The 110,624-nt window shown below is 33.2% G+C and overlaps 9 protein-coding genes and 1 long non-coding RNA gene across 22 annotated transcripts; 4 read left to right on the top strand and 6 right to left on the bottom strand.

The window, feature by feature from the left end:
* Nucleotides 1-969: 969 nt before the first annotated feature.
* On the bottom strand, nucleotides 970-3,399 carry Nd-b8 (NADH dehydrogenase (ubiquinone) B8 subunit). 2 transcript variants are annotated; one of them, XM_076391288.1, is made up of 4 exons: nucleotides 3,277-3,399; nucleotides 3,027-3,210; nucleotides 2,818-2,924; nucleotides 970-1,131 (listed from the first exon to the last, which is right to left on the bottom strand). In XM_076391288.1, exons 2-4 carry the CDS (start codon nucleotides 3,107-3,109, stop codon nucleotides 1,037-1,039), a joined length of 285 nt encoding a protein of 94 aa, XP_076247403.1. In that variant the 5' UTR covers nucleotides 3,110-3,210; nucleotides 3,277-3,399; the 3' UTR covers nucleotides 970-1,036. The 2 variants fall into 2 exon arrangements, with proteins under 2 accessions (XP_076247403.1, XP_076247405.1); XM_076391290.1 differs by having other exon boundaries at nucleotides 3,027-3,165; nucleotides 3,277-3,295.
* Nucleotides 3,400-6,072: 2,673 nt separating this feature from the next.
* LOC143187207 (uncharacterized) lies at nucleotides 6,073-11,706 on the bottom strand. The gene is made up of 2 exons (XM_076391285.1): nucleotides 7,004-11,706; nucleotides 6,073-6,904 (listed from the first exon to the last, which is right to left on the bottom strand). The coding sequence occupies exons 1-2, from the start codon at nucleotides 11,640-11,642 to the stop codon at nucleotides 6,522-6,524; spliced, it is 5,022 nt and encodes a 1,673-aa protein (XP_076247400.1). The 5' UTR covers nucleotides 11,643-11,706; the 3' UTR covers nucleotides 6,073-6,521.
* Nucleotides 11,651-14,881, bottom strand: LOC143186689 (uncharacterized). Its single transcript, XM_076390398.1, has 5 exons — nucleotides 14,365-14,881; nucleotides 14,089-14,215; nucleotides 12,347-13,979; nucleotides 11,740-12,202; nucleotides 11,651-11,654 (listed from the first exon to the last, which is right to left on the bottom strand). Exons 3-5 carry the CDS (start codon nucleotides 13,968-13,970, stop codon nucleotides 11,651-11,653), a joined length of 2,091 nt encoding a protein of 696 aa, XP_076246513.1. The 5' UTR covers nucleotides 13,971-13,979; nucleotides 14,089-14,215; nucleotides 14,365-14,881.
* An 865-nt stretch (nucleotides 14,882-15,746) lies between these two features.
* On the top strand, nucleotides 15,747-50,284 carry Msl-2 (male-specific lethal 2). 6 transcript variants are annotated; one of them, XR_013003144.1, is made up of 6 exons: nucleotides 15,747-16,397; nucleotides 40,768-41,003; nucleotides 41,418-41,612; nucleotides 41,692-42,007; nucleotides 42,359-43,084; nucleotides 50,163-50,284. XR_013003144.1 is itself a non-coding variant. In XM_076391037.1 (5 exons), exons 1-4 carry the CDS (start codon nucleotides 15,818-15,820, stop codon nucleotides 41,962-41,964), a joined length of 1,284 nt encoding a protein of 427 aa, XP_076247152.1. In that variant the 5' UTR covers nucleotides 15,747-15,817; the 3' UTR covers nucleotides 41,965-42,007; nucleotides 42,359-44,649. The 6 variants fall into 6 exon arrangements, 4 of the variants coding, with proteins under 4 accessions (XP_076247152.1, XP_076247154.1, XP_076247153.1 ...); XR_013003145.1 differs by lacking the exon at nucleotides 50,163-50,284 and having other exon boundaries at nucleotides 42,359-42,483; nucleotides 42,823-44,649; XM_076391037.1 differs by lacking the exon at nucleotides 50,163-50,284 and having other exon boundaries at nucleotides 42,359-44,649.
* Nucleotides 50,285-53,938: 3,654 nt separating this feature from the next.
* Nucleotides 53,939-61,393, bottom strand: LOC143186803 (L-selectin). Its single transcript, XM_076390582.1, has 4 exons — nucleotides 61,288-61,393; nucleotides 56,854-57,033; nucleotides 56,611-56,776; nucleotides 53,939-54,143 (listed from the first exon to the last, which is right to left on the bottom strand). Exons 1-4 carry the CDS (start codon nucleotides 61,391-61,393, stop codon nucleotides 53,939-53,941), a joined length of 657 nt encoding a protein of 218 aa, XP_076246697.1.
* A 5,687-nt stretch (nucleotides 61,394-67,080) lies between these two features.
* On the top strand, nucleotides 67,081-69,025 carry LOC143186763 (peptidyl-prolyl cis-trans isomerase NIMA-interacting 4). 2 transcript variants are annotated; one of them, XM_076390526.1, is made up of 5 exons: nucleotides 67,082-67,223; nucleotides 67,357-68,078; nucleotides 68,194-68,300; nucleotides 68,553-68,672; nucleotides 68,733-69,025. In XM_076390526.1, exons 3-5 carry the CDS (start codon nucleotides 68,214-68,216, stop codon nucleotides 68,889-68,891), a joined length of 366 nt encoding a protein of 121 aa, XP_076246641.1. In that variant the 5' UTR covers nucleotides 67,082-67,223; nucleotides 67,357-68,078; nucleotides 68,194-68,213; the 3' UTR covers nucleotides 68,892-69,025. The 2 variants fall into 2 exon arrangements, with proteins under 2 accessions (XP_076246640.1, XP_076246641.1); XM_076390525.1 differs by lacking the exon at nucleotides 67,357-68,078 and having other exon boundaries at nucleotides 67,081-67,223.
* Nucleotides 69,026-75,664: 6,639 nt separating this feature from the next.
* Nucleotides 75,665-76,542, bottom strand: LOC143186688 (uncharacterized). Its single transcript, XM_076390397.1, has 2 exons — nucleotides 75,927-76,542; nucleotides 75,665-75,759 (listed from the first exon to the last, which is right to left on the bottom strand). Exons 1-2 carry the CDS (start codon nucleotides 76,201-76,203, stop codon nucleotides 75,665-75,667), a joined length of 372 nt encoding a protein of 123 aa, XP_076246512.1. The 5' UTR covers nucleotides 76,204-76,542.
* A 2,063-nt stretch (nucleotides 76,543-78,605) lies between these two features.
* LOC143187225 (uncharacterized) lies at nucleotides 78,606-82,298 on the top strand. Of its 2 annotated transcripts, none has more exons than XR_013003168.1 (3): nucleotides 78,606-78,937; nucleotides 81,198-81,433; nucleotides 82,085-82,297. It is a non-coding gene; the product is annotated as an uncharacterized LOC143187225 (long non-coding RNA). The 2 variants fall into 2 exon arrangements; XR_013003169.1 differs by lacking the exon at nucleotides 78,606-78,937 and adding an exon at nucleotides 78,965-79,147 and having other exon boundaries at nucleotides 82,085-82,298.
* A 2,916-nt stretch (nucleotides 82,299-85,214) lies between these two features.
* On the top strand, nucleotides 85,215-101,827 carry Cypl (peptidyl-prolyl cis-trans isomerase-like 1 Cypl). 5 transcript variants are annotated; one of them, XM_076390518.1, is made up of 6 exons: nucleotides 85,215-85,301; nucleotides 98,860-98,977; nucleotides 99,284-99,417; nucleotides 99,578-99,667; nucleotides 100,379-100,486; nucleotides 101,396-101,827. In XM_076390518.1, exons 2-6 carry the CDS (start codon nucleotides 98,907-98,909, stop codon nucleotides 101,416-101,418), a joined length of 426 nt encoding a protein of 141 aa, XP_076246633.1. In that variant the 5' UTR covers nucleotides 85,215-85,301; nucleotides 98,860-98,906; the 3' UTR covers nucleotides 101,419-101,827. The 5 variants fall into 5 exon arrangements, with proteins under 5 accessions (XP_076246633.1, XP_076246629.1, XP_076246630.1 ...); XM_076390514.1 differs by having other exon boundaries at nucleotides 101,392-101,827; XM_076390515.1 differs by lacking the exon at nucleotides 85,215-85,301 and adding an exon at nucleotides 85,815-85,951 and having other exon boundaries at nucleotides 101,392-101,827.
* LOC143186687 (uncharacterized) lies at nucleotides 89,857-91,736 on the bottom strand. Its single transcript, XM_076390396.1, has 4 exons — nucleotides 91,629-91,736; nucleotides 91,163-91,553; nucleotides 90,499-91,087; nucleotides 89,857-90,394 (listed from the first exon to the last, which is right to left on the bottom strand). The coding sequence occupies exons 1-4, from the start codon at nucleotides 91,734-91,736 to the stop codon at nucleotides 89,857-89,859; spliced, it is 1,626 nt and encodes a 541-aa protein (XP_076246511.1).
* Nucleotides 101,828-110,624: the final 8,797 nt, after the last annotated feature.

The raw sequence follows: 110,624 nt of genomic DNA, 5'->3' as shown, positions 1-110,624 counted from the left end.
TTATGTGCAATTAACTGAACTGGCAATGTTTCTGAAGCAGTAGCATATTTTCTAAATTATTGTTACACTCTATTTATTTGATTCTGTTTAAAGAACTATATACAAGCACATGTATATATATTATTCATTTAAATAGTTACATGTTGTTAGGAATACTTATATAATTGATTAGAATAATAATATATTTTGCAGTTGTTTCAATAAATTGATGAAACTCAAACTGTATTTAACAGTATCTGGTTTATGTCACTAACATAATGCATTTGAGCATCTAGACCCACGTGTGTCTCATGCTTTGTCTGTTTTATTATTTTTTATATTGTTTTCTTAATTAACTTATTATTGGTTTCTAAGTATTACATTCTAAGTATTCTAAGTATTATAACTATTATAACTATTACAGTAAGTAATAGCAATGACTAATGAATTATTTAATGTTGGACAGCAAAAATCATTTCTGTTCGTGTAGATAATACTTTTCTCTAATCCTTCATCATTGAGTGGTTTGTTGAATTCAGCTTATGAACCAGGGATTTTTGGAGCACTGTTCAGTATCTCAAATTTATCCAACATTATTGTTAACCACTGATAACGTTCACCAGGCTCCTCAAGCTTTAAAGAATTTAAAAAGAAATATTTTCTCCTTTATAAGCAATGAATGAACTTAATTACCTCAAAATAGAAAATCAGCTAATACTTTTGTTTACAAAATACACTAAGTATTTAAACTCTAAAGTCAGCTACATATAGACATATATCATAGTTAACACGAACTTGTTATTGTTGATTTCTTTATGCTCAGCTAAATAAGTAATTTGTATAAAATTAAAGAGACATTTAAAGAGATACATGTGCATATTATGTACAGCACATTGTACAACGAAAAGTTTAATTTTTAATAAAGAAAAAGACTTTTAAATTTGCTACAGTAATAGTTCATATTTTTACATTGGAATTATAATAGTCTAATTAAATTTATATAAGTATTTTATTAAATAACTAAATAAATTAATCTACAAACATAATAATATAACTACTATTTGGGTTTCTTAGCAGCAAGTTCTTGAACCCGTTTAGTTATTTCTTCAGATGTCAAATTTTGCAAAGGAATACAATGTTCTATGCCATACTCTGAAACAAAGTATCATCAGATAAATAAATAAATTAGAGTTTGTTTTTACATTAATTGAAACTATTAGAAAAATGAACAGTTATTAAATTGAAATGCTCAGAATAATATGTGATGAACAAACTGATTGATGCAGTATATAATTGAGTATAGTGTTTATTATAATTTTTAAAATATTCAGAGAAATTTGATAGACAACATTTATACATAAACTTATCTATTCCATCAATGTCAATGTCATTTTTTTTTCATACGCTACAATCAAGAATAACTATAGTACAGTTAAATAGTGAAATATTGTAGAAGTAATAATGTTTAAAATTGAATTTAAGGTACATGTAATATCATGTTATGAGAATTCTATAAACTGTAAGATGTATTTTGTAATACAAAGCTTACCATTCATCAATTATGTTTATCTATTTAGTCTCAGAACATTTTTGAAAGTAATTTTCTAAACTTTGCTACTGCCTAATTTAGTTACACCTCAACTTTCACAATCTTTTATTACAGTAATATAGTATGTTAAGAATAACAACTCTAATGTTATCAGTGAACCTTTTTTATACAACTATAATACCAAAAGAAACACATGATTTCATTTACAAGAATAAAGATAACCTTGTTTTTTCAATAGAAATAGTTGTTGAAAACCTTAATTATTGTCATTTGCTTTCGATTCAAAAGTAATCATTTTCATGTATAAACAGTCTTTGCCAAAGCTTTCTTAGTGCTTCAGAAGTTGTAAAGTATATGCTACTATAATGAACACACTATAAATATTTATGATTGTCAAAAAGATTATATTTCTATATTTTTTCTATACCTGTTGTTAATAAAATATAGGACCACCTCATAGAGTAAGTTATAAATATTAAAATAAGAAAAAAGGCTTATATACACTTAATTTTTTAATTGTATACTATCTTATGAAATAAATATGTGAAATATTTTTGCAAACATGAAATATAAAATGAGATTTCACATAAGATGTGTCCACATATAAAATTCAATCATTGTAGATATCCACAAATTGTCTGCAAATTAGTTACAATATTAGACTATTTCTGAATAGTCTATGCTTTACAGACTAGGGAAGTCTGAAAGACTAAAGCATCAATACAAATGTAAACCCATATTATTTGCAATCAGTCTATAAATAATCTGTACATGACATCCTTAAACAAAGTATACAGACTATATATAAATATATTCAGGGACGAAGTATATTAATTCTTAATCTATTGATCTAGTACATCAAAACTTTTCTACTTACTGTAAAAATTTTGTTCAGATTTTCTAATGTTTTATTAACTATTTTAATAGATTTTAAACATGAAAATATTAACCTTCAAATGTCCATTTGAATAAATGCTTAAATATAGTTTGTCACACTATACATATAGAAACTCATCCGAATCAATAAGAAATTTGTTAATATGTAATAATTAGACTGTAGATTCTTATGCATTCATGAAAATCTTAACTGTGTGAGAAATTAGAATATGCCTACTATATGCAAGAATATGCAAAATATAAAAAGTGAAGTACAAACTATAGTATGTAAAGGCTGAAAGAAATTTTTATTTAGGTTATATTTCTTCAGCTGTAATTATGAAATATTTGCATAAAAATCCATAGTGCAATAATCAGTACTCATGTAAAATATATTACGTCATAATATTTACCATATCGTGCATACAGGAAAGGTTCAATTGAAGAACATTCTCTGATTAAAACTGGAAATTGTGGATTATTTCTTTTAAGAGGTACATATTGTTGTTGAATAAAATCCCTAAAATAATACGTATAGGTTAAAATCTTATACTTAAAAGTAAGCGAGAACTATTGCATTTTATAGCAACGCTATTATTCGTATAATTTATACTCATGTTACCTAACACCTTGACTAGATTTTGATGTTTGACATAAAAGAAATCGTAATTCCTTTAAATGAGATCCCAACTTGATTGCAGCCATCTTGGAATATTATATACACAATAGTATGTAACAGTATTCTATAGATAGGCACCTCACTTAAAGTTTAATAGAATATTTTAAATTATATAAAAAATCGTGTGCTGCAAAATGAAAATGTGTAAAAAATCTATTAGAAATTTCACGTTATTAAACATATTCACACATACTTCATATAATACGCATGGATCTAGATCTATGATAACACGTTAATATTATATCAAAACTGTACACATAGTTCCATTGATTCAGTCAGAACTGAATCTAGGGGATGCAGAAAATTTCGAATCACGAGTCTCGGTGTTGTCTATCCCGCCCTCATTCTATAGCAGCGCTCAACGTAAACTCTTCAGGCACTAAATTTGAATTGTACTAGAAATGAGAGCAAAGCTGAAGTTGACATTAGATGACAGAAATGTGAATCCAGACTTCAGGATTCTTAATTAATTAATATTTTCCGAGGGGCGAGACATGCGTGACAAAACAAACCGTAAATTTAGTTCGGCGTGGTCTTGCGTGGAAGAAAATGGAATAGATGTATATTTCTCACACTACCTCTTACGTACCCTATCCGCAATTTAAGTTGAAGAAACACGTTCCGATTTCATATTCATTTTCGTTTACTCTCGACTGACATATGTGTATACATATGTATAATCATATGATAATTACTTGACTTGATTATTCTAATATTTAAGGATAATTGTGGGAAGTTGAAAAATATATAAATGAAAGAAAACTTGTCTAGGAAAATTAAATAGCATAATAGTATAACAAGTATAAATTAAATATTTGTAAGATAATTTGAAAGGAGGTAAGGACGTGGCGTAGCGGATCGAGATTGAATTCACAAACGGATACTCAATGAAACAGTTTCGGAGTATAATACAATCGAACGCAAATACAAAAGTACGCGAATGCTTCCCCGTAGATCTGCTCAGTTCGAAGGATTGACTCGAAGTGGCGTCCTCTTAAGAAGGTCCGCCTGTACCCCTCGCGACGCTGTTAAGGGACGACTTGACCTCCGTGGGTTTTTCCCCGCGAGGGTCCTGGTCACTGTTGCTAACCAGCTGAGCGGTAGGCCGCTGCTGGCTGAGGCCCTCGAAGCTTCTCGAAACTTCTCGAATATTGCAGCGCGATCTGAGTTTTCTTATATATTTCTTTTTCATTATAGTATCTATGCATTCCACTTTGGTTAGGGTTGCCATACGTCCCGATTTTTCGGGATTGTCCTGATTTGTGGCCTTCAGTCCTGTCTCCCGATAAAAGGTTTCGGGACCGTCGAATATCCCGGTTTATCAAAATTAGCAGAAAAGTCTTGGAAATCGGGCTCTTTCGCTTCTTTTGCTATTAATATTTAATTATTAATTGTTAAAATAAAATTAACTTTATACCACTGTTAATATTTAAAACTTTAGTTCGTTTCATTTGTCGTGACCTCCAGTTAACGCGACGAGTCGATTGACTACTGGCGAAAAATAAGTACCGTCCAACCGATCGTCGATTGTCCGATCGTTTTCTAAATTGTCGTAAGGCGATTACAATGTCTCGTCATATATCGAATTTCTGCATACAATTGTATTTACATGGCATATAATGAAGACCAAAAGAAAGTACTTGCAAGCTAGAGGACATTGCAAACTGAAGATAAATATGGAATTAGTATTTTTCTTGTCTTTCGAATTTATACGTACTAAATAAACTTTTTCTTATTTTAAGACATATTTTTAGAATTTAATACAAGGAAATGTAATATCGATACAATTATGCACTCCTAGGTAATTTGTGTTACAGAACAAAATACAGGAATTCTGTAAAATAGCACTTTATTTTTATTTTTATTATTAGATTTATTGCACACTTACATATTTCTACATTAATTTATAAGTTTATTTACAATTTTACCTGCTTTCTAGAGTGTTGCTTATTCTTAATAACTTTAGGATTCTTTTTTATTTTATTTTTTATTGGTTTTGTTTCCAAGAAGTTTACAATATTGATAACAATAATATAAAAAATTGAGAATTGATATAGAAATATGACTACAATTTGTAATTATAGCAGTACAAGAGCTTTAATAGGGAATCAAAGTATCTATCCCCTCATTGCATTCCAGTTCCAAATTTGTAACTTTTTTACGAGACAATAAAAACAGAAAATAGAGATATTTTGGGATTTTCAAAATTTTAAATTAAGAGAAACAGTTGAATTTTGAATTTTGTGGAAATTTATATCCTTGTATACATTTAAAACTCTACATGTATATTATTTTACAGTCTATTTTAATAAACTTTGGGCCACTGTTCCTCTTAATAATTTCAGTTAAGAAACCTTAAGAAAGAATATACAAAACGTTCTGATTGCCTCAATAACCATGATTGTAATTGTAGCTATAATTCTTTCAGTTTTGACTCCTTTTAAAAGAGGACGTTTTATAAAAAAGTCTATATCTATATATAGAAATTTGATGATAGACATATAAAAATATATAACAGTAAATTTTAATCTAATTAATACAAATAAAAATATAGTTTAGTCAATATCTTAAGTTTTAAATACTTTGTCTAAAAATTCATTTAATACAATATAAATATACAATATATATCACTTATTTAGGTAAACATTTTTTTTAAGAAGATAAAAATATTAGATAGTATAAAATAACAAAATAATTAAGATGTAGAACGCTAACTTATAACAGATCACCAATCTGGAAAAATGAAGATACAACTGTAAACAAATCAAGGGAAAAAAAGCTTAATTTCTTTTATACTTGTAGTTGAATAATGAACAAAATTATTTAATGACATGGAAAGAAAGCAATTGTTAGTACATTTTAGTTACTTTTAACTTAGATTAGACACAAACTGTAGCAGATAAGCACATTGCTAAAAAATATTTAATTTAAAGGGATTAAATATTTCTATCAGAGATTCTCTGAAGCCAGTAGTGTTTAATTACGAATTTACAATTTTACAGTTGTATCAGTGTTTTTCCAAATCAGTAATAGATGATAGACTTTTATGTATATATATATATATATATATATTTTTTTTTTAGTACCTTTTCCCTTAATCTTTCATCGGTAACATAAATATTGATAAATATGACAAATATTACAAGTAGCAGGAGTGACTGATCACTCCAGGAAATACACAAGTAAGAATGTACATGAAAATAAACAACTACTTATAATTTTAACATGGTGAACATTTAGTTAATATTTTCGGTGATCGCTGTACATTTCATAAAATCATTAGTTTCGAACTTAGGTCCTGCATCACCCCTGTTACCGACGAAGGGTTAATCAAGTTGTAATACGTATATTAACTTCCATTGTGAATAGGTTTTTATAAAATATCATTCACAGTTCGAAGTATTTGGCTTTGCTTTCTATACTAATATTTTGTGCATGTTACGTTAAACTTTTTAACATGTTTAATAATTTACTTGCAATACCCTTATGTTTATTAACTATAACCACTTGTAATAATGTTTTTCCTTGGTTATTACGAGCATTTATTACAGCTAGAAACTCATCTTCATTGTTTTGCTTTATTGTTCTGAGCTTGTCAATAATTTGAATATTACCTTCTTTTGCATTTTCAAATAATTTCTCAATTAGTTCCAACAAATTAGTAATACGTTGTTCCTTGGTAAGATCAAGAGGTATTTTACCTTCTTTGTTCTCAATGTTATAAGTTGCACCATACTTTAATAAAGATTTTACAACTTCAAAGAAACCATTCTTAGCTGCAACATGTAATGATGTAGAATCACTAATAGTAGTTTTGGTATCTATAAAATCATTTAATCTATTATGATTTGCATGTTGTAACAGAATTTCAATAATTTTTTTGTGGCCTTTAAGAGCAGCAATATGTAATGGAGTATTACCCTTATGAGTAACTTGAGTAATATCAGCTCCATTTTTTAGTAGAATATTAACAACATCTACATGTTGATTGTTAATAGCAAAATGTAATACAGTTCGTCCATCAGCATCTTTGTCATTGATATCAGCTCCATTTTGCAATAAACGCTCAACAAGATGTACATTACCATCACTAGCAGCAATATTAATATCTTTCTGCAGATAGTGCAGAAGATCAGATTCTGTGTTGCCCTCAAACTTAAACTTTGTATATATTACTTTTATTTTTTCCGAAATATCTAATACACTAGGATGATGTGGTCCAAGAACAGCTTCTTGTCTTTTAAAAATTTCTTTAAAGATTTTAAGTGTACTTATCCACTTTCCTTGCTTGAAAAAAAGATTTGCCATATTGTATTGAGTGTTTAAGGTATCAGGATGATTTAAACCCAGTACATTTTTCTGAATACATAAAACTTCTTCATAAGTTTTCAAAGCTTCATGATATTTGTTTTTACTAACAAGTACTTGAGTAATGTTATGTAACGTTCTTAAGGTACTAGAGTGATTGATGCCAAAAACCATTTTTTTCTTCTCAAACACTTCCTCATAAATTTTTAATGCTTCTTCATATTTACCCTGATTACACAATACCATTGCTATATTATTTTGAGCACTCACTGTGGCAGCATTATGTTCACCTAATAGTTTCTTCCTCTTTTTAAAAATTGTTCTGTTGATATCCAAAGCTTCTTCATATTTTCCTTGCCTGTCTAAAACCAAAGCCATGTGAAATTGAGTATTTAATGTATCTGTATGATTTGATCCCAGGATTTCTTTCTGCTTCTGATATATTTCTTGATAAAGGTTAAAAGCTTCCTCATCTTTTCCCTGCCTATGCAGTACTAAAGCTATTGTACTTCTGGTATTTAAAGTATCCTTTGTATTTAATCCTAATATCTCTTTCTGTTTCTGTAAAATATCTTTGAGCATATTTAAAGCATCTTGGTAGGACCCTTGTACATATAGTGTATTAGCTATGTGTGTTTGAATATCTAAAGTTCCAGGATTATCTGGTCCTAGTATTTCTTTTCTTTTTTCAAATACCTTTTTAAAAATATTTAAAGCAGTTTGGTAATCACCATAATGACTGAGCGTTAAAGCCATTTTAATCTGACTGGATACATCATCTTGTAATATCTCTTTCAATTGTTCAACTTTCGGAAAGTTACTATGCACTGCATCAACTATGAGTGTTTTATTTTCTCTGTTACGAGCACCCATGATTGCTTTAATTGTATCAACATCTTTTATTCCATCGAGATCATTAATCACTTTTGAATCACCATTTTTAACATTCTTGAACGACTGATTTATCCGGTTTAGTAAGATAACTATGGTTTTATTTGTAGTCATATCTAAGGGTGTTTTACCATTATTGGAAACACTATTATATACTGCACCATTGCTTAATAAAACCTTCACAACTTTTAGATGAGAAAACTTAGCAGCATAATGTAGAGGTGTAAATCCATTGTTATCAACTGCATTAGGATCAGAGTTATTTTGCAACAGAGTAACAACAATTTCATCATAGCCTTTCCATGCAGCATAGTATAATGATGTTCTTCTATCAGAATTTTTAGCATTAACCACTGCTCCTGCTTTGATATAATTTTTAACTTCTATAGAATTATTGTGTTTAACAGCATTAAACAATTTCTCAGTTGATACTAATAGATTAATAAGATTTTCGTCTAAAGCCATTGCTAATGGTGTTCTATGAAATTTGTCAGTGACATTGTAAATTGCGCCATTTTTTAATAAAACTTCAGTAATATTTGTGTAACCAAAATTAGCAGCTATATGCATAGGAGTCAACCCATTAACATCCTGAATATTTACGTTTGCACCTTGTGCTATCAAATACTTTACAACTTCTAAAGAACCTTTCATTGCAGCATAATGAAGTAATGTTTGATCAACTGTACCACAGTCATCAATACTTAATCCCTTACTAAGGAAGAATTCTACGATGTCTTTGTGACCTTCTCTGGCTGCAATGTGTATAGGTTTTGAACCAGAAGCATTTTTAGCATTAATATTGGATCCTTCATGTACTAGATATTTTACCATTTCTAGATTTTTTTCTTGTGAAGCAATATGCAATACTGTCCAGTCATCGTTGCCCTTAGCATTAATGTTCACTTGTTTGTTTTGTAGTAACACTTTAACTGCTTCTAAACAACCATGTGCCACTCCTAATTCTAAAGCTGTTCTGTTCTTATTGTCTTTGAAATTAATATTTACATTATTATTTAGTAAAATCTTCACAACATTATCGTGATCATTTGCTACTGCTACATGTAAAGCCGATATGCCTTCCTTAGATGCAACATTAACATTTGCCCCATTTTTTATGAGGAGTTTAACAATTTCTTCATGACCTTCCTGTGCTGCAAGATATAGCGGTGTTACATTATTAGTAGTTATAGTATTAATATCAGCTCCTTTCATAATTAGTGCGGAAACTATTTCTGTATCACCTTTTGTAGCAGCAATATGCAATAAAGTAGAATTGTCATTCGAAAGGGTTTTGTTAACTGATGCTTTGTTTTTTAGTAAAAGTTGCACAATATCTTTATAGCCACTAAATACTGCCAATGATAAAAGTTGCATATCTTCTGTATTACTATTGGCTCCATGTGCTAACAATATTTTAACAATTTCTTTGCAATTACATTTAATAGCAATTTCTAATGGTGTGCAATCATTAAATATGGCATGAATATTGGCCCCATTTGCTATTAATATCTTGGTGATTTCTTGATCACCTTCTGAAATAGCCATGTGTAGTGGTGTTCCACCTAGAATACTATTAACATTAATTTGAGCTTTATTTCTTATTAAAAGATTAACAGTATCTTTGTGGCCTCCCATAACAGCTGCGTGCAGTGGTGTAATTTGATCACTAATTGTATTATTGACTTCAGCATTATTTTTTATTAGAAAAGCAACAATATCTGTATAGCCATTTAAAGCAGCTACACATAATGGAGTGGTACCACTCTTGCTTCTAACATTGACTTTAGCTTTATTTTTTATTAGAAGATCAATAATATTTTCATTGCCACCCTTAGCAGCTGCATGTAAAGGTGTGAAACCTATACTATCTTGAGCGTCAACTTTAGCTTTATTTTTTATTAACAGATCAGCAATATCTTTCTGGCCCACCTGAGCAGCTACATGTAATGGTGTTAAATTATTATTATCTTGTGCATTAATTTCTGCTCCATTTCTTATTAAAAATTCAGCAATTTTCTGATGACCACTCTGTGCTATATAATGCAATAGTGTGACATTATATTTGTCTTTGAAAAGAATATCAACGCCATATTTCAGAAGAACAGTGACTATTTCTAAGTGACCACTTTGTGCTGCCAAATGTAAAGAAGTTAGACCATCAACAGTGGTTATATTAGCATTAGCTCCATTTTTCAGTAAAGCCTTAACAATTCCTATGTATCCATCTTTTGCAGCATAATGTAAAGGTGTGTTATTATAGGTCTTATCAACAGCATTAACATTAGCTCCATACATCAAAAGAAGATCAACTATTTTTTCATGACCATTTTCTACTGCATAATGTAATGCTGTACAGCCATCTGTAACACTAGTATTAATATCAGCTCCTTTTAGAAGTAAAGTGTTCACTACTGCTAAATGGCCACAATATACTGCTGCATGTAATGGCATCCAATTTTTTTCATTTTTAGCATTAATATCTGCTTTATGTTGAAGTAAAAAGTTAACTATCTCTAGATGACCTTTCTCTGCAGCTTCATGTAACGCAGTATAACCACCTATAATTTGATTACTGTCAACATTCACATCATCTTTGATTAAAATTTTAACAACATCTATATGGTTATTCCTTATTGCCAAATGTAATGGTGAAAGACCAAATATATTGTGGGTTTCAGTATTAGCATTATTTTTTAATAAAATTTCAACAATACTCTTGTGACCTTCTTCAGCTGCAACATGTAATGGGGTGTTACCATTATTATCTGACTCATCAATACATAAACCGGCATTTTTTATTAAAAATTCTAAAATATTTTTTCGTCCGTGTGCAGCAGCAATATGCAATAAGTTTTGACCATGAATATCTTTAGCATTAATATTTAAATTCTGATCAAGAACAAATTGTATAACTTTAAGGCTAGGTCCTTTAACAGCAAAATGCAATGCGGTCTGTAAGTTAATACTTCTGGCATTAATATCTGCTCCCCTTTTTAGACAACTTTGTAAATTATCCATATTTCCTTCTTCCAAGCTAATGAACATTCTTTCTTGATTAGTAATAGTAATAAGATCTTGAATGTATTTATCTTTCAACTTGGAAATATTTTCTTTCATTAACTTGCCAATTTTTTTCTTCTTTGTTATTACATTTTCTTCAAGAAGTTTTTTAGCATTTGCAATGACTGCCGTTGGAGGATCAGTAAACAATACATTAACTAAAATGTTATCGTGTGCTAAATGATTACGCAAGCATTTTCCAGTTAATAAAGGAATGTTGTCATCTAAAAATAGTAGGTTATTTTCCAGATAATTTTTGGAAGTACCTAAGATAGATAGTATATCCAGAACTAGCATTTCTACTACTACCTGCAATTTTTTATCTCTCTTGTACGAAAGAAATTGTTCTGTTATTTTTGATTTATCATTATTTAAAACACTTTTCAATATTGACAATTTTAGTTCAAGTTCGTTGTCTTGTGTTTCTCTTGTAAAATATTGAGATTTATTTTCTTTATACGTAGGAACAAAAGAATCGTTTTCATTTAACTTCTGTTTTAGCGTTTTAATCCAGTTTACAGATTTTGAATTAAATTCAGCAATAATGAAGATTCTGCAAACTAAAAGTTGTATTTCATTAAGGTTAGTATGAGATGTTCTTGATTTAATACTAAGGAAGATTTTTGTTGATAATTCTGCAATTTCTTGAATGTTGGAAGATTCTGTTTTGGCAAAAATATTCCTTAATATTTTGCTATTACATATTTCTTTTCCTCTAATAATGTTGCGAGATTCTGTATTGGAAACAATATTTTCTAATACTTTATTAGCAAAGAATTTTATTCCTTTAACAACGTTTTGATCAACCTTTATCAAACAGCTAATAGACATGTATAAACTCATTAAGGATGCCATGCCTGTAGCAAAATCCATTCTGAAATTTTTTGATTTATTTATAGAATTCATTATATTATGAATTTTATCAAACAATTTTTTTTCAAAATCTGTTTTATCAGTTATGTTGGCACTTAATTCTTCAACAAGCTTTTCAAGTTTCTCACATTCCATCGTTTTAAAATTTGTTATGGCCTGTTCATTTAATTTCGCACTATGAAATATTTCGACAATCTCTCTTATTTCATTGAAATTTTCGCTATCAACAATTTTCTTTAGAAGTATTTGGATTGTTTTGATTTTTTTATCATAAAGAATATCAGTAATCACATTACCTATCTTTTTAATGTCATTTTGAATACCAGTAAAAAATTTAACATCCATATTTTCCACAATTTCTGTTCTTTTAGAAAGTGAATATGCATGCGATAATGAGTTACGTAAATCTGCGATCATCTTTTTCGTATTTTTTGGTAGTGATAGCAAAAGAAGTTCGTTTATGGCACTGGATAATTTAGGGGATTCCAGACTGTTTTTTAAATATTCACCCATTATCTGTAAAATCCTTGTAATGACTAAATGACCTTCCTTTTCTTTAACATCTGTTGATAATGCTAGCTGTATAGAATCAGCAATTTTTTCTAAGGAATAAACATCCCTAATTTGTTGGTAATCAATGTATAACTCTTTAAATTCAGGATAATTGTTAATGATTTCTGCAATAACTTCATCACGTTTCAATTGTGGTAAATGAACCAGTTTATTAACATTCATATTTTGTATAATATTTGTTTCATCTTCAAGTTTCTTTGCAAAGTTTTTTAAATAGTTTAATATTTTTTCTTTATTTAATGTAGCACAATAAAAGAGATTAATTTCTTGACATTTTATTTGAGATGTAATAAAAGTGATTAAACAAAACTCTATTTCTTCCCAAGGTAATTTGTTATATGTTGATTTTAACTGTTTCTTTAGTATATTAATATTCTGTGCAATGAAGGTTATTACAAATAAAAATTTTTGATCTACTTTTTTTATATTTGAGTATTCTGTACTTAACGTGTTAATGTTTTCAAGAACCAGCTCAATCCGTTCTATGATATTGTTAATATCATGTTTCATATTTTCATTTTGTCCAGAAGTATTAGAAAAAAAGTGAAGATTTATTAGTTCATTTTCAACAAAAGTTTCTATTTCTTCTGATAATGGTACATGCTTCAGCTTTAATTCTTTATAAGCTTTTGAGAGAATTTCATCCAATTCATTCAAATGTAGAGCAAAATAATTATTTGGCCATTTATTAATAAGCATGTCAAGAAGTTCAACATTACCTGAACGTATAGCATAATAAAACACATTATGACAAGTTTCATCTTTATCGTGTGGTAATATAGTATTTTGACTATTAATAGATAAATTACATAAGATCTTATTATTATTGTCAAATAAGTGCCTTAGCATTTTTACATTATTTTGTTTACAAGTTAAAATAATTAAGTTAGTAGTTTTAATAGGATTATCAGTGCTATCATAATAATCTTTCAAAGTTGATTCATTTTCTATGCTATTTATATAGTCAAATGAAGCCCCTAATTTTTTAAAATTATCAATATTATCATTTAATATCGACTTTTTGAGTTCAGTTAAAAGCACAAGATAGAGTTCTTTAACTCTTATGTTATCATAGTAGACCCGTTTATATTCTTTTTTAAAATGTTCTTTTGACCTGTATAAACGTAATAGAAACCGTTTATTCTCTTCATAAGAATTAGTTTGTTTAGATGCATCCATGATTACTACCTAGGACAAATTTTCATCAATATTAGAATAACATAATTTGTTTAATAATGTAAAAATTGAAATGGTATTGTTTTCGAGTCTAATATTTTTAAAAAATTTATGAACTTACTTTTGCGACGGCAAGTACTTGACTCCATTCCTTTTTTCAAAATTATACAAGGTACATACATACACATATGTATGTGTTAACAAAAGGAAGTATCCAAAAATAAATCTCCGTTGATAAAAATGTCTGGCTATTATCACAAAAATTTATATAAATCAGTTTATGTATAAAATTGCAATATGATAAAGCTTAGAAGAAACCTTGACTTTGTTTTAACAAACTCAACAAAATACCACGATTCTATATCGGTACTTCCCCAAGTAATCTAGCGGTCGATACCATTATAACGGCTGCAGTCTGAAATTCAGCTGAAACGGCTAACATACTGCCACTGCTGAAGTTGTATACAGGTTGTCCAATTTAACAGGAAACCCTCGAAACCAGTGTCTTTATGCGCCAGAAGTGATCTAAGGGAAATAGAGAGATCTTATCCCCGTTCTAGATACGTCTTAAACACTGGTTATAGCTAGAGGGTATGGAACTGTCAATTCTGTAACCTCAACAAGTGCGAATGAATCAATTCCTTCCTAATAATTATATAAATCGTTAGCGCACAAAATTTTTAGTTGTAAAATATTTGTAAATTATTTGCTTGGTTTAATTTGAAATTTTTACTCCATGTTATCTAAAGAATATGAATATGGTAATTGATTGACTAAGGTATAAGGGTTAATGTGCGTAGCTAATAATCTTTTGGACAGTCCAATTTTTCGCGTTGATGATGTAAATAGGTATTAGGAAGGAATCGATTCATTCGCCTTTACTTAGGTGCTTAGGTTACAGAATTGACAGTTCTATATCCTCTAGCTATAACCAGCGTTTTAGAGGTACCTAGAATGGGGACAAGACCTTTGTATTTCCACTTCTGGCCCATAGGGGCACTGGTTTTGAGGGTTTCCTGTTAAATTGGACACCCTGTACATTTATTGTTATCACCGTACTTTTAAATCCCAACAAAAACACTATCAGTGTATAAAAACATGCGCCAAGTACATTCGCAAAAATCGTGATTATTCGATCCCAGCAAAAATATTGTCATTGTATCCATACAAAAACACTATCAGTGTATTCCAACAAAAACATTGTCGGTGTAAAAATGTACACCCAGTACATTTGCAAAAATCGTGGTTATTCCGCTCTTAGAAAGTATCGAAATGAAATAAAGCCAAGTACATAAGCCTTTTATAGTTTATGTGAATAGTCCAGTGTGTGCTGTGAAAAATTTGCGAGATAAGCATCACTTTAGCAGTCATACACAAACCAACAAAAATATTGTCTTTGACAGTATATCCCAAGAAACACAATATCGGTGTATTCCAGCAAAAAGATTGTCGGTGAAAAAATATACACCCAGTACATTTGAAAAAATCATGGTTATTCCAGACTTACAAAGTATCGAAATAAAATATATCACCGTATATTTTAATACATAATAAGTGGTAACTCTGTTCTGAATTGTTTATGTCTAAATAATGTTTACAACGAATTAAGTGAAATATAAATATATATAGTACTTATCATAACATTATTAAACATCGTTTTTGTTATAAGACTTCCCTATCTATTGATACGCTTTACCAAAGTAATTTCAAAGAGCCCTCTATGAACGTAAACGATAAAAAATAAAATATGGCCGATGTTTTGTTTGTGTGTAACAACAATGTCGTATTGTCTTGTTTAGTTAATTTTTCATTGTAATAATACATATTGTTCGTGGAATACTTAAGAAAGAATGAACGCCACGAGTCTTTATGTATCAACATGTCGGTTAGTTTTACAAGCGGATGTTGATGATCCAAATTCGTGGACAGATTTGTATAGGCTAGTTCCATATTTACGTCAAAGTCTCAGTTGTACTGTGTGTTCAAATTTGTTGATCGAACCTCATACGCCGACCGAAACTAATTGTCAACATCATGTGTGTCGTGGGTGTAGAGGTGGACGTAAAAAACTTAAACCTTCGTGTGGTTGGTGCAAGGATTACGATAAATACGTTGAAAATGTCCAATTACGAATATTGTTACAGTGCTATAAAAAATTGTGCGAATATTTGACAAATACAAACATTTATCGAAGTTTGATATTGTCAGTGTCTTCCAATAAAACAAATAGTGTTGCACCAGCTATTGGTGTTACGAGCCTCATGGAACTTATCCAAGAAGGTTCAGGTTTTAAAGATGAATTTAAAAGTACTGCTGGTTTGTCAAAATCTGCATATAGTATACTACCGTGTGTTTACACAAGTACAACTTCAACCCAGACTCAAGGGAATACTATGCCAACTTCTGAGACAACATCGCAAAATATATCTGGTATAGTATATTATATTTTTATACATATGTGAAAATTATTATAATATATGGTGTAAATTTATTTATGGAAAATATGACATTGGATAGTAAATCATAGAATACATACGTATATATGTTTTGTTTTGTATTAAGCTTTCGCCCATCACAACTTGTACAAGAATGAGATTCTGTTTTTCTATATTATTTCCAATTGTAGTATAATCTTATAAACTGCTTATAATTAGGATTTGTACTAAATTCATATACATGTATTTAAAATTAAATAGCTAAATATAAAGTAATTTTATTAATTATAATTATTGAAATTACACAACCAAACTCTTAAATCTTTGGTCATTTATGTTTGTATCTTATTGGTTAAATGGAATATATAAGAAGATTTGTTAAAGCATTCTTTGACCAAATAGAATCTCTTTGTAGATTTTCAGTATTTTCTTAATATTTCAGAGTTATTGCTTTTACCATCAGTACTATTAAAAGAGATGTCAAATTTTTTATGTGTAGGTTACTATAATATAATTATTGTTGTGTAATTTTTTGTATTGAACTATAAAACTATCTTTAAATTTAAATTCAAACTTACAAGATCTTCTATGAAGTGAACGTTGAAAATTTCCGATATTGTGACAGTTGTTTACAAATAGATAATAAAGAGAGAATATGAATGAAATTATAGTTAAGTAGCAATGCATTGGAATATAAACAAACAATTTACTATGTATAATTAATCACTTTATGTAAAATAATTTAGAATGTTTCTTTAAACTCCTTTATAATAATAATTTAACATGTTTGATTTTGTCCTATTATTATACAAGCTGTAACAAATATATGTTCAAATATTGTAACAATTGTTGAAAGAAACTAGAAGAAACACAAAATGTGGTCAGCAGGAATAATATAAAATGTACTTATAATATATTTTGTATGCTTTAGTTATTATAAAGGTTTAAAAAGTTGTAATGTATTTATAAGTAAGTTGAATTTAGTAAAGTTGCAAATGCTTTACCTGATGAGAATCTGAAGTGGCTTTCTGAGGCACTCACTTTACTAAATAGCTGTGAGGCTTAGGTTAACCACCGGTTTCGATACATCTATCTGACTGATATACATTGGCTACTCTCTGGTGCAAAATCGCACTATTAATTTCAATGTATTATTATTGCGAAACAGATACATACAGAACATTTTGTGATATTGTTTTATTTAAACTCCCCTACTGTTTCCTAAAATATTTTAATGCATATTTGTTACATGCTGTACATTATGTATTTTATGTATTTTTGTTGATGAAATGATTATGAGTAACTATAATTATGACATATAACTATACTTAAAAGGGAGAGCTTTATAAATATTATTAATTAGTGTTGAATACATTCTCTGTTTTGTTAATGTAATAGAATATAAAAATTATGGAATTTTTATATTTCAAGTATGTATCTATCTGAAAACAATACACAACTTTTACCCAAAAATTTTACAAAAATCATATAGTATTTATAATCATGTATTAAACAGACGTACAAAAAATTGTGCAACCATTTATATTATATGATTTAAATTTTATAAAATTTGTTTAGAAGAAAATCTGTTTTGACCACTTAAGGGCCGATTTTTTCGTAATAAATGTTCGAATGAACTCCAAGTTTGAATGGTAAAGGGTTTAAAGAGTTTCATTCTTTATATAATCGAAATAATTTTCTAATGATCATTCATAATCATATTATAGAAATGTGAAAGAAGTAATCTTTTCGAATGTTTTATTCTATTAAGAATATCAGTTATTACATACTTGTTGTACTTGATGCACTAATTTCCTATGCATGTTTTTTAAGAATTTTGTTATTATATAAATGATTAACCATTAACTCCGTAATACGCCCAGCTCGAGCAATTATACAGAAACAACTATGCCTGTGTTTACTCGAATATCACGTGGCGAAGATTAATACACGTAACATATCACTTTTCAGGAATATTTGGTCTACTGAGAAGTTTTGTTTAATTTTTGCATTTTATTTTTACTTAAAATCGAACAGAATTTTCCGCCAGACTTAATACTATTATAATTTTAAATTGTAAGTCGTATTCATAATTAAAAGTTTCTCGTTTATTTGCGACGAAAACTTGCCATCGTTTTGCAGTTATTTATGTTATTTACTGAAACTTTAACTTGTTTCAACAGTTTCAGTCTGCGAAAAAAAAAAAAAAATAAAACCAAAATAACGATAGAGCTTGACTTTACAAAGGTATGGGCATGGATATGGAAATCGTTCTTGGAATAACACTGAATGCAAGTGATAATATAAATCTGAGTGATAATATAGTTTATTACAAAGTGATAATATATATATAATATACAGGGGATAATATAAGGAGGGTCTCTAAACTCTGACCGTGTCATTTGCAGTGCGATAGTAAATAAAATATATGTACAGTCGCAGGTCCTTGTTCATTCTGGCGTTGTTAAAGTTTTCGATCTCGCTAGGTATAAAGGCAGTAAGGATAAGACCATAAATTTTTGAAAGACTAAATGCCTGATAGACAGATGTTCAATGTTTTTGGAAATGGGATGCGAATACGTAGAAAATCTTCTGTAACCATGAAATGAGGAAATAAGATAGTTTACTGTGTCTTTGCATTATAATCAGCCATTTATTTGAACTAAAACGTAAATTATAATTTTATTTAATTGCTCAGAAATACCAGTGAACTGGGTGTAACTGAGCGGAAAGTCGGAAGAGATTTCCGTTTGTAACGGCAAGAATTCCAGATAACACACTGTTTTGTTTTAATAAAAGTACTGCATTGCAATAAATCGCTTTTAGTTATTGTGTCAATAAATTACACACGTTCGGTGCACGACTCGAAAACCGCACACAGATAACCTTAACTGATTTCTTGCGTATCTGTTAATGGCTTACAGGGTGGTATAGTTGCTGTATGAGTTAGTGTATGATTCCTCCGATTTTTGCAACTATCTGATAGCAGATCCGTATTTTCAACAACTACTTGTGTAGTCGCCTGATAAAACCAATCATGCGCAGCCAGACCATGTACAATTCACCCCTTGGAATCCAATCCACCCTGATGATAATTAAGAGGCTGTTATCTGGTCATCATTGAGCGTTGTCTTATGGTTACGATATTGGAACGGAATCCATAACAGATTCTAAGCTTCCTGTTGTTATTTGCAATTCATGCGACGACGTTGTTAAACACGTTCGATCAAATGAGAATTTTTTCTCGGAACACGGAATGAGAGGATCGTCCTTACATGGCGTCTTTTAAGCTACAGTAGTTAAGCTTAATATTGGTTGCCGATTCCTGATTTGTTTTCCTCCAAGGATGAAAGCCTTCCAGTGTCAAAGATTTTGTTCTTATTCCCCGGGTGCAATGGCCCTAAACAGTCTAGGCACTGTCGCTTGATCGCACGCAAACAACCGTCCGCTCTCTGTTAACTCCTTTTTAACTTCCACAGTGTCGCCTCTGTCATTGTCTATCATCTGCTCATCACAGATCCCTCAGGAGTATATTTAGAGCCTTGTTTTCACTTGGGGAATCGGGAGTTGGCGATTTCGGAATTAAACATGATGAACACGATGTTCTTGCATTTTTGCGCATGCTTGATTGAGGCTGATGTTATTACCAAAATCAAGAGCAAGGACGCAGGGTGGACATTCAGTTATGTAGCCCTCTGGAGACTCGTTCCCTGGTGTTTCTCCTTCGAGTCGGTCAAGAATGATCCAGTACCGTGGATTCGCGCGGAGTTTTCGATCTTACTGTAGATTAGAGAACCAACTGGCTTAGCTTGGTTTTAGAATTCAAAAAGGCCCGACCCACACCGAGGATGATTAGCGGATTTATTTTCTGCACCGAATTGATAGTCCCGAGTGAGTAATTCAGGATCGGGAATGAGATAAGGAACGAGAGGTACTGGATAGAGTAATGATATAACCTGAGGTAAAATGCGGTTTGAAATGCTGATTAAGAAATGCGGAAGAAAATAACATGTACTGCGCGGATATCAAACAAAGGGACGTGTGTATTGCAATAAAGCAACGAAGCAGTGTTGGTTCCTCCTCCGCCTTATACCTAAGCTAACTATACAGGATGTTTCAACACACTATGGGATAAATTTAAGCGGTGATTCTACATATACATATAAATACGACTAAAATCAAAAATAACGATTTCGCGTTTGAGTCTTCGTTTATTTTATAAGCATGTAAAAATATGCTGGAAATCACGAGAAACTAGACCGCCCTGAAACTTTCACCAGAGTTTGTCAGCAGTGAAGTTATGCGAAGTTATGCGAGATTCAACGGGGGAAGTGATCACCGGTGTGACTTCCAGGCCACTATCAGACGTAACTGTCCGACTTCATGCCGAAGCAAGGAGGCAATAATTCGTCTCTACTTCCAACCCCGACATTGGAACATCCTCCCCTGTTTTACTGACCTAGGCCTACACAGGGAGTGTCCCTTGTCGAGAGTACGTCGTCGTTAGAAATCGTGCCATCCGTACCTCCCTAATCGTAGCTAAAGTAGTGGCATATGACGTTGGGCCCAGTGGTTCCTCTGAGGCTCTGACCCCTGAGAAGGGATCAACTCGAGTCTTGTCGAATCGCAACAAATTTGTCATCGATTGGAAATTTTCTCCCGCGACCTAGGATCAGCCCCCCCCCCCCCCCCCCCCCCCCCCGTTTCTCACTGTTTTTGACGCGATTCTTTTTCCCCAAAAAACCTCTTCCCCCTTCTACTCTAGACCAGAGTCGGAGAAAGCTTCCCTCCTCCTTTTAGACGGAATTCCAATCTAATTTTCCTCTCCCCTCCCTTCCCTCGATCCACCGCCCTCCTCCTTTTGCACCTCCTTCCCCTTTCGATTTTTATCCCTTCCTATGCCCTCTGCCTAACCCTCGAAGACTTCCAATTTCCAAAATTTTGTATATGTCTACTGCGTCCAGAAGGGGTGTTGACCTGCCCCTTTTCGGACTCTGTACTTCTCCTGTTTTTCAGGAAGGCCATTTTGTTTCACCATATCATTTCTAACAGGTATTCCTTGGATGTTGCTCTTCAAAATGTTTCGTCAATGTTCTTTTACGTCGAGTTCGACTCCTTGGCTCGCTTCATCCAGTCGTTCCGCAGTCACTTCCCTCACCTGTTTCTGTGGAAATGTGCTCGGTTCGCTTCTGCTTTTTAGGGGTATTTATGTATAGCATAGTAGTGAAGCTCTAATGCAAGGGAGGGGAAAGATCAGTCACTATTGACCAGCAGATTTAAAAAAAGATCAGTCTGTGAATGTTGAAACAATACGAGGCTACCATTGAATAATACTGAACCTGTCTACTCCTTGCAATCCAGAAGGCAAGTTAAAATACCCCTATGAGATTCCCAAGTAGAGAGGGTTAATGTGTCCATCCTTCGATTGTGTTCATTGTTTTATGCATACCGAAAGTAAAAATCCAGTTATCTATTTTAAAAATACGAGTATTACATCGTCATGAAACACAATATAATATTTTACATATTAGAATGTATTGATATTAAATTCTGTTTATTCAAGTATTAAGAAAATACTTCCAGTATTCTAGAAATTTCTTCATGTATCTATTTCCATCAACTTTTGGTAGCATTCGTGCAAGGAAGCATAGATTGCTAGCGATTAGTGTAAGAGGCATAAATGCCGAGTGAGATTTAACATTAATTCAATTTTGTTTATAAGAATTATTAAAGCAAGGAATTTGAATATCAAATATTGAAGAATCTTTTTCGCGCATCGGCTTGGTCGACTTTTGGAGGATCTACAGTGAAGGTAAGGGTCTTTGACGAAAGATTCAGGTATCTAGCATGGTTGTGTCGTGGAGGGTTCTCGACGAATTTTTTAAGAAGCTGCAATTCATTTTTTGGACGAGCCTTTGCATTGAACGTTTGTGCCGATATTTGTGATACAAGCCGAGTTTTCCTACCAATTCAGTTCTTTTATTGCGGTACTTCCGCTGTACGGCTTTCCTCGAAATTCTGCTCCAAGACTTCTAGTGGTGTATACAATTTCTTCATGTAATGTATTTTGACCAGGAAATTAATCGGAGGGTAGACACATTAACCCTTTCTACTCTGAGATCTCATAGGGAATGTTTTGACTTGCCCTCTGGATTGCAACGAGTAGACAGGTTTAGTGTTATTCAACGATACCCTCGTATTGTGTTTCAACATGGAACATTCCCAGCAAAGAGATGGGACGCGAAGTTGAGCTTACTATACACCAATCAATTTGTTTTGACCCATAAATTACGGAAACAGAAGAGTTTTTTTAGCGGATATTTATTTTAATGGAGAGATTTCATTGCAAAGTTTTCATGTAGCTGTCACTATTCTCAGTACAGTAGCCATATTATGATGCATGTGTGATATTAGAATTTGTAGATCAAGTTGAATCCACACTTCGTGTGCGGCTGAGGGGCTGCCCCCCCGTTCAACCCCTCCCTGCTAAAAAGAACCTAACCTAGACTTACCCCTTATTCACCTTGGATTGCATTGAATCATGTCTTGTTGTGGAAACGTAACGAATTATTCTTACATTAATTATTGTGGCACTAAAAAAAGTCGTTTTTTACAATTTAATTCTGAAAAGAGCCACTTATAAGAAGTGTCCGTCAATTATGCATCTGTGACTAAATCTACGTATCAAATCACACGATATAGTGAAAGTGTAAAGAAAATTGGTGATGAGATCAAATAAATAACATTAAATGACATCAAATAAATCTCTGTCCTCAGCTTTTGTGAACTTGAAAAGCATGTAATGGCTTAAATAACCAAGAAACTTTTCTTTTTTTCTGAAATGTTTATGTTAATAGTGGTATAAATTAGAAGAAATATAATCGAAAAAATTGTAGATAAAGTTGATGAAAAAGTCAAAATAATAGCACAGAAAGTTTTTTATGAATAATTTAAAAACTAAAATCTTTTGTCTATTATGTGAAAATAAAAACCTTCATCAAATTGGAAAATAATAATTCAATATTTTTCACGAAGACAATACTTTGCATGGCACCTCGTGATTTTTATAGTATTTGTATGTGCCCCGTTTTCTGTATTCGTTTTCATCTATTCCATCATATGCCTACCAGAAATCGGAGATTATTCTAGTCTTAACATTTTTAACTTATTTCAAATAGTCATATTTTCAGACTTCTGGTTTGAAAATCTTATTTCCGGTCGGTACTGAAAGTTGCAACTGCCACCATTCGATATAGCATACTCGAATTAATTATTAAAATTGTTTTAGTTTTCAATCAAAATCACTCTATTCCATTTTAATAGAAGTGGACGAGTGGCCTAGAACACTTTGTATACACACTTTGTATATACATTATCATTACAATTCCTTTTTTCTAGTTTGATTTCGCCAGGGACGATGGCTCTTATCCTGTTTGTGAGTTCTAGGACGGTGTGGTGGTTGTTTAAATGACCTTCTATTTCCTGGTCTGAATCTTCATTGTTAAGTGTGAAGACATCTACGAGATGATCCGTAAATAAGGAAACGTTTTCGTTGTTGCTTTTCGCCCATAGTCCTAGAAGAGTTGTTTGCTTACGATTTAGCGGATTAAATTGAACAGATTTCAAGGCTGTTTTGACAGACCTCCAAACAGTATTGTCTTCCCGTTTGAGGTTTTCTATATATTCTTGGAAGGAGTTATTACGTAGTTCCCTTAATTTAATTTTAAGTTTATTATTTAACCGATTATAGACACTTTTATCTGCGGGAAAACGATATCTATGCCACCTGGCTTTGGTTTTCCTTTTTTAATTATTAGTTTTTTTTTATTTCTAGGGGGGTATACGGAGTGGTTACTCTGGAACGACTTTGCGGTGTGGTTTTCTGAGTCACTTCTTGAAGCGTAAGGACAGATTGTCGACTACTCTTTCCAGCTTGGCAAGACTTTTTAGTTGTATTTTCGAGTTCATATTTTCGTTTATGGTGTGTCTGAATGCATCCCAATCAGTTTTACTGTTGTGTAGTTTAGGTCTGGTTTTTCTGTTCATAACCGTAGTGCTGACAGTTACAATAACCGGGGAGTGATCCGAGGATAAATTGTTATTAGAGACTACATCTAGGTATGGGTGACAAATTCCATTAACGGTGAAGAAGTCTAATATGTAAGTCTGGAATTTTTTTGGGGTCTATAGACCAGTACATTGACAATCTAGTTGAGAGAAATTAATAGTTTCGGTCTTTTATTTATTTAACCAACTCCTTCCCTTTGGTGATGTAGAGTCATCAGCACCAGAGGCTTACTATTGCAGTCCCCTCCCGCTATGAATTTAGAACGAAGTGTATCAAAGAATTTTTCAAAATTTTCTTTTTTTATTTTATGCTTAGGTGAGCAGTAAATAGCTGATAGCGTTACATTAAAAGGAAGATCTTTAACCGATACTGATGTAGTTTGCAGATGATCTTTGGCATATCCTGGTAGTTCGTTGTGAACGATTGAATTATTTATTATGATGGCCGATTCTGCGTGGGCGGTATTGGTCAGGATGATTGATGTGGTACACTTTGTAGTTTGGAATTTCAAAGTGAGACTTCTTAGTGTGTTTCGTTAACAAGTAAGACATCTGTTAGATGTGTATTGCGGAAAATTTTTAATTCCTCAATTTGTAAAAACTTAGTCATTGTGTTGGCTGATTAAAGTTGTTAGCATGTTAAGAATCATGTCGTTTTGTTGTACAAGTTGATTGAATGATAATTTGAAGCCGTCTAGAAATTTGTTGAGAACACCACTGACATTCTCGTTATTATTTATTTGTTATGCATGAAGTGGGGGAGTACTGGTGCTTTTTGTAATGTCGGAACAAGTAAGTGTTTGATTTGGTAATCTAGATACTACTGATGTCTTAGGCACTGGATTTGTAGATGAGCTTTGTTGGGTGTTGGAGACATTATTGTTATTAGTACGACTGTTTTTGAATATGTAGTGTTCATATGTAGTGTTCATAGCCTTGGGGACCGTCGCACAGAGCACACATAGCTAAGGTGTCTTTAGTTTTTTTTTTTGCAAAAGGTGGCATATGACCCTCCACATTTTATATATTCAGAGGGCCTGTTGCAGTACGTTTTGATATGCCCATAATGTTGACATCTTGTGCATTGGAGAATATTTTTGACTTTTCTTGGTTGCTCTATGTTTATAACACAATTTAATACATGTATGTTTTTATAACAAATAAAAACAAAATCTCGTACCGCGCTAAAGCGCTGTTTCCTCTTAATCCATTGCACTGTGTGTCAGCTCTCAGGAAAAAGCTCTTAAAACTCACTCTAGTACATCTCATACTTGGAAAGCCTCCTAAACCCTGAGTCTTCCGCCAGTTTGGCGGCACTAGCTTCATGCTTGTCTCCAAAGACCTCATCCCATCCCTTGCTACCCGGTTTCTCTCCTTCATCCCGACCATCATCTCTTCACTTCTTTTATATTTTCCACTCCCCATAAGTCCTTCATTATCTTTTCACTCTCTTCATACACGCCGTTGCTCGGTGCGCTGCCTGCTGATTTCTCTCCAATGTATGCTAACGCACGCTATGGCCGTTCTATTGATTTAATCTGGCACGTAGCCTTCTTTCAATTGGGGTTTTTTGAAAATTTTCCCTATTCACTAACCGTCATCCCAATCTACAACTTAACCTCAGGAAGGTTATCCCAGCGCCACAACCTATCAAGGACTTCCGGTAAGGGGTCGCAGCAGCTCCTAGGGACGGTATTCCTCCACTTAACGAAACAAAGAACGAAAAAAAAAGTCAGTTTTAGAATCAGTGACGATAAAATCGTGGGATGTAGAACAAACAGTTAATCCTATCTCTACGATACTTAACCCCCTTACTCCACTTACCCTCAACTTTATATATGCATTATTTTCCAAACCTGCATATTCGCTTTCCTGTCAGTATGGGCTGGTCTGCTCGATGTGTTATGCCGAGAATTCACGTTATTGAAGACCCGAGCGTGTGTCTCGTTTCTCGTAGATCCCTGCAGGTAATCATCGAATTCTGATACAGTGATTTTACTTTTTTCTTTGTTTAATTATTCGCGTTATAGAAAATCACTACAAAACTAGGCTTTTTGTGCCTTGTGCTTTCCTATACATAGAAATAAATGAACAGTTAATTAAAATTGTAATTATAACTATGATAGTAAAGAATACAATAATTATTATCTGGAAACGCGACAGCGAGTAAACCTAAGGGAGCACACCTCGACTTTGAATGAACATATGGAAAACATAAAAATTATGATTAGGCTCCAAAATCCTGTACAACGTGTTGAATAAATAATAAAAACTAAAATTTTGGCAAGTAACGGTTCCTTGGACATTTACTGCTGCTACGACAAATTATGATGTAAGAAGGTTCGTTACGCGACAGGTTCTTTGACGTCGATGAGAATAAATGTTAAATGAATAAATGTTGGAAATGTACTTTCGTGTGTGGTGTCTTAATTATAGTTCACTTTTGATTAAAAGCAGAGATTGGATGTTTATATGATATTTTGTAAAATCTGGCATATATGTTGCTCTACTCACTAAGAATTGGTATTTGCCTTCAAATAAATGATCTGCAATATACGATTTGGCAAGATTCAATTGATATGTACCCATAAAACTTTTCAAGGTTTGTAGCATCCGAGCTGAGAAGTCGTTATAGTGCTGTGGTGTCATAAGTTCGAAATTTTTTGTGTTTTGTATTTAGTCTTCTTTTTTAACTATTGTCTGCATTATGTTAGGCATATGTAAATTTCTTAATATTGTTAATGCTGTTCCTGTATCATCATCATTATTACTGTTAAGCTACATAAAATATGGAAAAGTTATACATAGTAATTGATTACTACTCATTACACAGTGCTACATAAGCTAACAATTATTTTCGAACATTATAAAACAAAACAAAATATTAAAATAACATAGTGTACCTAACAATAACTAAAATTCAATGAAAAAAATACATAATAACTGCAATACCAAAGTTTTGCAACGAGATAAAGAAACTAAGAATGTCCTGTATTCTAGTATGATAATTGGAAGAATTGCTAAAGCTGTAATTAATATTTTAACATTGCCTCACCTCATTTAGAGTCCAAATGCAGGATGTAAATGCGTATATTCACTCTGTCAAATAATTCAAATATTATAGTATATTTAAGTATTTACACAATTTCACTTAAATTATACTGTACTGTACACTAGCTATAGGCAACCTTTTCTAGTTCGGGGGCCAAGTTATCATTCAGTCTCCCAGTCAAGGGCCAGATCAAATTATTAAATAAAACAAATTAAATGAATTAAAACAAGTTGCTTCTTCATGTTTTTTACTATTACGAATCAGACATACTTCACTGAAATAGATTAAGGCCAGATCCAGCCCGCGGGTCAGAGATTGTCCATATGCGCTATACCCTATACACATAACACAAGTACATTAGATTGTTTTAATAACAATTTTGTTTTTTCATGCAGTGGAAGGAATTTATATTTCGGTTCCGGTCTCAAGCTATTGATGTATAGATTAGATGATATTAATAGTAAGTGAAATAAGTCTTTATTTGTTGCCAAATGAGAGCATTTTCTTGTATGGTGAAGGCTGTACTGTTTATAGTCCTTATTCCTACTTTCTTGAGCGTCTTCGGAAAGTGAGCCACTCGGAAAAGTTGCATATTCTATAGTATCTCTTCCGTGGATTAACCCTTTGTACTCGAAGTTTTTTTTTCATTCATATTACCAGCAACTCCAAGCAATTTTAGTGAAAAGATCATATTCACATGTAAATTAATGATATTTTTACAATTTGTTTTTGTTCTTATGTTAGAAACTGAAAATTATTTGCATTGTCTCCGTAGCGGAGCCCTCGAGTTTGAAGACAAATTTTAAATGGCTCCGCTCCGGAGCCCTCGAGTGCAAAGGGTTAATATTTTGTGCACAGTTGCTAGCATGTTATACTACGGCTATAATGAGACAGCCAAATTAGCTGTTTCTTGGGCATATGTACCAAATTTTTCAGCATCAATTGCAGCATTACAACAAATTGCTTTCGAAATTACAGCAAATCGCTTTATGAGTCTTTTGTCAATTTTCGTAATTTCAGAAGTCATTTCCGAGTTAGCAAAGAATCTTTTGGAAGTATTTTCGTCATTCATGTGAAATCAGAGAGCTGCACGAAATGTTAATAAATCTCGTAACTTGTTAATTGTTAATTGATACAACTCGAGCGGCTAAGCTGTATTGTGGGGGATTTGTCAACTTCGAATGGGATTGCTTAAGATAATTATGGGTTTAAAAACAATTTAATCAAATTTCAATGAATACTTTAGTACATTCTAAAATCAGTCTTTACGTACAAATGTATAGCGTAGTGTTGTCGCGTAAAGTGTATGATTCTAATTGTTTGGTGTTAACACATTGGCAATGCCGAGACTTACAGAGTGGTTATAGAAATTTACCAGGTATTATTTATGCCGCCTCGCGGTTTCTATGAGGTTAAACTGTAAACTCGAAAAGGAACTTTAGTCTAATTTATAACTGAATAACAACCAATGTTTACGAACTTGACTGTCAACGTGACAATATTATTCTGAACCCCTTAGGACTAAAATCTCGGGGTTATAATACAAGGAAATTTCTCACGGTTGATACAGCGTCATGGTTGCTACCTAGCTGTTCGGCGTTGCGTTCCCATTAAGATAAATGAAAAAACGAGAGTGCCAAGGCGTTTTCTTTTAACAGGCAGAGACTCGAATATTTGAGAGAGTAAAGAAAAATATTCTCCGTACGTAGCATATAATTTTAAGTGAAACAATGGAGACCATAAATATATGACTAGCAGAGATATTTAAATCTGAATTGGAGAATCTTTGCATAAATTAGCCTGGGTCATTATTGTCAGGGCAGAATCAATACTGACGTAATGAAGTAGCAGAGTAGCAGAATCAATAAGATTCTGAAAATAGGAATCTCGCAACTTACGTATTTTATATCTTTTTGTTCGGTCACTGCAGTCCTCAAAATCCTTAGTGGACCTGCCTCCTCTACTTGAAGATATATCCGATATATCTTCGATTAAACAAAAATGTGTGTTCCATCCAATCACTATATTTTTCATTAAATTTGCTTCTAATACGATGTATTGCTTTAAGTTTCTTATTAAAATTTGGCACAAATCTCATTAATTGCAATAATGATTTTATTGACTTGATCAATATCTAAAATGGAGTACTTTTCATACAGAACTTGTTTAAATGATTTACTATTTACTTACTAAAACCGTATAATTAAGATTATGGGATCATAATTTTTTGTTTTTTAAAACAAATTTTATAAAATAAACGTTTCACGGACTGCTGTGATCGAAGAAAATGTTATGAAATACTTAAATTGCAAGATTTCTACCTCTAAAATTTTACCAATGCTGCTGCTTTATCTGCGTCAAATGTTCTGTAAAATAAAACAGACCACCGACCTTGTTTTTAGGATTGTGGGTATTTATTGATAATATAAGAATAGGTGGTTTGTTACATACTAAGAACTAAAAAGATACAAACAAAAATGAAACAGGCTTCCGTTGCCGAATACATTATCGCGTGCATGATTGCCAAGTAGCATGGATGAATCGATTCTCGCAACTCAGTTGTCATCAGACAAAGCATGGGAAGGTCAAATCCCTTCATGTTCAAACAACAATTGACATTCATTGTGCCCTTGCATAAATTACACAAGCTAAGTTGTGCAAATATCACTATGAAGTTGTACGGAAAACTGCTAAAGATATTGGTCATAATATATTCTCTAGTTACAAAAAAATAATGGAATTTAAACAAAATTGTTATCCCGATAATTTTATTGTAGTGGAAATAATGACAAAAATCGTATGACAGAAGTTACTGAATGAACAGAATTTTCAAATGAAAAAGAATAAAATGAAATCGAGATTCTAAAAGAAGAATATTTCACCTTCCATATAAAATTATGTATCAATTGAGCGACTAAAGTTGACAGTAGCAGAAATTGATACATGACATGACACTGTCAAGTGTTGAAATTTAACTTCAAGAAGGAAGCACCTCGTGTTCGAGAAAAGAAAAAGTTTTTGGGAAAGAGAAATAACTTTTGGCGGGAGCATGTTTAAAATTAAGCACATTTTGTAGTTCACTATGACAGATGGCAAAGCTACTCAAGCTATAACTACTGTAATATCTTTGAATAATTGTATTAGGTACATGCAGTGGGAAATCATCCGAAATGAACGATATTAGAAGAATTATTTTAAATAAATGTAATTCGTTAAATAGAGCAGCTTTAAAATTGAGCATGCCCGAATTAAATTTATGGAGTATGTACTGCATTTGGGATGTAATTCAAGTTTTCAATCATGGACACAAAAACTATTTGAAGAAAAATAAAGAGGCATATTCAACATGAATTCAAGACACAAATGAGAATGATGTATTCACATTGATGTTACGCAACGGTCAATGACAACAAATAATGGAGATACTTTTAGATGGTTCCTTGTAAATTTTACAATACCTTCCGAGATACCAAAAGTTGATAATAAACTTATAAAGGTACTTGCTGTTGTTTTAAAAATAATTTGTTGCAAAACTGCAATTAACGCAAAAAAATTTGATGTATATATCCGAGATACAACCAATTTGGCTTTATCAGTGTATCTCTAGTATAACTGTATAAAAAATATTATTCCATGCAAAAGATATAGAATGTATAATTTTTCCCATTCGCTCATTTCTAGAAGAGGCCCAGAAAAGCATTAGTAAAGACTATTATTATATAAACAATACAGACTTCATCATACAAGAAAATACTCTCATCTGACAACAAATGAATATATATCCCATTTGTTATTAATATCATGTGAACCAGCCACTTAAAATCAAAACCGAAATATAAATCGCTTCCACTGCAGGAAGCAACAAAATTATTATAATAATATAATCTAAACATGTGAGATGTATCTATGTAAATACTGGTGAAATATGTTAATGAGTACACTAATAGTAAGGAAATTGCGTATATAGTTGTAAATACAATTATTATTACTATTCTGTTAATATTACAAGATTTGAATTATCTGACGGAATAAGTACAGGTGCACATGTACATCTTTAATGAATTTGTTCTGTAAATAACGTTACGTAATATTAAAATATCAATAACAGCTTCAGCAATTTTTTCCAACTACTATATTGTTGTTTTACTATATCATTGTGTTTTGTGATGTTTAACAGTAATTAATTCATTAATTATGTAATATTATGTACTCGGTAGTAAAGAATTACCGTGTACGATTGTACTACAGAAAATATTTATAGAATTTAATGTTATTTTATTTATAATGAGTACTTTAATTTTATCAATATTGCTTTCCATATAATGCTTGATTAATAACAAATGTTACAAAAAGAAAATACATTGAAAAATATTTAAAATACTGAAATTATAAGTCTTTTTCCGCGATTTCTATGCATAGCGCCATACTGTGCGTCGTCGGTATCATTGTATGTAAATTTCTATAAGTGCGCGATTTCCTTAAAAAATATTTCTATTCGCTCAGATCTATTATATTTTCTCTTAAATAAATATTCACTTAAATAAGAGATCAGGTCTTCATTGTTTCCATATCTGGAAATGTTCTGTCTCATGTTATCGACTGTGTGTTGCCCTCTACGAAAATACAGTTGTGAAATACATAACGTATCTTTTAGAAAAATGTGAAAGTAATGTGATAACAATCAATTGCTTGTATCAGGATCCACGAAGTGATTGTGTCGTTGACCGTGAGGTGTAAATGGCCTTGGTTGTTGAGGCAATTAGACACTCGCCAACTTTCGGACATAATAGTTGTCTCTGAAAGGATCTATTTTCAAACATGAAAGTTCCACACATAAAATTTTACCGAACTACTATTTGAAACTGTTGACTCAGTTGTTTGTTTAGCGGAGTCTTTGTTTGAAATGATATTCATTAAATAACTAATATGCGAAATGGCAAAAGATGTCATCTTTGGGATTTGAAGATGTATCTTTTTGAGTTTGGAATTCAATATAGTCGAAATCGCCAGTGTTTTTGGTATCCCTCGATGTTTTTAAATCTATTCTGAACTTGAGATAGAATACGTTATTGAACAGCAGTCTCAGTTCCAATAGTGGTAGTGGGTACATGTTTATAAATTGCTACATGCAGCGAATTATTGTAATTATTATGCTACATGTTGGATACCTGTCATCACCTATTTGAGGTATTCTCGCATAAATAGTAACTAATTAACACAAATGCATTCAAAGCAATTATTACAAATCCTCGTGTTTAGTACAATTAATCGTTCAATATTATTGAAGCATTTAGGTTAAGAATCGATTGTAAGATTTATAGTGACACATTGACACACGATGTTAAAAGTTCAGTTCACACGTGCAATCAATGTTAAATATTACCAGAGATGAATAGGGATACTGCCAATGGTCGTTAGAAAAGCGAGTCAGATTGGAAGAGGCGTTCCTAGCGGTTAACTGTCGAACTATACGCACATTAGAAAAAGGCCGCACAATGAAGGATAGAGAAATGTGCGTACGAAATTGTTTGAAAAGTCTCTACCACAATTTATCTTCATTTGTATGCATTTTTCTCTATCCTTTACGTTCGGTTTCTTTCTAATGTACGCATAGTTCAACAGTTACTCGTTAGGAACGCCTCTATCGAATTTGCCTCCATTTTCTAACGAGAGCATTGACAATCTCTCTACTCATCTCTGATACTATTATGCACAATTTTCGTTCTCTTATTTATCAATGATATGAGTTTCTTTTGTTTAATTAATTATTAAGTTGTTTGGAATAAATGATTAATGTTAAAAAGATCGAAGTCTTAGTTTTTACTCTTTTTTCGCACGCCATATGAACCCTCGTTATCCTAAATTCTTGAAAAAGCGCTCTCCTTTCGAAGTCTGTTCCTGTCATTCGGTTAGCGCACTGGGACGTTAAAGGATGTGTACAAAGGAGCCTGAGTTCATGAATTGTTATAGCGTTTATTTTATATGCATTTTCACAACCATTTGCACATGTACAAAACAATACTTACTACAATATGTATACAGGGTGTAACAAGTACATATTGAAATATTTTAAAGAGTGGTAGGGTACTTCAATTGGATCACAAAATCTATTATAACAATATTATAACAATATCTATTATATAATATTTTAAAGAGTGGTAGGGTACTTCAATTGGATCACAAAATCTATTATAACAATATTATAACAATATCTATTATATAATATTTTAAAGAGTGGTAGGGTACTTCAATTGGATCACAAAATCTATTATAACATAGAGTGTTCGATCTGTTTCCTTTTCATGTTTATGTCAATACTTTGAATAGGTAAGTCAAAATTAATAAACTTAAAATAAGTATTGTGTATTTAACACTATTTTTACAGCCATTTTGTAAATATCTATTTTTACGAAGAAGTCAATTGTCACCTTTCCATTTAAATACAGATAGCTGTGAAAATAAGTGTTTGAGATAATAAAAATATCATTTTTAATTTTTTGGTTCTTTAAATTTAATAATTATAAATAAAGTAACAAAAATTGTAACTTAGATATTATTATTATATAAATAATCGGCACAAACGTATGGCGCTACCTAATATTATATTTCTAAGCAATCTTTAAGGAGGTAATTTTCTGAGCCGAGAATATTTTTTTTTTAACTAGGTTTTGCAACTCGTTCTGCTGAATTTTCGGTACAAATATCTCGTCTATAGTCTGTCATTTTAATACACTTTTGTACATTGTTGTATTTGTCTCTTTACACTTTATAAGAATGTAAAAGCAAAATGTTCCGTTATGTTTAAAAAATAGTCACGACGTTAACATTTCAAAAAATGGTTTTGAAAAAAAATATTTTTGCTTGGTATTACATGTTTATTGCTACTTACTGAAAATCTCTAATTTTGGTTAAATTTTTTTGGAAGTAATACAAATGAATCCTTTGTATTCTGTTGATAAAAGTGATATCAAACACGACACAATTCGGATCATTCTCAATGATTTGTATAATACCCTTAGATGTTCAGCTGCAGTTAGACGTTAGAGACGGTACTGTGCATTAAAAATTCGAAATTTTAACTAGACAATTTTGAAAATCATACCACTGTATTGTTTGTACGCCTTTTTGTCCAATTATTTTGGAGAAAAATCTCAGGACTGTGAACAGGCGTTATCGACATTAGATACATGTTGTTATGAGGTTTTTAAGACAAGAATAAAACTTGTGGTGTACAAGAATATATATATTTAATTTAGGAAATTAGTTACAAATAAAGAAATAATCAAAAGAGGCTTACAATGAAGCTGAACTGTCCAATGCGTATAACTTTTACGAGCATGGAAGTCGAAACCATAGAAAAAAGAAAAAGCGGAAAGAGAATACCAACCTTACCCAGTATAGGAACATGAAATAAAAAATAAATCAAAATTCTCCATTTTTCTTCATAATATATGGAGTGGGCCATTTAAATGAAAAACTTCTCAGAATAAAATTGCAGTGTTCACAATAGGAAACATTTTCACCGAACACTTTGAAAATTAAATGTTCCAGCTAGTCTCCCTTAAATTTTCAGTTTGGTTCTGATATATGGGCGATGCTTTCGCCATCTGAGAACATGGCAAACATACTCCTGCATCAATTTCGGAACTTCTCGAACTCACAACACTTGAACATTCAGTTTACCGTGAAAACTGAGCAACAAGATTGTCTTCCAGTCTTATATGTTTTGGTTCATAGCAATGAAAACGGTAGAAACCGAAATGAAATATCTTGACTAGACCTTAAGCAAGAATGGTTACCATTGTAACGTCTCTAAAATGAAGTTACGCTGTCCATGGAAGAGCGGTTTTTTGATAGACAAAAGATGGGGGTTCATGTGGTGCGCAGTTAAGGAGTTCAAAATTTAAACTTCAAATCGAAGGCTTAGATCTTTCATTAACAATAATTTATTCAACAATAAATCCTATTCTAACCTATCATACAAATATGATACATACACAATTATTGTCTAGTATATAAATAAATAACGAGGTTACTTCCTTTATGTTTAATTGAATGAGAGTAACATTATGATTAAGATTATAAAGATTACATGATTTTAATTAAAAATACGCTAATTATGCAATTTGCGGCGCAAGGATTCTTAATATTATCGATATGACGAGATGCGTTATGAAGGTGTGTGTGTTGGTAGTAATGGATCTTGTCTTGTATGCTTCAGTCACTGCTACAGTTATAAGTAGCTATAATCTTGGAGCAGTCTAGTGTCTTCGTAAAACAATAGTCCTTGCTTGGTTGTTTAAGCATCTGTAAGCTTTGCGTTGTCTTTTATTATCGAACACTGCCTTAGAGAAAATATTCTTCAGAAGAGGTCTTAATATCCGTTAGACGTAGAATAGCTTCTAGCACTTATTTGACAGGCGATTCATTTGCTTATGGTGAGCACGAACTATAACCTCTAAAGTCTTGTTCAAATTAGCTCAGTTATTTGAATGCAAGCCACATGGATGTAGCTTGATGTCAAGTTTGTGTTCACACAAGTTCAGTTACTTGGATTCGAATGGTTTGAATTCAAATGTAACTTGAATTTAAGCTGACTTCTCCTTGACGTTTACATATTTGTCGATTTACTTGAAATTTGCCCTATATAGTACAGTATACATCATGGTACATGTCAATTAATGTGTATTTTAAGGCAAGGAAAAGTTGAAAGGGTGTTAACTTTACTTGAAGCTTGGAAGGATATTTCAAGTCAAGTAATATAACACGTTTACAATGGTCAAATTGCCTCAAATTACTTGTATTCAAGCCACTTGAAATCAAGTAACTTGACTGATCTAAACGTGCCTAGACGAAATAGAAACTTGAAGGTATGTTTCAAATCAAGTAAAGTAACGCATTCACATAGGTCAAGTTGTTTCAAATCATTTGCATTCAAGTTGATTGAATTCCAGTAACTTGACTAATCTGAACAAGGCTTAGAGAAGCATTGCCTACTTATAATCACTCTAGAACGGATTTTCTGATTTTCATCTCCGATTGGGTCATTCCACGCGAAATCGGGCACGTTTCGGAGCAAGTTCTTGTAATTTGCTCAAATTTGAATATGTTGTAGTCTTTAACGATATTTAAACGTGCCCTACAGGATTTTTCAAAATTTTTAAAATTGTTGATTTTACAGCTGTTTGAAGTTAAGTGCTACCTTTTTTTTAAAAAATTATAGCTATTGAACTAGTAAGCGGATGGAGATGAGCTTTACGGTGCTTATAGAGAAAACATTGAAGTTTGTAAAAAAAATTATTTCATTTAAAAAAACTTGTTTTTTAATCATCTTTTTTGCAATTATTTTAAACAAATGCAGGTTTTTAAGATGATGCGCGATTTTAAAAATCTGAAAAAAAAGGAGAATATAGTTTGATCCTTCCCCTTGATGGACAAACTTTCAAAAAGATGGAAACTTGCAAAATAAAATGTTCGCTGGACACGAGTAGGCTGCCAGCGACGACGCGCCCGCCACAGCAGTGCGACTCGACGCAGCGTCAACTTTCAGCAATTTTCACAGGGCCAATTTTAAAATGTCCATCTTTTTGAAAGTTTGTCCATCAAGGGGAAGGATCAAACTATATTCTCCTTTTTTTTCAGATTTTTAAAATCGCGCATCATTTTAAAAACCTGCATTTGTTTAAAATAATTGCAAAAAAGATGATTAAAAAACAAGTTTTTTTAAATGAAATAATTTTTTTTACAAACTTCAATGTTTTCTCTATAAGCACCGTAAAGCTCATCTCCATCTGCTTACTAGTTCAATAGCTATAATTTTTTAAAAAAAAGGTAGCACTTAACTTCAAACAGCTGTAAAATCGACAGTTTTCAAAATTTTGAAAAATCCTTTAGGGTACGTTTAAATATCGTTAAAGACTACAACATATTCAAATTTGAGAAAATTACAAGAACTTGCTCCGAAACGTGCCCGATTTCGCGTGGAATGACCCGATTTTCAACTCTGATTTTCATGAAACTCGGCAGGATTGTAGAGTAGTCGAAAGTATTCGATATGTATTTTTTTAATCGGCTGTAATTCATGTTAAAGAGATTAAAACCACCTCCAAAGTTGGGGGTGACATACTTCACTTAATATCTCGAAAACTAATACGTGTAGCAAAATGGTGTAAATAGGACGGTTGTGTATTTCTGAACGAAAATATCAGTTTGTTTAAAAAATACTATTTTTTAATATATTTTGCGGAGGGTACTGGCCTGTGTTGCGTATTGAAGTCGTCAGTGATTTGGCTATCAAATAGAAGATCTGGAGCGAGGGCCACCATGGAAAGTGAATTCATTTGGGTGAATCAGTATATAAGTGTTCCTCAGGGAGTATTGGTGAAGTGTTTGGCCGCTGGAGTTCTAAGTAAAGTTAGTTCAGGAAATGTGTTTTGCGTTGAAGTCGCCCGCAATGACCACAGCATAGCTAACCTCTGTGATAGCATCTAAGTCAGAGACTGAAAGTGTGTTACGCGGAGGGTTATTGGCCACTCCAATGAAGAGATATGGATAGGTTATTTTGACAAAGAAGCTTTCGAAATTAAACATGTAGTTTGGCATGACCCTCGAGTACTGAATAAAGTGATGAATTAGGAGGGCAACCCCACCGTGAGCTTTTTACAGTATATCAACGCGCAGTGTTGCATTCGGGGATATTAAGATCCTTGTCTGGTTTAAGTCGTGTTTCAGGAGTACTATTTATTATGCTTTGTCGTAATCGATCCAGCGTTTCATAAGAGTATATTTATCATGGAAACAATTTTAATCAAAAGATTTGACTATTGTCATGAACACATTGAAACGCTCTACGTCTGTTTTACAGTTCAACAATAAGGCGCGGAGCTCCAAAGCCGCTTTAAATATGAGGTCGATATTGCATAATTTAGTAATTTCAAAGAACATACTTAGGGCATCCTGGGCGAGATGGTTGAGATTTCTCGCTTGAGAGATGGGGTACGAAGGTTATTGTTGGTATCAAATAGGGCTTTGCTGGCTCTATAGGATATTTTGTCATTTGGTTTGAATAGGGGGGGTATGACGGGCCTTTTCGCTACTTCATGAAGACCCTTGGATGGGGTTCTACGGTTTATCTACAAATTCACCGCATACTACAAAAAATACAAAATCAGAATTCATTGTCAACTGAACAACATCCATTACAAGATCATGAACGTCAGAAACTTGTTGTCCCATACCCTTAAGTTTCGACTGATCGCATCAGTAAGCTACTACTACAGCATAATATCCGTACAATCTTTAAATCACTTGCAAAAATTTCACAAATGCTTACTAATGTTATGGTTAGGAACCACCTTTGAGTTGCTTAGGAATATAGAAAATTCTTTGCTCCTGCCGCAAAGTTGAAATTAGGAAGAAGATCAGTACATGGATCAAAGAACACCAATGGTGTTTCAAATATGGTCATTTTGCGCAGTCTGTATTAGTTGAATATTGGATAGGCATAGGACATTCCATTGAATATGACAAGGCAAAAATATTGGCTAATTCCTCAGGCTATTTTTCCAGAAAATACCACGATGGTTTGAAGGTTTTTAAACATTCTGGCAATTTGAATAGGGGTCAGGGTACCAAATAATTGATTCAAAAGCTTCTGATTGGCTGATACATAGTTCCGTATCCTTCAATACAGGCATATAAGAATTTCTTGACTACAAGGGAGTTCAGTAACAGAGCTCCCTAGCCCTAATAATGCTGTTCAATTTTGCAACTCTTTGTAACACGCCTCGATCGAGGGACCGATGGTCATCCAGAATCGTGGGAGACAGGCGTCGGAAGGTTGGGGAATCACTATTAGGAAGTAAAGCAGATAGTCGTACTGGGTGTGAAACACGAGACTCACAATTATTCGAGAGACAATCACGTTTATTCGTCCTTTTAGTATGCTCTCGATAGCGCGACTAGACCGAGAGATCGGCACCGGTACGTTAGTTCGCGGAAATTCGCGGCGCTGCGAAATCGATCACGTACACATCGAACGTTCGAGATGCGCGGCATATTCGAACAAATGCAAACTGCACCATTTGTGAAACGGCGGCAATACGTTGAACACACATGCAGCATATATCTGGAAACTATTAATATTTACAAGACTCAATTCATTTAAATGTTAAGTATTTATAAGTACATATTTGAATTTTATAGGTATTCGTTCCAGGGTTGAAAATTAGCTTGTATAATTGAAGTACATATGATCAAACATCGTCTTTTATAAGGAGTAATCAATTCCGGTAGAATAAATCTTTTGCACTCAATTTAACTTGGTTTCTTGATTACATATTCAAATTTATCCGATCGCTAATAAATATTTCCAAAGGATTGTACTGCCTCGTTGTGCCTAATTCACAAGGGAAGTTCGATGAGTGTTAATCGCCGATTTTAATGAAACTTTGTAGAATTATTCTATGGTCCTACCTAAGAATTTTGCCGTATAAAGTAGCTGCCCATATGCACCTTTAAGGGAGAAACTACCCCTTTAATTCCAGTCGCCCTTTTCATTTCGGTGCTCACAAAGTATAAGCGTTATAAAAAATGTTGCATACAAAAGTTTTACTGTTTTTCAAGACCTATAAGATGGCTTTAAAAAAATTTTGGAAAAACGGGGGTAAAATTGAATTTTTATGAACAATCCGTTTTTCCGAAATTTTTTTAAAGCCATCTTATAGGTCTTGAAAAACAGTAAAACTTTTGTATGCGACATTTACTTATAGCGCTTATACTTTGTGAGTTATAAGCACTAAAATGAAAAGAGCGACTTGGATTAAAGGGGTAGTTTCTACCTTAAAGGTGTGTATGGACAGCTATTTTGTACGTCAAAATTCTTAGGTAGGACCATAAAGTAATTGTACAAAGTTTCATTAAAATCAGTGATTAACACTCACCGAACTTTCCTTGTCAACTAACGCGTATCGCTAATAGTTTAATAAATTCTCGTATTAGGTTGATTTTTTGCGTATTTGCTACAATTAATAACTCGAAAACTGAGTCTTGCATCTAATTTTATTATTCTTGATTTTGGTCTTAGTTTGAAATGTTTGATATCTGATATCGAACATCGTTTAGAAAACTAGTTTTTTCAGCTGTAATTGCTCATGGTTTAAAAATAAAACATAAAATTGGTACCATATTTGATTGCAGTTGAATATAAAACATGATTTGTTAATATATTACATTTATTTATTTATAGAGTCGTCTGCTATTCGTACTGTATCAAATGGGTCTTCAATATACTCTGTGATGTATGCTGGATCCGGTAACAAAATAACAATAAAACGAAAAGCAGCTGCTGCCGAAGATATGGAAGTAGGACAACAGGATATGGATGGAAGTCAACACAACTCTGTAGGAGGGGTAAAATGTATTCCATCTTCCCACCTTAAATATGGGACCCCTTCTCAGAAAAAATCTTCAAAGATCAGCAAAGTAATTTCAATAGATTTTCGGTTAATTTTGTACCTTACAACAAGTTCGCTTTGCATTGTAACTTTTATTTAAATGCTAAATGATGTGCATCCTCGTTAATATTATTTGTAAGGTATAATCACATGTTTGCATTTGTATAACAATTAACAATCTTTACTAAGTTCAATTAACATTAATTAAGAGTTTTCATTACTAACGTCAGTAACACAAATATTTGAGTACATTATTTCGCTAGGTCCCATACAAAGATTAATGCAGACTGAATATTTTATAACACTTTTATCGTTCAGTATGTACGGTACCAAATGTATTTATCAAATATTTAATCTATATCTGCATTAATTTTTGATGTTTAATTTTTTTTCGATTTTTCAAAATAATTAAGAATAACAGAATTTGCTAAATTTTGAGCAGTCATCAGGTTTCAAAAAGCCTAGATCAAACTCTGCCCGGAGTAAAAGGAAAGGATGTAGATGTGGCAATGCTACAGCAATACCTGGAAAACTAACTTGTTGTGGCCAACGGTGTCCCTGTTATGTTGAAAGTAAGCCTTGCGTAGAATGTAGATGCAGAGGTTGCAGAAATCCTCACACGGCAGATGGCTTAAAGGTACATGGGATTAAAGAGTTATTTAATTTGAAATTGCTCACTTAATATCTATCATATGCTATATTGTTTTATATTTTAGATTCGGCCACATATACCTGAATTACATAATTTGCAGTTGCAACTATCAACTCCCTTGGACTGCGATACATTAAATTCAGATCCTCTAGGATCGGTACCACAATGCCTTTCAACTTCTCCGACAACAATTCAAGTATTAAATGTTTACTCAACTCCGAGATTAGATATTGACAATGTACCACAAAATCTACCTGCAGCCTTGTTAGTAGGAGAAGATGCTATGATTAGCACTGAAAGTGAAGCTGAAGACAGTGATATACAAATAGATGTGTGACAATGCAAATGACATTGTCAGATGTCATGTAAAGTTTAATAATGTAAGTACAGTGTAACTTCGATTTAATGGACTAAATGAAAGGAGGGTGTGTTCATTAAATTTAAATGTGCATAAATAGCGTACATACAAAACGAAGAGTGTATTCAATAACAAAATATCTATTTTCATATTAAAACATCAAATTTAGATATATTTGAGTGTACAATCTTTACTTGCTATAGTCTCACGACTCGTTAGTCAATATGCGACGCGGAATGTCGTCGGTTGTCACCCCGAAGTGACTTCGAGACTAGTGTCTAGAAGTTCTTTCCTGAAGGAAGTCCGTGTTACCTGCCATATGTGATAAAGCCACAATTTTGTCCCATTCCTTGGATACCCGTCATCTTTCTAGGTCTAAACTTGTTGTTAAGAAGGAATTCTACTCGCAGAGGATGTGCCTTCCTTGGAAACAAGCCACTCTTACCCACTTTGAAAGCTATGGAATATAATCGCCGGGCAATCCGTCCTTCAGCTACTGTAAGAACAATCTGCTGTTCTATTTTCTTTTTATCATAGTCTCATCGATCAAAATATTCCTACGGAGCATCAATAACTACATTCTGGGTCTAATTATTTTGGAACTCCTTTCATTATATTATATATTATGAGCTAATCCTATATCCAGTATTGAGTTTTACAGACTTTTATAAAATTTCTGCGTCAGTCATATCCACGATTGTGTATAAACAAATATAAGTTTCATTGGCATTTACAATATAACCTTCCACAAAGTGGTTCTCTATCCAGCAGTTGGCTCTAGGTTACCGATTGTACTGAAGAAATTTAATCACATAAAACTAATCCTCCTCTCGACAGGTAGGATGCAGAAGACCAAACAGTATGTTTGGTGAAACGAATTGAAATGATACATAAATTGATCACATTCAAAAGTACTCAATAGAATGAGTATGTACAAGGAACAATAACAAAAAATATATCCAATTGACGAAACTTGATGGGAAAGTAGTGGTAGAAGAAAGTAGCCAAGCAAATCAGTTCGGAGCACGTAGTTAGTGATAGTCACTAATTGAAATCCACTTACTCGTGGATCCTCTTCGATTCTCAAACGTTATGACAGGTTCGTTTTGCTGAGTTCTCTTATACACTTTTATTTTTAACCCTGTATATCTGCCTCATTGTCAAGAATTTGAAAAAATTACATGAAACTTATCAAGGAGTCCCATCTGCATAAGAACACAGTCTGAAAGCAAAATACCACACGAAGGTGAACTAGGCGGATTTCTATCATATGAACCTGTTGGATTGCATAAACGTTCGCCGACCAAGAATTTTCCATATTTATAGATGAATATGCATATTCTATAAATTATGAAAACGCACTGATCTCTTGTTACTCATTACCAGCAACGAACTCATAGAAGACCAGAAAGATATTTCTAACTCTAATCTCTCTTTGTAGTTGTTATCCTGAAAAAGGGGTTGAAATGGTTCCGAAAATAATTGTTTTAAATTATTGTGTGTCGGTTCTGAGTAAAACAGTTATGATACTCGATATAATATTACAATTGCTATAGATATAACAGTTTTGACTCATACCGGTTTTGGCCAGGATTCTGCAAAATCATTATTATATCGGTTTTATATCAATTTCATAACTATAATATTAATTATTGGTTTTGTACTAGTTCCAAAACTATTTTATATTGGTCAATGTTATGGTTCTACGGAGTAAAATACACAGTGTATAAATAATGTACATAGTAATATTTTAAAGTACGGTAAGAAAGTTCAAATGGAACACAAAATGTCCTATTACATTAAAGACTATGGGTGATCGATGCATGGTTCGGCATGAGCCTAACACTAGTTGCGTATTTCAAGCGACATTGTCCAATTCAGTAGGTAAGATCACTCTATTCTTAAGAGTGCTTTACTGTGTTCTGTTGACAAGAAGATCGATGGGATAGAGACAAGAGGGGTCTACCAGTCTATATTGTGTTTGTAGCCGTCGTGGTGAATTGTATGCTAGAGTCCAAAGTGTATGTGACACCGAACGTATCCCTTCCATTCTGACCAATCAGACTTGCATAACTGCCAGGGATTTTCTTGTTAGCAGAACACAGTGCGTTTCTCCTACTGACTCAGCAAAGCAGATTTTTTTATCAATAGTTCACCTCATTTTAAATTGACCACTTTAAAAAAAATTTTTTTTAATAATGTTATAATGGTTACCACTTTTTAAATTAATGTTAACAATGCTGCAAAGAAGTTGAAAATGTTCAGTTTATTTTAAATTAAAGTCATATAAAACTCAGTTTTCGTCTTTTTTTTGTTACACAAGCCTTCCTAGATCGTCAATAGTATTCCATAATCTGATCAAGCACTATAGAAATGACAGTTGGTAGTCCTATTGAAGAGAGAAAACGATAGACACGAAACAAAAACAGGGAATCCATCGTTATATCTACGTAGGAAATCCACAACTAAATAGTCGATGTAATTGACTAAAACGCATTAACACATTCACTGCCAGACGGCAGTTTTGGTACATACGCTTACTACGAGATATCTCGTAGTTGGCAGTGAATGGGTTAACTAGAGCGCACGTTTTTGTAAAAAAGAAATCATTCATAAGTCTGACAAGCGACGATATTGCAAGTTATTGACCCTGGATGTCCGCGATCTTTTAAAACTAGGACGATAATACTTTACTTAAAAAGTTTACTTAAAAAGTAAAATCAACTGATACGTGAGTTATATGTATATATACTATGTAGAACTGAAATGTAACAGTTCTGGAGCTGACATATGTGAAACCATGCGATGAAATTGTCGAGATCGTGTCATGTCCAGTTCAGATGGTTATACATACTTCCTTTCGCGTTCTTTACGGCTTTATCTTTTACTTGGACTTCAGGTATCGAAAATATCGATTGGAGGAGTGCGAACATGGTTGCTAAGAGGTCTCTACGCGTAGAGATCAGTGACGTCACATCTTCACCTCACTACCCTTTGTGACGTCAAATAGACGTGACAGAAGCAACAGTGTGACACAGCCTCATTATAAGACCTTATCCTACAATTACTATTTCTGGCAATTCTGGTTCTGACAATATTAATATTGCTAGTACAATTAATCGTGAATTTAAGAATATCGTGATCGTGGATTTCGTTGCTTAGAGTAAGTATAGGCTTCATTTTAGTTACTGCAACAATAAGCAAGAGGATGTGTTATATCTTGGAGATATAAAAGATATAAAAGGTGCAAGAATGTATGTAGATAGCATTTCCATTGAAAACATATCTTTGATAAATAAATGTATAAACTGTATTAAAGTCATATTATTTACGCTATCGCATGTATTTACGTTTAAATTGGGATACAATACATTTACTTATATCATCAAAGGGATTCAGAGTTTTTCTTTTTTTACTTCCTTACGCCACAGATACTTGCACATGTACATTGCCAATGCATCGCCAGGTGAACCAGTAGCAAGTTTATGATTCATCCACTTCCACCTGTTTTCGATCATTTGTGTCCCTGCTTTATTAACGAATTGACTTTTGCCTAGATAGAATAGGGTTGCGTTTTAGTTATTGAAATTCTATACAAGTACGTAATTATTTGAAATTGAAAAAAATAGTCGTAACCCCTCTTTAAAAAAGCCCAGACTTATTCTAGCCTGTCTCCCTTGTCCAATTAGGAGAATAATGTATAATTCAAAACATTTACTAGTATGTAATTCTAATTATCTAGAATTGCGAAAAGTCGTCGAATTCCCTCTCCAGCGATATGTAGATACGGAAAATTACCTGGAGTATTGTGAATAGACAATTTTGTAAATGTATTCTTTCTACATACTGAAACACATATTGATAATAGTTTTGCAATTGCTATAAAATACTTGAATGCTTTTTTCTGTTTCAGCATCTGCTGGATTACTTCGAATTTCATGTATAGTTTTTTTTAGCGTCGTTGCCAATTAAAATTAAGTACAAAGGGAGACAATTGTTGCTTTCAAAACTATCAATTTCATGTAGGTCTTCTTGTTTGGTGGAGACATATTATCGTTGGAGACTTCAACTGCCTCTATCAACAGGGCTCATGTTGACTCTGCTGGAACGTCTCATACACACGCCACTATTGCCTATTTATAATATAATTAATTTGCAATATAACAATGTATTTGTAAATACATATAGTAAAGAAATATATTATTTGAAAGAAAGTTCTTCTATAATTGCTTGTATAATTTAAATTATAATAGGCGCTACCATGTATTTATAACACATTGCGTTGCAATGTAGCAATGCATTTGCAAATAATAATCTTAAAATTAGTGAACCGCTTTTATTATTCAAGAAAAAGTTCTTTTATAATTGTAGACTGATGAAGGAGTATTCCACATATATCTTACCTGACTTATTATCACCATTACCCAAATAAATTAACAAAAAATCGCAATGAGCATCTATAATTTACAAGAATTGCAAGCGTTTCTCAGCGTCTCTTAAGACGCTGAGAATGGAGTCGCGTGTTACGTTAGTTCATTGAAGCCACGTCACGGTGTTGCCACTATTTCGTCGTCTATATGACGTCATGAATGGTAGTGGGGTGGGGATGTGACGTCACTCTTCTCCAATATTGCCATGTGGCGGGATAAGAGTAGAAGGGTGAGGGTACTGAAATAGTAGGCAATATCCCCACTTTTCTATTTTTCTCCTGGCACATTGCAATACTGTTCGTCTCTACGCATAGGGTCGAGTCTGGCAACCATGAGTACGACACACGTAATTTTCTACTGCTTATCTATTTGGAAAATTCAAAGAAATTCATTTATTAGATCGGTAACGCTAGTTGAGACACAGTCTCTGTTAAATAAAAGCAATTAATTAAGATAAGATTTACAATTCGTGAGACGCAGGTGTTACGATCTGTGATACATGTAGCAGGGAATAGAAAGGGAACAAGTTGGAGTCGTTGATGCGAAATTGGGACTGGAACCTGGGGAATGGGGATTGCTAAGCGATGAATATCCTCCATCAACCTAATCTCAGTTTCCCCTCAACATTCCCTCTCTATTCCCTAACTAAGTCACAAATCAGAGGCATAGTCTAATTCTCTACAGCAATGAAGAACTTCCTGGCAGCCCTGATTGCAACTCTCTCCTAGAACGCGAAGCGAGGGGGTTCTGCTTCCTTAACGTCTGCTCTACCGTTTCTTATCATGTCTTCTGATTAACGCACTGGAGATTCTTATAGGTTGCCTCTGCTCCCAAACCAAAAATTCGTCGCGAGACCTTAAGGTCACTTTTTATTGATTTTAGATCTTCCGTTGCATAACATCACCTCTACTGTACGGAATTTCAATGTCTTGCAAAAACGTGGAAAACATTTCTGATTACTTCATGCTGCTAGGTCTTCTGGTGACGCACATTAAATATCCATACTTACTGTAAGAAAGGGTCGATCTTGTGTGGCGTGAATTTCAGTCATTTGCAACCGATATAGTGATGAATTTGCAGAAGTGTAACAGAAATTAACATATGTTAGAACCATATCCATAACACTTATAATATTGTTTTGATTCTCATAACTATTTCCAACCGATATCATAACTATTTACAGTTTTTGTTTCTAATGCAAGTTGCGTAAAGATTACAAATAATATTTGAAGATCACAGGGAAAAACTTGATCAAGCACATTTTCTAATTTATATAAACCAATGATTTCAACGTTTAAAACATCCTAAACTTAAACTGCCAAAATTGTATTTTTATTTAATTTTGATTAAGTATGCTTTCTGATCTTGTTAAAAACTTCGCTTTGAAGTTTGCATTAAAGTTTTGAACAGCTCTTTATAATAAATATTCAGAAACTGTAATTTGTATTTTCTTCGAATTTTTTGCGTATCCTGCTTATTTCTTTCCTTGATTTTATAAGATCCTTGTTCTCAATTGAAGTTTTCTCTGTAGACTCTTTCTACGTACTGACTGTCCTTTAAAAATAGAATCTCTTTTTATCTTGGTTCTATAAAGTACGTTGTAACCACGAAATTTGATTTCTGCTCAATTTTTCTATTTCTTCTTCATATTACAGGATTTCTATACTCGCTTCATTAGGTAAAAATTAGGCTTTGTACTTGTTTTCTAGTTTTGTGGGATCGAAATTTAACTTTCTTTAAAATGTTTGTCACCTTGATCGAATTTTTCTTTCTTGTCTTTCTGATTTTGTACCCTTCAGCTTTATCATCTTGCGAATATTCAGCGCTATTCAATATAAGCAATATTTACTATTATACAAAATATTTTCAGAAGGTGAATTAGTTTTGAAATTATTGAACCAGGACAATTAACTACATGACCGATATTAAAATTATTATACGCTGAGTGGTAAATAACACACAGCCACTATAGCCAAAGTTATTCATTCAAATTACATATTTTGAGTTTTTGTGAATTTATCAAATTATTCTCCTATTTTACTTAGATTTATTAAGTTAGTTCCTTGTACAGGTATTTTTAAAGCTTTTGTCTGCTAGACTATGTTATATTAAAGCACTCCCTTTCAATTATCAGACTGTGTTTCAGTTATACATGGTGTAACATATATAAGTTTGAATATTTTATGGGGTGATAGGGATACCGTAATTGAATCACAAAATGTCCTACAACATAGTGTCCGATCTGTTTTCGTTTTGCCGTAATAATGCCTTAAAATTAGCACAGTGTTCTAATACCAAGAGTAGTTAGTGCATATTGGTGAGACCTCGAGAAGGTTGTGTCTGTTTCAGAAAGACTTTCTGATTCTCTTTCAGAGTCTTTCAGAAGACGTTTAAGACTCTCATAGACACAAGTTTCCTAATGGGACTTCTATTGTAAACAGCTCTGTTAGTCACTGGGTCAATCTTGAACAACTGACTGCCGCCAGTCTTTTGGTTTACACTACATCTGTGTGACTTAGCTACGTTTTTTCCGCAAGTATTTTCGATCTTTATAAAAAACTTTAATAACTTTATAAAAATTAAACCATCAGAAAACAACTAAAATGTATACATACTTTTTTCTTCTATTTCTCCTGCTTAATATATCTGCAAAATTACAAAATCCTCTGACTACTAATTTACCGTACAGACATGTTAACTTTGAAGCATTATTACGGCAGAACGAAAGTAGATCGCATACCATGTTATGGGACATTTTGTAATCCATTTGGGATCCCCTACCACCCCTTGAAATATTGGAATGTATACATGCTACACTGTGTATAAGAAGCAGAAACTTCATAAAAGTGTATTATATTAAGTCTTGTCACTGTGGTCTTCACTTGCAAAATATATAAGACAGAACATGTGCCGTTTGTAATTTATTATAGTTAGATATTTTTGTTTTTCTTAAAAAATATAAATAATTAAAACAAAATCGATAGGTGTAAAACAACTTAACAGTAGTCTGAAGGTTATTTTTTAAATTTTAATTTTCAGTCTTTCATAATAACATGTGATAGGTGATTTCGCTAATAGAATTTTCATACTTCAGTTTCCAACTGATTTATAAAAAAAGGTGTAATGTTAAAAGTTATTAATTTTTTCATTAAATAAATTATTTACATTTGAAAATGTCCACTGACCAAAAGGCAGCTTCAACCAAAACCAGTAGCTTCTTCAACTACTGATATTTTTTAATCGTTTAGGGAAGTCTGGTTAATGCAGACTGTCCCAGAACTGGTGGTATACGGGAAGGGGGCAATTCTACAATTTAAAAATAAGATAAAGATGTAGAATAAAATTATTTGTTATCGTGCTTGGCTTTGATATTTAACTGAGTACAAATATATCGAAATTCAAGTTTAGGCATTTGAGAGTAAACGGAGAAAGAGAAACTTCATTCTAGAGACGGTTAGTGGTCAGACCGAGCCTGTTCCCCTTACCCCTTATACTTTTCAAGCACCCAAAATTGTACTTCCGTAAACTTGTACCTGATTGTAATTCAAACTCAGTTTTCTCGAAAACGAAACCCGGTATCAAAAGTTTATTCTACATTTTCGATTTATTTATTCATGTAGAAATACCCCCTTTCCGCTTGTACCATAGGTTTTGGAACATCCTGTGTATACCGTTTCTAGTACAATAGATTTTATTTCATTTCCACGCATACGTACTTCTTAACAATCTGTCTTTTCTTTTTTTCAGACTTCTAATTGTAAATATACACAACTCTGTACTATACTATTTGTATTTTGACAATATTATTTTATGAAAAATGTACGTACTAATTTTAATCGTGACTAAGAAATATAGAATATTGAATTTTGTGATTTTCGCGTATTTATTTAATACTTTCATTATAACCTATAATAGATTAATTTTAATCATCACGAGTATGTATACTAAATCCTACCTCATCAATCACATTTTTTTTTATATCAATGATCGTTTAAAACCAATAAAATATTTACTTCGTTTCATTTTCAAAAAATTACTGTAGTATGCATTAGAAGAACATTCTTGCTATTTATTAGTGACACTACTTCTTTACTAACGATAAGAAAATAACGGATATCAGCGAATTGGTAATATAATCTGAAGAGGGATTTTACTTGAAAGAATAAATTGCAGTTTGGTGAGTACATCTTTGTTTCATGAAGACATTCGTGAGCACAGGTGGCCGAATAACTCGAGCACCAAGAACAACGTAAGCATGTTTTGAATGCCTGCTCGTGTTGTTCGCAATTCTTGTAGGTAATATACGCTATGCGCGTGGATGTGCTTGAATGGTAAGCCCTTTAACACATATGGCCCATAATTTGTTTATTATATTTGGGATCCAAAAGTTTGTGAGGTCTCGAACCTCGCGAAGAGTAGATCCGCCACTGCCAAAATTAAAGTGTTTGGGCGATTTAAAAGATCGTGCGCGGCTCGTGTCGCTTGCCGACAGCATGAACAGTTGAATCTCAGCGTTTCAAGAGCGAGAGAGTAAGGGTCACATCTGCTATCTCTCTCGACTTATCTCAGCCGTCCAATGCATCGAGTTTACATACACGTGGCTCGTGTAACAGTGTGTATAGTGGAGGAGGAAATTTTCTAAGTCGCGTTCTTAACTCAGAATCATAGAGTGTCTCCATCCCGCCATTAACAGACAGTTATGTGTTTGTAGATAATACTATTCCTGTTACGAAAACTGAAACTACAGATACCAACCTGTCAATTTCGAAAAGTTACGTGACTACTCTACCTCCTTAAGGACAGGGAAAAGGGTATCAATTATACGATTTTGATTTTACGACTCCTTTCTCCTTGATCTGAGCCGCCGTTAGAGCACCTTCATCGCTTTTAACAAAGTTCATATCTGAAAATAATTTATTAAAGAGTTTTCAAATAGTTAGAAAGTAGTAATAATTAGAAAAATGGAAATTTTGGGTTTTATGGGAACTTTATTGACTCTTTGACTCCCTAAATATATTATATCGTTGACAAATGACATCTTATATCTCGACGGTTGCTGTATTCATTTGTAATTAATAATCTAATAAATTAACCTTTCAGCACACCTTGTATATTACTTTTGAATCAATATTATAATTTTAATTCTTACCACTCGCAGTGTTACATTTGTGTTTCGTGCACAGGCACTAACGTTGGGTGTGAAACGAAAATGGTACTGGAACTCTAGAGCTTCAAAAACGTTGAACAAAAAAAGCATTGCATGTTTAGTCTATACTGCTGTATACTGGCCAGTGATATAAACACAATTGTTTCAGAAATTCAGTGCTTGAAAATCGCAGGTGGTACTCAAAAACTAGTAGTCCTCGGGAAGTTGGTATTTCAGAATGTAAAACATGAACGTCCATTCAATGTTATGTTTATCCTGTATACTCGTCTGTAATTAGATAGAAGTCTGTTTTTACCCCTTTTCGCAGTGCATGTGCTTTAATCTATGTACTGAATTTGTGCATAAAAGTTTAGACGCTTCATAGACAAAAATTAGCAGTCTAGTGTATTACATAGAAGTCTGTAATGGCAGCGCTATAAAGGATAAAACAGGACATACTGAAAGGAACAAACAAAATCCAAACACTATATTCAATTGTAAATATTTTTGTTATCATGTGTAATGAAACATGTGCCATTTACTACACTCTTATAAAAAATATAAAAAGTAGTGATAATTGGTGATAAGGGAAGGCGATTAATTTGAAGTGATATACAGTATAACACCCCACGACCTACTCTATCCTCATCTCACACTATTTTACTGTATCTCTCTCTACCTGTCGCCATTTCTCTCTATCTCGTTGTATTTATTTTGCTCTCTTTCTATTAATATTGTATCATATATTATTTTCAAGAGCTCAATTCGAATTCCATTTTAATATAACTTTATTTCCACGAAACTAAGGTCGAATTCGCGGAATCAACACATTTCATACACATAGAATCCACGCAAGCAGGGAGCGCTGTGCCACATTTGCGCGTGGGGATATGAGTGACCGAGCACAGGTAAGTAAGCGAAAGAATCCGCGCTGACGAAAGACAGACTGAGAAGGCAGGTTCACACATACATGACAAATAATTACGAGCGAATTAAACGGAACAAAATAATACTAGAGTCATCTCCAAACATACATTATTGCACATTCTATTAGTTTAAATACTTATTAATACTTCTGTACTTTGTTGTATGTCATATATTATAGGTTTTATTTATATTTTAATATAAGTATAACGTATGTCATATGTTTTGATCTAAAACTAACGGTTAGAACAAGTGCGCTTTAGAAATAAGTCAATACGCATGCGCGAACTCCAACTGGTGGGTATATAAGGAGCTGCGAAAGCAGCAGGAGACACACTTCTCTATTCCTGAATTATTTAATGCATCCCTTACGGACATCATCTCAAGAGTTTCTCAGGACATTATTTCAAGCCAGTGCGCAGTAGGTGTAACCACCTCCCAGCCATTATCATATCAGGTCTCAATAATTTATAAAAAAAAAAAAAAAAGCAGGAGACACACTTCTCTCTGGCATCGAGTTGCGAGAACATGAGGATCTGAGAGGCAGTTGAGTTACTCGGCGAGAAATCGAGACCACTCCTTTAGAGGTAGTGACCGTTTTCCAGAGATCAAGAATATTCGATGCTCCTTTACAAACTTAGGTTTGTGTAATCTCTATGACAGGTGCGCTACGACGATCCTATGTGCAGTACGAACGACATCTTGGAGGCAGCTGATGTACTAAGCCTGTTGGATCGAGACCGCTTCCCTAGAGGTAACGACCGTTCTAACAAATATAGTAGTTGATGCTCTTTTAAGGTTATAGTTCACTTGTCGTAAGCAGACGAATCGTCTGTCAACAGGTACTAGAAACTGTTCCCAGTCTGACAGATATTAAGATCGTTGAGCGATCTCAATAGGAAAGAACAGGTATTAAATCAAACACTTTTCAAAGTCATATCTTTCGAAATTTAAAAGCCATTAATATCTTATAATTTTCTTCTTCCTAACAAATAATGTTTCCCTCTGGCCAATATCTCTGTACCTCACACTCTATTATACTCATCGCAGTTTACTGTAGATACACTATGATTATGCTATGGTTGGTGGCATTATACGCAACATACATAGATACATCATAGGATGGATCAGCTCCTGCAACTGCCAATCAGCATAACTTCTTACTCATTAAATACTTAATATCAGATCATTCGGTTAAATATATTATTTATGAATTTTCTAAGATATGTTACTTACCATTTTATGTTATTAAAGTTTATGAAAGGAAAACATTCTATTACTCTCACAAAAAGAGTCCTGTTAATGTTAGGTACTATAATTACCATAAAATCAGTGTAAAATATTTAAAATACTATAATTAAAAACAACATTTATCAAAATTTGTAAAGAAAATATAATTATTTAATTAATAATAAAATTATTACAACTCCTATCTTCCGTATGTACATCATTTTTAAACGCGAATATTTGGATTCGTAAAACGAACATATTTTAATAGAGAGTCATTTTCTTCGCAAACCCAAGGTTTTTTATGATGACAAGCCACATCGTGCCAGTTTACTCCATCCTTATAAAATTGATTAAGTACAGCTAAACAATTTTCTGGAGCACCACCTTGTTGAATAGCTTCACGATTATCAGGTTGAGGTTTCCCAATACTAAAAGAAGACATTGTTATAATACTTAATTTGTAATATTATAAAGGTTTTATTAGTTTTAGATTGAAATTAGAGGCCTTAGATTCTAGAACAGCCCTGGCCAACAATTGCTCTCGACGAAAGAGCGCTATTTTCCTTTTCCGCCAGTATTGCCAGATGCCATGACAAAATGTCTTTCAGTTACGTCATAAAACGAAAGAGTGGGGGTACCACGCGTAATACAGTCAAATACCGCACAGTACCTCCAGTCTTCTACTCTATGACAACACTAGAAGATATTTTGTCCTGGTATATGACAATACTGATCTATATTCATAGATTACTCAGAAATACTTAGTTTTTTAGAAATATTAATTACGTATTTATATACAGTTCGCTATTGCACTTATTTCACTTCCTTCATTCGTAGCTCGTGGAGGCTTCCACTTTCGCCCAAAGCGATGGTGGAGCAGTTACTAAAGAATAATAGTCGCATAATAGTGCTGGGCATACTTGCTAGGACACTAGCCATTGAATAGCGGCCCGCGCGTCACACACCCCCTAACTGTCTACGACGTGCTCCCACTAATTCTAATGGTTCTTCCTCTACTACTAATTCGTAAGCGGACCAGCGTGCCCAGTAAATTCCTTGCAGAGAAGATAAGGCAAACCCCCTATACGTGCCACAGCCCCCAAGTAGCATACGGTAAGGCCCCACTCGTTTACTTGGGGTGGTGTGGTACGTGCGGGGTTTCACCTTCTCCTCTCAGCAAGAAATTTCCTGCATACACTGGTGCGGATCACTCTTCCGTGGTTGATGTCGTAGCAAACCTGGTGCCGGATTAGTTGGTCACGGTTCGGAATCGGATCTGGCTATGTATCTCAGAAGGTCTGTTTCCAGAAATTCCCGAGTTTCTTCTGCCTCTGGTTTGCTAGCCTTAGAATGAGTGAATAGGCAGAGTAATAAAGAATGGGTATGAGTGAAACGTTGATATCCGACATGAGACAGTGAGATCCTAAAATCGGTAAGTTATATAAACAAACATGTTTAGGATTCTTCGCGAATTCAGTTCCAAAAATTATTAGGGATAGTGACGGCTAACTACTCCGAAAAAATTCTGGTTTGGTAACCTGGCATTATTGTAGCATGGTTGGACCGGCGTTAGTGGTGGGAGTGTCAGAGATTCAGCAAGTTGTTATTCTTTTGGCTTTAGCTACTGAGTCCAATATTGCCAGATGCTAAGACAATGTCTTCCAGTAACGTCACAAGGTTCCTGCGTAGGGGAACTGTAGCGGAGAAATAGCCCCATAGCTGTGGCATCGGTTGGCGTCATTCTCACACTTAATGAGACATTTTTTCCCTACAATCCCTTCACGCAGGTATCTTGTGAAGTCACGACATCTATTTTATCCCGATATCTGGTAATATTGATTGAGCCAACCTGAGTTACACAGTTCTGCTTTGGATTATCCACAATCCTACAGTATTAAATATACTCGAAAAATGCAATAGTATCGTTCTAATGTTAACATGTTCGAAACACCGTGTATCTTGGCCTGTTAATGCTCATAAAGAAGTCAGAAAACTATTGATCGTTATCAATCAATAAGATGTAGCTATAGCAGAGCCATGTAACTTATTGTCGAAAATTACTGAAACCAAAGTAATAACACTTGTGATATCTTCGCCATCTCCACCACTGATACCAGGTTTACCATATTACCACTATCTCTGATTACTTCAACAACTATTCTCCGACGGTTGACGCACCATCGCTGTAGACGAAAATGGGGAGAGCCTCTATGCTGAGCCATGAGCTAGGAATGAAGGAAGTGGAACAAACGCAATAGCCTAGCGTGGCCGCCAGCTGTATAGCTTTGGGTTATAAGCAAGGAAATTTCACAACACAAGGGAAGTACTTCACAAAAATGTTAGAACTGATAAGAGAATTTGAAATGTATTATTAAAAACGTATATGTAAAATGCAGAAGACTACTCTATAGAAATTGTATAAAGTGGTAGGAACAGTTTAAACAAGTATTTTTGAATAATGATAAACTACAGGTCTAATATGTTATTTCTGTAGGAGCTGAAATATTGTAAAATACGAATATACACTAATAGCAACTGCGTTATCTCTTTAACCGTTAGAGAATTAGTGAGTACGATCGTGCCCCTTTTGCGGTGTGCCAAAAATAATTTAGCATTAAAACGGTTAAGATTGTTATGGTTTTAGTTGTCACATTTAAAAATTAAAATTTAAAATGTTAGAGTCAATTGTGCATTTACAGTAGGTCATCCAAAACGCTACTTCCTACTATTCTTTAAAATCTTTGCATACTATTTTTCCATAAGTTGTATACTTGATAAGCATAGTTAAATTAATACTTTTTAAGATAATTGCATCTCTAAACTATAATTATGAGCAACAAATTCAAAATTTACAATAATTAATAAAGTATTATGAAATATAAGAATTAAACTTACCCTCCAGTCTCAGACCAATCGTTTTGAGAGCGATCATTAGTTGGTGCCAATTTTTGTAATTCAGCAGTCCAGAACCAGCCATTAATGTGAAGGGGTTGTAGATCAGGTCTGTCACAACCTTTGAAATCACAAAGGCGACCGGATGTCCAAATGTATTTTACATTATCTAAAAACATAATTATTAGTTATTTATGTTTATATTTCCTAGTTCTGATACATAGAAAATATACAATATTTTAATACTTTGAACAATGCGGCTCTTGATAAACTCATTTTCTGTTGAAGTTTCTAAAGAAACCAGATCCATACATCTTTGCCGACAGAAATTTCTTCCAGCTAGCCAATCCAATTCTTGTCCATTTGTTCTTGGATCAGCCCATGAGTAATAATAACCCTTACCATTAAAACGCTCGTGAATAACTCCTAAAACATTAACATTTATAAATGTTTTAATTATTACAAGTAAAATACAAATTATTCAACTCTCTATATAGGGTGTTTCAGAAAATTGGTGCCAAACTTTGAGTACACACTAAAACCAGCAAAGAAAGCTTAACAAACATGAGTCCAAATACTATTAATATCGAAGTTATAAAATATTTTGAATGATGAGTTTTTTAACAGTATAAGAAACTAAGTACCGCTTGTCTATCTGCAACTTATCATTAGGCCAAACAAAATAAATATAATAAGTATTGATGCTACATAGTTCTACCGATAACACGCATGCATTTCATGTATAGCATGTCAGCGACAATGCATTTTTAAAGACAGTTCGAGAAGGGGTGATCGTCCGATATTTGGTCTTTGACGATTTCTGACTGCAGCTTAGGCTGCTTGTAGCCTGAAAAGGGAAGGATTGAGACTAAGCAGTCCTAGCAGTAGGCGATAGCTAATGGCTATATTGAGTTTTCCAACTATCGGTTGGTTGGAATTAGTTGTTATTGGAAGAGTCTTTAAAGATAGAAAACGACGCAACGTCGTATTACTAAACAATAAGCACTTACCCCAAAGCCGTAAATTGTGAACGTATCCTAAAACAACTTTTAACAAGCAACTGGCAATGCTAGATAATTAGAAATTCTGAATCAAGAAATGTTCCGAACCGCTATCATCCAACCAGTGTAGTGTTTGCTGTCATCCAACCAGTGCAGTGTTCGCTGTCATATAAAGGGTGATCAGTTTTTCTAGAAACCCTCCGAGTATTGGCAGCATTTATTCTAAATACTCTTAGTATTGTAAGTGCTACAAATACCCATTAGAGGGTTTCCAGTTTCACTGAACACCCTGTATCAACGACTTGTCGTAAGAGAGACTGGATCATCGAAAGGTACATAAGTCTATATACGTCTTATAACTTCAAACCTAGTGATATTTGAACCCATGTTCATTAAGAATTTTTTGCTTGTTTTAACGAGTAATATTTGCCCGTGAAGTATGGTACCAACTTTTTGCAACATCTATATAGGATATTTCCACATGTGTGGGACATTTTTAGAGAATAGATCATTTTTTAGATACGTTATTTTATATTATGTAGAGTGTGATACCTTCTATGGCCATAGTAGGATCTTAAAAGGCATAACATACTGTGCAGGCAAATAATGAGCCAACGTTTTACGAAATATAAAACAACATCTAACTAAAAAATTATGCGGTATTAGGCACATGTGCACATCAACCTTCGTCATTGCCTTGTATTTAGGATCTAGCCTTTAAGATTGTTTCCTCTTTTTCTTATTTTTTACGAGTTGTGAATTAGCGTTTTATGCAACATAAAATAACGTACAACTAAAAAATTTAGTGTTTCCGGGAATATGTGCCCATAAACTTTTTTCATTGTTTACATACGTATGTACACTGTAGAACCCACCCTGCGAGCATGTCTCACATTTTCTGACACACCCTGCATAGAAATTGTTTGGATACAAATCAAATAAAATTGAAGAGGTGAATTTAGACATCAAAATCAGATGAAAATCAATAGTAGCAAAATTGTGGTTAATTTTTCATTTATTAATTATAAGCATAGATAACTTGGTAAACCACAATTCTGTACATACTTCAACATTATCATCATTCTTTAAACGTTCCCTCATTATTAGGTGAAAACTTTTGTACGTTTTAAAAATTTATAACACAAAGAAAAAACTGATATGCCAATCACTCATTTGAGAGCGCATCATTAGTCCTTTGAAGCAATTGCTTCCACATATACCTTGTATATTTACTTAGTGCTCATGCATTTTTAAAAAAAGCATGACATACAATGTATTTCGTATATCTTGCACACTTTAATATTTTCCTTATTTTTGCTGATACAAAAAATATGTCAAAATAGAATTGCTTGGTTCAAAGTAACGAATAATATGGTTCTTGTTTTCTCTTTCAAGGTCATTTTTTCGAGTTTTGAAGGTCATCGATATTTTCTTGTATATTAACATCTGTTTTTATGATGCAGAATTATAATGCACATAAAAACGAATTCATTGACTTACTATACTATGACCTTAAAATGATCTTGAATGGAAAAATCGCGCTAGATGAAAGGCGATGGGAAATTTCAACATTCTTTATTTTTTTTGGAACTTGTTTATTTTACATCAAATGTTCAATAACATTTCAATTCCAGCACAAGATATAGAACATTTTCTTACACGATGAATCATCGCTGAAAGAATGGTATTGCAAACATGTAAAATTCTTTCTTTCATATTTTCCGGTATGGTAAGGAGTTTATTACAAAAGTTTTCTGTTATGTATCCCCATAAGACAAAATCAAGTGAAGTAAGATCTACTGACAAATTTCGCGTAGAAAACAATACTGAATTTCCACATCACTTTTTACCCAGTACAATTTTTTTCATTCAAGGTGATTTAAGGCTCATAGTGTTGCAGATCATTGAACTCGTCTAGACACACACTGCAGTAACGCATTATAAAAACGCATGTTAATATGTAAAAAAAATGACTTTGAAGGAAAAAAACAAGAAATATAGTATTCATTGCTTTCAACCAAACAATATTGTTCTAAAATACTTTTTTGTATTTAACAAAAATAACAAATATGTTAAGGTATGCAAGACATATAAAATACTCTGTATATTATTTAATTGTATAGAAATTGATATGCTTACTACAAGGAATTTTTCATGCTGTGAAAGTAGTATACATATACTTATACTACATTCACAGATATGAAGTACAAAGATCTTCAAAGTTATTAACTGTTAGAAGTGTTCCGCAAAATATAGTACTGTCGAGTAGTAATTCTACATGCAAAAATATGTCGAAAATGAAGAATAACATTTTGTTTAAATAACGCTTCATTTTTCAAAAATCGATTTTAATGACGTGATAAAAATGTGTGCACTGAATTTTAGATGATAACTGGATGGACTTGAGTGTGTACATCTCTCCCGTCTGTAGAATCTATTTTATTAATTTGAAGTAAGACAAATATTCAATAGGGTAAAACTTTACTTTGTAAACGTTTTATTTTATTATCCAAACAATTTCTGAAAGTGTTGTCCATGCTGTTTCATATCTGAATTCTCCATACCAGATTGCTACGAATTCTTTCTGATGTTCAATTCTAATGTTCAATTCAGTTGCAATGAAAAATAAATCAGTATAATGATAGCTAGTAAACTACGACGTTATCTATGTTTATGAACACAAGCACGAACGGTAAAACCCCCAAGTCATTATTTAGGAGTTAAGCGCACGCATACTTGGCACATCTTCTGAATTTATTCTGAAGAATAAAAAAATCTTATTCTTCATTTTCGACTTATTTTTTCATGTAGGATTACCCTTTTCTCGGTAGTACTATACCTTGTTGGCCACACTGGAAAAATTAATATTAGCAATCATTTTTACTTGTACTTGTACTTCTTAAGCAGAAAAAATTAATTATTTAAAGCAATTCCGTACTCATTAGAGAATATTGAGCAAGCTTTTTAGAAGTGTATAGCGTTTATAATCTAATAATAAAAAAAGAACAGAATGATCTTAAAGTACTCACAAGTTAGATTATTTTATTGCAACATTTATAAACTATACACATATACTAAAAATCATATATGCGATGTAATTGTATAAAAATTTCACGCTGAACAAGAACGCACTGAACATAAAAAATTTCCTCTAATAGAAATCCATTTTCAGTTAAACATTTTTTTTCAGTGAATATTGCATTTAAAGATATACACATGAAAAGGTACAAAAATTGTTACAAATCAGTGAAATTATAGAAGAAATTATAGAAGATAAAAAATAAAACTTTCTTATATTCTATTCAGTATAGAAATACTTTTTTGCAACATAAAATTTTTTTGAACTGTATCAGAATATACAATGTATGAATTAAAAATTTTGAATATGAATAAGTATTATAATATCTTTTAATACAAACAAATAAATAGTTGATTCTGTTTTTATGATAATGCATAGATTTTTTTATTATAAATAGTATTTTATTCTTATTATAATTTTCAAAGAATACAGTATTTAAAATATGATTTAAATATATGTAAGCAATTTTATTTAAAATAATTATATAATAATCTAGCTTTTATAATCTTAAAAATATTGCCCCTGTAATGACTTTAATAATTTATCCTACACAATCAATTTTTAAAAATACGAATATAAAATTTCGCATACTGTACTCACTTTGTGCACAAAGTGCAGGTACTGGAGGTTCCAAAATTCTTCCACTCGGTGGAAATTGTGCCATTGATACGGCAACAAGTGCCCAGAGGAGAATGAGTTTCATCATTTTCTTTTATGCTATATAATATTAGGGATATAATTTATTAATAAAGTAGACACGTATACCTAATCATTAGAATTTATGTTTAAATTACACTTTAAACTATATTTACAATTATTTAAACTAAATCAAAGAGATAAATTTTTCTCATATATTTTTATGAAGAATAAAAACTTAATTCTAATAAAACTCAGTTATTTTATAATATAATTAGTAAAATATTTATTATATACATAAAGTATAACTTAGTTCATTGAAATAAAAGTAACAAACTATTCTGTTTCATTCCTTTGTATAAAAATTGTCCTTTATTAAATATTATTATTATTTATAAAAGTATTATTAAAATATGTCTATTATGGTATTAATTAATACGACTGAAAATATTTAAAAAATTTATATAAATACATATAAGATACATACTTATAAAATCGTGATGCTTCCTTAAAGACGTTCTTGGGAGAACTGCGGTAATCTTCTGAGTAGCACCTTTCTCTATACATACGTGTACATACACATATGTGCACACACACGCATGTATACATTCACACACATGCAACAATGAGGACATCATATCGGTACTTTTACGATTGAACGACCATTTTAAAGGAACGCTCAAAGAATTTTGTACACTGTTTTGAATTCAAATGATTTTTACTTTCTCCTTTCACTTCACATACCTTTTGAAGAATTTTAAAAAATACCTTGGTATTATAATATAGTATTATTACCAAAGTAGAAATACGATACTGAATTTGTTTTATATACATAAAGATAAATAAATAAGTTTCAATCCATATACTATAAAAATAACTCGAATTTTAAGAGAATATTTCATTGTTTCATATACATGTATATAATCTTTTTTTTGTCATAAATGAGCTTTATAAATATTATTTATTAAATATAAATTCTTATTTGATTAACGTACAGTAAAATAGTAAGTTTTGAAATAAAAGTTTGTTTAAATTAAATGATCGAAATAGACCGTTATATTCGTTGAATTTATCATGTTTCTTTTATAAGAACGTAGAAAAAATGTAAAATTTCATTTTAAGAAAATAGGTAACCTTGAAATCTGTCAACGAACGACCTTGAGAGAAGATTTCACTTGCAGTGTTCCCCTTTTCCGCTTTTAAAGAACTATTCTTGATAGCATCGAAACAGATTCTCACGTACGTACGTCTCCATTAATGTCGGAGATATTTAAGTGATCCCATTTATATGATTCAACTTACATGGTCAGTTTCAATAATGAAGAAATCAAAAATCTAAACTGAAGGAAAGCATACAAATGTGTAAATTATTTTTATTAAGTAGAAACATGTAATAAGTTAATGTGTTTGTTCGAAGTATATGCTTTAATATATTGGGAAATTGAGAACGATTCGGGTACCGCTAGACATAATTTTAAAAGGTAATGTAAGTGTAGGTGACCTGAAAACCTAAATCATCATACTATTCATAATCGAACAATGAGTTCCTTCAACAATATTGGTAAGCTAAAGAAAAATTGAAAATTAGCTATATATTTTAATTAAAGAATAATTTAATAGACGTTATAAGTAATGTACAAAGAAATATGTTTTTATTTTATATCATAAATTTCTATCCGAATTATTCGTACTAAATTTAATACATAATCAACGCGAAATGACAAACCTTATTGTTTATTTTATATAAATTCATTGACGAAATGTACAAATAGATTCAATGTATTTATTTGTCTGGCCTTCGAAGGCTCTAAAGTTCTCTTGCAATTTTCGTGTCACTTTCAACGTTATCAATTCAATCTAAAATAAGATTACGGAGTTACGAGTGGTAGAAATTGAAATTAACTATTTCCGCTAATATTTAAAACGTAAGTCACTTTGTCTTTAAATCTTAAGATTAGATTCAAGAAGTAATTTACGTAATTCATTTTAATAATAAATTTTCAAAGAAAAGTAATTGATTCTAAAAATTGTTAATATAAGTATTATGTAAACACACCTAAGATAGTTATATTTTTTATAAAAATATTTATAAATTTTGAAAAGTGGTAGAAATAGCATCTACATTATTTGTACAAAAAAAGTCATGTTACAATTGCAAATATGACGAAAACTATTTCAACACTTTTCTTATATTTAATAGAGTTGTCCTTTAATTTTATGATTAATTTTAGCTTCTACCGTATTGTAACTCTTTTAGTGTCGCCCAAAGAAGGTGTAAACATAGCCAACAACGATATATCGCTATTCAACCCTGAAAGGGTTAAATTAATGAAATTGATTGTGAGACAATTAAACATTTTGTATCGTCACCTTCAGTCGTTTGTTCACAATTTTACATTCGCAGCTTAACATACAAAAACGAACATTATGTTTAATACTAAGATTGCCAGAATAGTCAACATAACGGGTGTAAATAATTAAGGAATAATCCTTATACGTATTTTGTAAATTTCCAAAAAATGTTATCACGGGTGTGAGAAGATACGGGAGTATGAAGTATTATACCTCAAAGTGAGTGGAAGTAGCAGAAAATTATATTCTATCAAGTTTCTAGCACATTATTATTGAACAAACCTATTGTTAAAAAAGATACTATTGAATTTTCAACAGGATCAAAATGTGTTGTGTTCTTATAATAAACTACTTGTTTGGAGTCGGAAAAATATCGCAACAATGTTACCAATTTTTTCTTCAAACTCTAAAAGAATATTTCAATAAAGGTGTAATTTTTTAGAATTATTTTACTTTTCCATTCTTGTATCGATATGTCGCTGTCACAAGTGGTATCACTTATAAGTGATGTTATCATCCGGTATTAATTACTTCTTGTTATGCCAATAGCAATCATCACAATTGGTAAACGCTTTGTAAAACAATCAATTTGTTTCTAATAGTTGTCATAGTCGGTACGGTTGATTTATATTGAAAATTGATTAAAAACAGTTTTCCCTTTTCTCGATCTCCTTCATTGTTAATAATGAGAGTAAGAATAGAGAGTAAGAATATCAATTACTGTGTAGGGGTCGAATACTGTGTCCCCCTTTTATTTTTGCATGTAACAAAATGTAGCATTATTAAATTGAAAATATTTATTTTTTTCATAAACTCGAACCTTTGAGTTACGTGCTCGAATTGAAAATATAAAATATTTACACTTCTAAAACACTGAAAATACAATAATTGTATAGTAATTGGCACACAGTATTTTTCCGTGCATTTCTAGGAATGGCACTTCTTTTTGTATTTTAATTAATATTTAAAGTGTTTTTAGTATTTTAGTTATGTAAAAATTCCTATTAGTAGAAAAAGTATTGGATACAATGTAGATACTTTGAGAAGTACGAAAAAATGGATTGTTCTAATGCGTAAAAAATCATACAATTGGCGTTAAAAAAAATTTTGGTTACCTCTAATCATTTTCAAGTTAGCTCTTCGGGAATATCTAACTTTAAAGGGAAGTTTCATCCATTCAACTTGAGTTACCGCAGCTAAAGAAATACGTATCTACTATTTTTGGCTGTTCATCAAACTTGCAAAGTTTCATGCAAATCGAAGCCAGACCGTATGCGGCTTTTCCTGGTAAGTAACTTATTCAATACACACATCGTTCATTGAAAATTGGAACACTCTTTCCATTGTAATCGTGAAGAACAATCAACATTATATTTTGTATGGTATCATTTTCGTAAAAAATTGGTGGAATTCGTTGGTGACATTTCTATGAAGACCCAATGAGAAATATATGTGTACAGGGTGTAAATAATATACTTGGCAATATTTTAAGGGGTGATAAGGGATTTCAAATGGAATACAAAATGTCCTATGACATAATATCCGATCTGTCTCCATTTTGTAATAATAGTGCCTTAAAGTTAACATAAGTACATGCTAAACAAAAAATCAGAGAATTCTATAATTTTACAGATGAAATGTCTTAACACATTTTATTGTACCTCTTACGGCTTTTAACTTTCATAAAAGCTCTCTCTCTTGTTAATGACTCCTACCTACTTGGGCCTTAAGTGATATAGCCATTAGACTTTAATAAACCCATAATAAATAATGTCGTAAAGTATGTTAACTTATACTTATTACACCTTGCATATAAAGTTTACGTTTCAATATTTTAAGGGTTGATTGGGTACCCTAATTTAGTGATCCTCAAGGGAGTAATTAAACTACGACGAACTGCTTTTAATTGCTTTTAAGTCTTAATAACTTGAATCATAATATTAAAATAACGTATGAAACAACGGAATACTACATTCTTCTTTTTTTACTTTCTTTTTTTGTGTATTTCAACTTTAGGTGTAAATATTTCTTAATTCTCTTGTCTAGTCACTCTCTTGGGGATTATTACCCCAACTGGATCACAAAATGTCCTATAACGTAGTGTCTGATTTGTCTTCCTGTTACAATATTAATGCTTTAAAGTTAATGTGCCTACTCGGTAAACTCGTGGATTTAAAAGGATGGGGCCTTCTATACCGTCCCCACCCCAGCCTAGAGAAGTACAAATTTTGAAAGAAATACTACTCTATTTCTTTGTAATAGCACCCTCCAAAAATACTTTCTTTTTTAATTATACCCTTACAGTTTTTCCAAAAAAAAAAATTAAAAACGAAATTTTAAATTTCATACATGAAAACATACTTAACTTCTACAATACTGTTATTTTCGTATATTTAGCTGCATAGGAAAATTGCACAATAGTTTTGTCAAAATCAATAATTAACTGATTTATTAAAATAGCAAGCGTCACTGCGCATACGCGACCACTAAGAATGTGGGAAATTTAAAAGGCTTTGAATTCTCGTAGGTAACGCAAACGAAAAATAAAGTGAATTGACTAGAATTTTACGAATATAAAGGTCTACATTGAAAGTCTGGAATTAGCACCTCACAAAAACGCACTTCATTTAATCTGCACCTCTATAGATATACCACAAGACAGTAATATAAAATAAAGAGTATAGCTGGTATGTGAGAAAAAACATTAATAAATTATAAAAAACCGTATATTGTAATTAATATGTATTTCCTGCAAATGTATAATATAGTGAGAGGTGCTGATTTCAGACATTCAATTTATACTACTAGATTCGTAAAGTTCTAGTCGATTTACTTTATTTTCTGCTTGAATTACCGATAAGAATTTAAGACCGTTTAAGTTTCCCGCCTTTCTCCAAGTTATGCATGCGCAGTAACGCTTGTTATTTCAATTACTGATTTTGATAAAACTATTGCAAAATTTCGAAAAAGTAAAGGTGTATTTGAAGGCAGCAAAGGTGCAATTTTTCTATACAATCAGATATGCGAAAAAAACAGTATTTTAAAATATATCGGTAGGTTTTCATGTTTGAAATGTGGAATTTAATTTTTAATTTTTTTTTTGAAAAACTGAAGGTGCAATTAAAAAGGAAAGTATTTTTAGGGAATATTAGAGACGAATAGGCAAGTATTTTGTTTTTTCGAAATTCGTACTTCTGTATGCTGAGGTGGGGACAGTCTGATGGCATTTAATACAATATCCATCATTCTGAATTATTTTCTGCCTACATGCGATGTTGAGATGTCACATTTTTCCCGTTATCTTTGCTTCAATTCGACTCGTGGATTCCTATGTATGAAACGCATCTATAAGCATATATGATCTAAGGATATATCAGTATGTAACTTCAAAACAATATGGCGTTATAGAGGGTTAAATGAATTTTGTATTGACGTTACATGCATACATACATGTATGTAATATAAAGAATTGTGCATTTGTAACATTATTATAACATTATATGTATCTACTTTGTACTATTAGTATATAAGCAAAAAATAAATTTTATGTAAGTAATTTTGCCTAACCTATATATAGTTCTATTTTCTATTTTATCCAATACTGTAGTGCACGTTTAAATTCCAGTAGAGTCGGCGGTTAGCATTGTAACTCACGCTTAACAGAGAGCGATTTTGTTGCAGGAATATGTTCTAATTGAACACTTGGGACTCAACAAGAAAAAGTCTAACAAGAGCGAACGATAAAGACCTACTATCCTGGCCAGTGACAATTGAAATATTCAATTACATAAGTTTTAATTTCTTTGATCTACATCTTTTTTTTATAAAAATAGTACCAATGAATTAACAAGGTTTCTATTATGAAAATGAGGCTAGACACAACATGAATCAAATGAGTTTTGTAACCAGTAATTCGTGTATGAATTGCGGTATTAGCAAAGATCGGCTCATAGCAATTATTTTATTATAACATAGATTATTTATGTGGTTTATTGCAGCTATGACTTTTATTCCAAGAACTTTGAGATTTGTAAACATTTCACAATGTTGTGGTGATAGACATGATTAAAAACATTTATTAAAGTATTAATTTTGAAATGAATTGAGATTAGTCCAATTTTTGTATTGTTTGAATTCAATTTTATTACGGAACCTTTGTCAATCGATTTTATGATACCATTGTACAAAGATAAGATGAAAATGATAGGAAGTGAAATTTCTTGAATTAGACATTTCATTGTAACATATATAACATACCTTTAAAGCATCTAAACTCTGCTGTCACTGGTTTGGATACTACATCTTTCTCACTTTTGTTAGACTTGTTTACCATTTTTATCAATAAGTTCAAGTTACGCCAATCTTGAAATACTAAGTAGTGAAGCTGGGTCATTGGAATTTAGGTGAAACAAACCTATTGGAATTTTATTATGCACTACTGTATTTGAAATAAGTTTTTTTAAATAGAATAATTATATCATACAAAATGAAGTATTTATTATTCCTTTATTACTGCAGCTTTAATCAAATATTCAAGCATGTCTTCAAAAAAAAGTGCACACAAATCTAAGTCTTCAGAAGGTAACGAGAAAAAGGATCAGAAAAAAGGGGGAAATTCAGTAAAAGTATATATATAATATATAAACCTATATACAGGTATACCAAGTAAACTTGAGGCCTAGGCAGGTAAGTGTTAATTGTGTCCAGACCTCAAGCTTGCCTGGTATACCACTACATGTATAGTTTACCTTATGTTAAGTTTAATAATATATGAAGCATTTAATAATAATTATAATGTGGATATATTTATATATTCTTCATGAATTTATGACAACCTGCGAAGTTATTTCTTAATATTTTATTAATTGTTTATGAAGGTTAGACATATTTTATGTGAGAAACAGTCAAAAATTTTGGAGGCAATGGAGAAATTAAAAGCAGGTCAGAAATTTAATGCTGTTGCTACTATGTACAGTGAAGATAAAGCACGATCAGGGGTAAATATATATAAAGTATAATTTTATTCAAATTTTAATTTGTACATATCCACTATCAAGGGTGACCTTGGATGGATGACACGGGGATCCATGGTTGGTCCATTTCAAGATGCTGCTTTTGCATTACCTGTTTCATCTCTTGATTCACCAGTTTATACAGATCCACCAGTTAAAACGAAATTTGGATATCACATTATAATGGTGGAAGGTAAAAAATAGATTAATTCAGCATGTACAGAACACTTGGCACATAAAAGTCAATATTATTGGCATTGTTTTGAATAAAAAATACATTTGTATGTATGTCGTTTTATACATGTAACAATATAATAAAAAGTATGATACTATACATATATTGGAATTGTAATTGTTGCTTTTGCTTTTGCTTTTGAATATGTTAATAAATTCAACAGAATTAACAAAGTACAGCACTGTCCCATAAAAGCGTTGCGTTTCATACCTCGGAAAACGCTCACGACTAATAAGTCACAAATAATAATTACTTTAGTATTAAGGTTAATATACAGGGTGGAAATCATAAAGCGTTACAAAATCCTCCATTTTCCAAAAAAATGAAAAAGGGATATTCGATCCTCCTCTGTAATACCATTCTTGCACACTTTCACACATTTGCAATCCTTATTTTCGAATTTCTTTGTAGAAATGTAGAATATTTCCAATTTTTGTATGATATTTTTCGCCTCTATTTCTTTTGACTTTTCTAGACTTTTGATCATTATTTTCATAATGTAATCGAAAATTAGTAACGTCTTCTTCGTCAGTGGTTGAATCTGTTAATTCCAAAATTCTAATCCTCTTCTTAATTTGGAGCAATCTTGAATTAATATTGCTCAAACTGCTTTGCTTAAGTGCACCCGTATATTAAATTCTATATGGATTAAAATACGGATTTATTACACATGTATACGTTTAAAATCATGACCTCCAGTTAGTGCTTTATATACGAAAGCATTTATTTATGTAACATACGAACTGATAACGTCGTATAAAGAAAGATGACTAAATTACTCAAAATCACGGTAGAAATAACAAATAAAAATTAATGAATAAAAGTAACAAATGAAAATGAGAATCAACTTCACACGAATAAAAGTTACAAATAAATCCTGAAATTGTTTTCAGCTTCGAATAATAAATAAAGTTAATCGATACGGTAATGCGAATACAGTTATAAATAAAAATGGGAATCAACTTCGCGCGAATAAATGTTACAAATAAATACTGAAATTATCTGTAGCTAGAATAACGATAAAATGTGTTTTGTTTTATTTTGTATTTAAATAGTTTTTTACCCATCTCTGCGCCGCGAGTACTACCGCGAATTATCACTGCAGCCGCAAGGTGGCTACAGAGGAACTCGCGCTCTCGCGTTAGGAATTGCGGACCTGCGAGTATATTTACCTTCTCTTTCCTTACCTTTCCATTCACATCCATCGTAACAAGTGTGTTTTCTATCAAAATTTAATTTTCCCGTGTTTCGACTTTTTTGTGATTTCTCCGGCGGTTTCTCCTTTCATCAGTTACTCTCACGCAAAAATTCCTTTATTGATACTGTTGCGTGGCCTTCAGGGATTTTTATTTGGACCCGGGAAGGATTCGTGCCCGTGGAGCGCTAAAGCACTCTGCTCGGAAAGAAATGAAACAAATTTAAACTCAAACTAAACTGTTGTATTTGAACCAAGGGAAAACACGTCTTATCAGTTCACAGGACTGGGACGAAGAGAGCGTACCAAAATGGTTTCTCGCTAAATTTTAATACATGTTTGTTAATTTTTGGTATCTTAGTAACAAGGAACCAATTACATAATTATATTGTAATTAATAAACTCCAATTCGTTAAAACTATCGTCAGCATTTATCGATTTCTAGCTTTCGAGTCTTTTACATCTTGGCGCTGGAGATAATTCCTTAGAGAAGGGGAAAAAGGTGAGATTTGAATGTTTAAATAAGTGTTTCTAAGGAGATATTGATTTATTCTTTACTCTGAAATATTCTGTAGAGTAATGTTTATAACTGGTTTCAAGCATATAAACTTATTCCAACTTCACTTTTGACGCCTTCTCTATTACATTCAATTTGAACTTCGCGCCTTGAAGTTAGTGTCACACGTTGTCACACAATACAAATTACTTTTAGTATTGATACTATTGCGAAAATGTTCAATGTCTGAATTTATAGGAAGGTAGGTTGCTCCCCGTGGAGAGCTGAACCGCTCTGCTCGTTGGAAATGCGCAGGTAGTTTTAAACTTCACGATTCAAATTGCAGAACAATGTTTATTTACTTAAGGCAAATATATAATACTCTTTCGAAAGTCCGAAATGCGTCTAAGACTCGAGAGAGGTTTTTTTACCCTCTCTTTGCTTCCTTCCAAAATCTAGGCATCTACCCCCGGAAAACCGCCTCTCCCTGGCCCACAAGGCCCAAGCATGCGCACGTCAACCCCATCGGCAAAAGAACTCTCTTCCTGACCTTGACACGCTCCTCCAAGTCGTCAGAGGGTGGGAGCATCCGCCAACGCAGCGCGTAACAGAAGAATCTCACGCGAAAAACCCATGGGGAAAATCCACGGAAATTCCAAAAGAGAAAGCGCCATACACAAAGCTGCAGAATACCGATTCAAGGAGAAGATAAGTCTCGTTGATCAAATAAAAAATTTGAAGGAAGATTTGAAAAATATGCCGAGCCACGTTTTCGGTGAAGACAAGGAGTGTCAGAAGTTGGCATATTTTTGCAACAAATACTCTGACCCCAACAAAATCAATTACGTTCCGCAACTGAAAGAAACGGGTATTTATCAAAGCATTGAGGAGGTGATGCAGCCACTCTTCGCTCAAGCTGAAAGTTTGTTACATACGTTAAACAATGATGCTGTGGAAAGTTTCAACAACATTATTGCTAAATTCATCGGAGGCAAGAGGATTAACTTTGGACGAAAGGTTCGTACCAGGGTAGAGTCTCCGCTACTGTCGTCCAATTTAATTCAAAGGAGGCGATGCGCCGATTGAGTGCCACAATGGGCAAATGCAATGGGCAAATTACGGAAAAGAGAACGAGGTGAATGCCTTGAGGCAACTAGAAGTAGAATCGGGAATTCCTATTTTACCGTGTGACCTCTTTATCGATGCCGTTGTGCCTTATTTGGGTGCGACGCCCGACGGTCTCATGGAAGATGATACTATAGTTGAAATTAAATGTCCACAATCGGCAAAAGATTTATCGCCTACCAAAGCAATACAGCACCTTCCTGCGATACGACGGATTTATCAGGGTGATGAGATAAATAAAAATCATCATTATTATTATCATGTGCAAGGACAATTGCATATAACGAATAAACAAGATGCTCTATTCTGTTTATGGACTCCGAAAGGAATGAAAATAACAAAAGTACAAAGAGACGACAAATTCTGAGAAACACAGATGGAAGAAAAATTGAAGAGGTTCTACAAAGACTGTATGCTACCAGAAATTATAGATAGTAGGTACAATAGAGGCCAGCCGATAAGGGAGCCTCTGTACGTAAAAGAAGTAACTACACGTACAACTGAACAGCAAAGTATGTCTAATGATGGATAAGAAAAAGTAAGAAAGTATTATAATTAAAGGTCCATGTGGTATTGCGACTCCGCCTCCGAGCGAGTGAAAATCAGTACATATAAAGTGCTGTCCGATTGCAATTGAAAGTCGCAATCGCACCCTTCAGTGCGAATCAGCGCGTATGAAGTGCTGTTCCATGGCCTCAAGTTATAATTGTACATATTTGCAGATAAATGTATATGGAGAGTGATAAGGACCGTCTTTGACGGGGTGGTGGTGGGTTTTTTCATACTCTCCTGCTAATTTTTACTTTCAGCTGTTTCTTTCTTACTTTATCCGAAGGAAAAACGATTTGGAAATAATTCGCCACAGATACAAAGAGATAAGTAAAATCCTTCTACTGGGATAATAGAAAGAACAAGGACAGATTCACCCCAGTTCGGATCTTTCACTTTGACCTCCCTCCCTCCTTCTTTTCTTGCAGGGGTTCGCACTTCAGTTAAGTATATAGCTCAATGCGCGAGAGTAAGATTTGACATTTGCTTTCTCTCTCGTCTTTCCAAAGCTATACGAAGTGATCCAAAGGGCCGAATTCACGTACATACGGCTCGTGCAGTAGTGTGTATAATGGAGGGGGAATCACAGTGTGGCTCTATCTCGCATTTATTAGACAGCCATATGTCTGTAGATACCCATGTGAAGTTAGCTCACACTAGTAACCAAATCCAATAAAACATAGGTCAAAAAATTGCTCTTTAATTGCCCATAATTGCTCATCAATTATTTTTAATTGCTCACCTTTCGTTTTCGAAATATTATCAAAAAACTTTTTTGGGCATTTAGGGACTTTTATGGGTTGGCAACGACATACACTATCCCGAAATTTCTAAAATAATGTACAAAACGAACTACACAAGCTACCAAAAAATTGCTCTGTGCTCAGAATTAATTGCTCAACCATTAATGAGCAACAATTAGGCCAATAAACAACAAATTTTATAAATAAAAATATGAAACTGTAACCTAGTAACTTCTAAGTGCGCATGCACGTATCTTTAGTAACATTAATACAGATCGTACGTCCGCCTCCACATGAAAACTCTAAAACTTGCTCCACTACATTACGCAGTGACTTAAACAATTGCTCTTTATTTGCTCTTTCCTGCCCTGTAATTACTTTTAATTGCTCACTCGTAATCTTCTAAAACTTTCGGAAAAATGCTTTTGCAATTACAACTGCGTTCAGTTAGCAGTACATATCAGTTTACAATTATACAAGTTTCCAAAAAATTGCCCTATCTTACTAAAAAATTACTCTTTTCTTGCCCATTATTGCTCTGTAATTAGTTTTAATTGCTCACCTCTAGTTTTGGAAAAATCTGTGAAAAAAGCATCGTGCTATTCGCACCGACGCGAAATTGGTCGCACGTGTCAATCTGCTAGGTTACACCGACGCATGAAATTTGTCGTTTCTCAATAAATGACGACTGAAACAATTGCTCGTTATTTCCTCCTTCCTACCCTGTTATCTTTTTTTTGTTTTGAAACTGATGTTTGTTATCATAATACAAATCATTCATATTTAATGGCGATAATAAACATAGAAAAATAGCCGAACAAGATATTATTAAACTATAACACTGCTTGACCATCGGCAAATAGTTCTCGCAGCATAACATGGTTTTGTTCATAAACTTAAAATAATAAAAATAAATGGTTTTTCGTTACAAGCATTTGGTGCTTTAACAATTAATGTTGCATGAGCAATGGTACGAGGGGAAAAATGACTAAAAACCCCTGTGACAGAACTGCTTTACATACTTACAGACTAGGACTTACAAACTACTACTTAAAAAAACTAATAACTAGAACTAAGACTATTTACAAAGAGTGTGATACTTTAACTGGTATATATTAGCAGGGAACAATACTTGGACTACCTCAATGGGTAGATCTTATTTTTAATGACTAATCAGTCTTTCTTTTTATTTTTTAATTTTTTTATATCGCGGGCCGCTAGTTCGGGTAAGTATTTGTCGGTCGGATTGAGCCACCAATATTTTTTGAAATCCAGTCTGTAGAAGTCACAAAAATCTCTATAGGGCAGTGATATTGAGAATTTGAACATGTTTCTGTTCGTAATTACTTTTAATTGCTCATTCGTAGTTTTCGAGAAATCTGTAAAAAAAGCATCGTACTGTTCGGACCGACGAAGTTGGTCACACGTGTCAGTTTGCTAGGTTATACCGGCACATAAAATTTGTCGTATCTCAATAAATGACGACTTAAACAATTGCTCTTTATTTCCTCCTTCCTGTCTTGTAATCAGTTTTAATTATTTAGCTAAATTTTTGCGAGGGATGTCCAAAAACCAATCTGGGGGTTATGATCAATTGAAGTCGGTAACGATGCAAGTCTGGTATTTTCAAGAGTTTTGGACTATGTGCACATATATACTATGTTTTTCTACTAATTATTTAATGTGCAATAATTGAAACTGATTGAGTAAGTTAACGATGACTGATATGAAAGATATGTATATTATGTCGAATTTTTAATGTTGTGTTACATAAATAAGGTTATATCTAAAGATCATGTTTATGTATGGTATGAGGTATTCTTAAAAACAAATAAAACGATTGCATCTATTAACTATAAAATGTAAGCTACAAATAATTAAGGTTTACCGTATTGTGGAAAACCAGGAAACTTTAAGCATCTTGTTAGTGTCAGTATTTTGTGTAATTGCAATAAATGATCTAATGCAGTTAAATCTTTTGGATGAAAAGGAAAGGAACAGACAGAATTTAGGACAGGGTTTGAATATAGTTCTTAGTAGAGTAATGGATCATTTAATAAACAGTTGTTTTAATACTATTAAGATACATAATACTTTTGCAAAGGTCGTATTATAGTAAAATGTTAAATGATATATGAAAGCTTATATAAAAAGACTTGATAAAACCTTATATAGTTTATGCTTGACATGCAAATAAGATTACCAACAAATGTTTTACAGGTATTTCATTTAGGAACTATTATTTGTAAGTTAATTTTAAATGAATCTAATATTTAAATTTTAATTCAAAAGAAGATAAATGTATTAAACTAATTAAACGATGTTGGACTTGATCAAGATTTTTTTCTTAAAGATATAAATCGTTAGACTCCTGTGTATATAATAATATACAGAAGACTGAATAAATGACAGTACATAACAACGAAAATATTCAAAGTTTTAAAAGTAGTTCAAGAGTTATTTGAACTCAGCAGAGATTTCAATTTCAATAACTGAGATAACATGGAATAATGAACTTATTTTTTTATTGTGTGTGCTGGTAACACTGTGCAAGGTGCATGAATAAATATACTGAATAAAAGTTATTTTTGTTGTAAAATATTTTTATTTCTTATTTGTGAATGTTTGCAACATTTAAAAATAGTCGTAATAAATTTTGTTGATTCTTCTGCACCTGACGGTGGCGCCATCTGGCGTGACTCTGTACGCCCCTTCGCTGATTTCCTGCACTGATAAAAGCACTGATATTATTAAGAGGGCATACACTACGAGCAATATAGTGATGTAAGTTAACAACTTGTACACTCGCTCTTTTGAGGACAGATAATAAAGACTTAAAAGAAAGATCCACAAAGAAAGAAGTACATTAGTAGTAAAAAATATAAAAGGTACTCACGATTTCGCCTCGGCTGCTGCTGCTGCTGTCGCTGCTGCTGTCGTTCCTGCTGAGGCTGCAGTTGCTGCTGCTGCTGCTGACGCTGCAGCTGCTGTTGCTGCTGCTGCTGGTGAGCCTGCAGCTGCTGTTGCAGTTGTTGGTGCTGCAGCTGCTGTTGCTGTTGCTGGGGCTGCAGCTGCTGCTGAGACTGCAGCTGCTGTTGCTGCTGCTGAGGCTGCTGCGGCTGTTGTAGCAGCTGTTTGCTAATATCTTCCTCCTTTTTGAGCTGTTCCTCCATTTCTTGCTGCAACTGTTGCAGCTGGTTCCGTATTTCTATCTACAGCAGTTGCAGCTGCTCCAGTGGTGTCTTAGGCGACATTCCTGTATCTTCAATATCGCTCATTTTTTCTGAAACAGAATACATATGTACATACATTAATCAGTGAAAATCGTTTACTACAAATATAAAAAAAAAACAAAAACGAAAAAGTTGCAAAAATTGGACACTTTTTGGAGTAACATCTTGGATTTTTTTCAAAGGGTCTAGCCGAATAAGGAGATCAAAAGTGATTTTGAAGATGTATCAGATCGAATTTAAGAATGTTATTGATCTTTTTAAGGCAACAGACACTAATATTATTTTCCTTATCTACAAGTTCGGCTAAATACGAAATCGCTTGTGATAACTGATAAGAACCGATAAACAGAATTTTGAAATCTTTCTCGGTTATTTCCGGAAAATTAAGTACTTCGGAAGCTGAAAGCAGTTGGAAACCCATCCTTATCCCCTCCTGATGGAAAGAAACCCACCACCTTACCGTGGTTTCCATCGAACAATAATACTTTTTCCACAAATAAGTAACGAACAATAAAACATGTAGTGCAAAATGTGATTATTGTAAAAAAGTGTTATTGGCTGAAAGGGTAAATATACAGATTAGGGGAGCCACCTCCGATTTCAGTGACCTTGGAATATGTTGTCAAGATCATCATTCTGAACAACTTTTCCCTATACATATACAAGGAGATCTCTTTTAGTTTTCGAGATATTCGCAAAGAAAGTTTCCAATATTGAAAAGAGTGATCGAAATAGGTCTGGGTTGTTAGATTCGTTAACGAGAGCTGTTTATTGAAAACGGAGGTGGCACTCCTAATCTGTATATTTAGCAACACCTATAACATACATTTTTCGAACAGAGAGGGAGAGAGGGAGAGATTGATTTAAAAGAACACTAGAAATAACAGCAAAATACACAATTAAAGTTGTAATTCGTTCATAATTTATGTGATATGAATTTAAGTGACAATATATATGATAAGAAAAATGGAATCGTGAAAAGCACTCCAAAATTATTTTTATAGATATTTCAGATTAAAATATTTTTAAATGCCTTCAAAAAACATTTAAAAGTTAATGTTGATCATTATTAGATGTTTACGAGAATTAAAAAAATAAGCCTAGAAGAGGGACTCGAACCTGTGGTTAAATAGTATGCAACGGTTTAGCAGGTGGATGGTCTGTCGCTGCACTACTGACACTGTTGGTAATGTAGTATCGATACTTCGAAACATAATTAGCACGGCAGTTTTCATCGGATGAGTTTATTTACTTTCTGTAATTCTTGTGTTATTTTCCTGAGTGTAAAAACATTGAAAATTGAACAAAGCACTTGTCTTTTAAAAAATGTATGAAAATTCGACGTATATGTTACTCTGACGCGAAAGAAACAACGAAAATATCGGTTTTTGATTTTTTTGACTATGGCACATCAAATCAAAAAATCTGAAAAAAAGTCAGAGATACTAATAACAACAATACGTATTTATTGTAAAAATATGATTATAGTTCTGAGATTGCTTCAATGTGAAATCCGCGTTTTTTGGTACTTTTTTGCGTTTTTCATTTTTCACCACTTCAGTTATAGATTTAAAAATCTCAAAAAATTCTACATGTATTTTGGTATCTGAAATATCTCGAATTTTTTCTCGAATTTTTTATTTGATAGGGTACGAGTAATTTCCAAAAAACATGTTTTTCTATTCACCCCCATTAATACCCCCAGGTTGAGATAGAAGGTTGAAAATTGACACAAACTAGTTTTTTGTGATAAACTATCGAATGACCAATCGCAGGCCGAATTTGGTTTGGGGGCACTTTTGACCTGATTCAGCTAGGCCCTTTAGATATATTGTAGTCTTTAGTGATGTTTAAATGTTTTAAAAATTTTGAAAAATCCTTCGACATACGTTTAAATATTACTAAATACTACAATATATCTGGATTTAAACAAAATCCGAGATGTTACTCCAAAAAAAGTGGCTAAGTTCCTGTGAAATGACTTCTATAGAAGTATGGACTGCTAACAAACAACTTCAGGTTGCTTGTCAAGATCGTCACCGCTGGCAGAGACCAAGTTTCAGTAGTGAAAACTATACCTTTTTTACTCACTTTTATTCATTTTTTGATACATTATTATTAGTTCATTTATTTGGTTATTATTGCGAAATAATTTTACAAATACAGTTAATATTAATTCAATTCTTATATTTCGTATTTGTGATATTCAAATTTTGCGCCATTTGGTTTGAATATTTGCAAGAAAAAAGTAGATTATGTGTACAATGTAATAAGTACTGCTTATCTGTCGAGATAGTAATTGGTCCATATTTGTGCCTCGATGTTGAATATCTTTATAGAAATCATCATTTTGGAAAGGAAGGAAGTGGTAGTGTTACGAAGTGGAAAAGGGTTGTCTTCACGAAGACTCACTGATCGCACGTAACAAATATTTATTGAAAGATAGGCGTTTTTACAAAGAGACAAGTACGCACTGGGTCGCGACTAAAGATACGTTGCGTTCGGTGTCCAGATTAGGTATAGAAGAGCGAGGCCTAGGTTGCTTCGGGTTTTATACCCTTCAAGTGGTGTCGTTGTGGGTGGTTTGGAATTTTGGCGGGAACTAAGGGATGCTCCTAATTGCCCAGACGAGATAATCGGAGGGATGCGGTCGACAGTACCAAGCACTTTAAGGGTACGTCTCCTTATCCTTAGTGGCGACGCTCAGGCGGCAGGGAAGAATGCAGGATGGATCGCTTAACAGTAGTAATAATTATAGAACATCCCTTCAGGAATTACCCATTTCACTCCAATTGCAAAATAAGAAGAAATATTCAAACACCCAAATTGTTGAACCCTTCTGTCCAATAAATAGTTCCTTTGGGGATTGTCAACACTGGTAGTGGTAAATTATTAATAGTGATGTTACACTCTGTATTTGTACATATTCTTTTTTCATAAGAAGATGTATGATGTTCCATTAAAGTTTCGAATAATCTAACTACATTACATTCACAATTTAATGCAAAATTATCGAACTGGAATAATTAATTTCTTAAGTGATACAAGATTTGTGCTCTTCGCTTATATACATGTTTATTTTTAACACCTTCTGTTGCGTAAATAGCAACTAATTTGTAATAATTTAATAAATTATTATCTTCTGCTAAATTATCAATGTAAGTTTTAAAATTCTTTACGTTGGAATATCCACTTATCAAAATTTCTGTTATGCTGTCAAAGGCACAAGTTCCACTAAATGTAATGAAATTTCCAGCAATTTCTATTGGTGCTAAACACATTGCATTTCGCATAATTGATGTGCTTTTACCACTTGATGGTTTTCTAAGTTTTAGTACTATTTCTGGTTGTTTTCTAACAAAATATCCTCGTTCAGGTTTAGCATCTGTTTTGCATGTCTCTGCACTTTCATATTGTTCAGTTATTGTAGAGTTTTGTGGTATATCATGAATGAAATTTGAATAGTTTAATTGTTCATTCATATTACCTAACAGTTTCATATTTTTATGATCATGATTTGAACAATATGAGTGATCAGCAAACTGAATGCTAAATTCAGAAGAATCAATAACTTCAGTTATTTCAGGAATCTTTTTCCTCCAATTTTCAGTTGTTGCAAGGTGGTCATTGCTGTGTCTCCTTAATTTTGAAGCAGGCTGAGATGTAACTGCATTGTATGTAGGAGCAATTTCCCGATTGTAAGTAGCCATACTTAACTTCACCATTGCATCAATCAAATTGCAATGCTGAACTACAAATCTGTCTAATGTAGTAGGTAATGATATCGATTCCTTAATATCAGCAAAATGTGCCTCAGATCTGGCTGATGTTGCAACATCATCTGTATGTTGAAAATAATTCTTCATAACTGAAGTCCAGCAGGGAAATTCGTAGCATAGTCTGCGTAATTTGGGAACTATTGCTGGTAAATAAAAATCATTATTTTTTAATTCAAAATCTGTCACATTAATACTAAATTCTTTAACTTTTTCTGAAATTTCAACAAAGAAGCCATCTATAAAATGAGACATTTCATCATCAAAACTTGGCTCGTGTTCATTCTCTACAAGTTCTGGTTCTAAGTATCCATCAATATCTTCATTTTCTTCTTCAGAATCATATTTTTTGTTATACTCATCGTTGAGTTCTGCTTTATTGAAAGTACGTATACATTCAATTAGCTTATTTCTGGAATTTGTAGCTTCTGTAGTATCTGCTTCTAAGCTACTTGAAATAAGCACTGCTTTTAATACAGTTGTGAATTCTTCTAACGTACTTATTGTTGTCATAAATCCAATGCAATGCAGATAAAAATTTTTTCTTCTAATTGTTTCTTTATTATTTTTCACTTTGGAAAAACAATCCCAACGTGACACTGCATTCATTAAATGTGCAATGTCAATTCGAATCCAGCAGTTCATATTTTTTATACTGCTTCTCTTATGTTGTAACATTAACAGGCAGTTAATATTATAATCTCTAAATGTTGTAATATTAAATGACATGCTTACTGCATTTTGTAATGCTTTTCCCATGTCAGTTACAACAACTTATGGAGTTTTCGCACCTGATTTCTTCCACTCGTTTAACCAGTAAGTTATAAAATTAGCATCTTGCTTCTCAGATAACATTTGGCATACAGGGAATATTCTGTTGTTTCCCTTTTTGTCCATGCGACTGTTTACCTTTATTTCATTCATGGCTTTATCACCTATATGCATTACAATTACATATAGAAAAATGGCACTCGAATCATTATTAGGTCGATGGATTTTTCTCACAACGCTTCCTGTTGCATCTATGGAAATTTGGGTTCGAAAACTTTTAAGGACATTGTTATATAGATTTATTTGGTGCTGTGACCAATAGAAAATATGGCACTTATTAAATCCAATGTCCCTAATATATTTATTAAATTCGACCTTTTCTTTCAGGTTTGTTAAAGATTCCCACAAAGATATAGGGGAATCAATGCCCAGTTTTTTATCCCTGCCTTCTTGACGAGCTTTTCGCAATATCTCAGGCTTTGGAACATGAGCTGGTTCAGGATCACCATAGCTCATTTCTGTATTTGCAGCCTCTCTATAATATTTTAGTGCCTTTACATTCATCAATTTCTCTTGGCATTTTTTTCTTTCTACCCCACATAATTGTCTTTTCTTTGTATGAGGTAAGTTGCATGTATTTAATGTTTCAATTTTAAAAATAAAATCTGCATTTCCTAAAGCTGGCTCTTTACATTCGCCATACAAAGGGTTGTTACATTCTATGCATTTACCCTTTATTTTAATGAATGGGTGGTGTGAAGATGTTTTAAAATTATTACACACATAATGCGAATAAAATGAAAAGCAGCATGGCAGCTTTTGTTATTGCCAAATTTTAGCAGTGAATATATTAGTCCAGGGCTCTTGCAATCTCATTTGCGTATTGCCACTTGCATAATCTACTTGCACTGGTTTTATGGTAATCCACTCTTCTTGTTCAATAGTAATACTAAATGTTAATTTTTCTAAATGTTTTATTTCTATTGGTACCAAGAGTGGATTAACTTCATAATTTTCGTTGCTGCCAGAACTATCATCTAAATATAAGGTCTTATGCTGCTTTTCATTTTCAATTATATTTCGCTTCTCTTTATATTTGGTTTTTAAATTGTTTCTGTCTAACTGAACAGACCTGAAAAGAGATAATGCAGCGCTAGGTCTATTATTTTTTAACGCTGCACATATCTCTTTCCAGACTGGATCTCCCCTTCGCTTCAATAAATTATCACCATCAAATATATCAAAATTTAATAATGTATTTAAAATAATTTCAGGAGGTGCAAATGGTTGAGGACCACGTTTTCTCTTTACAGGTACCATGATTCTGAAATGCTATTATTCTAACAATATATGAAAGGTAATATTAAAATAGTGTATTCTAAAAATACAAATGATTCCTGAAATTATTTTGTGTACGATTCTTTTTTTTATACTAATCAAAAAACAATTAACTTTTTACCCACATATGCTTTTACACATTGAATATTATTATTAAATATTATTGCACTTACTACTTTATTAATCCCACGTAGGTGACACAAACAAAAAATTAAAAAAAAAACAAAAACTACTAATTATATAAAACTACTATCTTAAATAAACTAAAAATTGCTTTTATTGTCGGAGACACAAAGCTTGCAGTCAAAGATCCACGCTAACTTTTGCTATGGATGTTTCGCTTTTGTTTCATTAAAACAGTTGAACGCTATGAAGAATGTCTTTTGTTTCTGTAGTTATTTCCTAATTTAAAGCTGGGTTTTTATGATTAAGAAAAATTAATACTCAAACTTGTATTTAAAATGAAAAATATAATTACATGTCTGTACAATACAAACTCTAATTAACAAACACAACAATTTTCAATTTTATGCAGCTTGCATTACAAAACATATTTTGTTTTACAACGAGCGTTTTCACATATGTACTTAGAAAAAATAGATGAAATTATAATTGCACTGAGCACATAATTACACAGTTTTGTAGATTTGTATTAAAACGATGATTATAATTACATAAAAGGTGCCTTAGTTTAAATTTCCCTCAAAATATGATGAATCTCTTAAATACATATTCATCAGGCAATAAGATCGGGAATAGTCGCTCATCTAAAAATATCGTTCGTATATAAAAAGTCAATATGTATTGAGTTACCCTTTTAAAACAAGAATTACGGATTATAGCATTTTCCAATACGAAACAAAGATTTCTCAAAGAATCCGACAACTGAATCTCAGACAACTTTGCTACGATAAAAGATATCTTTCTCAGATTTTACGCGAAGAAAAGTTTAGGATGCTTTAAAGCTAAGCATATAAATTGCAAATACACCCGTCAAAATTAAAGATTTACCATTTTTACTCAATTATAATTTTCATATATAGAGATATTTTTTGAATTCCATGAAAACTGGCAGTCTTATATCTGTCGCCAACTTAATGCAGTTGAAACGACATCACAGTTTTTCGGAAATTTCTCGAAAAATAAGAGGGAGCAATTAAAAGTAATTACAGAGCAATAATGGGCAAGAAAAGAGCAATTTTTTAGTAAGATAGGGCAATTTTTTGGAAACTTGTATAATTGTAAACTGATATGTACTGCTAACTGAACGCAATTGTAATTGCAAAAGCATTTTTCCGAAAGTTTTAGAAGATTACGAGTGAGCAATTAAAAGTAATTACAGGGCAGAAAAGAGCAAATAAAGAGCAATTGTTTAAGTCACTGCGTAATGTAGTGGAGCAAGTTTTAGAGTTTTCATGTGGAGGCGGACGTACGATCTGTATTAATGTTACTAAAGATACGTGCATGCGCACTTAGAAGTTACTAGGTTACAGTTTCATATTTTTATTTATAAAATTTGTTGTTTATTGGTCTAATTGTTGCTTATTAACGATTGAGCAATTAATTCTGAGCACAGAGCAATTTTTTGGTAATTTGTGTAGTTCGTTTTGTACATTATTTTAGAAATTTCTGGATAGTGTATGTCGTTGCCAACCCATAAAAGTCCCTAAATGCCCAAAAAAGTTTTTTGATAATATTTCGAAAACGAAAGGTGAGCAATTAAAAATAATTGATGAGCAATTATGGGCAATTAAAGAGCAATTTTTTTACCTATGTTTTATTGGATTTGGTTACTAGTGTGAGCTAACTTCACATGGGTCAGACATATGGCTGTCTAATAAATGCGAGATAGAGCCACACTGTGATTCCCCCTCCATTATACACACTACTGCACGAGCCGTATGTACGTGAATTCGGCCCTTTCACTTCGTATAGCTTTGGAAAGACGAGAGAGAAAGCAAATGTCAAATCTTACTCTCGCGCATTGAGCTATATACTTAACTGAAATGCGAACCCCTGCAAGAAAAGAAGGAGGGAGGGAGGTCAAAGTGAAAGATCCGAACTGGGGTGAATCTGTCCTTGTTCTTTCTATTATCCCAGTAGAAGGATTTTACTTATCTCTTTGTATCTGTGGCGAATTATTTCCAAATCGTTTTTCCTTCGGATAAAGTAAGAAAGAAACAGCTGAAAGTAAAAATTAACAGGAGAGTATGAAAAAACCCACCACCACCCCGTCAAAGACGGTCCTCATCACTCTCCATATACATTAAAAATAATTGATGAGCAATTATGGGCAATTAAAGAGCAATTTTTTGACCTATGTTTTATTGGATTTGGTTACTAGTGTGAGCTAACTTCACATGGGTAACAGTAGATACCGACCAAGAAATCTCGAAAAGTTACGTGACTACCCTAGGCCCTTAACAGTACCTTCTATAGAGTGAACTTACTCTGTCCCTTATCTTAAGGATGAACTATGAATACGGGCATAAGCGTTTTAGTATCATTTTGCAGTATTGAAACTAAAATATCTTTTGAAAAAATATGAATTAATAATGCATTAAGAACTGTAGGATTCCATTGTAACAAATTATGTTAGTATCAAAATGTAACTAATCATTTAAAAAAAATTTAAATATTCCATTTTTTCTTCAGCAAATCAAACTACTGCCATATAAAATGTGATTACAGGTATACATGTCATATACATACACATATACAGGTATGACATGTATATGTCATACCTGTTATTAGTTATGAAATTTAAATTGTGATAATAACAATTTATTTTATTTATTTTGCACCCAAGTGCATTCATCTCATAGATGTCGTATAGAATATGGTCGCAATATTGCAAATAGACACATTCTCAACTTCTTTTTGTTTATAACATCTGCAGACAATGATTGTTGTATAAGTTATTAGAGGTCTCTAACCGTGGATGTCGATACAGGTTGATACTAGCGGCGCCTACTCAAAGCATACTTAACTACATTTCTGGCAGGGTTACACTGACTACAAGCTTACTCGAAATTCCCTATACCAGAATCGAGTTTATGGGACAGTTGTTAAGTGATTGGTGCTCGGTACAATTATTAAGTGTTGTTTGAAATAATTTTAATTATTTCAGAGTGATAATACTTTTAAAAATCGGTAAGGAAACATTTTATCGATTATGATAATAAATATATACATATATATATGTATGTTTTATTGAAGATACTATTGACACATTGGAATCTGGTCATGTAATTGTAAATCCATGGTAGGGCAAGTGTTTAAAATTTTTTCTATGCATTTTTCTCTAAATTCGATGTATGTGTATTTATAATTATTTGACCGCATAAGCTCGTTATATATACACATAGATTTAATCTCTACTATGGATTTAATCTCTTATGAATCGGTTTTACTACAAAGTTTAGTTAGGAATAGTGACCGTGTAAACTTTGGCATAAGCGTTTAAGAGTTAACCTATTAGGTATAGAAGTTAACCTAAAAGTCCATAGTACTACAAACTATTTTTACACAATTTTCTATATATATTTACATTTTATGTTGATGATTTAAAATAAGCCATATTTTATTGTAATAATTTTTTGTTTGTGTATTGTGAATGTATTCTTGACATAGTGAACATAATCAACTATGGTTACAAAAATGGTGAAAATTTACATAAATAGTTTTTGGAAGAATGTGACTTTATAAAGCAAATTAAGGAAATTTGTGAATCTTACATTAGAGTGAAGAAATTCAGGATCATATATAATGTATTTATTTATCTGTTTTCATGCATGTAATATGTACGTATTAATTTTGTCCATTGGAATATTATAATATTACCATTGTAATTGTATTTAAATTTTACTTCTGAAATTTTGTGTAATTACGAGCTATGAAAGTATGTTCTTTTGTATAGCTGACAGTAATCTCAGCTCAAATGTATTATAGTTTTATACAAATTTCTGAATTTTTAGTATATTTTAAATTTGTTATAGCCCTTGTTCAGGCTTTTGAAAACTGTGAAGTTCAGCCACTCAAACTTTTTCTGTATTTGCTTTGGACTCCTCCAGATATTATATATACAGAGTGTAACAAGTATACATTTAAATATTTTAAAAGATGATATGATATCTTAATTTCACAATTGAGGATCACAAAATTGCAGATGATGTAATGTCAGATCTACTTTTGTTTCACAGAAATAGTGCTTTACAATTACCATTATGTTTTGAAAGGAAGAGTAACTTGTACATATTGGTAAAATAAATATTAAAAGAGTCTATTGATTTGGACTATTTGGTTACTTGCAAAAGTTGTGTTCGCACAAGTGTTAGACACAAGTTCTTCAATGCGGCTCCCACTGTAAATGGTCCTTGCTCTCTCATTTACTAGATTATTTTAATGAGTGACTGTTAGTCTTTTGGTCTATATTTCATTTATGCGCGTTATAGTCAGTCTAAGAAGTATTTGTACAATAAATGGTTTTGTAGACATGTCTTTATTTAAGCACTTGTATTTACAAGTTGGTACCATACTAACATAATTATCATATTCATTACAGTCTTCTAAATAAAATTTATATAAATAAAACAAATCTATTGATAGTTTTTGTCAAGTCCTATGGGATTCAATTGGATGTTATATTCAAACTTTCTTGCGATGTTATATGATGATTACAAATTTTACTTTCAAGATAGTTTCAAAGATGTTCGATAAGGTTCATGTTTGCAGATTATGGTGTTATTTTCAAGTACTCTGGAATGTTATACAACATCCACTGCTTGGTATTAAAAGTAGCATGTTGTGGGTCATTATTGTGCATAAACACAGCATTGTCTCTTATACCTATTTTAATTGCACTAAAGTGTAGATGACTTTTTAAAATGTTAATGTACATCTTGTGGCCCATAATTCCCTCTATACAATGTAAGAACCTTACTCCAGTCACACTCATACAGCCACAGACAAGTACGGAACCTCCTCTGCGTCCTATTGTAGGTTTCAACTTTTCCTTTTTGTATCCTGTACATTTTTTCCATACCTTAAAATGTTTATTAGACCCAAAAATATGAAGCGTACTTTCGTCAGTAAAAATTACTCGATTACAATATTCTATTGGAGTATTCATGTGATGTTTTGTAAATTCTAATCCTCTTCTTGTAATTAATTTTACCCACGAAGTATTTTTTGAGGGTTACTTGTCCATAATATTCACTACTTTAATTTATTTTAATATTTGTGTTATTATCATTCGTAACTTCCATAGCAATTTTATTTTTAACCGCCTTTCGCAATCCGTACTTGTCAATTATTTGTAGCATTTAGAAGGATATATTGTGTTTACATCCTGTTTTCCTAAGAAAAGTATGAGATGTACGAAGTACGAATACTTTCTACGCCTCCCGCTTTTATCCATGCCTATTCACTGATTATTTCATAAATATTAAGAGTAATCATTTCATTTATACAAAATTTGTTTTATTGAAGTTGAAGACTTCCGCCGCTAATTCATGAAACGTATGACAATATTACAGAAAGTATAAAATAAAAATTTCGTTGAAGTTCGAATTGTATGGTCGCGATATTTCAATAATTTCCTAATTGGGAAGGAAAGACGGATCAGAGTCGGTCTAGGCCTGGCTCTTTTACAGGGTGAGGGTGCAGGGGCCCAAGCGTTGAAATTTTGAACAAATTATAATTCACTACTGTAAAAACATTAAAAATTCAAAGTTTGCGCCAATTACTTAAGGTGCTTTTAAACCTTTTAAAGATTGTCATAGAAAGAAATGAACTTTCCAAATAGATAAGGCGTGCAAGTACTATTTTAGCTTACAGTGATAGGACATGTAACAATCATACAGCTATAACTATAGAACAAACATAACATTTATAATAAGAAGAAAAATACAAAATGAGTAGAAATCAGGACATGAGTAGGAATTGGGACATTCACCTTACGTGATTCTTTTATATTAGTCCATTTTCATATTTATAAGGTGAAACTACCAATCGAAGTTGATAAACTGAAATACGAGAAATAGCTTAAGTTAGCTAAAAAATGATTATCGAACCTAATATAAATTTAATTTGTGGCATATCTGGGTGAGTGAATAATGTTCTTGTTATCAGTCACACTTATCACAGTGTAAAGTACGACTTGATCATTTAAACGTACATTTAACACCTGAAATCTGCAAGAAGATCCATAAAATCTTTAAAAAATTTTGGATTTTATATTAATAAATTATTGCATGATAACAAATTACTGGGTTTATTACCTCCCGCCCTTACTCAGGGGAGCACCCCTGATTGATGAACTACATTGATCTTACTAGAAGCCGATTAAATTCAAGTAAAGATCACTTCTTGAAAATTGAATTCCAAACGATAACAATTGTTAGGTGAAGTCTTGCTTATTGAGAAAATATCCCTCAAGAGTACAGTTACATAACTGTAAACAATAAACACTAATAAGTATTCTATTATGTTTTATTCTGAATTATTTGCAAGATGTATATACACAGTATCTATTGCCCGTTTTCCATTATTTCTGAAGCCGCATACCGAGTGTAGCTTCCATTAGGAAGGTTGTATCGATTTTGGATACAAACGATGGTCAGAAGTGATTTGTTCTTGAGATCTAGTCGCGAATAAATCATAACGATTCGAGGTTTTTGTATTCCAGTTTGTAGTATTAATCCATATTTAGCAATACCCTTTTCAGTCCTGAAAACGTGAATGAGTGACCAAGCAGCAAATTTCCTCGTAGTTTTCTTCGCTGTCTTGTTGTCGATTAGTATTTGTTGCACGTTTTCCATTATTTCTGAAGTCTCATACTGAGTGCAGCTTCCGTTGGAAGGGTTGTATCGAATTTCGAAACAAACGATTGCCAGGGGTGATTTGTTTTTGAGATCTAGCCCCGAATATGTCATAACGATTCGGGGTTTTTGTATTCCAGTTCGTAGTACTAATCCATATTTAGCAATACCTTTTTCAGTCCTGAAAGCTTGAATAAGTGACTAAGCTTACTTTCCTTCGCTTGCTAGTCGTTGGTTAGTATTTGGTGCACGTTTTCCATTATTTCTGAAGTCCCATACCGAGTGCAGCTTCCGTCAGACGGGTTGTATCGAAGTTTGAAGCAAACGATGGCCAGAAATGGGTTGTTCTTGAGATCTAACCGTGAATGAGTCATAACGGTTCGAGGTTTTTGTATTCCTGTTCGTAGTACCAATCCATATTTAGCAATAACTTTGTTAGTCTTTAAAACTCGAATGAGTGACCAAGCGACAAATCTCGTCTTAGTTTCTTTATGTGATTTTTAGCATTTTATATTGTATTATGTGATTTTTAACATTTTACATTGTAAAGAATAATGAATAAGTAAGAGAATTTTTTAAATGGCTCAATTAAATGACACGTGCGGGCGCCTCATACTTAGGAAAATCAGCCACTTTTTTTTTTAACAGCCGCTGTGGCGCAGTGAGTAAAGTGTTTGACTAGGGAACCACTGCATACTTTTTGGCGCGGGTTCGCGCCCCACTGAGTTGCGATTTTTTTTTTATTTACGTGGAGGAAATCTTCCAAAGACACCCCACCACCTTCTGAAGGTGATCGGGGTAGTGTGGGATTTTTATCCACTAAAACCCCCACGGTGGCCTTCCCTATCCTGTCCCTATCCTGGAACCACGCCAGGTCGTACTATTGTTTAATCGTCGTCACGATCTTCATTAATTACAGGGACCACTGGGTCTTCATGAAACATTTTGCTTAATATTTTTGCGGGACGGACAATTGTCGACAGGTACCGTGCGTGCGATAGGTAGTAGATGATTGCTGCTACGTGCGAGCAACACCCGATTGTGCGGTTACCATTCGGACATTCACAGCAGTACCGTTTGATTCCCGAAACGCCAATAGAATTTGGTGTATAATCAATGTAGCAACGATAAGTCTTACTATTGATGTGCCGCCATTTGTCTTGGAATTTGACTATATCATTGTTCTCTTTTAAACAATGAATATTAATATTATTCTCGCTATCCATTAGTTCAGCTAAATACGAAACTGCCCGAGATAATTGGTATGAACCGGTAAACAAAATTTTTAATTCGTGTTGTGTCATTTCTGGAAAATCTAAAAAATCAGATACTGACACCTGCCTGAATGGAACTTCTCGTCTATTCCAATGTCTGTTTTCAACTTCTGTTGCTAAAGTGTTTTCTACATTCTGCTGATCTTGTATTCTTTGTAATATATGATGTGAAATTTCTACATCAGAATGTAAATATTTTCCGAATTTATTATTCAAAAAACATGCTATTTTAAAAAATGATCTTGTGGCAATAACTTGTTATCTAATTGATAGTGGAGAAGTTTATATTTTTGACCAATAATGCCGTGAATTGCTTTAACGACCCAACGAACTTTAGTGACCTTTCGAGATGTATTTGATTCTAACGTTGTAAGTTGATTACGTTTTCCTTTCAGTGCAGGCATCAGCACCTGAAAACCGCATTCCTCTAGATGGGATTGAATATCTCGAAATCCTCTATCAACTATACAAATGTCTCCGCGTTTCATAAGACTTTGTAGTCCATGTGGGTCTTGCAAAACGATTTTCATGATTTGAGCATCATTTTGATTTGCATAAAAGGGTCCAAGCATATCTACCATGTAACCATTTGTCGTACAGATGGTAAATGGCTTACACAGCGGAACCTTTTTCTGACCAGAATAAGATTTACGCTCGTATTCATTGTTGGTACATTTCTGATGCCGAATATAGGTACCGTCGAATATCAGTGCTAATTGTTGATTTCCAATATTATGTAATTCTTTTGCAATGTGGGAGGTTTCGTTTTGGATAAGATGTTCGTGAGAAATGGCACTAAATCCAAAGTGAACTGACAAAATATCTTTCTCAAATGATTTTATGACTGATTTACAATAATTAGAGATTTGCTGTTCGTGTTCTCAACTGAGAATTGCTGCTATTGTGTTATTGGAGTTACCGGTACGCAATTTAAACAAAAAAACTACAATTGCCTGTGTAACATCGCGTTTTTCTGAATTTCGCATAGAAGTCATCATTTCTCGAAGTTCAATAAGATTTTCCCAAGTTAATCCCGAAAATACTTTAAGCCGTTCTTCTGATAAGGTAAAATCTCCTACTTTATCTGTAATACTCGAATCACTAGTATTTGCAATATATTCAAAATAAGTTTTGAGCTCATTAACATCGATTAAACTAGTGTTGGAATGAACGCGTAAGTTTGAAACAATATCACGAAAAAAGCGGTTTTTTATTAAGTGATTGGGGCAGCACCGATTTCCTTTAGGCACATATAATCTGCGCATGATAAATACCTGCTTTCGTACTTCAAATGGTACGTTGATAATACTCTGTTTGGATCCACAAACGAAACATTACCCATGTATGGCAACTACTCGAGAAAATGGCATTTCGATGTGCTATACGTTGGATTCTGTGGTACCGATGATATCGAAGATAATTGATGGATCTTCCATCGTTGTTGACGGACTGGAATCAGATGCTGATAGTTGAGGTGAAACTGTCAGGTCCATTGCTTCTAGAAAAACAGGTATTTCGGCTTTTACGGTTGTGGATGATTCGATAGAAGATTCTGTGGCCACTGATAGTGTAGTCGAGGATTTGCAATTGGAGATGCTGCGGTCCTCGCGGTTGCAGAAGTAGATGGTACCACGGAAGATGTATCAACTGAAGATGTAGGTAAATGCTCTTGACGTTCACGAAGATGAGAAACCGTAGAATATTTAACACTTCTATATTTAAAAAGTCGGCATTTATTGCAAAAAATGTCGTCAATTGTTACCTCTTTTTCAAAAGTTCGTGAAAACTGTGCAGCTTCAGTTACTGAATCAATAATTTTTTTTCGTATGTTTTTTGAATTAGACTATTGCAGTTGATACACCTAGGACACACAGTTTTCCTGTTGACAAATTCCCAACTTCCCGCAGACATAATGAAATCACAATACGTTAACTAGAAATCTAAGCAACTATGGTAGAATTAATTTCAACAGGCGGCTCAGGGTCACTCAGCCCCTCACGCGCCTTTCTGGTGGCGGACCCACTTGCCGCGCGTGTGGAATGTCCGTGAGCTCACTCTTCTGTCCCACCAGAAAGGCGCGTGAGGGGATGCGTGGCCCTGAGCCGCCTGTTGAAATGAATTCTACCATAATAACATTATTTGAATGTTCACTGTAGTAGACGCGCTTTCCACGTTCCCGCACAAAACGGTGTCAACCAGATATACCCTCTAACGTTCACTAAGGGTCTTGGCGAGTAAGGTACGTCTTATATTCTAAAATACTGGTGCAGAAGCTAACCAACGAGTAGTCAGCAGTCACAGGAAGAGAATTTCTTGGTGTGATGTCTTCACAGTTGAATTTGCCTCTGATCCCTTTGATGAGGATGGATTTGGGTTTTAGGCTTCTTAGTGTATAAGTATAGAATTGTATTCCGCTTTTTTGCAGTTTTTTGGAGATGACTTGTTGTGTCTCGAGCTTCTCCGCGTATATTGTGTAGCTATTTGCGTTCATTTCCTTGATTGAGAATGCTTTTTTTTGGTAAGTTCATAGCTTTGATGATGTTTATCAGTGGTCTTATGTCGGTTTGGAGTGTATATATTGAAGATGGTTTTACTGGTTTGGTCGTGTTATTTGTTTCTGGTTCTGGCTCTTCGATGTCAGAGTTATTCTCTAATTCCATGTCGATCATGAGAGGAGAGAAGCGGTTCTCGTCCGTGCAGTCCAATGAATCTTTAGCTGTATTCGAGGGCTGTTTGGAGACTACATTGGGAATTTTTCATTCTGATGTCGGTAAAGTCGGTATTTGGGTGTTGTTGCTGTTTTGGATAGCGTCCGCTAGAGGCGTTCTGGGTGACGCTCTTCTCGCGGCTTTTAGGTTAGGTGTAATCTTATTTAGCCTCACTGGAACATTGTTTTCTTTCATAAAGTCTCTGTATAACTTATCTAGCTGGAATTATTGTAGTTTAGGCGTCTTGCTATTTCTAGTTCTTAATAATATGTCCAGCGGAGAATTGTAATTCTGCGTGTTTTCCGGGGTACGCAGCGTTTCGATCCGCATGACGTTGGGTTCTCCATTGTACCCGTCCACGAGCGGGACACCGCTACGTATCAGGGCCATAGGACGATGTAAACTGGTTCACCAGAGAAACCATGGCACAGATTCACACTTTAGGATAAATTCCAGTTCACTTGTGTACTAGCTACTCCCGAACGCGTTAGCCGATTGCGCCACAGAGGCGAATTCACTTACGCGCTGCCTCGTCAGACACTTTACTCACTGCGCCACGGTGTTACGAAGTGGAAAAGGGTTGTCTTCACGAAGACTCACTGATCGCACGTAACAAATATTTATTGAAAGATAGGCGTTTTTACAAAGAGACAAGTACGCACTGGGTCGCGACTAAAGATACGTTGCGTTCGGTGTCCAGATTAGGTATAGAAGAGCGAGGCCTAGGTTGCTTCGGGTTTTATACCCTTCAAGTGGTGTCGTTGTGGGTGGTTTGGAATTTTGGCGGGAACTAAGGGATGCTCCTAATTGCCCAGACGAGATAATCGGAGGGATGCGGTCGACAGTACCAAGCACTTTAAGGGTACGTCTCCTTATCCTTAGTGGTGACGCTCAGGCGGCAGGGAAGAATGCAGGATGGATCGCTTAACAACGGCGACTGTTGAAAAAGTGGCTGATTTTCCAGAATATGAATCCGCATGTATCATTTAATTGAGCCATTTAAAAAATTCTCATACTTATTCATTATTCTTTACAACGTAAAATGTTAAAAATCACATAATACACTTACTGTGTAAAGATGATGTAAAAATCAAATGTATTTATTTATTCGGTTTTTGATTGTTTTAACAACGGCGCACCCTGTCAAAAAATCTGAAAAAATTGAGAATAATAGTCGTTCAATTATGTTGTTACTGTAAAAATAAAAAAGTGGTTATTTTTAAACTTCACTACAAAATCTGCATTTTTCAGTATTTTTTTCAGTTTTTCATTTTTTATGCTTAGCATTCGCAACCGAAAAATCTAAAAAAATTCTCCAACATGTACCACCATATCATCCATATTATAGAATTTTGTTCAAAATTTTTGCATTCTGTTAAATAGGGAAAATGGGGCAAAAACAGAATGTTTTCTTTTGATACCCTATCGAATGCCACGAACCCGATTAAAATCGGCTCAAGGGCACTTTTGACCCCCTTATCTTGCTAGGCCCTTTGTGATCTTTCTTTATCTAATCTTATAAAAAATCTTTTAAATACAAAATTATTCCATTGATATTGAATGGTTGCTACCAAAGTCTATTCTTGGAGATGTATTTTTACTTGTTGGCAGTTGTTACGATATGTGTTTTTTGATCGATGGTGGCATATTTATCAAATTTTGTACGTTTTGCTTTATTTGCTCTTCTCAACTCATAAGATCATTCTTCATCTGTAAAGACGTTGTATGTTTTAACCGAACTGATTATATTATGGACTCAGAGACTCATTATCTGTAAGTTTTTCCTATGTAATCAGTTTATATTCATTTATTACATCTACGATTTTCCATAAAATTCGTTCATCCTGCTGTGTTCGCTTCGTTGGAAATTACAGTAGATATCTTATCAATAACTAAATTTTTATTTCGTAGCAACTGTTTCGCATATACTTGTTACGTCCTAACTAAACGAACGGTCGTCTCGAACGGCGGAGATCGACTTTAAGGGTACTTGTTTTTCTAAAGTGCTAAAGCACACCTGGATTAAACTTATCTTAGAAGTGTGTAGTGGAAGGAAAGAGGGAAAGTGAGCTGATAGATCATGCTTAGATTTGTCAGTTTCACATATTTAATGATTTACAAATTAGATACCGACTGTCGCGTCGCGAATTGATACAAATCTTCACGGTTGTAAGCCGTGTTCGCGATCCTGAGATTACTCGCCTAATTAAATCTGAGTAATTAGTTTTAGAGGACTGTCTTAATACGAACTTGAGACGATTCTCTTCGCTCATTTTCGAGACCACGATGCTAGTGATTATATCATTCGCTATATTTTCCCAATTGCGACCGAGTGCTTGCAATGATCTTGTATGTAATTGGACGTGATTCACGAGGTCTCGTACCGAATCAGATGAATTATCAGGCATCGCTGGTGTATCCCGAAGTAGCACAGCGTGTCGTAATACGAGTGCACGTCGGTTATCGTACATTTCGGTTAAATGTTTCCACGCTGCCGAATAATTTTCGTTCGAAATCGTAAAGGCGCTGATCGCAGTTTCTGCTTTACCCGATAATGACAATCTCAAATATTGTAATTTTTGAATCTTGCCCAATCCCGGTTGTAAATGAATGAGATTATTAACCGCGTCCTTAAACGTAAGCCAATTTTCGATACGTCCGTCAAATTTTGGCAAGTCCATTTTCGGCAAATGAAAGGGCAACGAAAAGGACGATACAGATGTTTGATTACAATTCGCGCCGTTGCAGCTCGTGGAAGTTGAAGGTTCAGAAGGTTTGAATGAAGTCGTGTTACTCGCGAATCTATTGACCACTACTGTGGCTCTAGCCATCACGTCATCGTAATTGTCGGTGGTAGCGTTTCGCTCATTTTCGGCCTCGTCGTAATCCTCGATTCTACCGAGTTCATCTTGGATTCTATTGAACGTTTCGAATTGATTCCTTATTCGTACTATGCGGTCCGCAAGTTTAATCCGTTCCGTTTCACTATCGTTGAACGCATCTACATAATTCGTAAACATGGTGACTTGACTCTTGAACGTCCGTCGCTTCAGTTTCAAGTCCTTAATTCTGCCCTCAATAGCCGCGGAAGCGTTTGGGTTCGTATCTTTTACTACCGACATGTTTATCGAGACGAACTAGGAAGGATATGAATAGGAATAATCGGCAATCTCTGACTGTAACGAGCCTACCTTTGATGGAGCCGAGTCCAGAAGTCGTCTCTGATCCGGATGTCGTCCATGACTCGTTGCTGACCGTTGGTGATCGTCGATGATCCGTTGTTGACGTTCCTCTCGTCGTGGGTTAGCCGCACCGTTTCCAAGTCTCGATCCCTTGGTTGAGCCTCGAACGAACAGGCGTCTTCTCACAGTTCTTTTTCTCTTTGGATAGCTCGGTGGAGTATCGTTTCGAACGCACTGACCACCCACAGTTCACTATCCGGCTCGAAGGACCAAAAAATGTCGCATCGCGAATTGATACAAATCTTCACGGTTGTAAGCCGTGTTCGGGATCCGGAGATTACTCGCCTAATTAAATTTGAGTAATTAGTTTTAAACGACCGTAGATTTTTAGACGACTGTCTTAATACGAACTTGAGACGATTCTCTTCGATGCTTTTTTGACGACGACTCTTAGACAACGACTTTGAGACTACTTCTGGAGTCCGCTTCCTCCTCCGGTTTCATCCCCTCCGAGATACGCGTGCAGGGGTGTCAACTCGTTTTCGGGCGTTGACCAGTCGAATCGATTGGCTATCGATCTAGGCCAGGCTTCGGAATTAACTGCTCTTTTCGGCCGATTTTCGAAGGCGACGCCTCCTTTTTCCCTCGCACGTCACTTCTCTCCACAGCGGCCCTAGTGCTCGGAAGGCCTCAGGCGCGTGCCACAAGAATCGCGTGTCAGGGGATACCACTGACAAAACAAAAACGCATCAACAATAGTACCTCATAGGTGATGTGGAAATCTATTGATATGAGTGTCGTTGCCCAAATGCGCCATGCGCGATTTTTGTGGCACGCGCCTGAGGTCTTCCGAGCACTAGGGCTGCCGCGGAGAGAAGTGACGTGCGAGGAGAAAGGAGGCGTCGTCTTTGAAAATCGGTCGAAAAGAGCAGTTAATTCCGAAGCCTGATCTAGGCAGTAGCATCCCCCTCAGTCACCTTGGAAGGGCGGACAGCACTCCCACTTCCTTGGTCTCGCGACGGTGGTGACGGAAGGCCCCGTGGCCCGGTGACGGTGGTGGAGGAAGCTTGCTTCCTCCCCAGTCGAAGGCCATGGTTGAGGAGGAATAACAGGACTTCGGATTAGCAAGGCGAGTTCGCACGAGTGTCTCGCAGATGTTTTATTGCTTGTTTTCCGTCGCTCGACGAAAGCTCGAAATTGTTTTATACTAGTCGCCAGATGCGTGACCCTTAGCTATTGAAATCTAAAGACAGAATTTCGAACGGATTCTGACTTTCGCATCTGACAACTGTTAAGACGATCATAATTGTGTGACATCTGGTAGACTAGGTTTACGATACGGAAGAATTGGGGCTTACTATTTTTGAAGAAACACACTGTCAGTTTATTGGTAATCATTTGTTAATTTGAATTGAGGAGTAAAGACCCTAGAAATCGCTTCATCGTTTTACGAGTCTGGAGAACACATGTACTTTAGGGTCCCGAGTCTCTGCTCAATAGCAATTGACGTATCGTAAACATAAAACCCGAGCGTCTTCAGTTAGCGCGCTACCCTCGGGGTCCGTCACCCCTTGGGCCTTTCCGGGGTGATGTCACCTTACGGAGTCTAACCACTACCCCCACGCGCTGTCGACAAAGGCTTCCCTCCCATGTCTGTGGTGGGAGTTTGGGGCGTAACCTACCCCAGAGAGGCCTCCCTCTAAGGAGTTACGAGGATTCCTATTTGTAAATATTTTCTCCTCCCTCTAACTCAGTTTTGTATAAAGTAAGATTCATCAAAATAAAATCAGATACAACTTAGAATTCATGGGTATCTCTGGTCCTTCGAGCTAAACCTTAGTCGGCACACCACGTGCAAAATTCAACGAAACCAGTAAGATCTATTGATCCACCGCTGGTCTAAACAACAACAATGAAACAAACGATTGCTTCGTCGAGCGGAGGAAGGACCGTTTCAATTGTCCCTATTCTTGTTCCTCGACAGAACACCGACTCCTCCTTATTGTCTGTACAATCTCAACGTTGTCACTTTGTAAGTTTAAGTAATCACTGGTCTTCATGGTTGCTTCTCGACGCGGTTTTCTTGTTGCACGCACTTTCCCATTTCGGACTTTGCGGATTCTCTCGAAACGGTCTAAGAAGACGGATTCGGATTTCACGAAGTACACTCACAATACCTTACGACTCTTACGCGGTTTTCTGCTAAACGTTACAATATGCCCTCGCTGGTACAATGTTACAGCTCTCGCGTGGGTTGTGATCAGAGATTCGCTCTGATACTTGACTCTATGTAATTCTGGATTCGACTTCCTTCGCGTGCTATCGGTTCTTGTTTTTATAGTACTCCTTTTTGGGTCATAATTTGTAACATCAAAAATGGGAATGCTTACACATCATTTGCCAAATCAGCTCGATTGAGTTGGTTGCAATCATTCGCATACTTAGTTATACATTTTGAAATGCATCGACATTTTGCACTGATTGGCACCGAAAAAGGGGACCAGGTGAAGGCTGGATGTAAGATACTTGTTAAAGTGCCCTTTAACAGTTACTTTTGATTATGACTTCTTTTGATAAAAGCACTGTCCCTTGATTTACTATCGTTACTCACTACAGAAGTATCATATTGCGAAGCCGTTGGCGCGGTATCAAAGTGATTTATTTATAACTATAACTAGATTATGCAATACTATGGTATTTTCTAACTTAATTGCATTTTATTCTAGGTAAGCTTAAGTAAAAGAGGAACAATAAATACTCTTTGCATACAGTCATGGCCCTCGCAAACATGTCTGGAATTCCTGATAAGCATTGGCAACCACCATTTGTATCACTTGAAACAACGTAAGCACATAAAGCGTGATATTTTATTTATATAAAAATGTTTAATAACATATTAACCTGATAAAAATTCAGTGTATTGTGTATGTTCATGATTGTCGCATTTTTAAATGAATTCTCTATCAAAATAACTAAATATTTGTTTTTTTTTTTTCTAATATCAACAATTTCCCATGGTGACCTATTTGTGTACTATTTAAAGTTTTCTTCAAAGTGGATGATGCGTTACTTTAACGTTGTTGTTTATATTTTCTTCTTACAACAAAGAAGCTACTCTTAATGAAGTTGTTACGATACGAATTTTTTCAGAATGGGTGAAATAGTCATTGAGCTCTATTGGAAACACGCACCAATCACATGTAGGAATTTTGCTGAACTTACTCGCCGTGGATATTATAATGGAACGAAGTTTCACAGAGTTATCAGAGACTTCATGATACAAGGTACTGTTTTATTATATTTTTATATTGTAAACATACTTAGTACTTATCTTAATTTTAAAGAATTTGATACATGAGTCTCAGAAAATTGTTACCTACTTGAAAAAATTGTTATATTTGAAAGTAGTAAAGTACGCTGTGTTATAAAAAATTATTCTTCCAGGCGGAGATCCTACAGGAACAGGAAAAGGTGGCGTGTCCATTTATGGAGAATACTTTGATGACGAAATTCACGATGATTTAAAACACACAGGTACACTCAGTAAAGCTAAAATCTTAGAAGTAACATTCGCAAAGTTTTTTTTCAAATTTAGATCAACCTTTGCAAATTTTATCAAGCAGGACGCTTACTTTTTTTTAGTTTTAATAATTCTTGCATGATTTATAAGCTTTCAATGGTTCGTCGACATTCAAAGAAAACACTTCATGAATATTCATAATCAGGACACATATTTAAATGTAAATGGTAGTTACAGGCGATTTGTCTAAGAATAAATGAAGTGGGTTTATGGGATAGTGCCCATTTAAATTCATTAAACCTGTCATGTATCATATGAATTTTACTGAAAATTCAGCATAACATAATCATAATAACTCTGAAGAATATTTTACGCATAGAATTTTTAGCTATATGTGGCGAAAAATTTAAAGAGCGATTCTAGACGTCAAAAGAAATAGAAATTGTATTTTCGGTAAAACCTTGCTGCCGTCGGGTCTGCCTTCGTACAGCATGCCTCATGCCACTGTCTGTCCCTGTTAATACGCTGTCGAATATCGCGTGAACGTATGGAAAACAGCTGCAATTAACTTTTGGCGGCTACGTCTCCTTGCGATACGTTTTAGATGTTTTACTTTCTGCTAAAAGAGGACATCAGCCTTGTGATGTGTATTTCTGCCACATTACCGTAATAAGAATATATTTAATTAATTTTAAATGTTAGATTAATGTATAAAATTTGTTCAGGTGCTGGAGTAGTATCGATGGCTAACTCTGGACCAGATACTAATGGATCTCAGTTTTTTATTACACTGGCACCAACACAATGGCTTGATGGAAAGCATACGATTTTTGGTAAGTCAATTCATAGTAATAATATTACTGTAATAAATAGGCTGATCGGCTACAAGTACAATACTAGCCATTTTATAAGTAAAACATGTCTAGCTAATTCAGATCTTGAAAACTTTATTTTCACATTTTATATTATAATTCAAAACTCACATCTGCAGATTATACATGGAGATACATTTTTGAATATTCCTCCTCTGTTTTGAGTTTTAAAACATATTTTTTATTTATTGCTGTAATTCAAGCACGTTATAAAGGGTGTAGAACTGGTGCTACAAACTGAAAGGGGGTGATTCTACATGAAAAAATAAGACGAAAATGTAGTATAAAATTTGTAATATCTTGCTTCGTTTACGAGAGAATTGATTTTGAATTTTGGCTGAGTACAAGTGTACCAAATTACAGTTTTAGACGCCTGAACGGTAAACGGGGAAGAAGAATGCTTCTAGCGTGTCGTAAAGAGACAGTGGTCAGACCGAAAGTGTTCTCCTTACCCCGTATACCCTTCAAGCGCCCAACCATAATTCGATCTCAATTTTCTTTAAAACGAAGCACAATATCAGAAAATTTTATTCTATATTTTTGACTTATTTTTTCATGTAGAATCATCCGTTTCCTGCTTGTACCACCAGTTCTGGGGTACTCTGTATATCGGTAATGAGTAGATTAAAATCTTTAAATGCCTTTACAAAGGACTTAGATTCATAAATACAATAAATATTACTGCTGTTACTATTTTCAGACATTTGAGTTCACAGTGCTGTAATGCCTCTAGCCATCCTTCTATTATGCCATTTCTAGACATAAAGGGAGTTACGCTAGTAGAACATAACGAATTCTATTTTGATATTAGTCGCTAATACATTTCTCCAGTAGAAAGAGGGTAATATTTCTTCTGTTGTTTATAGGTAGAGTTCATTCTGGCATGGCAATAGTGAAGAGAATTGGTTTAGTTGAGACAGACAAGAGTGATAGACCTGTAGATGATGTGAAAATTGTGAAAGGAACTGTAAGGAATATCTAATAAAATTGTATTACGAAACAACTGTATTTTATTTATTATATTGTTATACAATATACAAAAAAACATAATCTGTACATGAGCGACTTTTGTCAGTCTGCTAATTAAAACTCAAAGGGCCATTTCTTTTGAGAAAACAAAACTGAGTTTGAATCATGACTATGATTATATTATATAAAAAAGCTACCAGCTTTTGAGGTTATATTAGAATCCAAAAACGTAATTAAAGAAAATGAGCCGATACGTGATGGGTAATAATGCGTCTTTTGAGTTAGTTATCCGTAAAAAATGTTTAAAACAGGATACAATAGTTTCATTTGTGTAAGTCGTCCTTTGAAGGTTATTATAGGCCTGCGTAAACAAAAGTAAACGTGAAATTCTCAATAATTATTGTGACAAAATAAATTATACCATTCTACCTGCAACAGCGTAACACGCATACAAACGCAATGCTCGTACTATTTCAGCTGCCCACTCTGCGGTTGAAGTCAGGAGGATTGCAGGACAATTCTCTACGTGTAGAGAATTTCCATGACATGACCGTTCTGTAACGTAATACAATCGTATAACGCATAACTGCACTCAAATCGTAACAGATATTTGCACTCGGAACATCCTTTCTACCTTAGGGGGTGATTGATCCCTGGGGAGTTACCCTAACAAGGGCTCGAAACTCATTTAACAATGCAGTCATGAAAGCTAAACATCGGATTAGGTATTGGCAACTAAAAGTATGCAATTTTACATTTCTTATCATATTTCTATGCAAGTTCTATCAATAGTTTTCTTATGTTTTTCTGATAAAAATAATATCAAACACGACATTGTTTGGATCATTTATAAAGAAAATTAATTAATATGCGGTACCATTTGTAACAGCTAAATGTACCCGGGCATCCAACGCTATGGTACAAATGATTAAGAGTGATTCGATTTGTGTTGTATTTAGTGTCATTTTTATCGGACAAATATAAGGGATTCATTCATATTACTTTAAAAAAATTTAACAAACATTAGAGATTTTCAATAAGTACTAATGAATATTTTCAGTAATAACACTAATTCTGATGAATTCTTGCTGGGATGCCTCGCATGCTGGCGTTAATCACTCGAAAAGTTTATGGCCCCACAATCAAAGATTTATGACTGCCGTAGAATATCAACTTGTTTATTATGCGTAGTATTATTATAAGAGTGATGCAGATGAATTTCCTATGTTCTGTTGATTAAAATAATACCAAATTCTATGTAAATCGGACAACTTTTAATGAACATAGGTTAAAATTGTGCAAATCGTTTTTTCTATACAATTTCTTTTTAAATTATACAATCTATGTCGTGTTTTGCATCATCGGAAAAATTGATTGCTAGTACTTGTTTCGAAATGTGATAAAAAATGTAGAACTGCGTACTTTGGTTTGTTAAGGCTTAGTTCTATTTTTGTTTTAGAGGTTTTCCTTTTTTTCGTACATAGAATTCTTGACAAGTCAAGGGATTGAATACAAAATCGGTGTCCAAGTAACAGATAACTGTACCCAGCGGGTCTGGTACTGGATGCAGTTATGCCTTGTATTACTGTAGTAAGGTAGCCAGATTGCATGGTAAAATATCTTCCAGTGACGTCATAGAGTAGAAAAATACCGCACGCTACTTCGTTCCATTGCTTGCGATATAACCCACTCCTCTATTTTACGATGTCGCTGGAAAGCATTTTGTTCTGCAATCTGGCTACCTTGCTCGGATTACTTCCGCGAGCCTTGTTTAAAATTCTGAACAATACTTGGGCATCCTTGATATATACATTAAGGTATGAATATTCGACATTGCTATTGAACTCATCCTCATATTTTCAATTGAGTTTCAAAGGGTGCATTGGACAGTATCCATTCCTTTAAAATTTAGCTTAATATACATTACTCTGCAGCTAGGAGATCAAGTGATGACATCGGAAGCTTTCCTGACGATTCTTCTAGACACGAGGGTCTAATTGATTTTTGTTTGTCTTTCAGTAATGATGGTTGTTAAAAAGTGGGTAACCTGTTTAGTATAAGAATATAGCGGAAATCTGAGATGTTGACGACGAGATTTTCGGGCTGAAACCACATTACATGTTCATCACATGGTTTGCAATCCGCATAGTGTACAAGTAGTAATATTTTTTTTTTTTTAATGAGATTCCCAAAATTGCTCCATCTTTTTGAACCGCCGATTATGCAAGAAGGATTTCAAGAAATATAGCCATATTTTTTCAAAACAATCTACATATGTTACAAATTTATGTAGATTATTTTACTTTGATCCGATTGAATTAGCGCTCAGCTGAGCACATATGATGAATGCAATGTCATTTTTATTCACTGGAAATAGTGAACAAAAGAGAGTACAAATAAGGAATATGTAATGACATATGGTGATAGTTTATAAAGGAACATAATATGTCGCTATTATTAAATCTGAGTCAAATTATAATTTAAAGATTAAAAGTTTAAATTCATGTAGAGCTATTTATATTAATTATTTCTTGAAAAGGGCGGTTATTCGACTTTAAATATAAATTATAATTTCAAAACAGGATGAAAATATATGCAAATATCGAGAAGGTTATGTCTTATTTCGCAAGAATCTAATATTAAGTATCTTGCAAACTATTCAAGTCAGGAGACTACAATTTTATAACATAGTTTTTTGATTTGCATCAAGTGTGAGTGTATCAAATTTGAAAAAAATATATAATTATTGTAGCATACAATATTGTGCGATTTAAAGTGGAATGACTGTAATCCACGACAGCGTGTCCATTAACACAAATTTGATTTCTCAACAAACAGTTTAACATCAACATATAATTTAGAATATTCATTATCTAAGAAGATTGGAGAGATTGTTCATGCGCATTGATTGTTAATTAAATCTGTAGCTGAAAAATATTGATGCATGAGAACACAAAATGGCGTACATGGGGCTTCATATAACGTGAGACGCAGAATCAAGATTGTCCGCATAACAAACATATACAAATGCCTATAATTAAGTACACTTATTGTATCTTTCTTTTATTTTTGTTAATATATTATATCAAAGTAAAGATACACGTGTTTTCAATGTGTCTACACCATCAAGATCCACACATTTTAAGACGTTAAAGACAATGTTCAACGACAGGTGTCAGAAGGAGATGATTTTAAATAAAATAAAATAAATAAAAGTGTATTTGGAGCTTCGTTTTCAAATTATTAATTGTTGGGATAATGTTTAAACTACTTGTAAAATCTGTCTGTCTCGGGACACATTCTACTAATTTCTTATGTCTGCTTTAGGACTTATTCTGTTGGACTTGCTACGTCTGATTTGAGCCTTATTTCACTGTGTCTGACTTGAAACATTTTCTGTTGACTTCGTCGTATTTGATTTGGAACTTATTGTATTAAATCTGCTGTGTCTGGCTCGAAACACGTACTGCTACCTTCGTTGTACTTGGGGTGACTAACGTACGTCGATAGTAGAATAAGTTCCTAATTAATCAGACAATTTCAAGCGTGGTTTAGACGTTATTTTAACAATTAATAACTTGAAAATGAAGCCCCAAATACAATTTCACCTTATTTTAGTACGTAGAAATACCTCATAAAATTTGACACCTGTAGTCAAACACTCTCTATATAAAAAGTATAATTATTACAATAACAAGGTAAAAGGATAACCAGATAATTTCTTTTGGTAATACGTGTATATTCTATATTATTTCTCGAATTATATATTTTTTTTAGTTTTCTTGTTATAGGGACCCAGAAAAGCAATCATTCATATAATTCATATTAAATCTTCGTTGAATAAAAATATTGTAACGATTATGAACATTACTTTATAAGAAAAATTCGATAACGATATGTAATTTTAAATGTAATTTTTATTTAGGCTATGTACAACACATACGTACAATACGTGACCTTTGCTTAAAACTATTTTACGCTCGCTCATTATGGATTTCCACTTAATCTTTAACGTCACCTAGTCTTTCCTCGACATACGTTATACATGTGAGAGCGTATACGTTTTTATGCATGTATTTTGTAACGCACGCAAGTGTATGTATAAGTGCATGTGTTTGTGTATATTGTGTGATATGTTACAAATTTTTAGGAACATTTCGCGTGGAACACCGCGAGTTATATTAAACTGTTTCCAAATCTGAATTCCGTATAGAGCCGAGCATTGTCTGATATCGTTTTTACTCGATTAACTGGCATCGAATATAATATTTCAGTGTACGTTCTAAAATAATATACATAACGTACATGTATGTATATAATTACTTAAAAAATTGTTTTTTGTATACTATTATTTCTTGTCTCTTACTATTTTCAGAGATGATAAAAAAAGCTCACATGAAATAAAACTCAATTTGCCTCCGCTTTATGGTAGAAACAGAGTACAGTATTTTCTTGTAAAGAAAAAAATCTTTTGCTTTTCTTTCTTTTATGATCGAACCTCAAAATGTGTATACCCGTTTTATCATGATGTGAAGACACATTCATTTGTCGGTCGGTCATTATTCTTTAGTTTTACGTCGCTTGTTACACGTACTTTGAAACCGAGTGTTCAACGAGGAAATAAAAAAATCTTACATATGAAAGTAACAATATTAGAATAACTTCCCGAGCAGTGTTGCCAGATGCCGGGTCTTCCAGTGACGTCATAGAGTGGAAGAGTGGGAGTATCGCAGGCAGACATTTAAATACTATGCAATAACTCCACTCTTGTACTATATTACGTCACTGGAAGACATTTTATCAGCAATAAAAATATTCTCGATTGTTTGTAAACAAAGTGTAGAGCAGATCACAGGCTATCGTGATTCACGAATAATAAGACAAAGTGAGTACAGTATCATGGAATAATTACAGCCTCGTAAGGTGAATTTGAATTTTTTTAGTGAGCTTTCGCGCAATGGTAACTTTATGCCAATATTTTGAAAGATTAGTTTTACAAAATTTGAACCTACAACAAAAAAAATCAACTTACTTGCAACCCAATGCTTTATCGACTTCACAATCACTTCTAGATCAAGGTTTCTTAATGTGGGTCCTATGGCCCTTTAGGCACACCGACATCGAATTTTCGAGGCAACGTGAAGAAAGAAAACATGAGGATAAAAAAAGAGAGGATAAGAAAAATGAGGGTGGGAAAAAAGAAAGGGAGAGGGGGGGGCCATAAAAATGACTGATGTTCGAAAGAGAGCCACAAGTCAAAACAGGTTGAGAAACCCTGTTCTAGATGATGAGGTAAATATATGTAATTATACTTTATAAAATACACATAACTGTAACGTAAAATATGTCATAAACTATTAAACGTTTGCTTCTAAAACTGAGTATCATTCGTGAAAGTATTTCAAGCTCTACCACTCTCCAAAAGCTTATCATAGAACAAGTGTTACTCCTCGGGATCTTCCCTTGTAGATTGTACGTGTAAAATGTACCACATAGCACAGATTAGTTACACTCTTCTCTATGAAGTATTTTTTTTTTTTTAAATAAAGACTAAACTGTTCAGCATGCAGCAAATTGTATTTAACTCTGTCGCTGTTTTTATTGTATTGCTGCTTTAACTTACAGAATTATATAAAGCGTCATTTCTGCAACACAGAGGCAAATCGAGCGTAATGTCATATGATATTTTTTGTTTAATTAAACTTCACTTTTCACTATAGCAGATATATCAATACACAGTATGTTTCAAAGCTTAAGGTACAAATTAAAGGGTGGTTGTTTCATATTTAAAGAAAATAAATCGAACATATAGAATAAACTTTTCTTTGTTTTACGCCTCGTTATCGAGAAAATTGACTTCGTGGTTCACCTATGAGTGCACCAAAGTACTGTTTTTGACGTTCGAGGAGCACGCTGAGACAAGCAAAATGCTTTTCCTGCATTTATATCTTTGTCTAAATACAATTTTTTAATTCAAAAGTTGTATTTTATAGTTTCGATTTATGTTTTCATATAAAATTGTAACCATTCCGTTTGTACCATTGATTATGAAACACCTTGTATATCAGAAACACAGGTAGAATAGAACATTACATTGCACTAGCTTACGTGTAGATATTAATAAGTTGACATTCTGATGTTTCATGATCCGACGATGTTGTTTGCAACATTATACTATAATCATCTCTTAATCCATCTAGGCTGGAACATCCTCCAGTATATTGTATAAAATGCTTGACTACACGTGCAAAAAACTTTAAGGCCTTATTTTACATGTCAAAATAAAACTTTGTTAGCTAATAATAATAAGCGTTTACAAAAAAATATAATAGTAAAAATAGTCACTGATACAAAAAGTCACTTGTTCTATACAACTTCCGTGAAATTCTAGCATATTCGACCTAGATAGTAGTATTACTATATCCTAGGACAAAATATCTTCCACTGATGCCATAGAACGTATACTGCATGGTGTTCGATTGTATTGTACCTACTCTTCTACTCTATGACGTCATTGGAAGACATTTAATCCCAGCATCTGGTAATACTGCTAGACAGTAGCTGTAAGAGTTACTGAGAATTTTTAATCAGTTTTAGACACTTGTAGTTGTAGACCAAGAAAAATTTTAATCAGAACTTCATTATTCTTCATTTTTGTCTTATTTTGGTATCTACTGAAAACGCTGTTATATTTTCTTTCACACGTAGTTAAACATTCTATATAACAATCCATAAACGCTCATTCTCGATTTTTGTCACTTGCATATTGTGACACTGGAAATAATTATTTTTTCAGTAGAAACGGAGTAATGTTAGATGTCAGTCAAGGCTCATCTCACGGATCAGGTTTGGACATACCCTTAATAATAAGATTGCAGTAAAACTACACGAAAACAATGCATTCAGTTGCAGCTTCATTCTCGACCAATATATTGATTAGACACTTATTGAAAATGACACCAATATAGACAAATGTTGATTGGACAGACTCCAAATATCACCACTAAAAGGCGTCAGGGAGAATAAATGATTCGATGACTTTTGTATAAGAAATAATGCCATTTAAATGTATTGCTCTATCTTCTAAAATAATACACAATTCTCCAAGCTAAATACTTTCGTACCTATCTAAGAAATTTGGCCAAACTTCTTTCATAAAATGATACTATTAAAATAAATTGATGATGAATAATAATGGTTGTTAGGAAAAAATACAAGATGTAGGTAATATGTTATAATATTGTATGATATAGGTTTGCCTCGGTTTTACAGTAATAATGAATTCATGTTAACAGTAGGTAGGATTTTAAAACAGACGGTAGTTGGAACATATTGATGAGATAAATATAATAAAATATATAGTTGATATAAGTCTTTTGGCTGTTCGAAGAAGAGTGTGTACATTTTGAACGATCCTTAAGATTCAGTTCAAGTAAGGTATTTCTAAAAAGATATTTAAAAAACTTTATAACGGTTAAATCACAGAGGGTACAATAAAATGTGAAAAAATTATTTTTTTATTACTGTTCCTCAATATATCTAAAAGTAGAGAATCTTCGAAGTATTAGTTTATAATAGAAATACGTTAACTTTCGCATTATTGATGCAAAACGAGGGCAAATTGGATGCTATGTTATAGAATGCTTTATGTCAGTACACCGGCTTTTAAAATATGGAAGCTTGTATTCTTTACATACTCAATTAAAGGAACAATTATAACAATCATATAAATTTGTTTTCTGTGACTAGATAATACGTATTCGCTTTATGAAGAGAAACAGCTTTATAATCGAAATAAAATTGAATCAATACGTTACATTTTTATATATTGTGTTTTCTTCGGTATTTTAAAGGATTTTTTCGGCATATTAACTAATTGTATATTCTTAAAACACTAGCTGATTTTGTTTTAGCAAGAGAGAGTTGGGTATCGTGAAAACATAATATTTGTTGAGCTTATTTGAGAAATAATAAAACATGGAAGTCTAATTATTTAGACCCTGGCGCCTTTCATACTGAAAACGCAAATTATTATTCCTTAGCTTTATTTATCACTCCACTCCAATTATTTAAAATCTGCTGAACATAAACACACAAATCAATATCTAATACTTTACTAAGGGTAGGTATGCTTACACTTTTAAAAGGACATTGAAAAATTGTATATGCTAGAATACCTGTCGATTACATTGTATACGTATCTCTTCCCTATTTACATTCTCCTTAGTTAACAAAAGTTTGAATCGTTGTTAGGAAACTAATGAAAGATTTCACGAACCGTGTACGTACTGAATTCAACTTTTTCTGTGTATTTCGATTATTTAAACATACGTACTGTGTACCGCGCTGAAAAACAAAGAATATCTCTTCAATTCCATAAAGAACATGAAAAGTATCGTTTTAATATTTCAAAGTATATATCATATACTTCAATAAAGAAAAATATTTTGAAACTTATTCAATACGCAGCTTGACAGCCTTAAAAAGCAGCATAAAAATGTTCATTGATTATGAGGTGTAATTTTCGTGTTCTTTTTAAAGTTGTCAAGCTGTGCTAAAGCACAAACAGTGTACTGTGAGCAAAGCAACAAAAACTCAAAGATTATAATATTAATTCTACATACAAATATCACATAATTAAAGCATAAAAGATAACTTGGAATGCGTTGTGTTTTATACAAAATAATTAAAATTTGTATACATAATGTTTATATAGCTCGCCCGAGCAAACCTGATGGTTCTATTGTAGATGTTCAAACAAAAGGTAGAAAATTGGAAAATCGATTTATCCTTTTCTCTTCTATAGTTAGAAATACTTTTTTCGACTGAAATTATCATGAATACTTACATTTATCTTATAATGAATTTAAACGTGAATAATTATTACGATGTGTTTGACTTTTCTTTTAAATAAACTAATAAATTTATCTCAACAATCATAAACACTATAAAATAAGCATCCAGTTAATTTACTAATTGTAAATAAATCTAATCCGATAATATGTATGGTTGGCAGTCGAAAGTCACGCCATGACTTTCTTGGTTATTTCGTATAGTCATACGATTACAGTATTCCCCGAATAAACTGATGTGTTCAAGTTCTTCCCCAGAAAGTAGGAAAATTTCAAAC

Source organism: Calliopsis andreniformis, unplaced genomic scaffold (assembly GCF_051401765.1).
Source record: "Calliopsis andreniformis isolate RMS-2024a unplaced genomic scaffold, iyCalAndr_principal scaffold0022, whole genome shotgun sequence".
In the NCBI taxonomy this organism is placed as follows: Eukaryota; Metazoa; Arthropoda; class Insecta; order Hymenoptera; family Andrenidae; genus Calliopsis; species Calliopsis andreniformis.
The sequence above is the reverse complement of the archived record's forward strand: the minus strand, read 5'-3'. Positions and strand labels throughout refer to the sequence as shown.

What these genes read in the sequence shown, in the direction of transcription:
- LOC143186763 (XM_076390525.1), top strand. Translation starts at nt 68,214, where the DNA reads ATGTCTTCAAAAAAAAGTGCACACAAATCTAAGTCTTCAGAAGGTAAC. An exon ending in AAGGGGGAAATTCAGTAAAA is followed by an intron (nt 68,301 to 68,552) that starts GTATATATATAA and finishes TTGTTTATGAAG; the next exon opens with GTTAGACATATTTTATGTGA. An exon ending in AAGATAAAGCACGATCAGGG is followed by an intron (nt 68,673 to 68,732) that starts GTAAATATATAT and finishes TCCACTATCAAG; the next exon opens with GGTGACCTTGGATGGATGAC.
- LOC143186803 (XM_076390582.1), bottom strand. Translation starts at nt 61,393, where the DNA reads ATGATGAAACTCATTCTCCTCTGGGCACTTGTTGCCGTATCAATGGCA. An exon ending in CAAGAGCCGCATTGTTCAAA is followed by an intron (nt 56,777 to 56,853) that starts GTATTAAAATAT and finishes TTATGTTTTTAG; the next exon opens with ATAATGTAAAATACATTTGG. An exon ending in GATTGGTCTGAGACTGGAGG is followed by an intron (nt 54,144 to 56,610) that starts GTAAGTTTAATT and finishes GTCTTCTTTTAG; the next exon opens with TATTGGGAAACCTCAACCTG.
- LOC143186688 (XM_076390397.1), bottom strand. Translation starts at nt 76,203, where the DNA reads ATGGAGGAACAGCTCAAAAAGGAGGAAGATATTAGCAAACAGCTGCTA. An exon ending in GCAGCAGCCGAGGCGAAATC is followed by an intron (nt 75,760 to 75,926) that starts GTGAGTACCTTT and finishes TGCTTTTATCAG; the next exon opens with TGCAGGAAATCAGCGAAGGG.
- Nd-b8 (XM_076391288.1), bottom strand. Translation starts at nt 3,109, where the DNA reads ATGGCTGCAATCAAGTTGGGATCTCATTTAAAGGAATTACGATTTCTT. An exon ending in AAATCTAGTCAAGGTGTTAG is followed by an intron (nt 2,925 to 3,026) that starts GTAACATGAGTA and finishes GTATTATTTTAG; the next exon opens with GGATTTTATTCAACAACAAT. An exon ending in TTTCCTGTATGCACGATATG is followed by an intron (nt 1,132 to 2,817) that starts GTAAATATTATG and finishes ACTTTGTTTCAG; the next exon opens with AGTATGGCATAGAACATTGT.
- LOC143186689 (XM_076390398.1), bottom strand. Translation starts at nt 13,970, where the DNA reads ATGGATGCATCTAAACAAACTAATTCTTATGAAGAGAATAAACGGTTT. An exon ending in AAATTTTAAAACGATGGAAT is followed by an intron (nt 12,203 to 12,346) that starts GTGAGAAACTTG and finishes ATTTTGCTACAG; the next exon opens with GCATGGCATCCTTAATGAGT.
- LOC143187207 (XM_076391285.1), bottom strand. Translation starts at nt 11,642, where the DNA reads ATGCTAGTTCTGGATATACTATCTATCTTAGGTACTTCCAAAAATTAT. An exon ending in TACTCAAGTTACTCATAAGG is followed by an intron (nt 6,905 to 7,003) that starts GTAATACTCCAT and finishes ATGATTTTATAG; the next exon opens with ATACCAAAACTACTATTAGT.
- Msl-2 (XM_076391037.1), top strand. Translation starts at nt 15,818, where the DNA reads ATGAACGCCACGAGTCTTTATGTATCAACATGTCGGTTAGTTTTACAA. An exon ending in AACATCGCAAAATATATCTG is followed by an intron (nt 16,398 to 40,767) that starts GTATAGTATATT and finishes ATTTATTTATAG; the next exon opens with AGTCGTCTGCTATTCGTACT. An exon ending in AATCTTCAAAGATCAGCAAA is followed by an intron (nt 41,004 to 41,417) that starts GTAATTTCAATA and finishes AATTTTGAGCAG; the next exon opens with TCATCAGGTTTCAAAAAGCC.
- LOC143186687 (XM_076390396.1), bottom strand. Translation starts at nt 91,736, where the DNA reads ATGGACCTGACAGTTTCACCTCAACTATCAGCATCTGATTCCAGTCCG. An exon ending in TTTGTTTAAATTGCGTACCG is followed by an intron (nt 91,088 to 91,162) that starts GTAACTCCAATA and finishes ATTGTAAATCAG; the next exon opens with TCATAAAATCATTTGAGAAA. An exon ending in CACTATCAATTAGATAACAA is followed by an intron (nt 90,395 to 90,498) that starts GTTATTGCCACA and finishes TATATTACAAAG; the next exon opens with AATACAAGATCAGCAGAATG.
- Cypl (XM_076390514.1), top strand. Translation starts at nt 98,907, where the DNA reads ATGGCCCTCGCAAACATGTCTGGAATTCCTGATAAGCATTGGCAACCA. An exon ending in TTTGTATCACTTGAAACAAC is followed by an intron (nt 98,978 to 99,283) that starts GTAAGCACATAA and finishes GAATTTTTTCAG; the next exon opens with AATGGGTGAAATAGTCATTG. An exon ending in TGGAAAGCATACGATTTTTG is followed by an intron (nt 100,487 to 101,391) that starts GTAAGTCAATTC and finishes TGTTGTTTATAG; the next exon opens with GTAGAGTTCATTCTGGCATG.